Genomic DNA, 144179 nt, shown 5'->3' on the forward strand with positions numbered 1-144179 from the left:
ATTAGAAATTTAACTTTCAAAGTCTTTTGAGAGACTGAGGTCTTTTAAAGGACAGGACAACTAAAGATAAAGACAACTAAACTGCTTTATCCCATGATTTGTGCTACATATAGCAGTAACAAGCTGATGACACCCCAAGACTTTGCCCTGATATGGGGTCCTGACCAAGCTGTGCCTGCATGCATACAGTAGTGACATCATGGCCAGATGTATGCCACAGAATGCTTTATAGGAGGAAAATATCAACAATTGTAGTAAAAAGTAAACCATTAATTAATTCAATTAATGGACCAGGGAGAGGTAGGGTAGAAGAACCTGGGGCAATGGAGTTTCCCAATGGCCCCTGCCTAGCACAGTTATCTTATTTGAAGAATTAAGGTGATTGTTATGGGGAGGTGCTTATCATGAAATAATTGAATACCTGACCCTTCCCAAGTCATACAAAAACCCTAAGCCTCAAAAACAAAAATACTAATCCACCAGTATAGGTCCTTGTTCTTGTACCTCCAAGGACCAACTTTGGAGAAAGCACTTGTCCAGGCTAATATATGTAGACCTCACTTTGTCAATGGGTCAAAGCCAAATACTTTGGGGTATATTTATCAAAGAGTGAAGTTAATACTGAAGTTCCGCCACTTCCCATTCATTTCTATGGGGTCTTTAAAGGTGTATTTATCAAAGGGTGAAATTTCACTTTCACCCATTGATAAATACGCCTTTCAAAATCCCATAGAAATGAATGGAGAGCTGCGGAATTTCACTCTAGTGGCGGAACTTCACGCTTTGATAAATTTACCCCATAGTGACTTGATGTTTGGCCTGATGGAGGCTGCAAAAGGGCAAGCTCCACTTTCCAATTATGAAGCTCAATTGTTGGGAAGCATACCAGAACAGGAAGGCCAGTTTAGACATCAGTTTCTTAAAAATAAGTTTTCTCTCTTCGTATTCTAGCCAAAGGACCTCCCTTTGCTTATAATAAGGTTATAAATGTTTAAAAGCACTGCAATAAGAGTTACCATTCAATAAGTCCAGCAGTTCCCAGTACAAAAGTAAAATAAACATTCATCCTAAATCGTAAAGGGGCTGCTCACCTTGAAATAAATTTTTAGTATGATGTAGAGAGTGATATCCTGAAGCAATTTGCATTTGGTTTCCATTTTTTGTTATATGTGGTTTTTGAGTTATTTTAGCTTTAAATTCAGCAGCTTCACTTTGCAATTTCAGCAATCTGGTTGCTAGGGTCCAAACCAGGCACTGATTTGAATAAGAGACTGTAATATGAATAGGAGAGGACCTAAATAGAAAGAGTAAAGTAATAACAATACCAATACATATGTAGCCTTACAGAGCATTTGAAAAGTTGCTTAGAATTAACCATTCTATAACATACTAAAAGTTAACTTAAAGACGATCCAACCCCTTTAACTGAACTGGTCATTATTATCCTCCCCGATCGAATGCTTTCCACCTGCACCCCTTCAGGAACACACATCTAAACACAGTAGCCTCTGCTCTAGGTTATGTCTTTCCTGCCATTTTTTATGAATTAATTCATACCCTGACATTTTTTTTAAACAAAATAGTTGCACTTTATGTTTGGTGTGTTTCATTTGCTAATATTATTTTTATAGTTTATAGGCTGGTAAGAAACCTTATCCTGATGTGAACAAGGTTGGGTTATAAAAACTAATAGAGTGCCAAAAGTCATTATTGTTTTATCTGACCAAATACAGTATATTAAGGGGCACATTTACCAAGGGTCGAATATAGAGTATCCATCGAAGTAAAATCCTGCGACTTTGATATTCGAAGTCGAAGGATGTACCGCATTTAGTTCGATCGAACGATCAAAGTATTTTAATCCATCGATCGAACGATTTTCCTTCAATCAGAAATTGCTAGTAAAGCTTATGGGGAAGGTCCCCATAGGCTAACATTAGTGCTCGGTAGGTTTTAGGTGGCGAAGTAGGTAGTCAAAGTTTTTTTTAAAGAGACAGTACTTCGAATGGTCGAATGGTTGAATAGTCAAATGATTTTTAATTCGAATCGTTCGATTCGAAGGTCGAAGTAGCCAATTCGATGGTCGAAGTAGCCAAAAAAAACGTCGAAATTCCGAGTATTTTTCATTCTTTTCTAATCCTTCACTCGAGCTAAGTAAATGTGCCCCTAAGTGTTTTAGCTAGAAGTGCGGATAACCAAACTGAATGCACATTTGCATTACAAGCTGATGACTGCAAAAGATATTGTCATATATCAACAACCCTAAGATACAATTACCAATGGCCTGATTAAGGGGGTTATTTATTAAAGTCCGAATGCCAAAAACCCTCAAATTTGTTGGGATTTATTAAACCCTGAGGCTACTAGTCCAAATCTGAAAATCCGGCATCTCTGACCTGCCAAGTTTGTATATAAATCAATGGGAGAGGTCCCCAGGGTCGGAATGGGCCTGCAGGACACTGGGAAAAAAAACAGGTGGGCCCTACTCTTGGGGGCCCACCAGCCCAGACCCGCTCCCTTCAAAAATTATCTTTAGAATGTGAAAAAAAAAAGTTGGCGTGCGTATGCACAAACGCGGCGAAAACCCAATGCACGCACCATAGCAGGGCAAGGGCAGGAGGGGGGCCCGGAGACAGCAGCCCCAGTGGTCCTCGGGCCCCCCAGTCCGAACTTTATCCTTTTTTGAAGTTTCTATGGTTTTAATTATTTATTAATATTCCTTTGAAATTAACACATTGCAATACAAAACTATTATAGCGAGCATAGAGCACCCCCACTTTGGAAATGTCATTCATCTCTGGGAAACCAAGTACCAAAAATGTATATTGTATAAATAAATAAATGAACCCTATTGTGTCTCTGATCCCATCCTACCATCTCTCTGCAGGAATCTTTTACACTGTTCTGCCTCATTTGTTATGCTGACTGGGCTCCTGGAACTCTTAATTAGTTTCTTGTAAGTCACACGGTAACTCTACCCCTATCGTGAAATATATATTGTGTGACGGTGCAAGAGGATATACATATTTACTAACTGGACCATGGGCAGAAGCTGGTCCAGTTACTGGAAAAAAGCAAAATGGGGTAAGAGTACAACAAGTATCCTACTGAATGCAGTGAGTACTGGATAAAGAACGTATAATATTTATGGATTCATAAGCGCTTGCTTCCTGCTTGCAGGACAATTTTAGAACTAGATCATAGCCTGTAAATGTGCAAGGTAATAAATAAAACTGGGAGGGATATTATAACCCTGTAATAAAAGAGAAACTGACGAAGAGATGCTTTACGGAAGAAACCGGTTAAAGAGGATTTAGACCCAAACATAAAATGTTGCCTAATGAAAGAAACGGTTGCAATTTCCTAATGTTCATTAAAGGAAAAGAAAAGTTATTGAAACAACATTTGCTGCCCAATGGCTGGGATAAAGCTCTATCCTGATAAGTTATAGGGTTTACAGCTCACTTAAGGTGGCCATAGACATAATAATTACGATCGTTCTTGGAAAAGATCTCGAGCTGACCAATATCCAAGTCTTCTGCCGATATCGGCTGGCTATTTTTTCTGCCCTACATGCACAGAAATTTGTTTCATACGATATTATCTGTGCATCTATGGCCACCTTTAGAAAGCACTTGCACCCCAACATAAGCACTTATCTGCCCTCGCCGCTTGAATGTCTTGCACATTGGGGATGGGTAAGAACAGGACCGCCATCAGAAATCGCAGGGCCCCATACGACAAAATTTCCTGGGCCCCCTGGGCTTCGCCCACCACAAGCCCCACCCACAGGCCTGCCCTCCCCACCCCCACAGGTCCGCCCCCCACCACACAGTAAAAAATAAAAAAAAATATTGGTGGCTAGGGTTCCCACATGTTAATAAAAAATAAAAACATATTGGTGGTCAGGGCCCCCCATAAAAAAACATTTGTGGCCAGGGCCCCCCCATTAGAAAATATTGGTGGCTAGGACCCCACATGAGAAAAGAAAAATTGGTGGCCAGGGCCCCCCCACATTATGAGAAAATTGGTGGCCAGGGCCCCTTAAACGTCCATGCCTTCCCGAAGTCAGCAGCTCTCAGAAAGATGGGGGGCCTGGCTAATCAAGTAATCAAGTAAGTGTGGCGTGGCTGGGCCCCCTTACCCTCGGGCCCCCTACAACTCTCCCCCCTGTCCCCCCCTGATGGCTGCCCTGGGTAGGAAGGGTAGGAAGCATGAGGGGGGTGCCTACCAGGTCTGGACTGGGAGTCAAAATAGGCCCTGGCATATCAAGTTCACAGAGACCCAAACAGCCCCCCACCAGCCCAAAATATAGTGACTGTCTATTGCAACATACAACAGCCCCTTTGGCATTTGCCAGAACCCACAGATTGCCAGTCCGGGCCTGGAACACTAATACAGGCACCGCTCTGTTTAAGGGACAATAAGCCGACCTCTGTGCTCCAACAAGGACCTGCTGCAATACAGGAACAGTTTGTAATGTGCAAAAAATTGGACAATGTGTTTTTTTCTCATTTTCCACTAGTTTTCCCACCTGGCTGGTATTTTACCAGCCAGGCCAGTAAAAATGATGGTCGATCCCAATGTTATTAATAGGGAAAAAAGATAAATATATAGGAAGGCGGATATTTTTTTCCAGAAAAGGTGGCAACCCTATTTCCCACCTTGTGTTGTACATAGTAAATGGTACCTTGTACCATTTATCCAAAATACTCATTTATTTGCACATTAATTTACTGCATCCTGAGGTTAAACTGGCCATACACTGCCAAATCCTCTTGTTTGACATGTTTGCTGTTAAACCTATGACTAAGTGCCCCTTGTAGCACGTAACGAGTAAGGCCATTTGCTTTTATTTGAAACAAAGCTGCTTTGGATGCAATATTTTGGTGGTCTTGAATTGTGCCAACCTGTGTCCTGTGTGTTTGCCACAGTTGCTAAACAAGCAGAATTAGGCCCAATTTGACCACCCTCATGCTGGGCCAAACAGTGCTAATCCAATAGGGGCAGATTTACTTAAGGGCAAAGTCACTAACGCTGGCGACGATTAGCCAGCGTTACCGTTTTTAGGCACTTCGCCGATTTACTAATGGGCGCAGGCGTAACTTCGCTAGTGAAAGAGACAGACGCTAGCGCTCATTCGCACTCTATCGGCAGGCGAATTTTCACTCTGGCGAATGGAGGTTACTCCACAAATTCACTAAGATGCGGATTTTACTGAATGTTACCTCTTTTGCTGCACTTGCCTTCGCCAGCTCAGACCAGGCGAAGTGCATTGGAGTTCGTAGATCTTCCTCAATCTTTTAGTGGAAAAGGTTTCTAAGTCCCAAAAAACGCTGTTGTCTTTTCCTTTTGTCAGAGTGATAGCCTGCAAAATTTTTGGGTAACCAGGTTCCCCCATACATTTTCTAACATATCCAGTGACCAGTTAGCAACCGCTAACTAATGAAAAGATTTACGTTGACCATACATGGTAAAAAAATCTGCCAGCTCAGTCCCTTGGTCCTCATCCGACTATGGGGTATATTTACTAAGCGACGAAAATTCTCCAGCAACTGCTTCGCAGCCACACAACACAAGGTGAAGAGTGTGAATGAGCGCTAGTGTCTGTCTCTTTCGCTAGCGAAGTTACGCCTTCGCCCGATAGTAAATCGCCGAAGTGCCTAAAAACGGTAACGCTGGCGAATCATCACCAGCGTTGGTCACTTCGCCCTTTAGCAAATCTGCCCCTATTTCTTACTGGTGGTGGGACGCAGGTAGGCAAGACATACAGGGTCAGATGCAGACGCAAGTCAGGTGACCCACACGTTTCATCTACAAAGAAGTGAACATGGGTGGGGCTTGGATTTGGGATGATCACTTGGCCCAAGTTCTCGCCTGTAGGTGACGGGAAATTAGCTGACTTCATCCAAGTTAGAATTCCACAGAGGCAAGTTAAATTCATTGCTGTGTCTGCAGATAATAGAACTCTGCACAGTGTGTGCAAAAATAATCATTCCTTTGAGATAGTAGCAATAATCATTAAGACATTTTCTTGACATTTGATTACACACTTTCATAAGTGTAGCTGCTACTGAAAGCAGTATCTGATTGTCCTTTTCTATTCCCTGCCCTGCTGGTTCTGACTCTCTAAACAATGTAGCATAAGCTAGCTAATTGACAGGCCACAGCAGAAGCAGGTAAGTCTGACTTCTGCTGTATTGTATGAACCAGCACGGCAAGAACAGAAAGGGACAGACAGATAACGAATTTTGACAGCAATTACATTTACAAACTTGAGTATAATGTAAAAAAAAAACAAGCTTTTAATAAATGTATAATGGATCTTCATTTTCTTTCATCTGGCAAAGGTAGCTTTATTGGATTTATGACATTTTGGATTTACATGACATTTAAAGGTGAAGTTGCTAAATGGCAGGCTTTATTTTGTTTGTGTCATGATAGTAAAATTAATTGGGGGTAAATCTACTTTTTAAATGGAGCACAATGGCTCCCTGTAAGAAGATTTTTTGTACTATGGCTCTGCAGGGCGCCTCCAGATTTCTCACACTGGTGGTTGTGTGATAGGAAATGAATTACACAGTTTTTTCCATTCAGCCATAAACACAGGCCTGATATTATGAAGGATTTCCAGTGACATGAGCACAACATATTCTGCAATACTGATTCTGTCCTGACTATCTAGAGCATGAGATGCCTAAAGGGAGAAAGGACATACTGAAAATGCATACATGCATTTGGTTAGATTTTACCAAATATTTGGAGTGTTATAGAAAATTATAGAAATTTCCCCTCTTGACCCAGAGTTTGGTGAACTGAAACTGCCAACAGACAAGAAAAACTTCAGACAGTTTAAAATGACCAGGACCATTCCAGCAAAGTTTTTAGAGAGAGAGAGATAGTTTTCTTAATTTTGGCTGGACAAATCTGTCCCGGACAGTTGTTTCCGTGTTGTATAACCTGACCTTGTTTTTTTACGTCACCTCTCCTTTAGTAACCGTAGTCACATGATATTATTTCCTAATACTTTGCTTATTTCCTTCTGTTTGTCAGTCACAGTGCATTGTGTCACTGCAGCAGGCCAGGACATTGCATACTGTGCCTGGGGAACTGTAACCTCCTTCCTCTGCCACAGCATGTCTCATGTACAGGATACCTTACTGTAACTCTATTCCTGGAAAGCTGAGCATGCCCGTGTGCGTGCAGTTCAGTGTGTATCAAACTGTATGCAACTGGCTGGGAATGCAGAACAGTGGATTCCATGTGATATCACAGAACACAGCAGGATCCTTCAGTGTCGGACTGGCCCACCGGTATACCAGGAAAAGTCCCGGTGGGCCCAGGTGTCAGTGGGCCCTTGTGCTGCTAAACATTTGGTTTATTTCATGGCCATTCCCTATTTCTATGAGAAAAAGATGCTAAATAGATGGAATAATCGAATGTAGTATATAAAGAAAAGAGACTAGGAGAATAGAGGTTGATTGAGGAGATGAAGAATATTAGTACTGAGAGTGGGCCCCTGGTCTAAGGTTTTTGGGTGGGCCCGGGTCTAAGGTTTTTGGGTGGGCCCCTGGTGTCCCAGTCCGACACTGGGATCCTTATATATATGTGGGTTCATTGGTTCATCAGTGGCGGATTAATGATATGTGGGGCCTATAGACTACACCCACACATACACCCCCTTCTAGGTTACTGCTGGGTCCGGATACATGGAGATCCATGTACAGTATGTGTGCACCTGAGCTCTCTATGGTGGGTCAGAAAATAAAATAGAAAGAATAAACTGAAAAAAGCTAGATGGGCCCTTAATCACAATGGGGCCTTAGGCTATAGCCTAGGGGAGCCTGTGCATTAATCCGACCCTGCATTTGATTGTATACGTCATTGGATTCACTGGATTGTGTCATTGGCTTGGAAATGGCCAGAGCTACATCCAACTTGTAGCCCATAATATTATTAGAATATTTACAAAGTTAAGATCCAAATGACACAATACAAGTGCACCATAATTCTTTGGCGCCACAAATTTATTTTTAAAGGGATACAGTCGTGATTTTTATGGTGTAGTTTTCATTTTTGATTTACATTTTTTATACTGCAAATAATTTACTCGACCATATAAAATTTAATTCCTAAAGTATATTTTTTTTACTTGTAATGCTGGTGTGTAGGCAGCCATCTAAGGCCTTTTGCTTGATCCTGTGCTTTCAGAAAGAGCCAGCACTTCATGATGAAACTCATTTCAGGCAGGCTGTTGTTCCTCCTACTCATTTAACTGAATGTGTCTCAGTGGGACCTGGATTTTACTATTGAGTGCTGTTCTTAGATCTACCAGGCAGCTGTTATCTTGTGTCAGGGAGCTGCTATCTGGTTACCTTCCCATTGTTCTGTTGTTAGGCTGCTGGGGGAGGAGGGGGATGATATCACTCCAACCTGCTGCACAGCAGTAAGGCATATGGACACACTTGTGAATTTTCCTGCGATCCACAGCGCAGTTTTTAAAAAGCTGACCACTGTGTAAATACACTAGCGTAATGTGCCGTTGCCTAAACTTGAAACCGCTATCGTATTTACACTGCAGTCGGCTTTTTTTAAAAAACGCATTGCGGACCTTGCCGAAACCGCAGCAAGAATCCGCACGTGTGTCCATAGCCTAAAGAGTGACTGAACTTTAACAGAGCACAAGTCACATGACTGGGGGCACCTAAGAAACTGACAATATGTCAAGCCCCATGTCAGATTTTAAAATTAAATACAAAAATATCTGTTTACTCTTTTGAAAAACAGATTTCAGTGCCGGATGTTGCTGTAGCAGCACTTTCACATGATAGAATCCCTTTAATATGCATGTCCTATTTGCTGTTACACTCTTTGCCAATGGATGCTATTTCTGAAAATGTCTTGATGGTCTGGAATATATAGTGGGGCTGTAGAAGAAGAAGAAGAACCCACTTTTTATATGGCACTCTGCTGGAAAAAAAGAAAAGCTTTTCAGCAATGGAGAGTAAGGTACTTTATGTGTTTTTGGCACTTCGCCCTGTGATATGTTTATTACTGTATCTACAGCTCCCAGGATAGAAATCTCAGCTGTTAGCAGCCTGGGAGAATCTGACAATGTGTAAAAGATATTATGTCTAATACTGTGCTTTGTTCAGACTTTGACACCTGTTTCAGAGTTCAGTTTGTGGTCTCTTTATGAAGAAATATATATTATAGTATATCAGTGTTTTTAGAAAGCATTTTTTTCTATATTCCAAGGGATCTTGAGGCTGTGCTGGGTACCCAGTGTAGCAAGTAAAGGGAAAATATACCCTATTTACTTCCAGCACTGTATGGCCATACAAGTACTATTTTTATGATAATGTGGACAGTAGAGGTCAGTGTTTCATTAAAGGAGAAGAAAACCCAGTCGGCGCAAAAACCCTCCCCCCCCTCCCCTGTGTTGCTTCCCCTCCCTCCTCCCCCTGGCCTACCTGTCTCGCTGGGCAAATGCCCCTAACTTGTTACTTACCCTTCTGCGCAGGGTCCAGTCTACAGAGTTCACCGACGCCATCTTCTTCAAGCGATCTTCTTCCTGCTTTGACTGGCGCATGCACAGTAGGAGCATTTCGCCAGTACGGATCAACTGCGCATGCGCCAAAAGTCACAAAGTGAAATCGGAAATTTTTTCGTGACTTTTGGAGCATGCGCAGTAGATCCATACCGGCGAAATGCTCCTACTGCGCATGCGCCAAAATGCCGGTCAAAGCAGGAAGAAGATCGCTTGGAAGAAGATGGCGTCGGTGAACTCCGTAGACTGGACCTGCGCAGAAGGGTAAGTAACAAGTTAGGGGCATTTGCCCAGCGAGACAGGTAGGCCAGGGGGGAGGAGGGAGGGGAAGCAACACAGGGGAGGGGGGGAGGGTTTTTGCGCCGACTGGGTTTTCTTCTCCTTTAATGAAACACTGACCTCTACTGTCCACATTATCATAAAAATAGTACTTGTATGGCCATACAGTGCTGTAAGTAAATAACACAAAATATTCCTAAAGCAGTTTAACTGTAATTCCCTAGGGCAGTGGTAACAGCAGTACACACTTTTAATTAGGGATGCACCGAATCCACTATTTAGGGATTAGCCCAAACCTCAAATCTAGGAGCTGCAACCACAACGAGGTCCTACAACTTAAAAGGGCCACATGGATGATTTTACCCACCAGAACTAAAGTGTAAAAGAGACAATTAAGGGGGTTATTTACTAAAACCTGAAAATGTCTCACTATTTTTCTTAAAATTACTTCGACCAAATTCCCATACACATTTTTACCGTATTTATCAATACATTTACTCAAAAAAATCTGGTGGGGGAAAAGACTCTGAAAAAAATCCGAACTGACTGGGCCCAACTGCAAAATCTATTTGGGGCCTCCTAAAACTTTCAAACAGAGCTGCTTTATAAACATATTTTACTGCTGGTTATCAGTCAGAATAGACATATTTTACAGCTGTAAAGTTTTAGAATGCCCCAAATAGATTTTGCAGTGGGGCCCAGTCAGTTCTAGTGCCCAGTTGAAGAAAGCTTTGGTAAGACTGAGCGTTGTGTGTAGCTTAAGGTTTATAACATAAATATATGTTATACATTTATACACATTTCACATAGGGCAATCCCCTAATTCTAGATTGGATAATAACAGAACAGTATGGAATTGGGAATTATACATTTCATGCTGGTCACTTGTTCAATATAATTAGGTCAATTTCCAACCAAACTACACAGGTATGGGATCTGTTATCCGGAAACTCATTATGCAGAAAGATCCAAATTATGTAAAGGATGTCTCCCATGGACTCAATTTTATCAAAATATCCTTTTTCTCTGTAATACTCGAACTGTACATTGTACTTGATCCAAACTAAGATACAATTACTCCTTATTGGAAGCAAAACCTGCTTATTGGGTTTATTTAATGTTTATATGATTTTCTAGTAGACTTAAGGTATGAAGATCCAAATTACTGAAAGATCTTTTATCTGGAAAACTCCAGGTCCCAAGCATTCTGGATAACAGGTCCCATAACTGTACAATCCTTAGCATACAGTGACAAATGTGTATCAGTCAGTGGGGCTCATTTATAATTTTCGCACAAGGCAGATTAGTTCTCCCTCCTTACATTTATAAAGCTGAATAAGTGTGAAAAAATGTCTATATCTATAAGAGCTTTTTAGATATGGCAAAAATAACAAATAAAAAAACAAACAAATACAAAAAAGTATTGTAGAAGTGATACCTATATTGGCTAACAATAAAAATACATTGCAAGCTTTCGGAGCACCAAGGCCCCTTCGTCAGGCAAAATACAAATGAAATCTGCGCCTTTCTAGCTTTCATTTTTATTTTGCCTGATGAACCCAACCCTTATTGAAATAATTCTTTCTTTCCATTTTTTTTTTGAGCTGTCTGTTGGGTCACATATTCCTCTGTGTTCTGTAGCTCAGATAGTCATAACAACTCAGCATGAGAGGCCATTACAGGGTTGTCTGCTTGTTGTCACCTGGAACTAGAGCAGATTCCCAGGGATTACAGTATTTCTTCAAATTTTTATTATTTCCCTGTGCTAAATGGGATTTTTGCATTGCAACATACCTTTTGCCCTCATTGCCATGTTTGGGTGGTGCACAGTAACCAGATCGGAAACGAGTTAGAGACCTGGGTGTTAATGCACAGCCACCAGGATACAAATTTCCCCTTAGTTATGCTTATGTGAGTATATTGTGTATTAAGAATAAAAATCAATAAAACCTGTGTAGGTGTATGTTATGGGGTTCTACAGCATACAGCATGTAAAGTAATATGTCAAAAAATTCAGAAAGATTTCAGAGCTGTGCATGGTGCATTTTTCATAAGCATACTGTACCTCCCAACAATGTAGTAATATAGAGACTGCAGCCACCAGTCAACTCAGCATGGAAGGCACTTTATTATGTTGCCTCTTCGCTTTTACTTTCTCTTTTCATTTGTTTAATGGAAATACTAGGCGAATATTTAGTTAATGCCTTTTTGTTTTGTTTTCTCAGCTTCTATGAAGATATAACTGACTATGCTTGCAGTTTCAGCCATGCATGAGTCTCTATTGTTGGTACTGTGAGATGTTTTTCCTAAGCTGCTTGCTGGGTCATCTTTTCCTTTGTGTTCTGCAGCTGAACATTCACAACAACGTAACATATCACAGTTATTATAGCCCCCTTATAATTTTACAATACTTCAATTACAGGAAGGCATCAGGGGTATAGCCCAGCAAGTCACATGTTCATTCAGGGTAAAGCCAAACCAAAAAAAAGCGTATGTAATGGTAAACATCAGGCTTATTTTAAAGAGAAACTCATGTACCCTCTTTTTATACATGTATAAAGGGGAGATAGTGTATTAATATTCAGCAATGAAACAATAGCATTAACGGTTCTGGAAAGGCCCAATTAAATGACTTTATATTAATGGACACATTATTATGTTTTATTTATTCAGTAGCAGAATTTTCCCAGGAGCTTTTGGTAAAAGGCAATGATGACTAAAAACACCAATGCAGAAAAAAATAATTAAATTCTCATATACTGAGGTGAAAGTTATTACAATCCGCAGTATGCAGCAAATTCTATCACCCCTTGTAGCCTACACCTGGTTTCCACCGTAAAAGGTCACAGAGCCAACAAGATTTTACAAAAAGCACAAAAACTAAATGAACGGGTCAGACAGATCAATTGTACCATTGAAGCCCTTAAGCAGGAAATTGAACATCTGAAACAGAGTCTGGCAAAACAACTTCCTGATGTAACTCTGGAAAGGGTGGTTATTTTTGTTGAACATGCACAGATGGCCCAACACATAAAGAGTAAGGAGAGACACATAAGCAAATTCACCACCTTACTGTCACGAATAAGCAGTTGAAAAAGGACAGAAGAGCTAACCTGGAGGCAGAAAGATGAGACACCAAAGAACACATCCCAGTAGTTGAACTCATAACAGCCACATAATCTGCCATCAATAATAATCACATAAAAAATAAGTGGAACAACTCTGACTAAAAGTTTCAGCCTCCAAGTGCCAGAACACCTACCTCTAACCTTACTACACAAGAGAGAACAGCTCTCAGTTCTCTGAGTAAGGACCCAAAAATCACTATCCTGCCAGCAGATAAAGGGCGATGCACAGTTGTGCTCAACACAACTGACTTATCACTGCAAGATAACCACTCTACTCAGTGATGCAATACATATTAACCTTTAAAGAAAGACCTAACCAGCTGTTATAAGAAAAAGGTGATAGGTTGAAACTTAAAGGAGAAAGCCATTGATCGAGTTTTAAACCACCGCCTGTAACCCAGAGAAGCCAAACCATGCTTATACGGACTCCCCAAGATACACAAAGAAGGAGCCCCACTAAGACCCATCGTCAGCAGCATAAATTCAGTGACATACAGCATTGCAAAATTCTTGGCTAACATCTTAGCCCCGTTGGTAGGCAATACAGTGCATCCTATCCAGAATGCCAAAGAGTTTGTAACCAAGATTCATGGCGTTACACTAGAGGCAGAAGAAACAATGGTATCATATGATGTCACTTCATTGTTCACATGTATACCTACGACTGATTCAATTGAGATAACACCCTCATAAGGCTGTTCTAACATCTGTACCCCAGCAATTTCAGAACACTTCACACATCCATTCATGCAACTCTCACAAGTAACACCTGTTTATAGGAGTTGCATGACACATTGGTAAGTCTATCACAGTAAGTACACAGAATCAGCACCTCTGTCACCTCTCTGAAGAGTTGCAGTGTGTCATTGTGAATGGATTGGTGGAAGAGTCTATATGCCGGGAACTTCCCACACCAGTCAGTTGAACAGTGAAGAAGCTGCTCGGATGAGCAGTGAAACGTCTTAAATAATTACTCAGCAAGTCCAGTTGTTTTTCGAATTACTTGTATTACATTTATTAGTCAACCTTAACAAATAGAAATCAGAGGAACACATTTTCCAGGGGATACCAAACTACAAGCAATCTCCTGCAATGTGAAAGATATCATATTTGCTCATGCTTTCACAAGCACATTCAGGGTCGGACTGGGGGGGCCTGGGGCCCACCAGAACTGCTGTCCAGGGGCCTCCCTCCGGCCCCCAGCCCCCCTACTAAAACGCGTCGGCCCAGCAACAGCGCCGCCCGGCGGGCATGCGCAGGCGGTGCTGGGCATCGCCGGAAAAAGTTTCTTTTTTTGTGCTTGGAAATATCTGGAGAAGGGTTCTGGCCCGGCGGGGGCCCACGAGGGTCGGGGCCCACCGGGTTTTTTCCCGGTATCCCGCTGGGCCAGTCTGACACTGAGCACATTTGTAATGGAAAGCTGATGTCGTACTAATGGTATACCTCGGCTAGATATACAACCATATTGCACCTAGCACCCAGAAACTTGATGGGTCAACCACCATGGAGATGGTCTCTAAAGATTCCAGGAATTAGCCCAGACCACAAACAGGAATGGAATTGAAATGGAATGAAAATAATACCATATGGATATTACATTTTTGTATACTTTAAACTAACTATGCATTTATGATTATATGTTGCATAATGAAAATCATGTGTTTGCCTTTGTTACAGAACCTCTAAATCATTTTGTCATTTCTTTGCTTTCTTCTCTTAGAATGTTGATGGAATTTGGCCAACAATGCTGGGGTGGTCAGATCATAATAATGTTAACTGGAGAAGTTTAATGTTTTGGTTACTGACCTGCAATTACAAGTCCAGTGGGAACTTCTTTATAAAACACAAGCAGCAAGTTGTACAAGGCCCTTTATAGCTCCCAGTGAGAGTTCTGGTATGCACAGCTTCTTTCTGGTGTATCCACTGAGAAGAACCCTGATGGTAGTCATTCTTGTAACCTAAATAATTCTCATTATAGGAACCTCTATAAGGCTCCTGGCATGCTGTCCAGAGCACAGTTGTTTAATTAAAATATATACTTCCCAGTTGTTTGTATTTTATAGAATTCACACTCAGAGATGTCAGAGATCAGTGTAGGAACTGTTGCTGTAGGAGCAAAAAAGAGAAACCTTTATTTTTTTCAACCTTAAAGGGTAGTTTACCATTGGATTAAACTTTAAATTTATTTTTACTATGTAAACAGTGATATTCTGACAGTTTTTTTGTTTTTTTTAAATGTTATGATCTTTACATTTGCCTTACATTACTTTTGTGCTCTTTAGTTTGGTATTTTAGCAGGTATCTGGTTGCTACAGTTTTATTTTCCATAGCAATCAGGCAGTGGTTTGAAGGAGAGATTGGAATTATTATTGGAGGTGGACTAAATAGGAAGATAAGTACAGGTATTGGATCCATCATCCAGAAAGCTTCAAATTATGTAAATTACGTTTCCCATACACTCCATTTTATCCAAACAATACAATTTTTAAAAAATTATTTCCTTTTTCTCTGTAGTAATAAAACAGTATCTGGTACTTGAATAGATATAATGAATCCTTATTAGAAGCAAAAGAAGCTTATTGGGTTTATTTAGCGCCTACATGATTTCCTAGTAGATTTAGGGTGGGAAAAACCAAATTACAAAAAATCCCAGGTCGCGAGCATTCTGGATAACAGGTCCCATACCTGTAATAAAAAAGTAAAAAAACCAATAAAATTGTAGCTTCACAGAGCAACTGTTTTTGGCTTTCTGGTGTCAGTGACCCCCATTTGAAAGCTGAAAAGAGGTAGACGAGGAAGGCAAATAACTCAAACGTTATAAAGAATAAATAATGAAGACCAACTGCAAAGTTCCTAGGAATATTATATAACATACTAAAACTTAAAAGTGAACCACCCCTAAAATAAATTAAAAGGATTTCAAAAGTCCTTAGGAAAGTAGTTTGCACACAATAAATATTTTTTGCAGGATGTACACTCCCTTTTACATTTATATATATTTGTATTATTTGTAAACATAGACAAACACATGCAGCGGTGACAGCAGGGTGCTAGTGTGCAAAAAACCTTATTCTTCTAAGCTGGTGCAAATTGCATTTTGGAGAATGTTCATAACAAGGATTTTTGTTTCTTACAGTATGTACAGAAAGCATTTTCTCTATTAATCAAAATTATGAGGGTATAATGGTCCTTTAAGGTCTTAAACCCTTTCCTGATATGCTTGGTTATTTCATCAAAGAGTTGGGGAATGGGGCCCTATGTATTGTGGTGAGTTCTGATGTCGTCAGTTATAAACTGTGAGTACTGATGTCATTTCTGTCACATGACTCACTGAAATTTGTGTATTATAATAAATAAGTACCCCCTGTTGCAAATTATGAGGATATTAGAAGTTACCTCGGAGTTCTATAATCAGACTATGATGGTGTCATGGCATTGACATCTGTGCAATCTTTATCAAAACAGTAAATTAAAAAAAGATTACTGCTCCAGGCTCCCAATATCCAGCCAACTATAGATATTACACTTACACAATGCACTTAAAGGAGAACTAAACCCTTAAAATGAATATAGCACAAAATGCCATATTTTATATACTGAGCTTATTGCACCAGCCTAAAGTTTCAGCTTCTCAATAGCAGCAATGATCCAGGACTTCAAACTTGTCACAGGGGGTCACCATCTTGGAAAGTGTCTGTGACACTCACATACTTAGTGGGCTCTGTGCAGCTGTTGAGAAACTGAGCTTAGGGGTCATCGCAAATTATCCAGCAGAAAATTAGGGACTGTAATATAAGGTGATGCTACATGGCTGATTATTAAATTCTGGTGCTAATTGCACTGGTTTCTGTGCAGCCATGTAGTAATTATCTGTATTAATCAGCCTTTTATTGTGACATTTCTATTCTATGTGTACTGTATATTGTGAGTGGGTCCCTAAGCTCAGTAAGTGACAGCAGTACAGAGCATGTGCAGTGAATCAGCAGAAAAGAAGATGAGGAGCTACTGGGGCATCTTTGGAGACAGATCTTCCTTGCTAAAGGACTGTGGTTGCCTTGGGCTGGTACAGAAGCCCAAAATATAATGTACAACATTTCTAGCCTACTTCTTTAGTTACGCTTTAGTTCTACTTTAAGAACACACTCCTTATTATGAACATTTTCTATAAACCATGGGAAACCCCTTGTGAACAGACATGCAATGGCAATGCAGTGCCATGAGGAAATGTCCTTTCAAGGCAGATTACTATATATTGCAATTTACAATAGTAAAAACAACTAAGTTAAATGCATTTAAGCCCTAAGGAAAACTCACCCATAATCATTTTTGATTGTTGTTAGATGACTGGAATGTAATGTAGGTACTTTTCCTTTATAGGTTTTTATCATATGCATGGCATTCCACTTTCCACTTTCCTGTAGACATTTGGAGGGTTGCCCAGACTTTAATGTATAATAATTACTAATGTTTACAATATAAATGGGTGGGAGCTTATGGCAGTTATTAGGGATGCACCGAATCCAGGATTCGGTTCGTGATTCGGCCTTTTTTTAGCAGAATTAAGACTAGGCCAAAGCCTTGTGCCTGGCCAAACTGAATTTACATATGCAAATTAGGAGTGTGAAGGGAAATGATGTGACTTTTAGTCACAAAACTAGGGGTTCGGTATTCGGCCGAATCTTTCATGAAGGATTGGGGGATTCGATCAAATGTAAAATGAAAGTGGATTCGGTGCATCCCTAGCAGTTATCACGGTCCTGTCTGGGATTGGATAATGTGCCAGTAACAAATAGGACCATTTAATTTAACCATCCGTGCAAGAAGCTACAGGGCTAAAGTAATAAAATGGGCAATTGGATACTGGTCTAGTAACCTATAGCAACCAGCATGTAGCATTTACTTGTCAGTTATTTGGAAACAACAATAGTTACTTGACCTTGTAAACATAACAATGTGTATCTAGAGCAAGTGGTTATTGTAGACCCAAGGCACAATCTAAAGATGGCGGGGATATTCCACCTTTAACTGTACCAGGAGTTTCCCAGGTTCTGCCTATAAGACCTATAGTATCAAATCAGTCTGGTGACTGTTACCTGTGACCCTACTGCATACAATTCGTCGGCTTCAATCCTTGTTAAGTACCTCCACCTGGGTACACTTCAAACTGGAACAATAAGATTTAGGCAAGGAAGAGCCTGAGAGGCAGAAGAACTGCTCAAGTGAATTTATTTAAGTTTCACACTACATGTTTCGAGCCTCCTGGCTCTTTGTCTCTTGACAAAAAGCCAGGAGGCTCGAAACATGTAGTGTGAAACTTAAATAAATTCACTTGAGCAGTTCTTCTGCCTCTCAGGCTCTTCCTTGCCTAAATCTTATTGTTCAAGACCTATAGTATGGCAGTATAATGAACGGTTGCCCTGCATTGGTAAAACGTATGCGTTTGTTGTTTAACATTTAATTGCCGACGTATAAACACCATATAGCCAATCCTTTATACAGGGGGGCTGCTCTGAGTTAAAGCTGGCCATAGACGCACAGATTTGATCGTACGAATCTCCGTTTTGTATGATTTTCGGGCCCTGTGTGGAGCGTCCTGACATTTTTCATGCCATGGCAATCGGTCGTTCGGTTGATCGGACAGGTTAGAAAATTTCTGTCGGCTACAGATAATATCTCGTGTATTGCCGATCTGACGATATCAGTGGGAGACTGTGACCAGCTTTGGTCGGACATAACTTTCATACGATTGCTGTCAGGGGCAGAACATCGTCTGATCTGTTCTTTTACTACTTTATTTGATCTGAATGGTTACTGGCAGGTCGGGAGATGGCACCGAACGATCGTTCGTCCGATATGAAGGTAAACTTGCACGTCTATGGCCAGCTTTATGTGCTCTGTGTGTAAGTCTGCTCTGCCTCAGGTAGTCTCAAAACCAAGGAAGGACGGCACTCAGGTATTAAAGGCAGGTTTATTGCGGAATCCTGCAGGTATACATTGCCTTACGCGATCTTGTTCCCGAAACGCGTAAGGCAACCTGCAAGATTCCACAATAAACCTGCCTTTTATACTGGAGTGCCGTCATTTCTTGGTACTGGCAGTGGGGACGCTGCGGACAGAGCACCCGTTTTTTTATGTGGGAGTAGTTAGAGGGTAGTGGGTTCGGAGCGGTCCCTCCTGTGTGTGTGTGTGTGGTGATTATTCTGCCCCAGGTAGCACAAGGGGTTTCCGTAGCGCCCTGATAGTGACAGAATTACATAAATATAAATAATAATACAAATAAAACTAATGAATGAAGGGGTGTAATTGTTCCAGCCCTGAGGTTGTAGACATAGAGAATGGCAGCAGCAGGCAGGTCCACCAATTAATAGGGATCATGTCAGGGTGAGAGGACCCTAAAACATACTTCTACATAGGTAACCGTGCACCCCCGCAAGCTACTTCCTTGGTACAGTCCCAATGCCACGCAAGAGCACAGTAAAGCAGCAGACATGTTGGCCTGGGGGTAACTTACATAGAAAGCTCTGGTTAGACTCCCTTAAACAATACTTATAATTCGCAAAAGAAGCACCATTAAGAACCAATCATAGCTTAGTTTGGTTACCAATTGGCTGCAGGCTTTCTCCAATCTATAGTGATCCACCATCCTATCCCTCGCCCGCGCATCCCACCCCCAGCGTCCCGCACAATGACACTTTCCAGAGATCTCCGCCCACCTGCTGTAAACCACGCCCACACTGTTAAATACAATTCTATGGAACTATTTAATAACGCCCATTCCTCCTCCCCTGCATTCCCGCCCCCTCCTACTGCTGCTGGAATAGTAACAAACTAGTGGCTCGGTCCAGTCGCATTAGGAAGCTGCTTGTTGCTACGGCTGCCGGGGGAAGCGATTCGTAGCGGATGGCGGTGGACTTGGGGCAAATAGAGAACATCCAATAGAGAGCGGATATTTCTGGGAAGTTTTTCTGGAAAAAACACTGCCTATTTGGTAGTTGTGAGAGTCGGCGAGCAGGTACTGTATAACTCACCATGGAATGTGTGTGCCTTCTGTTTTACTATCTAGGATTCTGGAACTACAAATCCCAGCAGTCCTTTCGGCACACATCTAAGAGTTATAATCCAGGCATTGGGATTGGACAACTCTGGAGTGTCATATCTATGATCCCTGTACTTCAGTTCCCCTACTTAAATTAACTTAAAATGAATTATGTATGTTTTTGCTCAGCAGCTCTCCAGTTTGGAATGCCAGCAGACATCTGGTTGCCAGGGTGCTATTTGCCCTAACAACCAAGCAGTGGTTTGAATCCGAGACTGAGGATGAATGGGAGAGGGTCTGACTAGGGAAACGAGTAATAAAAAATAGGAATGCACCGAATCCAGGATTCGGTTCGGGATTTGCCCAGGATTCAGCCTTTTTTCAGCTGGATTCGGCCGAATCCTTGTGCATGGCCGAACCGAATCCTAATTTGCATATGTAAATTAGGTGTGGGAAGGGAAATAACGTGGCTTTTGTCACAAAATAAGGAAGTAAAAAAACATTTTTCTCCACCTTTTCCTTTCCTGACCCTAATTTGCATATGTAAATAAGGACTTGGTATTCAGACGAATCTCTCAGGAAGGATTCAGGGATTTGGCCGAATCCCAAAAAGTGGATTTGGTGCATCCCTAATAAAAGTTAATAATAATAGCTAAATTAAACCTCACAGAGCAATTATTGCTTGGCTGTTGGGGTCAGCGACCCCCAACTACCAGACTACATTGTAAATTGCAATCTGGAACCCATTGGTGTAGATCTAATGTACAAGTTACATTTACTTAAAGGAACAATACCACCAAAAAAAATAAGTGTTTCAATGTACTGAACGGTTGCTCTGCACTGGTGAAACTGGTGTATTTGCTTCTGAAACACTACTATAGTTTAAATAAACAAGCTGCTGTGTAGCCGTGGGGGGCAGCCATTCAAAACTGAAAAAGGAGAAAAGGCACAGGATACACAGCAGATAACAGATAAGCTCTGTAGTATACAATGGAATTCTTCAGACCTCATCAGTTATCTACTGGGGATCCTGAGCTTGAATGGCTGCCCCCATGGTTACACAGTATCTTGGTTTTATAAACTATAGTTGTGTTTTTAAAACAAACGCATACGTTTTACCAATGCAGGGCAACCGTACATTATACTGCCATCCCTTAAAAATAATACACTTTTTTTGGTGCTACTGTTCTATGAATTCAGTAACCTAATGTTCTTGGGGGCATCAATTCTTTCTTTAATCCCTTCTGGTGTAAATGGTATTGGATCTCCCCAAAAAGAAATACTTTCCCCGAGGTGACATCATAAGTGACCAGTGAGACAAGTAATAAAAAGTAATAATAATAGTTATATTATAGTTGTTGCTTGGGTCAGTGACCCCCCAACTACTAGACATCATTGTAAATGGCAATGTGGAATCTTTTAGCTTCTTTTAGTTCCTCCAGGTGTAAATGTAAATACTTCTCCCCAGCAGGAAATATATTCCCCGATGTGACATCATAGTAACTATTGAGATAAGTAATAGTTATATTACAGTTGTTGCTTGGATGCTGGGGTCAGTGACCCCAACTACTAGACGTCATTGTAAATGGCAATGTGGAATCTTTTAGTGTAGTTCTAATGTTCAGGTTGAATAGTAGATTTATGTAATGAATACAGTAAAATTTATGTTTTTGGGGCATCGGTTCTTCTTTTAATTCCTCCAGGTGTAAATGTTATTGGATCTCCCCAGAAGGAAATACTTTCCCCGAGGTGACATCATAGTGACTAGTGAGACAAGTTATAGAAAGTAATAATAATAGTTATATTATAGTTATTTCCTAGCTGCTGGGGTCAGTGACCCCCGACTACTAGACATCACAGTAAATTTATGTTTTTGGGGCATTGGTTCTTCTTTTATTTACTCCAGGTGTAAATGTAAATGCTTCTGCCCAGCAGGAAATACATTCCCTGAGGTGACATCATAGAAGTCGCGCTCCTTCTCAAAACCTATGCAGATCACTTTTGTACTTTATACAGGACGACATATTGACAGCTGTAAGAAAGATATTTTTAATTTGACATCTCGGTTTCCTTTAATCCATACACGGGTAGGTAGACCTCCAAGTGTAGCCGATCTGTAATACCTTTCTACTTCTGTCTGTGAACCTGATACATAGGGGGGAATTCACAAAAGTGTCGGCAACGAAAAAATGTCTTTAAAATGTCGTAGAAAGTGTCGTAGCAACAGCCGACAGATTCACAGAGCATTTCTCCGCCAATTTTCCGACATGTACGACACTTTTGAATTAGTGTCGTTAAAAGTGGGCGTGGTTTTATGAACTACTCTTTTTATGAATTACTCGTAAACTCATTTTTTTTACCGACAATTTTTCAGACACTTTAGACTCTCCAAAATGAAAATGTCGGTCAAATTGTCTTTTGGAAAGTCTTGGTAAATGTCGTTTGTACGATGAAAAGATATACGACATTTTAGAAAATTGTCGGACTTATGAGAGATTCAGAGATGGTAACATCTGCCTTTGTGAATTTGCCATTCATACGACATTTTACAAATTTGTCGACCGCCACTTCTGGTTTACTTATTTTACCGACACTTTTGTGAATTCCCCCCATAGAGTTGAACTATACTCACTTTGCATCAGGATGCATTCATAGATGAATATACTATGGAATTGGCCTTGATCGAGCTGTATAAATGGTAACCCTGAAAGTGGACCGCCACCCATCTTTTGCACTTTACAGAAAGGCACCTTTGGGGAACTTTCAGCCTTTGCCATTAAAGGAACAGGAACACCAAAAACTGAAAGTGTTTTAAAGTAACAAAAAAAAATGTACTGTTGTGCTGCACTCTACTATAGTTTATATAAACAAGCTGTGGGTAGCCATGGGGGTAGCCATTCAAAGCTGAAAAAGGAGAAAAAGGCAAAAGATACACAGCAGATAACAGATAAGCTTTGTAGTATACAATTTGATTCTACACAACGTATTTATCTATTGTGTATCCTGTGAATGGCTGCCCCCATGAATACACAGCAGCTTGTTTATATAAACTATAGTCAGTAATGTAACTAAGTAACAGTCTCAGCCCCCCTCCCCCACTTCCCTCTAGATGCGCTAGATGTGCGTATTTTCCTTACTGTATTGATGCTACGTTATGTCCAGTGGGCCCTGGTGCAATTGCACCCCCTGCTCCCCCGTAGTTAAGCCACTGACTATAGTTTTGTTTTTTAAAGCAAACACTAGTTTTGCCACTGCAGAGCAACAGTACATTATATTGTCCTTCCTTTAAAACACTTTAATTTTTTTGGTGTTACGGTTCCTTTAAATGACATGGTCCTTGTTGGCATGTGCCCGATTTACAGGAAAACAGGCCTGGATTAGGGATTCAAATGGTAGTTTTGGAAAGAGAAAGTAAAAGAATGATCTGGTGACTGCTTCAATGTAGGTGTGTAGGGAAACCTGTCACATGCCCTATAATTAGGGTTGCCCTCATTCTGGAAAAAAGATACCGACCTACTTATATTTTTATGGTTTTTCTCTATAAGTAATGTTGGCATCAAGCAACATTTTTATGGGACAGGGTGGTAAAATCTTGTGCTTGGATAACTCTAATTTTATATGTAGAAGCAGTCATTTCATTATAAAGCGCAGTCATTATTGATTTAATTCATAGTATGATGTAAACACTATGTAATTGTGGGGGAATTATATGAAATGTGGATACTTTTGAATGACACTCTTGAATGTGAATAGGACTATCTGACTGGTAAGGTGGCACAGAAGTCTTATCCACCAGATCATTTTAGAATTTATTGGGTATCATTTTATCAATGTTGCCAATTGAATGGTTTGGGCTCTCTGCAAACATTCTACTCCAAATACATTCACATTACATTTACACTAATATAGATGGCTGCTTTGTTACTGTGCCTTCTCATACTGTATATAGGCAGTGAGCTTCTTATCTGTATTCAGCATTTTGACGGATTTCATCACATTTCCTGGTACAGTCTTAATCCAGAAAGCAGGTGCACTGTAAAAGTGATTATAGCCCTAGCTGTTTTATTTGTCTTTGTGCCAGAAATTTGATGTCGGTCTGCTTTGCAAATGCTAATAACTTATAATATTATGTTTCATGGTAATCATTTTGCCATTGGTAGAACAGTGTTAAAATCCCAGTTGTAAAACATCAAAGCCACGTGAGTACCGATTAGAGGATGTGGTTTTTTTTTGTTTTTTTTTGTTATTGCGGTGACCATTTTGGCTGGGGGTGGATAAAAGAGCTTTTGAGAGGATATTAATTATATTGGATAAGAAATGCAGGATTTTTAAATAAATGTTTTACAGGCAAGCTTACTTACACTTTCTAAAGGTGGCCATAGACGCAAGATCCACTCGTTTGGCGACACCGCCAAACAAGTAGATCTTTCCCCGATATGCCATTAACGAGCTTGGCTATATCGGGAGTAATCTGATTGTTCGGCCGTATGGGCTCCGGCGGGATCGGTCGGGTCAAAATCAAACCTGACCAATCGACCAAACAACCGATCTCCACACACAATCCGAAAATCGTACGAATCGAGGATTCTGGCCATGTGTGTCTATGGCCAGCTTTACTCAGTGCCATGCCACCATTTTTCTGTATTTCCCTAGGCTCCTATGTGGCCTACTGGACTTGGGCAAATGCAGTACATAGTAAAATCTGAAAATGTTACCATTGTTAGTCTGGGAGTCGAAGAAGCCACAAGGGAGCCTTGGAAAATACAGGTAAGAAAGATCTAGGCACTAGTAACCAATGGTGGAACTACTGGGGGTACTGGCGGTGCAATCGCACGGGCTCGACCCCGTGTTGGCAAAAAAAAAATTTCCCCAATGTTGGGGGTAACAGTAGTTTGTTTTTTTTTGTTTTTTTTTTTTAATTGGCCCCTGCCAGCGCTAGGCCACCCGCACCAGGAGGGAGCTCCCGGTACGAACGGCCATGTTGGGGCACATACATGCACATAATGAGCGAATGCTGTAACTTGCCCATTATGCACATGCATGTGACTACTGTCTTTTATAATTCTGTAACTATGTATAGCTTCTCTCATTGCAAATATCACAGAAGTGCACTCATTGTGACCTTTAGTAACTTTGCATAAGCAAAACTGCATTTATTGTGAACAAGTTTTAAGAGTAGTTACAGCCTCAAAAAACATTCATGTAAATCGGCTCCTTGTTTCTTTCCTCTCAGCAGAATGGCGGCCATTAAAGCTCTCCAGCAGTGGTGTAAGCAGCAGTGTGATGGATATCGTGATGTCAGCATCACTAATATGACCACCTCGTTCCGCGATGGATTAGCATTTTGTGCCATATTACATAAGCATCGTCCAGATCTCATGTAAGGAACCCTCTTTATTTCTGGTTTTGCGTTGTCTTCGTGTTACTTGTTTTTACTTGCTTGTGAATGGTACTGCACAGTAGGGTTTATTTACAAAGCCCTGTACAGTGCAGAGACCAGCAACCTTCCTCCTGCACCAACTCCACAGCCCCTGCCCGTGGCAGCGCCCTACAAATAAATGTGTGCCAATTCTGAGTATTTTGTTCCATGCCCACATAGGTACTAATTGGCCGCTTTATATTGACCTTCCATTGTCTTTTGAATGAACATCTTTGTTATGGCCTTGAAGAAAGACGACGAATATGAAAGAATAGATTATTCTTTTTTGTATTGCTTTTCAACGAAAGGACAAAAATAACTGCATTAAACAAATGACAGAGTGCTAACAAGCTCTAATAAACAGTGAATGAATGCAGCATTTCTTGGCACGGAGTAGTTTTTTCCTACCCTCGCTACCAACACACAAGTTCCCTGTGCGGTGTCCACAGAGAAAACAGACTGGCATTGAGTTTTTGGAATGAGTGGCCACTCTGATTCAGAGTTGGACAGTAGGCCTGTCATATAGCCAACATTCTCCACCCGAGGCTTAGTAAATAAATAAATGACTAACTGGTAAAAATGATGGGAGGAACTGCCAGTGCTTTGCAGAAATAGAACAGGCACTGTAGATTTAAAGGCCTGTGTTTGTTACAGGGTCTGATGGTGGTGGGCAGCAGATCATGAGGGCGTGTACATGAAAGACCTCAAAACAGAAGACCTGAGAGGTTACATCATAATTTTGTGCACAAATTAACAAAGAACACTTGTAGGATGAGGGAAGATTGGAGCATGGATCTCTTCACAAGAAACGGTTACCTAGAGAATCCGCTCCCCCACTACTCCTCTGCTCCTGCTCTGCCTGCACCCAGAAGCATTGTCTCTGCTTGGCTGTAGACGGATTTCGGTGCCAACACGTTTTGTATTTCGTGCTGAAATCCGTCCTGCCTGCAGAAGAGAAGGGGAGCAGCCGTGCAGCTGATAATCAGCCTGCAGAGAATCCATATTGTCTGGCCCTAGATTGTTTAGCAGTGTGCTTTGTGCTGGCTCTCTCCCTGTGACTGAGAAACAAAAGCAAACTGAGCTGTTTGTTTAGTAGGTGTTCTATTCAGAGAAGTAATTGCTGAGACCTGTTAAATCTGATTAACAACCTGGGTCTGCTCCACCCTTTCCAGCAAGTGTAGCCTTACATACATATATACTAGCTGTGATTCACTGATCCAGAAACAGAAGATGTTCTATATGTATAGTCAAGGGCAATGTATAGTCATATCTTCTGTTGTATGTTAAGGTGGCCATACACTGTCTGGCACATTTAAGCCTTTAGACTGAGTCGACCAGCGGGACTACCCGACTGATAACTGGTGATAACTGAGGATTACATTAGCTTTATATTATCCACCTTTGATGGGCATATCTGTGGAAAGATCTGCTTTTTTGTTGACCTTGCCAAACAAACAGAACCTATAATGTATAGCCATCTGTATTCATCATACATAAACTTTAGGTCAGCCCATCATTTTTGTGCCCAGACTAAGTGCTGTAAGCGCAGTTCTTTCTCTGAATGTAAATCGTTTCTTGATTTTCTTTGACTAATATGCATAGTAACAAAGATTAAGTGACACAGGAGGAAGGTGTTTCCTACCCAACTGGACTTATAATTTAAGTGGGTAGGTTTTAAGGCTGTACATAGGCCTATCTACTGGGCCTTTCTGGAAGCCTGTCTGAACGATATGTGCCTGAAAATTGGCCAGCTATATATCAGGCCGGTTAAAAAATCTGGACATGTTGATACAGTCTTCACCAGACCAATCTCATAGGTCCATAGTATGATTTAATCATTGGCCCTGGGCCAAATGAAAGATCAGCCTGATTTGGTCCAGTGCATCGGTTGCCAACTTGGATGAAGAGTGACCCATTTGGCAACCCTTTAAAATCAGCATATCTTGTTGTATAAGCCCATGTTGCCACAGTACTCGGAGCTTTGCCTTGTAAGTGGATACAGGTCATGTAGAAACTGCACTCTGGATATAGTTTGGGTATCAGCAGAACTACAGGAACTCTTTTATGCCAAACTGTAACATTGTATGCCTGTTTATTGTTTAAATTAGTGCAATCCTTTATCAGTCCAATTGCTCTGTGTGGCAGTGTTTTTGTGTTGGTGCTTTGCTAGAAGGGCTTGGAACAAGGACTCTGCAGGAAGTCGGAAGAAGTCCCCATAATGAGTTCTATTTTAGACAACAAGACCTAGAAGTCGCTCAGCTCTTTCCTCCCATTTAGTATTTTTTCCTGTATTTCTGTCACAAAGCAATTCTGTTAACGTTCCAGACTGAAGCAGAAAAGATAAAGCAATGTATTTTCTTCTATATAAAGCAGTCCGATTATGAGACATTCCCAGCTGCAAAGTGGCAGTAATTCTGCTTTCCGTGACTCATTTGACTTTAGTGGTTAAAGTAATTTTCAGATTTAATCCCTGGGTCCTAAAAATACTTTTTTTGTTTGTAATTGATTTTGAGTTTGGGTCCATTTAATTTGCAAACGATTTTTAATTGTCCGGTAAGTTGTTGTCCTTGGTTGCCATTCTTTTTCGGGTAACTGTCGCTTAAACCAGCTCCATAAAGTAAAGATATCCGTGTATGAGCTGATTGATTCATTTGGTAATATTTGAAGGGGAAATTAAAGTCTGCAACATTTGAATGCTATGGGGGGGGGGGTGGAATCCATAGTCATGAGATCCCGCCCAGCAAGATTTTCAAGCTTTCCTAATTAATATCCCATTGATCTCAATCAGATATTGGTCAGAGAGGTAATTTTGGCTTCATACATGGGCCAGTAAGCTCCTGACACAGTCAGAAGAGTCCTCATCCAATACTTGCTTTGATTCATCATTTTTGATTTGTTCTAATGCTGGTTGGAACCCTAACTCCAATGTTAAAAAAAAATAGATCATCTGTGAACAATTTTAAAGTAGTCAAGACCTAAATAGATATTTTGGTCTGCTAACTTCTCTTTTAACAACCTCTACATGAAGGCAGGGAAATTAAAATTGCGGCAAGGAGAACCATCATGAGGTAGCACCCTTGCATCTGGAATCCTGAAAATCACCCAACAGATCACAAATGACTCCAGATACCTGGCCATATGGGTATCCAATATTCTTAAGTGCAGGGCCGCCATCAGGGGGGTACAGGGGGTACAAGTGTACCGGGCCCGGACCTGAAGGGGGGCCCGGCGGTGCTGCACTTTTCAAAAGAGCCGGGCCCCCCTTCCGAGTTACCTAATCAGAAGGAAGCAGTAAGAGTGGGAAAACTAACTTGCAAGATTTATTCGCAGGCTGCCACTTTATGTCTGGCATTGTTCTGTGGGTAAGGTCTGTGTCCAAAGACAATTCTGTCACTTCACACACCCTGCAGCGACTCCTCAAAATTACACACCGCGCGCAACGTCATCACGGATGACTTGGTTTCTATAGTAACAAGATGCGGCCCTGGGACGTAACACGGCCTCCGCCAGCTGGAAGTGGAGCGTGAGCATGGCTTGAATTCCAGCACCAGGGTTTGGCTAAGGCTGTTGGTTTCTGTGTCAGCCCTACATTGGTAGGATGTGGGGGCTGTCCCGCTGCCTGAGTGGTCCCCGTGGATGGCTGCTTCTTCCTGCTGGTGGGTCCTAAAGTTGTCAGGCAGATTTGTGTAAGGATGACAGCGATGTGCAGGGGCTATATGGGGTGTGCAGGACTGCCAGGGGGCTGCATGGGCTGTGCAAGGGGCTTTATGGGGTGTCCAATGTTTTTTTTTGTAAAAAAAAACCTTTATGGGGGCCCCTGGCGCCAATGTTTTTTTTTTTTTAACTTATAGAGGGGCCCTGGTCACCAATTATTTTTTTTAACTTGTAGGGGGGCCCTGACCACCAATTTTTAAAAAAAAAAAAACTTTTATGGGGGGCCCTGGCACCACAGTTTTTTTTAACTTATAAGGGGGCCCTGACATCAATAGCTTTTTATAACTAGTGTATGTGGGGGGTTACCTTTTTTAGTGCTGATGTCTGTGTGGTCTTTTAACTGTGATGTGGGTGGGACCAGAGTGGTCGGGGCCCAGGGGGCCCCAAACATTTTGTTGTACGGGGCCCCATAATTGCTAATGGCGGCCCTGCTTAAGTGTCTTGGGGAATGGTAGGGGTTGCATGCTTGTTTCATTGTCCTAAGCTAGCTACAGATGCGAAGCATAGGACATTGAGTTAGCCAGCTCTGACTAATTAGCCAACCGTGTGTATGTGTGTGGGTGACCTCTGATCAAATGCTTTTGTAATTGCAGTCACAGACAAGCCAAAACAGAAAAACAAACATGAGTAAACTAAGGACTCATCATCATGAGATAAAGTGATTTGCCAAATGTCACAAATACTTCCCACTTGGGGTTGGAACCATGCTTCAGTGGTAGTGGTAGATCATGTAAAGCCTAGGGCCAGACAGGGCTGAGATCGGCCCTTCTGGCCCTAGCCAAAGCTATTCTCCTTACCCATGAACACTTCTCTTTACATGGTATGGGATCAGTTATCTGGAAACCCTTTATCCAGAAAGCTCTGAATTACAAAAGGGCTGTCTCCAATAGACTCAATTTTATCCAAATAATCCAATTTTTTTTTAATAATTATTTCCCTTTTCTCGAATAAAACAGTACATTATACTTCATCCAAACTAAAATATAATTAATCCTTGGAAGCACAACCCACCTAAGGTTTTTTTTTAATGTTTACATGATTTTCTAATACACTTAAGGTATGAAGATCCAAATTACAAAAATACATAACAGGTCCTATACCTGTAGTGGTTGTTAATAGTGTTGAAGAGTAGGGATGGGCGAATTTGACCCATTTTGTTTTGCCAAAAACTAGCCGCCAGCTTAATGTCGCCGATGCCCATTAAAGTCTATGGGCGTCGAAATTTTTTTGACGCGCGTATTTTTTAAATTTTTTTAGCACAACGCCATACACCACCTCCTCCTGCGAATCTATGCCCCTTCAGAGCTTTCTGGATAACAAAGTACTCTCATCGACCTAAGGGATTAACAAATATTCCAGGTTACATCGGTGTCTATGTTTTTTTGTTTGTTTTTTTTTAATTCAGAGCATTTTAATAACATCTTTTGATGTTGAATAAAGTCTCTTGAATGAAATGATTTAATGTATGTAAAGAGATCTCAGTAGTCATAACTCTATTCCTCCAGTATTAGAGGAAAAGTAGCACATTTTTGTGCCTGAGGGGAAGCCAGATTTTATCCCATGTGATATGATTTACTGGATCTTTGGAGATGATTATCCACATATGCTGAACAGAAAAAAATCTTTGGCATGGTGGTCTTCTTCCTATCATTTAGCATGCAATAAAGTTCCATCCAAGTGACTGGTCTTGCCCTCTGCTTAGGAAGCGCCTCCGTAAATGTTGGCTTGAGATGTGCCGGCTGTGTGCTGCTTCCAGGAGTGATGTGGCAATGAAAATAAAAGGGAACGGAAATAATTTTGAGCTCTGGTTTGGATTGCCCCAGCAAAGAAAGCAATAGATTTTTACAACAGATTAAAACGGGGAATAAAGGTTTTGTTGCATTTAAGATTTCTATTTTCATGACACCTACTTTTCTCTAACGAAGCTGCAAATGGAAGAGGGATAAAAATGCTTTATACAGGAGCATAGCATTTTGAGTACTTTTGCATTTATATGTGCTTGTATTTGTGCTTGTATTCAAAGCAGCAAACACTATCCTATGTGTAGGTCGCCTAAAAAAAGCACAAAGGAGGGAGCATCAGACTCTCCTATATGAACACTTGAAACTAGTGATGTGCGGGTTTTGGGGTTTAGTGGGAAAGGACGCCGGTGATTCTTCAATAATTAGCAACTGTTTATTGAACATCCAGCATAAGAATTGTTATGCTGAATTATTCTTTGAAGTTCTTATGAAGCTGACTTGTGCCAAAAGAGCTTAAACGAGGTAGAACACATTAGAGAGGAGGCCCTCATTAACAGGTTAAAGGAACTGGTCACCTTCCAAACACGTTTTTCAGTACAGTTGTTTTCAGATTGTTCTCCAGAAATAGACTTTTTTTTCCAATTCCTTTCCATTATTTATTTTTTAAATTTTTCCAAAATCTAAGTGTAAAGTTTAATGTCCCTGTCTCTGGTGTTTCAGTCTGGCAGCTCAGTAATTCAAGTGCAGACTCTAAACTGTTACAATTACAACATTTAATTGATCCATTTCTCAGCAGCATCTCTGGAGTATAATAACTATTGTATCAATTCAACAGCTGCCTTTAATGAAACACGGATCCTGCTCAGCAGGGACAAAGATAACAAATGTATCAACTAAATGTATCAGTTTAATACAGTTTACAGGGTCGACGACCCCCCTCCCAGAGTTGTTTTTGAAGTTGAAAAATGAAACTTTACACTTCAGTATTAGAAAAACATTCACACATAGAAAATAGAGTAAGTAATTGGAAAAAGTTAATTTCTGGTGAACTGCCTAAAACCAACTGAACTGAAAAAAGTTCTGGGGCAATGGCACAACAGGAGATTAAATACTAGCAATAAATCTCTGCTTCTGCAGGCACCTCCTGTAAAAGATTTTCCATCTGCAATAATGTGACTTGCTGGTGGTAAAATCCATCCTTGCTATAGACAACTATTGCCTGGGCGATGCCTATCCCATTATTTCTCCTACGTTGGGGCACTGATCTGCCCTTGCAGTTATTATTGCCATATTTACATTCCCAGCTCCCTTTAATTTCTTGTAGGCCACACTGTAAAAAGTGTATAATGTAAATGCAGTGTTACCTAAAGGAAAAACAAAGTAAAAATACAATTTGCTCTGTTATTTGAATTTTCCACCATTGCACCCTGGGGATCCTTCAAAGTGCAGCTTTTCAGGAAATGCTCCCACCCGTTACTACTAAATAGTAGATGAGTCATAGTAGATCCAGTTGTGCTAATGACATTCTGTCCCTGTTGTAGTTCACGATAGTACAAGGCAGTTTGACATCCATGACATTTGTTTGTATAGGGATCAAAGATCCTATTGTAATGTGTGCAGTAATGTGTTGAATTCCCCATACCTCAGCATTGCTTGCCATTTGCTTCAGCTGACTGGGGCAGGACTTTCCCAATTTTTGTATGTAGATGTGAAGGGAGAGTGAAAATGTTTTGCTATATAGGATATATTTTTGTCATAAGTTTTAATATTTGTTTAACATGCACAGGCATGGGACCTGTTATCCAGAATGCTCAGGACCTGGGGTCAATGTTCCCTCTAATTCCCTCTCGGCTATGTGTGAAAAAAAAAGTGTGCGCACATTTTAAACTTGTGTGCGCAGTTTTTAAAAAACTTTGTGCTCAGGTCAGAATTAGTACAGTATTTTGTGTTTTCTTTGTTTTATTTCAAAACTTGTGTGCGCACACCTTAGAGGGAACAATACCTAGGGGTTTCCAGTAAAGGGTGCCTTTCTGTAATTTGGATCTCCATATTTTAAGGCTGGGGCCAGATGGGGCCGGAATCAGCGTGCTGGAATCCGCAGGCAGATTAAAGCCCCCGATCCTCTTCTCTGTTTGCATCTGGAAGCCTTGTGTCTGCTCTGGAGTGAACATGCTTGGCGGATTTTGACGAAGAAAAGCAAGACTTTGTATTGTGAGCTGAAATCCACCAGGTGTGTTTACTACAGAGCCGACACAAGGCTTTGAGACGTAATCAGAGAAGATTATTATGCAGGCATTCGGGGGATAAAATTGGGCTGCGGATTTCAGCAGGCTGATCTTGGATCTGACTGACCCTTGCCTAAAGCTCCCCATAGACGCGACGATTCTTCTTGCCGAACGACCGATTTTAGGCAAGCCCGACCAATCATTATCGTGCGGTTAGTGGGAATCGAACGATCGTACATCTTACTTTTTTTTGGCCGACATCTGTCAGGAAATTGATCGGCCAGGTCAAAAAATTTTTGTCGGTCCCAGTGCAATCTATCTATGTTTGCAGGGCCAATCGGGCAGCTCCCCTTTGCTTTCCTCGCAAATTGGTCTTTTTAGTTGATGGTAAATTCGTACGATCGTTCTGAGAAGATCGTACGATCTGATCTTTTAAAAATCTCAACATCTATGGCCAGCTTAAAGCTGGCCATAGATGTAAAGATCTTTAAAAGATTATCTCAAAACGATTGTTTAAATGTACGATTTGTCCTTCAACTAAAAAGACCATTTCAGGCGATATTGTTAGGAAAACTGAGGGTAGCTGCCTGCTTGGCCCTGCAAACGTAGATTGTACTGGGGCTGATACAATTTTTTTTTTACCTGGTCGATCAATTTTCTGACCAATGTCGGATGAAAAATCGTAAGATGTGTGATCGTTCGATTCCCACTAACTACACGATAATTTGACGGATTTCGCTAAAATCGTTCATTCACCAAAGAACAATCTTTGCTTCTATGGGGACCTTAAGTTGGCAACCACATTCTTTATAAATCAGTTACGATCAGACCTCACCAAATGGACAGATCTCCCAGTGTATTCCCAACTTTTGTTAGAACATGAAAGCAACACTCTTATTGTTTGCTGTGAGTAACTGGACTAGTGCAATGTATCGCCTATGCTAGGAAATTACATCCGTAGGGGCAAATTTACTTAAGGGCGAAGTGACTTAACGCTGGCGAAAAATTACCAGTGTGCTGTCATTTCGGTACTTTGCCGATTATACTAATGGTTACAGGTGTAACTTCGCTAGCGAAGGAGACTGACGTTGGCGATTATTCGCACTCAATCGGCAGGCAAAGTTGCGCTCTGGCGAAGGGACATAACTACGCAAATTGACTAAGATGCGGATTTTACTGAACTCTTGCACCAGACTTGCCTTCACCACCTCAGACCAGGTGCAATAGATTAGATAGGAGTTCCTCAAAAAACAGTTGAAAATTTTTCTAGTTCCTCAAAAAATAGTTGAAAAAGTCCCAAAAAATTCTGGCGTCTTTTCCTTTTTTCAGGGTGATAGGCTGCAAAAGAGTGTAAAATTTTTTTATGGTAACCGGCTCCCCCCCCCTACATTTCCTTACATATGGAACATAAACTATACACTGGGCTCATGTGTAGGGCAATATAACAACTCTATTTTCTTTTATTAAGCTTCCCTGGGCTTGTGTAATGTATTTGCTGCAACATATACGTCCATTCAACGTTAACTTCCTGCCGTATGCAAATTAGCCAATGCTAGCGCAACTTCGCTCAGCTTGCCGAATTAACGCTAGCGCAACTTTATTTAAAATTATTATTGCCTGAGCGATTTTTCGCCTGGTGAAGTGTTGCGCTGCCTGCGAAGCCATCACTGTCGGATTTTCGACGCTTAGTAAATTTGCCCCATAGACTTTGTTTCACACAAAGGAACTAATTTATCCGATTTGGAACTGGGGAATCTTTAAGAATTCCAGTGGCGTAAACAGATGTTACTCGGCCCAACAGCAAATTCAATTTATGTCCCAAAAACGTTTGTAAGTTATCATTATCTAGGCTAGGGCCTTATTGTGCCTTTGGCCCCCCTGCAACTGCAGAGTCTGCTTTGCTTCCTCTGCCGTTACACCTCTGTTTGATCAACATTTTTCTGACAATTTCTAAGGAACTGATACTTTTATTAAACCCAGTACTTAAGTCAGTTTGTCAGAATATGTTTCACTAATTAAATTGTATTTATAAGGAAGTAGGGCTTTATGTTGCTGAGCACTGCCTGATCCCTTTCTGGGTTGATTCGTTTCACAACAGAAAATAATTTGTAAAAAACGAAGGTGCCAGTAAAGTGAAAACTATTATAACCATTTGATAAATCTGCCGCTAAATGTATAAACACTTGAGGGGCCTCAAGTCCACTGCGTATTGTAGAGCAGTCTAGGTAAAGAGCAGTAGAATGTATTATTACATTGTAATGTGCTGCTTGCTGACAGTGTTTGTCTCAAATACTAAGGCATTGTCCATCTGGATATTGTTTGCCTGTCCTGTCTCATTAATGTTATGATCCTTATCAGTTTGGCATATACATCACACAGCCTGTGTTGTCCCTCCAGCATTGTGACAGTGGGGTTGTCAACTGTTTGGCAGGAAACACCAGAATAGATGGGAAAGAAGCAAAATAAATGAAACACAGGATGTGACGTCATCCCTCCCTACACCAGCACTATGCAGATCTTAGCAGGATATTATATATATATATATATATATATATATATATATATATATATATATATATATATATATATATATATATATATATATATATATATATATATATATATATATATATATATATATATATATATATATATAGACACACACACACACACACAAAAATGTATAGTAGATTCAAGAGTAAAAAGTAGCAGCACTCAAACAGGGTTTGAAAGAAGTTCAAAAATCGGGAAATCTTTATTTTGACTCAACGTTTCGATCCCCCCCACAGGGATCTTCGTCAGGAGTTTATATGTATAATATGTATTCCTATGATAATGCAATGTGTTTTGTGAATTGTACAAGTAAACACTTTGAAAAATGCCAAACGATGTTATAATCTAAAGCACAACTGGATTTCGCATGAATGGGCAGTCTACACTATTTTTTCTTTCTTTAGCCTGAACCTAATGTTGTTTACTATTCCTATTTTTCAGAAACTTCAATTCACTCAGCAAGGAGAATGTATATGAGAATAACCACTTGGTAAGTGTGATGATATTCTGTGAGTGGATGTGACCGGTTTAAACACAAAATATTATATATAATGATACAGGTATGGGACCTGTTATCCAGAATGCTCAGGACCTGGGGTTTTCCGGATAACTGATGTTTCTGTAGTTATGATCTTTATACCTTGGCTACATTATTACATTACATTATGTAAACATTAGATAAACCCTCTAGGCTGGTTTTGCTTTCAATAAGGATTAACTATATCTTAGTTTGGATCTAGTACAGGTATGGTATCCGTTATCCGGAAACCCGTTATCCAGAAAGCTCCGAATGTGGCTGTCTCCCATAGACTCCATTTTATCCTAATAATTCAAATTTCAAAAAATTGTTTCCTTTTTCTCTGTAATATTAAAACAGTACCTTATACTTGAGCCAAACTAAGATGTAACTAATCCTTATTGGAAGCAAAACCAGCCTGTTGGGTTTATTTAATGTTTAAAGGATTTATAGTAGACTTAAAGAAATACTGACACCAGAAAATAATCTTTTTTTATTTATTTATTTTTTTTATATCTATAATAACATTGCCTTTGAATGCTATTTATAATTTTACCATAAAAGTATTTGCCCTGATGCTTTTACATTACCTTTCTTACCCCCCATGTTCCTGTATGCGGGGGCTGCCATATTTGAGCTTCAGTAGTCCGTTAGCATTAGAAACTCTAACTGACAAGTTGAGAAGGGACAGTCAGGTTGGAAAAACAGTCAGGTTTAGGAACTTCAAGTAACAATTACTTACAAAAGCAGAACTATCAGCGAAAAATGATCCGCAACTTTTAATGCAGATTAATATTTTGAAATTTTTTAGTGTTAGTATCACTTTAAGGTATGAAGATCCAAATAGCGGAAAGATCTGTTATCCGGAAGTCCCCAGGTCCAGAGCATTCTGGATAACAGGTCCCATACCTGTACAAGCTACTGTTTTTTAAACATAGAGAAAAAAGTAATCATTTTATTTCTTATCTGTTAACCCATTATCCAGAAAGCTCTGAATTATGGAGCGGCCGTCTTCCATTGACTCCATTTTATCCAAATAATAAAAATTTAAAAAATGATTTTCCTTTTCTCTGTAATAATAAAACAGTACCTTGTACTTGATATAATTAATCCTTATTGGAGGCAGAACCAGCCCATTGGGCTTATTTAATGGCTACATGGTTTTTAGTAGACCCAAACTATGAAAAGATCCATTATCCGGAAAGCCCCAGGTCCCGAGCATTCTGGATAACAGATCCCATACCAGTACATGCATTATATAAGTAGCCTTGACATGCTCTCTGCATAAAAGCGGCATAGTAAACGGCCCACATATTCTGCAGCACTATACAATAACATAGGAATATTCTAACTATATACATTGTGTGTACAATTTTCATAAGAGGACACACTTGGGTGCAGTCCCCCTGCCCTCACTGCAGTTAGGCCCAACTGCTAGGCTTCTCCGGATTGTTTCCTACATTTCCAGCAAATTTATTCTTTGGATTTGAAACTGGGAACCGTTCTCCATACAGCCTTTACTCAAGTGCGGGCAAAGTTAAAAGTAGTTAAAATCGTGTCACTGGTTCTTTAAATAGAACAAGAGAGATCGCTTCCGGCAGTATTTCTGGAACATTTTGCAATAAGTGGTACGAAAATAAAACAGCCCTTTTTTTTTCTTCAAATCTCTGCTTAAAAAGAGATTAGGAATACTATGCAAACATATCACTTAATATAATCAATCTCATTGCAACTCCCTAGTTATGCAGACAGTTCTGTAAACACAGCCTAAATAGCTGTCCCTTAAATACACAGTGCAGGTTCCAGCTACGGAAGCAGAGATTTGTAAATGGATTTTTATTTTAGGGGGGAAGTTTCCTTGCTTTTGGGACCTTATGTATATTATAATCCTATCATTCTGCTTTTAGTTGAGGCCTTTAGTGAAATAGCCTCCTGGACAAGATAAAGTACTTGTCTTTATAGGCTGTAGATTCAGCCTTGTGGGTCTAAATGCTATCTAAAGCTTCCTTATTTGTGTGCAGATGTTAAGTCATATCTAAACCACTGCAATACACCTATGAGTGAGAAACTGGTTATTTCACTTCCCCAGCTTTGCTTCTCTTGTATTCTTGGGGATAGGAGAAATGTAAATTGTACCTGGGAAATTAACAAACCACAGTATGCTGTAAAAAGTGTATTAGTAACTAAAGGGAAACTAAAATTTAATATACGCTTCAGCACACTGAAATAAGAAACTTTTTAAATAAAATCAATCAAATATTCTGTACCGTTTCTAAAATAATCAAATTTATCTTCACTATTCCTCTCTCAGCATCTGTTTCTCTTCATTCTGTCTTCATGCAGCAGTTGGGTGTCAGATAATCATTGACAGTTAGATCCAATGTATTTTATAGGGGGGCTCCCTTTTCTAGCAGATGAATTAGAGCAGTGTAGGCCGTTCTTTACAGTGAGGTTGTGGAATGCACTGCCGGTTGATGATTATGTGATGGCTGATTCTGTTAATTAACGGGAATTTCTCCCGTTTTGCTTTGCAGAATAATTCGCAAATCTCCCTCAAAATTCGCGAAACGGCGAAAAATGTGCTAGAAAATTGACACCTGTGGCGTTAAAGTCAATGGGTGTCCGAATAGTGTTGATGCCCTGCGATTTTGAAGAGAGTAACATTTCGGACTCGTGTCCAAAATTTTTTGATGCTGGCGAATTTTCGCTGGAGTTTGGCGAATTTATTCGGCGGAGGTGAAATGCAAAAATTTGCCCGCGCCAGGCAAATTTATTCACCCATCACTACTTTTGATGCTTTTAAGAGTGGTTTGGATGATTTCTTGGACAAGCATAATATCCAAGGCTATAATACTAAAATCTATAGTGTATGAGTATATATAGTTTATGTGAGTGAATGGAGGGGTCATTGTGTGTATGTATGAATGCTGGGTTTCATTTGAAGAGGGGTGAACTTGATGGTCTTTGGTCTTTTTTCAACCTGATTTAACTATGTAACTATCATCAGAACGATTCCATAGACTTTACTCCTGATATTTTTTTGAGTTGCCTTTATTTCATATCTTGTGACATAATGCCCAGCTTATCCACAAACCTGAGCTTGAAGTTCTGGTGTAAAATAAAAGCAAGTTTTATTATTACAGAATACATCGGGTAAAATAACTCTGTTCTAGAGACAGAAACTCGATTTTCTTTTAGGTAAATGGGGAAAAATAAGAAGAATGCACATTTGTAGAAAAGCTATCTTTTTATATGTTATTACTTAGTATCTATATTGCATATTTATATAATATTGTGTTCCATGCCAGGCAATTGTGTGCTGAAGTCAATGCATCCCTTGAATCTTTTGTCTTTCTTGCAGGCTTTCTGTGTTGCTGAGGATGAGCTGGGGATTCCAGCCCTGCTGGATGCTGAAGATATGGTGAAGCTCCGGATCCCTGACAGGCTCAGCATCCTTACTTATGTATCTCAGTACTACAATTACTTTCACGGTCGCTCTCCTAGTGAGTTTATTGTACTTCTTATGTTCCATAATGTCTCTTGTACTTGCTTACTCTAAATGTACATGAATATTGTGGTACAATGGGAGATTGGCTTTGGCTATTCAGCTGCTATAAGGAAAAATGTTATTTGTTCTGTTTCTTATCACATCCTTGATCACTTTGCTGATCCTAGAGCCTTGCTTGGTAATGCCAAACTCCCTACCCTCTAGTTCACATGAGCGTCAGCTCACAGCTGTGTTGGCTCAGTGCCCTGGGAATTATACTTCACAGCAAGTTGGGTTTTTGTTTGTGAATTAAAAGGTTAGAAGCATGCAGGGGTCTGTGTATAGTGAAAAGGGCTTGCCTTTAGGTAGGTTCCAGTTATAATGCTGACTATGGGGTATAGGGTTTAGGCTCAAGTTTAGGATTGTTAAGGGCCATAATCATCTTAGAGCCCCACACAGCACTTAAGGCTAGCCCTAGCAATACATCTGCTTTCTGTGTGTTGATTCAAATTAAAATCCAGTGCAAGAAGTGGAGAACACTGCTAATAGGGCGCCTTATACTTAATGGAGAATGAAAGCCATAAATTAAAATGTAATATGCCTGACAGCCCTGCCTCCCCCTGAAGTTGCATCGGTAGCACCCATGAACCCTGCTGCACTACTCTGCTTTTATCTCCGTGTGTAAGAGGGGAGGATATGGGGTTGTATCTGATGCAGTTCAGGACGGACGGTGAGGGGGCTGTCTATGGATATTAAATTCTCTTATAAAGCCTGCCAAAAGCAGTCAGTACAGTACAGTCATGTAATATCTTGCACCCCCCTCTGGCATCTTGAACGACATGCAAGCTCATACCACCAATGCCCTGCTTCTCCCAGGCAAAGTTGCTTTGTGTTTTAGTGCAGCATACATGTAGGCACCCAACTCTTCCCGCTCCATTCTGAGCACAGTCAGTTGAGCCTGTGGGTCCTATCAGCAAGCTCACCAATTCCAGCATCCCTAGCCATTTCATGGATGCTGGAAATTTCCAAGATTGTACACCCTTTGTCCTAAACTATATATTTAATCAAAATTAAAGCCCATCCTCCTGGCATTGCTATTGAAGCTGACTGGACGTTTCCCTCCTCCTCTGTGGGAAGCCCCTCTCAGCTGCAAGTGTATCAAAAGAAAAGCATCCTCCATGGAGCCTTGTTTTCAATTGCAGTCATTAGACTGGGGGGTAATCCTTTCTCCGAAACCACAGTGCATAGAAGAATGTGACCTCTGCTGACAAGCAACCTCTCAGTTTGAAGTCTTGTTCCCTTTTTGGTTAGAGAAGGAGACCAAAGAAATTTTATTCAGACTTGTAAAATGCAAAACTAATTGTGTTTAACTATATGGGAGCTTTAAGTATGGGTGCAGCTGGCCACCCAAAAATGCATTCAACTCAAGTTCCTGCTTTACCTAACCCAGGGTTGGACTGGACCGGCGGGACACTGGGTCCTGGTGGGTCCTGTCCCTTGTAGGGCCCTCACTGACCAAAGTCTTCTACTTCTGGCAGGCAACTGCATGCTGGAAATTGTAGGTGCTGATCGGGAAGTCCCCCCCCCCTCCGCCAGCAAAGAGAAGCCCCACTTGCAGCTGGGGTAGGGGGCTCCGAGATGGCAGCCCCGGTGTGCGCCGGACACCCCAATCTGACACTGACTTAATTTCAGAAGTACGTTAATCATCAAAACAAGTCAATACAGAGGTTCTCCTATTTGGGTAATATTACTCATGTCATGGCCAGGGCAATGGCATTTTTCCATTGCGTATGTTTAGCTCAGGGTGAAACAATGGGCTACACAACAACACCCTGCTAGTTCTCAGGCCTGGGGAATAAGGAAATAATTAAATTACATTTATAGCTCAATTCTCCTTTTAGTCATTATTCAGGCATTCTGTTTGTGCTATTTGCATGCCATTAATGAGAACACTTTTTCCCATGAAGTTATTAGGGCTCATTTTAGTCCACATGTGCACTTTTCCCCACAGTGAGTTGTGCATTAAACCAGTTTCATTAAAGGTACTTGTGACAAAGAGCACTCTTAACCAAGTCCTTCCTTTCTTCAGTTCTGAACTAAGTGGTGCTGTGCCTGCAGACACGGCTGCTCCAGTGTTCCCTCTGTGCCCTGTGTCAATTACCGAAGTTCAGGGGCACAAATCACTCACACTCCAAACACCAGAAATGCCACCAGAGGACACCGCAAATGACCCCAGGCAGAGTTATAAAAATATACTGTGCTACGCACCCAATTTGTGAAGGAGCACATGCAATGGTGCTACTTTTGACAAATCACCTGCAATTATGGTAGACACAGTTGCACAAAGCAAATAGCCCATTGCGAAAGCAATAATGTCTGAATTCTGGGAAAAAAATGCAGAAAAAAACCATGTTGATTGTGCTAAAATTGCACTTTGCTCACTGCGCTTGTGGAAGGAAATGTTCTCTATTGTTTAGGGTCACTGGAGGGTGCAATGCACATTTTACAGTTCTGTATATGATAGAGACATTTATATATATATATATATATATATATATATATATATATATATATATATATATATATATATATATATATATATATATATATATATATATATATATATATATATATATATATATATATATATATACACAAAATACTTGAAAAACGGATGCACATCAGGATTTAAAAGATGTTGTATATATTTTAAAAGTATTAAATAAAATTAATTATTATAACATCTTTGAAATCCTGGTGTGCATCAGTTTTTCGAGTATTTTATATATAGAAGCACGTATGGATAGCACCTGGGTCATAGATTGATATACGGAATGGAGTGCTGAAATAACTGTTGCTATATATGTATATATGTGTGTGTGTGTATATATATGTATATATATATATATATATATATATATATATATATATATATATATATATATATATATATATATATATATATATATATATATATATATATATATATATATATATATATATATATATATTTTAAAACATAACGTTTAATGTCCCATCATAAAAGCATATAGTGACAAGAGCATGTATACTCATCTGCACAGAGACATAGCGCGACGTTTCGGGAGTCCATTGTCCCCTTTCTCAAGTGTTTCTGGTGCATGTCGCATAAAGTCCGTTAAAGACCCGGAATATATATATATATATATATATATATATATATATATATATATATATATATATATATATATATATATATATATATATAAAATATAAAGATATGGCTTATGAAGTCGCTCCTTCTGTTATTTTATTTGTAAACTTTTCTGTGAAAAGCTGACCATAAGCTGATCTGAACTTGATTGTAGCCTATCCAGACCAAGTTGGTTGATATTGGAGTGTGTATAGGTCCTCACCAATGTCCAGCCTGACCAACGTCTGGCCAAGGATAAGGCAGATATCTAATTGGACAGATGATGCCGTTATCTCCTGACAGTTGTGTTTAGATATTATGATCCGGTCAGGGGGCAGATCCAAACTTTGGTTCAGCCCCATTTAGCCTAACATGAGTGGCTAAATCAGGCAAAGATCTGCTTCTTTGATAAACTTGTTTGGCAAGGTTATCAAAGAAGCAGACCTTTGCCTGATTTATTTTTTTGTATATTCAAAATTTGTTTTCTCAAGCCTTTGTATGTCCAATACCATGGATGAATATGTTCTAATTTGTGTGATATTGAGAACATTTACTAATTCCATTGTCGTTTCAGCATCATGCACACATGCATGTAAGGTACAGGTATGGGATCCGTTATCTGTAAACCCATTATCCAGAACAGCTCTGAATTCTGGAAAGCATGTCTCCCATGGACTCCATTCTTTCCATCTAATCCAAATTTTTAAAATAGATTTCCCTTTTCTCTGTAATAATAAAACCATAACTTGTACTTGATCCAAACTGAGAAATAAGTAATCATTTTTGGAAACAGAACCAGCCAATTGGGTTTATTTAATGTTTACATTAATTTCTGGTAGACTTAAGGTAGGAAGATCTAAATTACGAAAAGATCTGTTATCAGGAAAGCTTCGGGTCCCGAGCATTCTGGATAACCGGTCCCATACCTGTACAAGACATTGGGGTTTGGCTCTTTTCAGCTACACCTGGCATTGCCAATGAGGCTGCTTATGGCTTGTATCTGAATTGGACCCGGTCCCAACAGTATGCACAAATTACACTTTTTTTAAGAGCCTAAATTAAATTGAATGAAATGTCTGTTAGAGGGCAATTGCGATGCATTCTTTACAGCAACATATCACAGATAATGACAACTCCATGCATTGCACAGTTAGGTTCCTTATCCCAGCACCCAGCATTCTTGCTATCTCTCTCTCTCTCTTTCGGCCATTCATGGTGACAAATGATGCACCCCAAAATTAAAATACCGTGTTCCCTAAGAAAGTGACACGAAAAGCCAACCCATGTCTCCTACAGAGACTTATAATCTCCAGTAGTTTCCACACCTGCTGTTCTGTGGATGTACCCCCAAGGCTTCTTGGCTATTCCCTTTGTTTCTGGTTCTTTAATATGTTGCATACATTAGGGTGTGTGTTGCTCTTTCTCAGAAGTCAGTCCTGTTTAAACATTTACTTGTTACATTGGCTGGAATGTCGGCAGGATTCTTTGACGGAGGTGGTTGTAACACGTACAAGCCAAAACGAAAACCTTTAAATTAATTTAATTGGTGTTTAGATTATTTAATGAGTGACTTATTAGGGAGAGTAATAAATATTCAAGTTATAGCTTTATGGCTTCATAAAGAAGTGAATAGTGAAGGAAAGCGTGGCTGTATAGTTCATAGTACACAATGATAGCTGTTAGTTGTTGTTTAATGAAAGGCACAATTATAAACAGTGCAATATCCAGTGATTCCCTATTATCATGGCAGCTCTGATTTATTGCAGGCTGCTTCTGTATAAAAGGGAGGACATTCTTGACAGATGCATATGCAGATTGCAGTTACAATTTGCCATTTTTTGCTTTGTTGCACCTACTTTTGCATGTATGTATAAAGCCAGATGTCGAACCTATATGTAAGCTCATTGGCCCATTATTTTATTTATTGTCAAACTCCCAAGATAAAAAAACAGGTTGGTCAGTGATCTAAGAAGAACCATACGGAAAATAATCAGCCAATCCTGACATGTCTTTCGGATCACTACAGTGTCCATCTACTTATGTGTCCTGCTGTCAGAAATTGACCTGTAGGGATGTCCAGTTCCAAAAGGCTTTCACGAGACTGTGCTCTGCAGAGAGCTCCCCAATGATGAGTGAGAGTCAGCTGAGATGCTCTCTTAATGTATTGGCCCATAGAGAGTACTGTGCATCAATTAGACTGCACTGCTATGCAGTCAGTGTGGAGCTCTCAAACATCTTTTTACCCATAAAGAGGATCACCGTACCAGAGGCCACCCCTTTAGACTAGAAGAAAAGAACTTTCATTTGAAGCAACGTAGAGGGTTCTTCACAGTCAGGACAGTGAGGTTGTGGAATGCACTGCCGGGTGATGTTGTGATGGCTGATTCAGTTAATGACTTTAAGAATGGCTTGGATGATTTTTTGGACATGCATAATATCAAAGGCTATTGTGATACAGAACTCTATAGTTAGTATAGATATGGGTATATAGAATTTTAATTAAAAGTAGGGAGGGGTGTGTGTATGGATGCTGGGTTTTCATTTGGAGGGGTTGAACTTGATGGACTTTGTCTTTTTTCAACCCAATTTAACTATGTAACTATGTAACTATCTGAACAGTTAGCTACTAACTGGTCCCAATGGTAAAAGTGGTTTTCTTTCATCTCAACACTACCAGGTGGAACCTGTCACGCAACTTGGGTCACCGCTGAGACCTTTCCCTGTCATGTGTAACTAAAATTACGCAGTATTGTTATAGATTTATTGCAGTTAATTTATTGCTTCTCAGTTTACAAATTCTTTAAGCTGCAGCTAAATGTTTCCCAAAGCCACCATTAAAATATGCCAAGTAGGAAAAGGAAGAGATGTTGCAGCCATTACTAATTATTCCTCTAGTTGTTTCCAATACTTGTACATTTCATTCTGAAGACTGTGGTCTGATACTTTGGTGGGTTTCGCTTGTAATTGAAATGACATTCTGTTTTCCTAGTTGGAGGCTTGGCAGCTGTGAAGCGTCCTCCTCCAGATACAGTGGAAGAACCAGCAGGGAAGAAGGTTACTAATGATGTCCTGCCAACACCCAAGACCACACCAAGGCTTCCTCAGCCAGTGCCAAGAACTAATGTGCCTGCGCCAAAGTCAAACACTGTGATTGAAAACCCACCAGTGAGAGCTGTAAGGATTCATTGATAGACTATTCTATCCTGTAACCCAACATATCAGATATATGTTTTAAGTCTTTGTAAAAAGACTGTCCTATTAGTCATCCAACTATGGCTATTCATGACCAAATATCAGCATGCACCCTTATCCATTGCCCTAAGCCTCATTATAGGCATCAGCCCCACAGTATGGCTGGACCCCCCTGTAATACCTCTCTCTTTTTTTTTGCACATTTGTGATTAGAGACACCGGTCCAATACAAGTTGTCCCACAGCTGTATTTAATTGACTCATTTTAATCTTCTTACAGGGCATACGGGAAATAGACAGCAACAGTTCTGTGAGCAGCAATTGCATGATCTGTGGGAAACATGTCCACTTGGTCCAGAGACACATGGCCGATGGGAAGCTCTACCACAGGAACTGCTTTAAGTGAGTGCTTTTGAAGTCTTCAAATGGGAACATTTTGTTGCTGACCCAGAAAGCTGACTGCTATTCATTCCATTTTAAGAACTAAACCCAAAAAAATGAATATGGCCAAAAATGCCATATTTTATATACTGAACTTATTGCACCAGCCTAAAGTTTCAGCTTGTCAATAGCAGCAATGATCCAGGACTTCAAACTTGTCACAGGGGGTCACCATCTTGGAAAGTGTCTGTGACACTCACATGCTCAGTGGGCTCTGAGCAGCTGTTGAGAAGCTAAGCTTAGGGGTCGTCACTAATTATCCAGCAGAAAATGAGGTTTGTCTGTAATATAAGCTGATGCTACAGGGCTGATTAAATTCTGATCCTAATTGCACTGGTTTCTGTGCTGCCATGTAGTAATTATCTGTATTAATTACTAATCAGCCTTATATTGTGACATTTATTCTATGTGTACTGTATATTGTGAGTGGGTCCCTAAGCTCAGTAAGTGACAGCAGCACAGAGCATGTGCAGTGAACCAGCAGAAAAGAATATGGGGAGCTACTGGGGCATCTTTGGAGACACAGATCTTTACTGCTAATGGGCTGTGGTTGCCTTTGGCTGGTACAGAAGCACAAAACATAATGTACAACATTTCTAGCTACCTCTTTAGGCTTTAGTTCTTCTTTAAGATGCCAGAACTGAGGAAGCAAAGGAGAATGCAATGCTGGACTCCATGTATAAAATATAACAAAATATTAACATACCTTTATTTCATACTGTTATAGAATCTGTTATACTGATTCCTTAAAGGTAATGGCACACAGGGTGCCTTGTTTTGAAGTAGCCCAAAAAACACACCTCCTGGCAAGCGCTTGTTCTTGTTTGGAAATGCATATACTAATTGGACTACAGTAAACACGGCAGCTTCCAGCATTGCATTTTAAGGACACTATGGGAAGTGACTGCTGTATGCCAGAACTTTTTGGATAAAAGGATTCCTAATAACAGATAAATTTAAAATAAATGTCCATGTTTGAGAATTAACATTTTTTTAGTTCAGATTTCTTTTGTGGCATTCTACTGTGCATGTAGTTTTATGTGCTTACCCCTTATTTTAAATTAGCAGAATATCTTTAAATCTGTATTAGACTTACAACTATTAGTTTGCTCTGTCTAGACCGTGGTATTCCAAGGCAGTTTACAAAGTTCATAATTTTCATGTTTTTTCATGGTCTTGAATGATGCTAAGTTTATTCATGTCACCATTTTGGCATTTATACTGTTCTATGGCTGCTATGATCGTCATTCTCAGCAACTAGGTAGGTAACACAAAAAAAAAGGTTTAGAATATAGATGCTCCAACCTGTTTTACTTTTGTAACCTCTACAGGTGTAAGCAGTGTAGCCGCACTCTACAACCAGGGGAGTATAAAGCTGGAGATGGATTTGGTAGTTTTATATGCACACATCATCATCCAGTTGCACCCACCTCGCCAGTGACCAGAACAATAATGCCGGCCGGTCCTCGTGGTGCCGCAGTTGATGAGAACAAGAGTAGTTGGGTGTCCCCCAGGTCTTCAGTGCAGGATCAGAATAACAAAACTCCAGGCAACAGGTTTGGTCTTAGTGGAGCAGGCTCTACAGTGCAGGATCCAACCAACAGAACAGCAGTAGGCTTTGTCAGTAATAACCAAAAATTCCAGCATTCTACGGGTGCACCGGATCAGGAAGAGAAACCTTCACGCAACAATCTCAACTCAACTTATAGTCCGAGTAGCACAAACATAGCACTGCAGCATCAGACAAATAGGACAGCAGGGGGATTTGTAAGTAGCAGAAAAGACCACTCCGGTGCTTCCATTACCACGGGGTCTGACCAATTACACAAAGTCGGCTCTAACTATTTAAACACCAGTGTTGCTAATGAGCAGCCTAAAAAGCAATCAACGGATTTACTAACCAACAAAGGAAAACTTGAGCTCAAAAAAGGTCCAAGCAGTCAGCCAATAAAATCTCCCAGCTTCACCATCAATTCCACCCCTACTGGAAAGTTAACTACCCCCTCAGCTAAGGACGAACCCAAGGAAACATCGCCAAAACCTTGGGAATTGTCTGCTGCAAAAAACAAGGCTGCTCGAGACAAGTTTTTCCAGGCGAGTCCTGCAGTTCTGGAGCCAGCAAATAAAATTTCCACAGTTGATATTGTTGCTCCAAAAAGCTCTGATGGACCAGGGAAGTCTGCTGCTACCAGCTTGTCGCCTGGTACTCCTGATTCAAGCGGAGGGAAGGACAAAGCTCGGAACTTCCTTTTGAAAACCCTTGGTGGTCCCACATCTCCTAAACCCTCCGGGGAAACAGAGAATCCAAGTCTTGTATACAGATCACACAGGTAGGTTCACAATCTTATGGATCAGACAATCCTTGCTGCAGAGTATGTTCTACTGAATCTGTAATCAAGCAGGGCTTGCTGTATCTACACTACTGTACATAGTACAAAGTTAAAGGAGTTGTTTACCCTTCAGTTAACTTTTAGTATAATGCACAGAGGGACATTCTGAGACAATTTCAAATTGTTTTTTATTATTTGTTGTTTTTGAGTTATTTTGCTTTATATTCAGCAGCTCTCCAGTTTGCAGTTTCAGCAATCGGGTTCCTAGGGTCCATATTCCCCTAGAAACCATGCACTGATTTGAATAAGAGACGGGAATATGAAAGATGAGTAATAAAAAGCAGCAATAACAATACACGTTTAGCCTTACAGAGCATTTACTTTTTAGATGAGGTCAGTGACCCCTTTTTGAAAGCTGGGAAGAGTCAGAAGAAAAAGACAAATAATTCAAAAACTATAACAAATAAAACATTAAGATCAATTGAAAAGTTGCTTAGAATTCTATAACATACTAAATGTTTAACTCAAAGGTGAACCAGCCCTTAAACGAAGCATGGTTCTGCAAATGTCAGTACAAACAGCTTCCTCTGCATAAGGCCACACAACATGTAGCTAGGCAAGCGGTAATTGCCAACAAAACACACATAAAATACCCTTTAAAAAAAACTTAAAAGGAATGAAAATATTGTTCAACAACTGAATATAATAGATTTGCCATATTGGAGAGGGCATGTAAAGTCAGATGAAAAATGACAGTAAATGTGGTCAGTGTCCTCTTCTGAGCACTTTTCTTTTGATATTTTAACAACAGTTTTATTGTACATGGCCTTCAATCCAACACTGCTTGATGCCACTTTCCCAAACTTTGCAGGGCCTGCAGCTCGCCCCCAGAATCTTCCTGCTTTCTATACCCCTGGCTGCCTTTTAGTTGCTCTGTGATCAGAGCTTGAATTTAAGTGCATTGTTAAGTGCAGGTGGAAACTGTGAATGTCAGTATAATTACAGGGAGATGTATGCAGATTGAGAGCAGAAGTGCCAATGCTCCGTGTGCCCTTGGCTTCAACACTTTTAAATGTAAATGTATTTTATTATTATATGGAGCCTGTCTGTCTGTTCTAGCAATGTTCTACTGTACATTATCACTATATAAATAAAATTATACCTGTACATACAATACATACACCCACACATGCAACGTGACAACATGCAGCCCTGTATATTAAATGGTTGTGTTAATTAAACATACCCATAACATATGGTAGAGGGCCCTGCCCAAAAGTGCTTACCGTCTGAAAGATGCTTTTGTCATGAAAATATGTTGTTGCAATTACAACCCACATTTGCACCACAATTTACCGGCAACATTACAGTTGCTGCTCACCTAAATACAGCCATATACAGTATACAGGGAGCTTATTAATACATTGAATACATTTTTTTTCCACCTACTGCTCCCTACTTGGTGATTCTGGCCATTATGATTGGCTTTTTATTTCTAGGGACAGGTGCCCACTGGTAAAGTAAGGGGAAGAAGAAATTAAATATGACTTAATTTCCAAGCAGAGATGCAAATAGGGATGTTCATTGTAATGCCTCCATGAAACCCATACCCACAAGGTGCCTAGATAAGTCATACCCCCCTTGAATAGCTGTCTGAATATGCAGGCCCAGATAAATGGCTGTGTCCTAGACAGTGCTGACCATGAATATCTGGAGATATTGTACAATTGTGAGTATGATTGTTTTGAACAGGATCCCTGTAACACTGACATGGCTAAAATATGGGAATAAATAATGTTTAGAAATATCTTTGGTTATGATTAGTGTCATGATCACAGGATAGATGTGCCAGTCTTGTGTCATATGTTTCTACCCAAGATTTATTTATCACGTAATCAGAAACTGTATTGTTTGCTATATATCTTTTATAATTCCAACAGCAGCCACTTGTAAAGGGGTTATTCTCTGTCAGACCTGTGTGTTTATAGCAGTCAGGTTTGGATTAGCCTGAAGGGGTTGGTTCTACACTTTCAGCAGCTATAAAATGCCAACAAGTACAGTTAAAGTGCCATGTTACCAATCGTTTAATGTGCCACATGGTTCTGGTATGGAGCAGGTTTTTATGCGTGTGATTTCAAACAAGAAAAAATCAATTCCATTTTTTCAGTTTATGGGTCCTTTAATTTATGGAGACACCTTTCATTTTTATTAACAACTTTATATAAGAGAAGAGAGGAGAAGGTAAATAATTATATGTTAACCGTTTAATTTTACTATTAGACAAACAAGCAAAGCAAAACCAGATTAAAGTATATTTGCCCTTATTATATTTGTATTAAAATGAGTGGACTTTCTTAACGTCCATGATTCCTGCCCTAGTTTTGGTGTATTTTAAGTGTATTTTTTTTTTTTTTCAGGCTATTGGATGAGAAAACTACTGAACCTTCAATTCCCAGTACCAAAGTGGAACCTGCAAGGCCAGTACCTAAGGAAAGGAAGATTAAAAATGAAACTCCAAAGTCTGTTTCAAATCCTGATCCCCCTGTTAACACCCCAACATACACCAGTAGTGGAATCACTACCCCAATCACAGGAAATAATTCCAGTACCACAACGCCTTACCTTTCCAAAAGTGGTTCTGGGCAGAAAGCTGATGAAATATCCTCTAAAGGTAAGTGTTTTCTATGCATTTTTTTTTACTAGGTGAAGATAGGAATTGTGGTGCACTTTTGGTATTTTTGCATGGTGGGTGTCTCCATTTGCAGCTATTTCTTTGGTGACAAAAGAGAAACAATCAGTAGTGATGAGCGAAATATTTCATCAAGTATCCCTGAAAAAATGAAAAAAATTGTCGTGCATCAAAAAAATGTGACGCCCATAGACTTCAATGCATTTTACCGGATTTTCGTAGTTTTTGAATTGGATTTTTGTAGAGGCGAAACGGGTCAGATTCTCCCACCACTAGCAATGTGTAAAGTCTTTGGAGGAAGTGTATATCTAACATGGCTTTGTGTAGTGCACGCTTTGTGTTGGTGCTTATGAAATTCATGACTAAGCTGCCCTTTAAAATGAATTATTTTATTTCCTTAATGTGCTTGTTACATTACAGGGCCAACTCCTAACTCTAATGTATCCAAACAAGAAACCCCTGGAAACTGGAGACAGAAACTGAAGCCAGTAACCAAAACTCCACAGACGCAAGGGTTTGTATAAAATATAATTTCATATAATTGATATGATTGTTCCACTGAAAGATTTATATGTACTGATAAACTGATGCCCAACTTGCAGCTCCTCCGATTTTCCCCCGATATCACTTATGGCACCCCTGTCATTAATGCTTTGTAACTTAGCATCTAGTCATGTGGATATATTGTCTATATACATTAATGTTTGTGTATAACAAGAGAAACACAATTCTAGCACTGAAAATGTTTAGAAGGATCTTCCCGTTCCTTCGGCCATTGAGCTTTTGCCTCTAATTTGCTACCAGGGCAGACCGAGGGATCTTCTTTTCTGCGGATTCACTGCATATGCTCTGTGCTGCTGTCACTTACTGAACTTAGGGACCCACTCACAAAATTCCCAAATTATATATAAATATTATATTATATATATTATTGGTACATTGAAGCTAAGAAATTAGCACAATGCGCATCAAAATTTAATAATCAGCCCTCTAGTTTATATTACAGGCCAACCTCATTTTCTAATAGATGATTCGTGACAACCCCTAAGCTTAACTTCTCAGATTTGTGACAACTCCTAAGCTTACAGCTGCCCAGAGAAGACCAAGCGTGTGTGTGCCACAGACACTCCTAACAATATTGAAAACAGAAAATAAGGAATGCACACTCTGTAAATGAATAAAAACGAATTTTATTCCATGCTAGTTACCCCACAGCAGCATGTCGCCCTACGCGTTTCGACCTACAGAGGTCTTCATCAGGGGCACAAAAATAAAAAAAGGCCTTTTTTTTTTTTTTTTTGTGCCCCTGATGAAGACCTCTGTAGGTCGAAATGCGTAGGGCGACATGCTGTTGCCATGTGGGGTAACTAGCATGGAATAAAATTTGTTTTTATTCATTTACAGAGTGTGCATTCCTTATTTTCTGTTTTCATGCATGATTTTTTGGAAACTACAGATGGGTAGCTTCCTATAGGATTAGCACCTCGCATATATTTACTTTTTGTAGTTTTTGATTTGTTATTAGTGTGCGCCTTCTATTTTTGATGTTTTGTATGTATACTCCTAACAATATTCGCGATGGGAAACTCCTGTGACCTCTTTGAATTCCTGTATCATTACTACTATAGAGATGTTGCACCTTTAGGTTGATTCAGTAAGTTCAATAGAGAAAATATGGTGTTTCTAGCCATATTCATTTTAGGGTTTAGTTCTCCTTTAAGCAACCTCATTAAATGAACAAATCTAATAGTGTATGGTCAGCTTACACTGTAGACCAGTCTTAAAGGAGAACTAAACCTCCCCATACCAAAAGCCCCCCTAAACTTCTTGACATTGTGCAATGGGCATCTGCACTGGTACAGTTTAGTATTGATTTTGGTAAGCCGAGCTCTTAGGATCTTCTGTGCAAAATGTACATGGGGGAAACTGAACCTAATAAGTTTGTGTGTTTTGTGGAGGGAAATTAGAATCTCCGCTGATCACTCTCTAAACCAGTAACCAGGTATAGCAGCTCTGACTCGCTGAGACTGTGTGTGTTCCCTGTGGCCATGCTGCTAGTACAATAAGCACCCTTCAGGAGGTCCACTTTTACTAGCCCAGTCCTTTGCCAAGCTGTAGGTTTAGTCCAGTATCCGTTTTGCTATTTCTCCTTATAAAAGGCTTTTGTTCTGGGATGCCATGAATTACAAAGCAGAACAATGTTAAATTTAGCTTTCTCCAGCCAGTTACTGGATTATTGGTATAATTATAAGTTTGGAGTACATATATTGGTTTTATTTATTTTAAGTGTGCTCTTGATTATAAGAGGTTGTTTTTTTGTCAGCTCTCTTCCAAAAGTTGCGGAGAATGGAGCCAAAACGACACCCTCTACCCAGAAGATACCGACTGTAATTAATTCAGTGAAGACCAATACGACTTCCCCTGGAAAAGAGAACAAGCCCTCTGAATCCCTCACCCCATCAGCTGCACAGATCAAGGAGGACAAAGGTAATGCAAACTGCAAAGCTCTGTTTAAAGGAGAAGGAAAGCTACGGAGGCATTTTATTGCCAATAGATTAGCTGCAATAGTGCAAGCTAGAATGCTATATTTATTCTGTAGAATGTTTTACCATACCTGTGGTGTGACATCACTTCCTGCTTGAGTCTCTCCCTGCTCTGGGCTCAGATTACAGCAGAGAAGGGAGGGGGGGGGAAGAGGAGCAAACTGAGCATGCTCTTGCCCAGGGCAATGAGGTTTAAGCTGAAGGCAGGAAGTCTGATACAGAAGCCCATGAGTACACAATAGAAGGAAAGAAACACAGTATTTCTTTTGACAGAGGACTCAGAGCAGCACTACTTTGGAGGTTTACTGGTATATTTAGATGGACCTTTCTGATAAGGCTTACTTAGTTTTAACCTTTCCTTCTCCTTTAACTGTATATTTATTAATCAGTGTGACCTGCTTTTGAAAACAGGTCTAAAGCAACAGAAACCAAAGCAGTAAGCACCAATATGTGTTCAATTAGCTTTACAATTCAGTGCAAATTGAATGATGAAAGATGGAGGTCTGGTGCATGGGAAATGCAGAAGAACTGGAGCTCTTTTATAAACATTGGGCAAATTTGGGCAGTAACCCAAAGCAACCAATAAGTGTTTTGTTTCTTTACTCATCCAGCTACAGGTAGAACAGCAGATGCACACATCTAATGGTTTACTGTAGAGGTGCAAAGTTCAACACATTTTCTAATGTTTATAATTTGTATTTTCATAATACAAAAGATCCACAAGCATCCTGTAAAATATATCCTTATAAACAGTAGTCGGTGATGTCATCTGTTATAAATGGGGCTTTGTGATGTCACTTTTTCCACTGAAGCTTGTGTATTTTATGAATTGGTGTACTTTAAAATAAGAAGGTATTGAAAAATATCTTGGCGTTCCGTGACCTGTATAAAAAACACTGCGGCTGTATGCTTTTCTATGGCCATGGAACTCCTTGGTGTCTGCTAATATCCTTGTATTTTACAATAGGGCTGCATCATTTCCTTTAAATTACTTTAGGAAGTCCTTACATGGTGATTACAAAGGCTTTTAAAGACAAACTGATTGCACGGGATTATATTGTTTTATATAAATAAACAGCCTGTTCCTCTCTCTAATTATGGGTTGACTGTAATTTTCTCTCTTTTTTTTTTTTTTTTTTCTTTTTTTTTTTAACCCTCATATTCCCCAAATTAGTCCCTAAATAGCAGCAACCTCCCAGGTGATTGTGGTGAGCCTCCCATGTTGTTATAATTTCTTTGGCGTTATTGCAGGTGTTGTGTGGCTGCAGTGTCTACTTAGATGCATGATCTGTCCCAGAATCCTTTGAACTTGCACTGACATTTTATGGCACACACCGTTGTCTTTACAGGGAGAAGGCGGGGCACACATTCATAGTGTGTTATATACGTATAGTCAGTTCATTTTCAAGTCGGTGCATGCTTTCCTACACTCATGTGTATACAGTTATGTTTATCATATACAAGCGCTGAGAGATTTATTGGTTGACTTGATTTCACAAAAGGGAAAGAGAAATCATTTCTCTCAAAGCACTCCAGTATCTGCATGCCTCTCTTTTTAGAATAAGCATTTTGCTACCGTACTCTTCCTCTAAATGTGTCTGTTCAATTCTCATGTGTCATATTCTGGGAATGTGAGTTTAGTTTACACTGACAACCATAATTTGTCCCTTTTACTGGTTGCATTGAGAGTGTATGCATGCCTAACATGCTCTTCATTTAACTTCCTTCTAATGGAAAACCCTCTGTCTTTCTATGACTTTTTCAGCATCATCCTCACCAACACCGCCAAGGAAAAAACTTCTGCCTGTCAACTTGGATTTGATTCATGACTGGCCAAAACCAGTGCAGAAGTGGCAAGACGTGCCCCTTAAGGATGATACCAAGAGACCAGCTGGTGAGGAAATTATTATTAAGTGCTTTAATGTCGGTGAGCTGTTCAGAATTTTCCAGTGTCTTATTGTTATAATATACGAAGGTCTGCTTAAAGTAGAAGGTTAGGCACCCCCAAGTGATTGTAGTTACTTACCTGAAACCCCGGCCGGTGCTCCTATCAGCAGAAAACTGCTCCAGCCAGGGTTATACCAGTGAGCACCACGAATCGCTTCTCTTCCGGCTTATTCTCTTCGCCTCATTGGCACAGCGCCCCTGCAAACTAGGATGATTTGGAACGTTCAGTATCCAGGCCAGTGATAATATCATAATTGGGACTAAGGAGACCTATTGGGAGAGTACTGCATCAGTGCGCTTATGTGATCCTATGGTGGAATATTCTTTGCCTGATTTTCATTCAGGTATTGGTCATGCAGGCTGTCAGGATAGCCCCATATACAGGCCATTAAGCTGCGGACTTGGCCCCGGAGTGGCCAAATCAATAACTTTTATCGACCTATAACTTTTAAACCTCATTAAGAGCGTACCCTAGACTTAAATATAGCAAGCACATGAAATGTGACCGTTCTAGCAATTCTGGCACCTAGAACTGTACTAAAGTAAATATGTTCCCCTAAAAGCTTCCCCAATATGCAAATAAATCTCATAAAAAAATTAAAAAAAAAGCAATGTCTTCTAATAACCGTTTCCTATAAACGCATGGAATTCCTGGCCATGATAATTATAGTTCTATTTCTCAGTACTGTTAGCCGTTTATCTTGCATTATACAGTTTATAAATGAGCCTGTTAATGCTCAGAGAGCAAGTGAAGTCAAAAGCCGTTCAACACCTCCAAACGTCGGCGGCAGCACAAACAGCCTCTCCCTTCTGAATCATAAGACCGGCCAACTGGAAACTCCTTTCACATATTCGGTGCAAATCTCTCCTGTTGAGGCTAAATATAGATACAAATAATGATTTACGCTCTGTTCTTAATAGGTCTTGATTGTTGCGCAGAGAAAAGCAATCATCTGTAAGCAGGCTGAAAAATGATTCTATGATTAATAAGCCACAATTCCATTTCTCTGATTTAAAGGGGTTCTGGGAAGACAGTAATAAACAGTGAGAGTAATTAATTTGCAGAATTAACACATCTATATACAGAAGACTCATTACCAGAATTTAGGTAACTACATTGACATGTTCTGTTTCCTGGAAGTCTGCAGCTCATTGGTCTGTGTATGGGGCCCTCCTATGGGCCTGCCTGACCAATCAGACAGGTTTAAAAATCCCATCAGCCCTTACTCTCATGGCCTGCATTTGCTATTGGGGAAACACACACTCTTTTTTGTGACCTCTCCAAATGAGCAGATAATTAAGGGAAATAAAATTTCATTCCTGAACCAGCAAGTATATTTTTTTTAGTTGTAATATTGGTGTGTAGGCGCCATCTCAGGTCATTTTGTCTGGTCATGTGCTTTCAGAAAGAGCTAGCACTTTAGGATGGAACTGCTTTCTGGCAGGCTGTTATTTCTCCTATTCAATGTAACTGAATGTGTCGCAGTGGGACCTGGATTTTACTATTGAGTGTTGTTCTTAGATCTACCAGGCAACTGTTATCTTGTGTTAGGGAGCTGCTATCTGGTTACCTTCCCATTGTTCTTTTGTTAGGCTGCTTGGGAGGGAGGGGGGTGATATCACTCCAACTTTTTAGTAAAGAGTGACTGAAGTTTATCAGAGCACAAGTCACGTGACTGTGGGCAGCTGGGAAACTGACAATATGTCTAGCCCCATGTCAGATTTCAAAATTAAATATAAAAAAATCTGTTTGCTTTTTTTTTTGAGAAACGGATTTCAGTGCAGAATTCCTCTGGAGCATCACTATTCACTGATGCGTTTTGAAAAAAAAAACAGTATCCCTTTAAGGTTAAATTAAGAATTAGGAAGAGGTAATTTTCATACACCGCCAGATCTGAGCTGCCACCCACATGCTTGGCCAAATTGGACTAATCAGATTTTTGGCGCTAGGACCAAGGATATGATCATCAATTGGGACCTAGACAGACCCATCGGACAAGGACACATCAATACAGTGATGCGTTCCTCATGAAGATGGATATTCAAACCTGCCAAATTTTAGTCCATATATCTGTCAGGCAGGCCCTTCTGTGGGCCCCGTGCAGCACAGGCCAATAGGTTTTTGACTTGATCTCAAAGTCGGCAACTTTTGTTGGTCCTTGTATGATCAATTTAGAGGAGTCACTGCAAAAATCCCATTTGAACAATGTTGTGGCCGTTGGTTTGAATGGATTTGTGCAGCTTTGAGCACCTACATTTTTACATTAAAATTGCTAAACAGAAAAAAATGGACTAATGGAGAAAAATTATTTATTTATATATATTTAAAGATTTCTGCCTTTTTAGATTGTCTACTATACTACTGTATATTATGGTATGATTAGATGCCACAACATGATGTTAGACCGAGCAAATCATTTCAGTCTGTTGATATATGAGATGAGGGGAACCAACACCGGAATGTGGTTTTCTCCAGCAGGATGCCTTACTTTTTTAGCTGTTGCTTCTTTGGAACATGGAACATGATGATAATATGCAAATTGATTTCCAGCTCACCCTTAAGGTGGCCATAGACGTAGATATGTCCACATTGAGGTGGGTGATATCGGGCTGATCCAATCGTGGGCCCTAGGGTCTGGGCGGTAGGATCATGGGACCACATAAACACACAGATGCTGCCGCGATCCAACAGGATTTTTTAACCTGCCCGATCGAGGCATTCGGCCACATATCGATCAGGGAAGCCCCTCGGATGACCCCACACACAGGCCAATAAGCTGCTGACTCGGTCTGTCGGGGCCTTTAGGGTGGTGACACACGTGCAAATTCCGGGGAGATTAGTCCCCCAGCGACAAATCTCCTCTTCTTAGGCGACTAAACTCCCCAAATGCCATCCCGCCGGCAAGAATTCAAATTGCCGGCAGGATGGCATACATAACGCTTCGTTTTCCAAAGTTGCCTCACAAGGAAACTTCTGGCAACTTCGGAAAAACCATAGCGATCCGTATATGCAAGGCGGGAAGGCATTTCGGGGAGATTTGTCGCTGGGCGACTAATCACCCCAGAGTCTGCACGTGTGTCACCACCCTTACAATAACTTTTTGTATGATATAGATAATGATATTCTGAATTGTTATTATTACTGGACCATAAATAGGAGAAGGGCCTCGATAGAATAACAAGAAGTAAAAAAAAATGTAGCCTCCCAGAGGTCAGTGTCCCCCATTTTAAAGCAGGAAAGATGCAGAACAAGAAAGCAAATAATTTAAAATCTATAAAAAAATTAAGACCAGAAGCAAGAATTGTCTGTATTTAATCTGCCAGAAATCTAAAGTTCTTATCTAATGTTATTATATTGCATTAATTCGATCTCCATCTGACTTTTTCCTACAGCTCATCTCAGTGCAAATGAAATAATGAAAAACAATGATTCACATAACAAGGTCAGTATGTCAGTGTTCTGGGCCCCTAGAATTTTAAACGCCACTGCAATCTAAAAGAAAATGTTTCATTTAGAAAGGGGTCTGGCAGACTCCCACGCCAAATCCTGACACCTGTTTCAGCTACAAATAATTGTTAGTAATCTCCCTGTGTGTGTGTTGTAAGCCTATCATATAAACTGTCTCTAGTTTGCTTTAACAACCCCGGATGTATATAAAATATCTTGAGCTCTGATGGGAAATGTGCACTTTGCATATGGCAGTGGGTTATTACCTTTGATTTGCATTGATGAAACTGAACGGAAATCCCTTCCTATGTATAGATTTTTAGAGGGGAATTTCCATAATGAAATCAAAAGTAATTTAAATCAACTTTCCAATATACAAAAAGCAAAATATGTCTGTCCTTTGCTTTTCTCTATGCTGTTTGTCTGACTTCAGAAACCATGGATTAGAAATGGACTGCTCTCACACCAGAAACTTTCCCAGAATGCTTTGAACACTTCTGTAATGCACCTTATCATATCAATTACACAACAGCCCTGTGTATTCAGCAAACTGCTTGCTAGGCTCTTCTTATGATCTGTTCTGTAACAACTCATTAATTCTTGACATATAAGAGAGGTATTGAAAGGGTATAAATTATATTTTGACCTCTCCTACATGTTCAGCCTTCAAGCTGTTTTTTAATCCACATTTTACTAGACATTTTTACACCCCTTTATTTATATTTTTTTAGATTGTAAGCTCCAATGAGCAGGGCTCTCTTTAACCCTCATATCGGTCAGTATTTATATGCAGTCTGTATGTTTCATATGACCCTTCTGTCAACTGAGGTTGCATTCAGGGTAGTAGTAATTGCATGAGCTGTTAATCACCCTTAGGGGTCCTGTAAGTTAAGTTATTGTTGTCTTGGAAAATAATTTCATATATTACAATTCAGCTAAACCAAATGGCAATTCCGGTTCAAATTTACGTCCTCTTTTTATATAATCCGACTTTATGTGGAGCACTGTTCTGCTTATATCACCATGGGTGGTAGAAATATATGTAGTTGTTCTTACTACTGCAGATACTACTTCCAGAAATGGTAACTATATACAGGTATGGGATCTGTTATCCACAAAGCTCAGAATTACAGAAAGGTCATCTATCATAGACCCCATTTTATCCAAATAACCCACATTTTTAATAATAATTTCCTTTTTCACTATAATAATAAAAAAAAAGTAGCTTGTACTTGATCCCAGCTAAGATAATAATTAATCCATATCGGAAGCAGATTTATTTAAGGTTTACATGATTATCTAGTAAGGCAGGGAACCCGTGAGCAACATTCAGAAGTAAAAGGGGAGCAACAATAGTATGGCATGGGGTGCCAAATAAGTGCTGTGATTGGCCATTTGGTAACTCCTAAACTAAAACTTGCCTCCAAGCCAGGAATTCAAAAATAAGCTCCTGCTTTGAGACCACTGGGAGCAACATCCAAGGGGTTGCTCACAAGCTACTGGTTGGGGATCACTGACTTAAGGTATGAAGATCCAAATTATGGACAAAAACATCCGGAAAGCCCCAGGTCCAGAGCATTCTGCATAATGAGGTCCCATACCTGTACTACTACTTCCCATTTCTGCAGCCTTGCATGCTTATCCAATTCCAAGGTCACAGCTTGCGGTTTCATCCGACAGTCAGATAAATGTAGATGTTACCTGCGATTTCTCCTTCACGCCCGTTTTCATTAGAACATCCGACACGTCGCATGCGCTGAGTCGCATTGCGACGTGTCGGCTCCAATCGCTTCGTCAAGTCCTACCCTAATAAAGGCACATTGTGTAAATTTCATGGGCAATGGGTTTGCGAGCAAACTAGCCTTGGTGTATTACTGTAACTGTGTTGCACTCCATTCTGAAACCTGCAAAGACAGACCCCTTTGCTCATTACATACGGCAGTGTGTACATGGCTGTGAGGAACGCACATTGCACAAGTGCTTGCCGTCTGTAAAACACAAATCTTCTTATTCTCAATCAAATCGACTTGCTGTTAACTTTTTTTTCCAGGCCCGGCCTGAATATATCCCAGAGGAGGAGATCCAGAAGCAGCTGCAGATTATAGAGCAGGAGCTGGATGCCTTGGAACAGCAGGGAGTGGAAATGGAGAAGCAGCTGCGCAGCTGCGATGGAGGTGAGACCGCACACAAGCTCTTGCTCCTAGTGCTGAGTTTGTCATTATTGCAACCTTAATTTGAAAGGGCAGAAATGAATAGCTGTGCAGTCCCCATCCCTTTGAACTTTTTGCTGCTGTTTCCTTCTAATTCCATCTCCCCCCACCGCCCCACTATTGCTGACTAATCGCTCCCAGCTTCAACAGCACTTCTTCATTATACCAAATTATTGTCATTTCCTAGTGAGTACTAACCTTTGATCCATAAAACAGCAGATGGGAAGCTGACGTTTTCTTGAGAACTGCACACAGTGCAAATGATAAGCCTGTGGTCGGTATCTCTGTTCCCAGTGTGATTTGCTTTTGGTGAATGTTGGGACTTGTAGCTCAATCAGAACAACCATAAGCTGATCATTATTGATAAACAAAGACAATTGAGATTGAGGGCAATTATTACTTTTGTAGGAGTATAGAGGTGTGGGAACTATTATCCAGAAAGCTCCCAATTACGAGAAGGTCATCTCCCATAGACTCCATTTTAATCGAATAATTCACATCTTTGAAAAGGGTTTCCCTTTTCGCTGTTTTATTAAAACAGTACCTTGTACTTGATTTCAACTAAGATTCAATTAATCCTTATTGTACGCAAAACTTTGTCTCTGTAATAATAAAACCATACCTTGTTACTGCATCCTTAATGAAGGCAAACCAATCCCATTGGGGATTGGAATATTATTTAATGTTTATATGACTTTTACACCTTACACCTGGCTGGAGTGGGAGTTACAACATGGAGTTGGCCACTGCTCCTGTATAAACTATAACAAACCACTTGTTTTCAATCAGAGCTCTATGTACAGGTGTTATGGTAATCACACATGGTACCTGTTCTTATACTTAAGAACTATCTATTTATTGTTATTTCTGGCACTTAACAGGAAAATCAAACCACGTTAGCACCTCTTGTTTCTGCAGGGTCACTGTTTACAGAGGAAAAGCTATTAGAAAAATGTATCCGTCCACAGATAAGTCCTCTATATAATGAGCTGCCTCTTCAGTTCAGGTTATGTTTATACTGAGCTCATATCTCCCTTCAAACAAATGACCCTGTTTACAGGGATGAAGGGTCCACAACCCATCAACCTCTGCCAGGCTTTTGGCAACTGTAATGCAAACATGTTTTGTGCAATATACAAACTAACTCTGGAAATTCTCTTGTTCTGTGTAGATGAGTCAGAGGATGCACTGATGGTGGATTGGTTCAAGCTTATCCATGAAAAGCAGCTCCTCCTGAGACAAGAATCTGAACTGAACTACATGTGAGTCTTGATCCATGACTTATAGGCCAACCTGAAGGCTTTGCGTTTGGATAGAATGATTCATGTGTTTTTATCTGGTTAGAGATAAAAAAAAAAAAAAGAAAGTTTAACCATTTATGTACTGGGAATTAACTAAACTTGTACTTTTTGCTACTGGAGAAATTATCAGTGCCACCAAATATGGTGGCCAAATATTTATGCAAAATTATAGACTGTTTACTTAGCATTAATGAACAATATCTTAAAGGACCAGTAACACCAAAAAATGAAAGTGTTTTAAAGTAAAGAAAATATCATGTACTGGTGCCCTGCACTGGTAAAACCGATCTGTTTGCTTCAGAAACACTACTATAGTTCATATAAACAAGCTGCTTTGTAGCAATGGCGGAAATTGAAAAAAGGCTAAATGGCACAGGATAAGTAATGGACAACAGATAACATTATGTTCTACAGAGCTTATCTGTTATCTGCTGTGTAACTTGAGCTTTTGCTCCTTTGAATGGCTGCCCCCATTGCTACACAGCAGTGTATTTATATAAACAATAGTAGTGTTTCTGAAGCAAACACTGCAGTTTTACCAGTGCAGGGCAACACTGCATTATATTTTTATTACTTTAAAACAATTTCATTTTTTGATATTACTGGTCCTTTAAGGGCAGGGGCACATGGGCAGATTCGGTCGCCTGGTGACTAATCGTCTCTTCTGCCAGGCAACAATCTCCCTGAACTGCCTTCATCCTGCTATAATAAGAAAACACTAGCGCCAATGCACTCGTGGCGCTATGATTTCCAAAGTTGCCTCACGAGGAAAGTTTGGGCGACATTGGAAATTGAAGCGCTGTGAGTGCATTGGCTCAGGCGTTTTCTCATAATAGCAATCGGAAGGCAGGGGAAAGGCAGTTCGGGGAGATTGTCGCCCGGCAGAAGAGGCGATTAGTCGCCAGGCGACTAAATCTCACTGAATCTGCCCGTGTGCCCCTGCCCTTACAGGGAAGTAGCTATCAGACATGAGGGAATGCTGCTTCTGCAAATTAAAAAAAAAATACTTAGAGGAATCCATAACAAATGACTGTAATGCTTATTTGACATACTGGAATGAAAGGAAAACAGTTACAGGCTGCAAGATGTTCAGACACCTGTGACTACATACACATGGCTGCAAATTCCAATCACTTCATTTGTGAGGAAATAGAGAATCAGCATAGGGTGTGGGAGTGCAATGGCATCCATCGTGCTGGCCAAACTCCCACCTTTTGGAATCAGGTAGCCGATCTCAGTTTGGACACCAGTCTAATATTATTCTTTGTCTTGGTATTTCCAGTTCCAAGCAACAGGCTTTGGAGGACCAACAGTCTAATGTTGACACTGAACTTCGGAACTTAATGAACAAACCCGGTGAGTGCGGTTATCTTGTCAAATGCCGTGTCTGCTTATCTGCTTGAGGGCAGGGCAGAACATGCCAGCGGATCAGTAAGATCCAGACACATGCATAGATAACAAGTATTCAAGAAAAAGACGGCAAGCCCTGGGGCCCAAAGCAAGTGTTGGGAGTGTCTCAGATGAAGAAAACAGAATAACCTGCCATTCAGGTTATTGTTATAGCATGACTCCCTGGGAACAGAGACATAATCAAGCAATGGCTACCCTATATCTTTAGGCAGTTACAAGGGTAAGCTACAGTATGTCCGGAATACAAATTGCTCAGTATGCATTAGTATACTTTCATGTTGTTTGGTAGATGAAAATAATTTTCCTAAGGTAACAACGCTGTTTGTAATCAACCAATTCTGCTTCCCCATGAGTCGTTTTTTCTTGTATACTAGTCTACGGTGCAACAATGGCTGAATATACTCTAAAGGAAAACTATACCCCCAAAATGAACACTTAATATGATGTATCCTATCTGTTGCTTAAGTGGCATATTAAAGAATCTTACCAAACTGGTATATATATTTAAGGAAACATTGCCCTTTTACATCTCTTGCCTTGAAACCACCATTTCGTGATGTTCTGTGTGCTGCCTTAGAGATTCCTGACCAGAAATACTACAGGTATGGGATCCGTTATCCAGAAAGATCCGAATTAGGGAAAGGCCATCTCCCATAGACTCCATTTTATCCAAATAATCAGGTTTTTTAAAAATGATTTCCCTTTTCTCTGTAATAATAAAAGAGCACCTTGTAATTGATCCCAAATGAGAGATAATTAATCCTTATTGGAAACAAAACCAGCCTATTGGGTTTATTTAATGTTTACAGGATTTTCTAGTAGACTTAAGGTATGAAGATCCAAATAATGGAAAGATTCATTATCTGGAAAGCCCCAGGTCCCGAGCATTCTGGATAACAGGTCCCATACCTGTACAACTCTTAACTGTAACAGGAAGAAGTGTGGAAGCAATACATACTACTAAAAAAGTATATTGTTATGAAAATGGTTTATTTACATGAGCTGTTTTATGCAATATATTTTTATAGAGACTTACGTTGTTGGGGGGTATAGTTTTCCTTTAACTACAGACAATCCGAGCCTTGCGACATCACCACTCTAGTGTTTAGGCATGAATGCACCTCATGCTGAGGGTAAGCAAAATAGGGCCAATACTAGAATATTTGCAACTATTTCTGCATTTGGGCAGTTTCTGACGCAAACCTTCTGCAGAAGTACTGACATTCCGGAACATTTTCCAGCAAATTCAATCTTAACTGTGAATGTGTCTTGTTTTAGATCAACTAAAAACCCCGGAAGATAGAGAAAGAGAAAAGGAATTACTAGATCAATTATTGTTAATTGTCAATGACAGGAGTGGGATTATAGATTGCTTGGATGAAGACCGAATCCGGTAAGTGATGGCACAATCATCTGTTTCACATGCCAGCTCTTGATGAATGCACTAACTTGGCACTTGCAGGTTGGGTGCATTGGTAGATTCGATTTTTAGTCCCTCCCAGTCCCTCAACTGACGACTAGCCATAATACTTGGTTTGGCATGCTGCCCTACATGTACCAATAAAATCATACAAGACCTTGTTTGATGATACGATGAGATTGGTGTGCATTTGACCAGCTTTGGGTAAGCCAAGCAACTTTAGGCTACGGCCACACTGAGCTGTATCTCTGTCCACTCTGGTGTCTGCACTAAGAAGCACTGCGTTGGCCTATGTGGAGACGCACAGAGCAGATTTCGGCACAGAAACACCCAAGTATGCAAAAATCTGCTCCATGTGTCTGTACACAGGCCAACGTAGTTCCTGGTCGTGCAGACACCGGAGTGTGCAGCAACCATTTGTTTCCCTGCTTTTATGTGGTACAGTTTTAATAGAACCCCACAACCACAGACAATTGTTTTTGTCTGTCTTGCAGAATCTCCATTGCTGCTTCCTTACATTATTTGTTAGACCTCTGTTCAATAAATGGAAAGAAATGGTGTTCAGAGGACTTTATTAATTATAAGTGACAGTCTTTATTGCCCTATAATTAAAGTGATTTTTTTCCACCTTTCCTTAGTAAGCTGCAATGACCTTTACTTCTAAAATTTTAGTTGCGGACTCAATTTAGCCTAAAGCCATGACAGCGGCTCCTGTTGTATGAGTCTGCACCTAGCTCTATTAATTCCATATTAATTCTAGAAGATTCAATGGATATATATTGGGATTATTTTGAACTTAAAATACTCTTTTTCCTTGGAAGATTTTGTGCTGAAATTCGTCAGATCTGACCAAAACCCTCCTTTTTTTTCAGCATATCATGATTCTTAAATTCAGCCACTCCTTTACGCATTTTGATTAAATACCACTTTTGAGATAGAAATGGTGTATTTTGTCTGTAAAGCTCAGTTGGGGTCATTTATCAACACTGGGCAAATTTGCCCATGGGCAGTAACCCATGGCAACCAATCAAATTGCTGCAATCAGTGTTCTACTTGCAGCTGGCTTCAAAAAGCTAATCACTGATTGGTTGCCATAGGTAACTGCCCATGGGCAAATTTGCCCAGTGTTGATAAATGAGCCCCAGTTTGTTTATTTATACCTTCACTTGTTTCCAACAGAGAAAAGGAAGAGGATGAAGTTATGAATGCCATGATCCGAAGGCACTCGGGTAAGAATAAGATAGCTTATTTTCTCCAGTCAGCTGTGTTGTTCTTCCATGAAACCAATACACCATGCTATGTTACCAGGCACTGCAGAAATAAGGCAATTCCTATATAAAGCATTAAATATATTATTGGAGCTGGTGTATAGGGTGTGTGTATGGAGTCAGGTGTATAGGGTTAGCTTCTGTATTGTATGTTCTGTGTGCAGGGGCATAACTAGAAGTTACTGGGCCCACAGCAAATTGAAACAACACATTTCTCATCAATATATATTAAAACTGCTTATCATTCAGTGTCACACTAGATCCCCTATACCTCCTGGACTCCACAGCAAGCGCAGCGTTTTCTTCTTCTATATTTATGCCCCTGTCTGTGTGTATTTCTTCAAGTTTTTCCATGGCGCCATAAGATAACATCTCATTGTGCCCCAAGAAGTACTTATGGGTGGTGTCTTCGGGCCTGCATGAAAGTATTTAAGGTGGTTTATAAAATAAATTCTGCCTTTGTCTTGTAACCTATAGCAACCAATGAACATTCGGCTTTCACTGATCAGGTGCAGTTAGAAGGCTGAAAGCAAACCACTGACTGCTTTCCCTTGTTATGATAAAACTGCAGCCCTGCCTTATTTAGCTTATAAGGACTAGGGGATGCAATATCTAACACACTATATATTTTGCACTTAATATTGCATTTATATTGCACTTAATGCACTTTTGTTCACTTTGTTTCTAGAGAACAATCAAAAGGAGGCCAGTCCAGAGCCAAACCTCAAGAGACGATCCAGGTTTAGCTTTTCGGGCCTTTTTAAGCCGAAAGATGGAAGTAAAACTTAACATGTGGATGCCTTTAGCCTGATGAGTGATGAAGCACAGCCAGCAAATATGATCTGGCACGCTACTCTTTGCAGAATACTGGAATTCCCACAACCTCTGTGCAGTAGAAACTCCAGAATGCCAAATGCTTGCAGCTGCTCTTGTACAGTGACTTTATAGGGAGGAGAGATTGGGTCTGGCAACACACTGGTGAACTCGGGGCCTCAGGGCTGTCCTATAGTGAATACATCACCCACCTTAGCCTCCAGGTGTCTGCGATCGGATATGTACAAAATGTATTTAAGTTTGCCTTTATAATTTCTGTTCTTGAGTGCAGTATTTTTATGTACAGATCCTGCTTAAAATGCACTCACTTCGGAGAGAGACTTCCATTGCTAAAACCCTTTCAAAAATTAATTTGGAGGAGTCATTTGGCAATAAGAGATCATCGCTCTGAAGCTTTATTTCTATGAAGATGGATCATAAAGCTAGGGTTCATTATGTGCTAAGCATTACATGTTACAGAGCCATAAAGGGACACCACTTATTGTTTCTGATCGATGCTTATTGCATTCCTTGGGTTAGATTGCGTGTAAGAATTCTGTTATACAACTATCCATAGAAAGCACATGTTGTACTGGATCCCACACAGTGAGTGCCAGGTTTGAATGCATTAAAGAGGTTGTTCCTCTATGAGTTAACTTTTAGTATGATGTAAAGCATGATATTCTGAGACAATTTGCCATTGGTTTTCGTTTTTTTATTATTTGTGATTTTTGAGTTATTTAGCATTTTATTCAGCAGCTCTCCAGTTTGTAATTTCAGCCATCTGGTTGCTAGGGTCCCAATTACCCTAGCAACCATTTATTGATTTGAATAAGAGACTGGATTATGAATAGGGTGGGGTCTGAATAGAAAGAAGAGTAATAGCACAATAACAATACATTTGTAGCCTTAAGGAGCATTTGTTTTGTTTTTTTAAATGGGTCAGTGACCCCCATTTGAAAGCTGGAAAGAGACAGAAGAAGAAGACAATTAATGAAAATATAAAAAAATAAATAAAGAAGACCATCTGAAGAGTTGCATGGAATTCTATAACGTACTAAAAGTTTACTTAAAGGTGAACCATCCTTTAAAACACGGAATTGTGTTCTTTTATTTGCTGCCAGTGTATTGGTTACCCTTTATTTTCACTTTGGGTAGTTCCTTTTAATAAAGGTGTCCTATTATCACAATGCTGGGGATATTTATTGCCTTAAATGTTTACTTTATAAGCATGCCTCTGTATCATCAGTCAGGTGAGAAGTGGAAGTAAGAAATATGGCCTACACTGCTAAAGTAACAAAAACGACTGAGCAATAATAGCTGAGATATAATTGGCGACACTCAAGGGTGTCACTACTTAAATTGCCGTAATGTAAACCTAAAAAACACAATAGGAATTAATCCCCAGAAACCCATATGGTACTGTATTTAATACATAAAATGGCGATATTTATTGATCAACCATGCCAAAATATGCAATTAAAAACCCTACAGGAGTCTTAGGGTTTTTATTCATTCATTCATATACATTATCGAAGGAAAAGGAAGGGTTAAAACTAAGTAAGCCTTATCAGAACAGTCCACCTTAATATAACAGTAAACCCTCAAAGTAATGCTGCTCTGAGTCCCCTGTCAAAAGAAACATCTCATTTCTTTCCTTCTATTGTGTACACATGGGCTTCTGTATCAGACTTCCTGCCTTCAGCTTAAACCTCCAGGGCTAGGGCTTGAGCATGCTCAGTTTGCTCCTCTCCCCCCCCCCCTTCCTTCTCTGTTGTAATTTGAGCCCAGAGCTATAAGAGATTCAGGCAGGAAGTGATGTCACACCAAGCTAATACTGCAGCTGCTATCCAACTGTGGAGACCCACAACACGGGTAAATGATGATGTTTGTGGTGGATTGGGGAGAGGACAGTATGTCCTGACTTATGAATTAAATTTAAGGTATGGGGTATTCTACAAGACTTTTCAACCCTTATATATTAGCGCGTGTATTTACCAAACACTGACCAGGTTCAATAACCCCTAGCCTCCAATGCCATCCTTGCTGTTAAACAACAGTAAATGATTGGTTGCTAGGGACATCTGCACCCAGGCATAACCCCCATTGGTCTTTGATTTGTACCCAGTTCCAGATTTTGGAATTTAGCATCTTGGTTATCTCCTCTTCATGCAAGAAAAGCAACGAAAAACATTCTTCCTCCTCCTCCCTGCTACAACACAGCACTGTCAATGTCCTATATACATGTATAGGATCTGTTCATGCGGAAACCTGTTATCCAGAAAGCTCCATATTACAGAAAGGCCATCTCCCATAGACTTCATTTTATCCAAATAATTAAATTATTTTTAAATGAATGAGTAGGAGTACCTTGTACTTGATCCAAACTAAGATATAATTAATCCTTATTGGAGGCAAAACCAGCCTATTGGGTTTATTTAGATGATTTCATAGTAGACTTAAGGTATGAAACTCCAAATTATGGAAAGATCCGTTATCTGGAAAACTCCAGGTCCCAAGCATTCTAGATTACCGGTCCCATAACTGTATTGGCTTCTGGTATCACATGCCCATCTTTCACACAGAGCTTTATGCATATGCAATATGGAATGGAAGAAGCCTTATATGAAAGGCCAGGTGAGCTAACAGGCAGCCCAGGTAATAAATATTTTATCTTAATGCCAAAGTGATGTGATTCTAAAGCACAAAAGCCTTGTCTGTACAAAATGTCTTAACGAATAATGCCAGATTCATAATACAGCAATATGGAGATTCATTGAACTTGAATGTCCAGTATTATCTGCTTTTGCAAATTATAATCCTTGAAAGAGATGAACTCTAAAGGGCAGCAGTTAAGGCATGTGATAAATGTTTTCAGCCAGAAGATGGCACTATAATACCCTGCAAAAAATGTTGCTTCAAGTCTTTATTAGAAGCAAAACCAGTGATGTCTTGAAACGTTGCCCTAGAAAGAAAGAAAAAGCTGGGAAATTGTCCCCTAACCTTGACTTTTCCATCTTTCTTGCATTGAACTTTATTTAATGCTCATTATTTTGTTGCCATAATACACACAGTTTTATGATTTATTGCACAGGCTGCTCTCTCTCTCTCTCTCTGCATAATGTCATCAAAAAGGGTAACAGTTTTGGAAATGATTGGTTTGTAGTGTGGGAGCTGATAAAAACATTATGTGCCCCAGCAGCAAATTCAGGATTTTGCCAGGTGTTTGTTATAGAAGCGTAATATGTGGGTTGTGCTGCCCTCTACTGTTCATGGATGGGAAAACCGTGACATGGAAAAGTTTGGAAATGCAGCATTGTCGAAAAATTATCCCCAAACACACACATGAAATTCTATTACTGGGCAGGTAACCTTATGCTACTTGAACAGGAACAATATTGAGCCTGCATTATTATTACCCCGATACTAATAATAGGCTTGTATCCTCGTGTAGACTGTAAGCTCTTAGGTACAGTATATGCTGTTTACATTACATTAAAAAGGATTCAATTTTTTCATTTCTTTTATGGTTCCCGTGTAAATAATGCAGGAAAAGGACCAGCAGTTCTGCTGAGATTAGGACGTTGTGGTTCAGAGTCAGAGTGATTACAAGTAGTGATGGGTGAATCTGTCCTGTTTTGCCGAAAAATGTTGAAACTCCGAAAAAAATTCACGAAACAGTGAAAAATTTGCGAAACGCATTGGTTAATAAGTGTCAAAATAATTTTGACGCATGACAAATTTTATACGTGCAGCTTTTTTGTCCAAATGCATTGTCGATGGGCGTCAAAATTATTTTACAGCGCAACTTTTTTTGTCGCAGAGAAATTGTAATTTTTGCAGCAGTTTCACGGAAAAAAATTGCAGGTGGAGAAATGCGGAAATTAGCCGCAAATCTATGCCTGGCCAATAAATTCACCCGTCGCTAATAACAAGCTTTGTCCAAACAAATTTCTGTAATAATCTGGAAACTACAGGATTCTTATATGTCTGGTTGGATAGAATGAAACATTGAGGGCCAAAATTTTGCCTTAAATAATGGTGGATGTGATGGTGGGGGACTGGTGCGTATTTATTGCACAGCAGTGCGTATTCACACAGACATTTATAAAGAGGTTTTACAGGACCATACACAGATCACTGTTTTATCCAGCCTTTATATATGCACTAGTGATGGGCGAATAAATTCGGCAGGCGCGAATTCGCAGCGAATTTCCGTAATTCGTTTCCAGTGAATAAATTAGCGAAATAATTTTGGCGCGCATCGCAAAAGTCGCTCGTGTCAAAACCGTCACGTGTCAACCTTATTCAGATGGCCATTGACTTTAACGCTGACGCGAGTGTCAAAATTTGCGTTTGGCAAATTTTTCGCTGCTTCTCAAATTTCGCTGGAAATTCGCACATTTACCGGCGAAGCGAAAAGGAACAAATTCACCCATCATTAATATGCACAAAAGGGTCCCTTTGCATTTTCATAAGCCCATCACTGACTCCCCAGTATTTATAGATCATGAACACCCCCACATTTTTATATAGGCATCACATAGACCCCCCCCCAGTATTTATATAGACATTGCAGAATTCCCAGTATTTATGTAGGCAGTGGCACACCCAGGACCCTTAAATATATAGGCAGGTACAGCAGCACCCACACCTCTAGTTTTGCAAACAAGTCTGAAATTGTAAAGGAACAGCAAGGTCTACCTGCTAGCGTGTGTATATACAGTGTATATAGTGAATAAAGTACCCCTTATTGTAAAATATAATGATATTATAAGTAACCGAGGAGTTTCATGACCATATAAAAACACGAGGCCGAAGGCCGAGTGATTTTATACAGGTCATGGAACTCCGAGGTAACTTCTAATATCCTCATATTTTACAACTGGGGGTACTTTATTTATTATAATACACAAATTTCAGTGAGTCATGTGACAGAAATGACATCAGAACTCACCATTTATAACTGATGACATCAGAACTCACCGTTTATAAGGATATTATTTACAAGATATTCATGGTTTTGTGTATTAGATATATATATATATATATATATATATATATATATATATATATATATATATATATATATATATATATATATATATATATATATATATTTGAAATATACAAAACGTAATATATATTTTAAAAAACTGCATTTGTTCGAGGTGCACGGTCAAAAATATGTATCGTTTTGTAGGCAGGACCAGCACACTCTAGATAAGTAGAAATAAAATTTGTGCTCCACATTTGTGCCGAGCAGCTCCAAATTCCCAAATGGACCTTATTTATGAAGAATAAGCCCGAAAAAAATATGGTCGGGCAGACTTCAGAGCTTTCCCCGAAAACTCAGCATTGTTCAGCAAAATCGTATTTTTCTGAGTTTTTTTCATCGGATACCGGTACAGACATCAGTGCAGACACCTTCCCCATTGACTTATACAGGACCTCGAGAGCTGTTAGATGCCGGGGTTTCTGATTCTGAGTTTTTAAACCATTGGAATTTAATAAATCTGAAAAATTCGTAATTTTCTTTTTTGCTGCAAAAACTATGAATTATTCGAGGTTCGGATATTTGGACCTTGATAAATAACCCCCTATATGTGTGTGTGTGACTACAGGTACAAGAACCCCCACTTCATGTCCTGCACCCAGGCCCACCCAGCACTAGCTACATTACTGGAAAACAGCCAGTGTGGGAATTCTAGTTCAACAACAGCAATGAAGCTACTAGTTTAGAAACTCCCCTCGCTAATGGGATTGTTATCTCGAATATCTTTTCAAAAATTTCAAGAACGCAAACATTTCAATATGTGCTCTTTGAACCTTCCCCCACACCCAAAAAATGTGATTTAAATTTATGCGAAATAAATGCGATTATTTGTGAACAAGAGGCTAAATCTGCCAGAATAGGAAAGAACAGGGATCGATGGCTCATCTTCAACAGCCGGCAGTCTCTGCACAAAGTCAGGTGTAATAGATCTGTTCAGCTTTCAGTCTATTTGATTCTCAGCTTTTCTAACCCAGCTCTAAGTGCCCGTATCAATGTGATGTTGTTAGTTTTAAATCACTGGATAAAAGCTACTTCCCAAGCAGCAGACTTCCATTTCACAGAGGATGAACATATGATGAGGTCACTGATGGCTCAGGTCAATGGGATTGGAATCTCTCTATTTGGTACACCAATAAGACACAAGGCCAGCTGTACTATTAAAGGGCAATATTGTTCATGATAATACCCAGAGCAATCTCACTTACTGCAAAGCCCAGGATTTCCGTTCAGCAATGGAAAGATGCTCCGCACCTTAAACACTGGATTCTTAAAAAATAATTGCGCTCGGCCAAATATATCCGACGGGTCAGTGTCAAATAATGAGTCGATAACTTCTGCGGTGAGAGAGCAGACAAAAAAAAGAAAACAGTATAAAATGGGCATATACCAGTTTATATATATGGGATGTCTCTCTTATAACATGGTGCCGGTGCCGGTTCTGAGCCCTAAACCGTTTGGGAACGATTGTGGTCTGCTCGTGACCATTGTTTATTATAGGCTCGTTGACGGTGCCCCAAAAATCTAATCACACCAGAGGTCCATTATTTATTTAGGAAGTATCATATGCATGTGCCGCCGATAGGGTTGACTGAATTACCATATCCAGATTTAGGGTGACAGAACCAGACACATGGGTAGATGTTGATCATAGTGGCTGACAATATCTTCCCTATGTGCCCAGATTAAGAAACACAGCACTGGGGACTTTTGGCTGCTTTAAGCATGTTCTGGGATGTGGATTATACTGATAGTTAGAATTGGTTACAACTGGTTGCAGTGGGGGTCATGTTATAGAATGGCTAATTCTAAGCAACTTTTCAATTGGTCTTGATTTTTTTTCTTATTTATAGTTCCTCTTTATTTATTTGCTATCTTCATCTGACACTTTTCAGCTTAAAAATGGGGCTCACGGAACCCATTTAAAAAACGAATTCTCTGCAAGGCTTACATTTAGGGGGCAGATTTATCAAAGGTCAAGGTGAATTTTCGAATGAAAAAAAAATTGAATTTAGTGCCATTTTTTGTGTACTTCGACAAGGGAATAGTCCAAATTCGATTCAAATTTGAAAAAAAATTTGAATATCGAAATGTACCGTCTCTTTAAAAAATTCAACTTCGACCATTCGCCTTTTAAAACCTGCCGAATTGCTGTTTTAGCCTATGGGGGACCTCCTAGAACCTATTTGGAGTTAATTGGTGGACTTTGAAAAATCAAATTTTGGGGGGGGAAAACTTCGAATCGAATTCGATCGAATGCGCTATTCCTTCAATTCAAATTTGGCCGAATATGGACCTATTAGATCGAAGACGGACCTATTCGAACAAAAAAAAAACTTCGACTTAATTTCGGTTGGTGTTTTTGAATTCAAATTTCGAAGTTTTTTCAATTCGAAATTCGACCCTTGATAAATAAGTCCATTGTTATTTTTGCTTTTTTTATTACTCATCTTTCTATGCAGGCCTCTCCTATGCAAATTCCTGTCTCAATATCAATGCATGGTTGCTAGGGTAGTTCGGACCCTAGCAAGTGGAATTGCAAACTGGAGAGCAAAAAAGCACAAATAATAAAAAATTAAAACCAATTGCAAATTGTTTTATAATATCACTCTCTACATTATAATACAGGTATTCCGTTATCCGGAAACCCCTTATCCAAAAAGCTCCGAATTACAAAAAGGCCATCTCCTATAGACTCCATTTTATCCAAATGATCCAAATTTTTAAAAATGATTTCCTTTTTCTCTGTAATTATAAAACAGTACCTTGTACTTGATCTCAACTAAGATATAATTAATCCTTATTGGAAGCAAAACCAGCCTATTGGGTTTATTGAATGTTTACAGGATTTTCTAGTAGACTTTGATCCAAATTATGGAAAGTAGTGATGGGCGAATTTATTCGCCAGGCGCGAATTCCTGCCATTTGCTGCCAGCGAATAAATTTGCAAAACCGCCGGGAAAGTTCGCCGGCGTGAAAGAAATGGACGCCGGCGCCGTTTCGCAAATTTTCCGCAAATTTCGCTGGAAATTTCGCAAATTTTTTGGCAAAGCAAAACGCCTCAAATTCGCCCATCACTAATAGAAAGATCTGTACCTGTAAAAGTTAATATAAGGCCAACCATATTAAAATAGCAATACACTAGCAACAGTGTTCAGATAGAGATATGAATGTTAATTGTTCATATTCCATTGTCCGATGACATCAGAACCCAGAGACCATTCTTCATGTGTGACATAAACTTTCCATGCAAATGCTGTAGGTCCTGATATGGCGCCACGCTATATTATTATATATTATGTATATTATTTAATGCCATGTTGTGATGACAACAGCGCGGGATGTGTATCATTTCTAACGATAAGTGTTAACTTCTGCCGGGGAGTAAAGATTCTCTGTGATGCTAAAAATAAATGAAAATGGAAATATTTTTGTGCCAATAGTATCAAATATATAAATGCATTAGTTGAGCTATGGGATCGATTATCCGGAAACCTATTATCTAGAAAACTCAGAATTACAGGAAGTCTGTCTCTCATAGACTTCACTTTATCCAAATTTTTAAAGATACTTTGATTTTTTCTGTGTAATAATAAAACAGTAGCTTGTACTTGATCCCAACTAAGATATAATTTATCCTTATTGGAAGCAAAACCAGCCTATTGGGTTTATTTAATGTTTACCAGTACATGATTCTCTAGTAGACTTGTGGTCTCCTGAGAAGGGTTTCCACTAGATGGAACATTCTTGGTGGTATTTGCTTCCATTCAGCCAGAAGATCACTAGTGAGGTTGGTTACTCATGTTTCTGGATACTTGTAGGCACATAGGGGCTATTTATTAAAGTTCCTTTGTTTTTTCTGATTGGACTTTTAAAGGGAAAAACAATATTTTTCAGGAAAAAAAGCTTGATTTTTTTTTTTGTGTGATTTATTTAATTAAGATGTTAAAAGGCTGAATAAAAAAGCCTATGATGAAGAACGGAAAGGCCCAAAACATGTCAGGCCTATCATGCTTCGTGTTTTTTTTATGCTGAGGAATAAAGAAACAAACTTTTAAGTGGTTCTGGTGTTGTGGTTCTCCATTTTTCTGTTCCTCATACTATGAAGCGTGGGACGCCAAGGGACATCCGCACCTGGAAACGCACTTTTGGACCCTGCCAACAGGATTATATGAACATGAAGTAGTGCGTCTGAGCCAGTGCCGGGCCAAGTCGGCCTACGTTGCCCCCCACTATTAAAGCTCTGCGCAGAAGAGTGTCATCCCGTCAGCGATTTAGATTCTAGGCAGGCAGTTCGGGAACATTAGTTGCCCAAAGAAGAGGTGATTTGTCTCCGGGCGACTGATCTCCCTGAAACTTCTCGTCTGTCTCTGCCCTTAAGTAACGAAGATCCAAATTACGGAAAGATCAGTTATCCGGAGGTCCCAACCATTCTATATATGGTGTGCACCAAGTGGACTGTGTATATATATATATATATATATATACATACACACACACACATAGTTCTAAAGACTATAGTTCTAAAATCACAAACATCCCTTTGCTCTTCAAAAACTGTGTTTACAGGTAAAGTATATTTCCTTACAATTGCCAGTCTAATTTCCCCTTAAACAAAGACTCATTAATACTGGTTGAGTATTGCCGTGCAGAAGTCAGACGTGTTAACGCTCGTCAGCCTGATGGGAAGACACAATGTCAGTAACAATTATTGCAGCTTGGTGACTTTCCCGGGCTCCTCCTCTCTGCCATCTACTCAAAAGTTCCTTAATTACATTCCCAATGGTAATATCTGAAGGATCATTAAAGGTGCAAAAAATAAACAAGGGCCACGCTTCAAGCAATGTGCCATGAGCTCAGAGTAATTCTGGATGATGAAAGAGGTGTTTTTGCTCGCAAGAGGCAACAGCTTGTGGAGTGCCTTGCAATGTAGATTTCTAGCTCATTCCCTACTGAACTTCAAATCCTTTAAAATAAGCTTAAATATGGATTTCATATTCTGTATACATAAAGCACAACTCCAAGCATCATATTAGAGCAGAGCAAGGGACATAAAGGCAGGGGCATAACTACAGAGGACGCAGACCCTGCAAGTGCAGGGGGACCCCGGGTTATAGGGGGCCCCATGAGGCCCTAATTAATCAGCAATTTCTACATATATCTGTAAGAAAGGACAACCTCTCGATATGTTGGGGGTCCTACAATGAATTTTCTGTGGGGCCCAGTAACATCTAGTTACACCACTGCACAAAGGTATGGGATATTAGTTGGAATGCTCAGGATCTGGGGTTTTCTGGACAAAGAATCTTTCTGTAATTTGGATCACCAAACCTAAGTTTACTGAAAAAACATTTCAACATGAAATAAACCCAGTAAGATTATTTCTCCACCATTAAGTACAAGATACTGTTGTATTATTACAGAGAAAAATAGAAATAATGAAGGGAAAAAAGAATTATTTCGACATAATATGATTATTCTTTATAATAATATGATTGTTTTTTAAAGGAGACATTTTGTGTAAAATATCACCAGATAGCAGGACCTGATAGGGAACTGAAATCTGTCTGCGCTTGTGTGACTGCAGGGCTGTGATTGGCTGTCCCCCTCCTACTCTGCTTCTAGCAGGGACTCAGTGTCTGACTGGGGGTCCTGGGCCCACTGGGACTGTAACCTTGGGGGCCCCCACACAGTGTCGGACTGGGACACCAGGGGCCCACCCAAACCTTAGACCAGGGGCCCACTCTCAGTACTAATATTCTTCCTCTCCTCACTCAACCTCTATTCTCCTAGTCTCTTTTCTTTACATATTATAATCTATTAATCCATCTATTTATCCTCTTTGTTCTCATAGAAATTGGGAATGACCATGACCAGCAGGACACTGGATAAAAACCTAATGGGCCCCTGATATTCGTCCCAATTTGTTCTTAGTATATGAGGCATGAGATTACTTTCTATTTTAAGAAGGATCTCACTGCACATCTAGAGATGGGCTCTACAGCTCTTTTTAGCTCTTCCCGGCCTATCAGTGATGGCACCTATCCCCTCAGAAGAAGTGATGAGATATTGACTCATATGAAGGTTAAAGGCTCTCATTTTTAGTTTAAAATAGTTTTAAAATAAAGCTATTTGTGTAGCATAAGACACTTGAATACCTTTCAGAAGATTCACATTTAATGCCTTGCACTGGGAAAGGCCCTTTGACTCCTTTTAGCCCATCTCACCGTAACGGTAAAAAGTAGTTTGTATTTGATCCCAAATAAGATATAATTAATCCTTATTGGAAGCAAAACCAGCCTATTCAGTTTATTGCATTTTTTAATTATTTTTTAGCACACTATGGGGGTTATTTACTAAGCTCCGAATACCTGAAATTCCCTGAAATCCGAAAAATTCGTGATTTTTTTTATAAAATCGGACTTTTAAAAAAATCACGAATTTTTCGGAATTTATTAAACCCAGAGGGCGAAAAAGCCTGAATATAAAAACACGGCATCTCAAACCTGTCGAGGTTGCATAAAAGTCAATGGGAACAGTCCCATTGATTTTTGGTTGTGTTGGGGGTTTTGGGCAATTTCACGATGTTTTCTGAGCTCCTAAAAATTCTGAGATTTTGGGGAAAATTCACAAAACAATTGGGAAAATCTGAGCTTTTCTCGCAAAGCAAATTTTCGGGAACATCTAATAATAAATAAGCTTTAAAAACCCTAGCGGGTTAGATCAGAGTTTGTAGCAGCCGATATTGAGATAAATTCGGACCTTGATAAATAACCCCCTTGGAGTATGGAGATCCAAATCACAGAAAGATCCCTTATCTGAAATAGCCCAGGTCCCAAGCATCATTGATAATATTTCCCATTTCCATATCTGAAAGCTTCCATGTCTGTTGGATCATAAGATGCTCTCAGTGAGCATAATAATATTTGAATGTATTCAAGGAATTCTAAAACACCATTAATAACATTAGTTAGTCCCCTCCTGTCTGTATCAATGTCCTGTATATGAGTTACTGCAAGCTGGAGCAAAGTCATTACAGAATATGTGCTATTTTTATGCAACAATTTGTTTTTCTCTGGTGTATGCATAGAGGTGGATTTTTAATTAAATTACTTCAAATGGATTTTTAATGGTACCCTGTAAACGGGCACTTTCTACACATCGTAAAACTTACATGGAAAGTAAATGATCTCAGTATGTCCAGCCTTAAGGAGATGGAATATGTATCATTTTGAAGGAAGCGAGGTGAATTCAATGAATGGGCTCCCAGTAGAGAACAAAGAAAAAATATAAAAATATACTTATATATGTATTTATAGAGATTCTGGGCCACCTTGGCAACTATTAGGTGGTGGCAGACGAGGCTACTGTGGAAGATTAGTTGCCCAGCGACAAATCACCTCTTCTTCGGGCGACTAATCTCCCCTAAATGCTTTCTTGCCGACTAGAATTTAAATCGACGGCGGGATGGCACTCGGAATGCTTCGTTTACCGAAGTCGCCTGAAGTTGCCTCATGAGGAAATGCCGTTCTAATTCAAAAAGCAGAAGAGATCCAATTGCCATCCCGTTGGCGATTGATATTCTAGCCAGCATTAAGGCATTTATGGGAAATTAGTCGCTCGAAGAAGAAGGGATTTGTCGCTGGGCGACTAATCTCCCCCAGTAGCATCGTCTGCCACCATCCTTAGGCAGAAAGTAGATCATTTCCGATGCCAGTGAACCCCCTATTGTAATTGTTAAGGATATTAGAAGGCAGTAAGGAATTATGAGGTCATATATGTGTTTAATATCTTTATAAACTTTAGGTGGGGGTGCATAATAAATGCCAAAGCTTTTAATATCCTTATAAATTTTAGATGGGGAGCATAATGTATGATACATAACAACATGCAGAAAGAACCCAAAAACACTTCTAATTGTATTAATTTTTAAATGCCATTAATTTAATTGAAATATCCTCTTTGCTTGTGCTTCTGCCATTGACCCACTGAGACAGCAGTGCTACATGGTTAAAGTCTTCCGGCACATGCAAAAACTCATGCCATTCCCATATTGTCTGTGAGCGCTTTGCAAACAGCCATTTGCATCGCTGTGTGTGTGGTCTTTCCGACTGGAAACCTTAATATGTTAACAGTGAGAAATACAGGCCTGTGCCACTTCTATTATAAGGCAAGGTGACAATGAAAGCCAATGTACCCCTGTCCTGGAAATATAAGCATCGTTTTGAGGAGGGTGATAAAAGAAGTATAAACCCTCAAACTAAACTGAAATTGCTGAGAATGCTTTTCGCAAGACAGGTATAGGATCCATTATCCGGAAACCCATCATCCAGAATGCTCCTAATTAGAGAAAAGCCATCTCCCATAGACTCCATTTTATCTAAATAATCCAAATTTTTTTTTCCAGTAATAATAAAACAATACCTTGCACTTGACCCCAACTAAGATATAATTAATCCTCATTGGAAGCAGAACCAGCCTATTGGGTTTATTTCATATTGACATGATTTTCTAGTAGACTTAAGGTATGAAGATCCAAATTACGGAAAGATCTGCTACCCGGAATACTCCAGGTCCCGAGCATTCTTGATAACATGTCCCATGCCTATAATTTTGCAATTTGCATTCATACTTTTTTCTTTTACATTTCAATATTTTAGTAGTTCTGCTGACTGGTCTGAGAGTCTGGAGAAATTTTGCTCTGTTTAGAAAGAACTAGATAAACGCCAGACTCATCTCTGTTCTTTTCAACATCAGACTTTGCTCTTCTTGTTCTAAAGGACAAAATAGGCTAACATTTCCTTTCCTTATACATGCATGCAGGAAATAGAGTTAGCTTCCAAAATCCTGCGACAGAATGGATTATACGCAAGAACTGTTGTAGGTTTAACAAGCAGGTTAAACTCTTTAAAAGTAGGCAGCGCTTTGTTTTATACGGGTGCTTCTCCTTTAGGTTAAGCACCCGATTCTCTAACTTCGAGTGAAGGATTCAAAGGTAAAAAACTTCGAATTTCGAAGTTTTTTTTGGGCTACTTCGACCATCGAATGGGCTACTACGACCTTCGACTACGACTTCGAATCGAAGGATTCGTAGTAAAAATCGTTCGACTATTCGACCATTCGATAGTCGAAGTACTGTCTCTTTAAAAAAAACTTCGACCCCCTAGTTCGCCATCTAAAAGCTACCGAAGTCAATGTTAGCCTATGGGGAAGGTCCCCATAGGCTTGCCTAACTTTTTTTGATCGAAGGATATTCCTTCGATCGTTGGATTAAAATCATTCGAATCGTTCGACTCGAAGGATTTTATCGTTCGATAGAAGGAATTATCCTTCCATCGTTTGATCGAACTATCTGCGCTAAATCCTTCGACTTCGATATTCGAAGTCGAAGGATTTTAATTCCTTGTCGAATATCGAGGGTTAATTAACCCTCGATATTCGACCCTTAGTGAATCGGCCCCTTAGTATATAATAGAATGGCTAATGCTAAGCAACTTTTCAATTGGCCTTCATTTTTTATAGTTTTTGGATTATTTGCCTTCTACTTCTGACTATTCCAGCTTTCAAATGAGGGTCATTGACCCCACTAAAAAAATCAAATGCTCTGTAAGGCTACTCGTTTATAGCTATTGCTTCTTTTTATTACCCATCTTTCTGTTCAGGCCTCTCCTATTTATATTCCAGTCTCTTATTCAAATCAGTGCATGGTTGCTAGAGTAATTGGGACTCTAGCAACCAGATTGCTGTAATTGAAGACTGGAGAGCTGCTGAATACAAATCTAAATAACTCGAAAACCACAAATAATGAAAAATCAAAACCAAATGCAACTTGTCTCAGAATATCACTCACTACATCATACTAAAAGCTAATTTAAAGGTGAGCAACTCCTTTAAGAAATCCAGCACAATATCTGATGAACAAACTGAAACTAGTGTTTAGTTGAGCCGTCTTCAGTTTAAAGCAGAAAATAATGGTTCTATGAACAAAAATGATTTGGAGTATCATAGCACAGCATCATAGATTGCTAATGAGGCACAATTAATTTCCAGTTCATGAAAAGGTTTGCCCGTCTCCGTGGCGCAGTCCCAAAGGCGCTGCCGTAAGTCAGAGGCAACGGAGCAGCCCAAGTAACACACAGGGATGATGAAACTTTCCAGCAAGGTTGCAGGCTGGGATATGTTGGGAGATATTCTGATGAAATTACCAGTCTCTGGGGGTAACCTTTCCCCATTAGTGTTGTTTTTGTGATAAGTATACACTGATTTGAGCTTTATTTACCTGAAGTTTATATTACTTTGTTCTTCATTATTACGGCTGATTGCTTTTTTTTTTTTGTTTGTTTAATCGTGGCGTGCGGTGTTCACATTCCATTTCAAGAATATTTTCGCTTAGCCTGGACAAAGCAGGTAGGGAAAGCAATGTAAATGCTACGGAGAAATAAATCTTACAGGGAAGCAAAATGCACTTGAACACCTTGAAGATTAATAATTCATCTCTCGTTAACATCTTTATGCAAATCTCAGCGTTCACTGATACTTTGCACATGGGCTTGGGCTGACAATTGCCACAAAGGCAGACGGGTTAACTAATGTCACTGAACTTTTACTGATCTATTATCCCATTCAGCACCTTTGCTCCCCTTTGGCAGGAAGGGCTGGATTTGGGCATTTAATTCCCATCTGCTGAATGTATGTGCAGGTAAAGGGTCTGTTATTCGGAAACCTTTTATGCAGAAAGCTCGAAATTATGGAAATCTCCCATAGGCTCCATTTTTATCAAATTATTCATATTTTTTAAATGAGTTCCTTTTCTCTGTATTGAAGGAGAAGGAAAGCTACGGAGGCATTTTATTGCCAATAGATTAGCTGCAATAGTGCAAGCTAGAATGCTATATTTATTCTGTAGAATGTTTTACCATACCTGGGTAAAAAGCACTAGAAGCTCTCTGTTTGTTTTAGAAGCTGTAGTATTAGCTTGGTGTGACATCATTTCCTGACTAAATCCTGACTAATTTCCTGACTGAGTGAGCCTGCTCACTCTGGGCTCAGATTACAGTAGAGAAGGGAGGGGGGGAGGAGCAAACTGAGCATGCTCATGCCCAGGGCAATGAGGTTTAAGCTGAAAACAGGAAGTCTGATACAGAAGCCCATGTGTACACAATAGAAGGAAAGAAATGCTGTGTTTCTTTTGACAGGGGACTCAGAGCAGCACTACTTTGAGGGTTTACTGGTATATTTAGGTGGACCTTTCTGATATGCTTACTTAGTTTTAGGGTAAGGTCACACTGGGTGTTTTGGGGAGATTTAGTCGCCTGGCGACTAATTGCCTCGTCTTTGCGGCGACCAATCTCTCCAAACGCTTTCCCTCACTCTGCTCTGGCTAAAATGAAAAATCATCGGCGCTAATCACACGCGGCAATTCGTTTTCGGAAGTTGCCTCACAAGGAAACTTCGGGCGACTTCGGAAAACAAATCACCGCGTGTGATTAGCAACAGCGATTTTTAATTTTAGCCAGCGCAGAGTGAGGGAAAGCGTTTGGGGAGATTGGTCGCCACAAAGACGAGGCGATTAGTTGCCAGGCGACTAAATCTACCCTTAAATTTCCCTTCTCCTTTCAAAAAACATTTCCTTGTACTTGATCCCAACTACAATATAATCAATCCTTATTGGCAGCAACACAATTGTATTAGCTTTATTTAGTGTAGACTTAGGGTATGGAGATCCAAATTACGGAAAGACTCCTTATCCAGAAAACTCAAGTCTTGAGCATTCTGGATGACAGGTCCCATACCAGTAATGAGTTTACTAGCAGGCACCCAGCTGCACAGTGAAAGCACTGTGTGAAATATCTTTCGAATTTAGTAGCGCTGTAGGGCTGCAGGACCAGACAAGTAGTAAACTATACCCCGTCTGTGTCACCAGGAGCTATAACTCCAGCCCTGTGGGTTACCAGATAGACTGCTGCATTGATGCATTACAAAAATCAAATTTCCTTATGGAAAAAGTGTGACTACTCCAATGTATTCCAGCTTGATGATTCTATTCCACTCCAATGCCCAGGCCCCATCTGCATGTCTCTGCCCAATGACTGTGCTCTGTTTCATGCTTTAGTCAAATGCGGTTTCCCCCGCAGACGCACACACATGCCACCCCGTCTTATCATTTGTCAACACTGTTCACATTTATTTGGGATGTTTTGATTTGTCAAGAGATACAGCTAATGCTATTACATGCTTTGTAATACAGGATCTCGCTGGATTGGAGGAAGGAATGAAGGGCTTACAACAGGCTTGTTAACCCCTTAGGCTGCGGTTTGAAATAAACTATTGCCAGGGTAGATTCATGGATTTGTCTTTCAGTAGAGGTGGAAGAGGCAAATACAATCAGTGTCGGACTGGCCTATCGGGATACCAGGAAAAGTCCCGGTGGGCCCAGGTGTCAGTGGCCCCTCATGCTGCTAAAGATTTGGCCTAATTCATGGTCATTTCCTATTTCTTTGAGAACAAAGAGGCTAAATAGATAGAATAATAGATTATAGTAGTTAAAGAATAGAGAATAGGAGAATAGAGGCTGAGTGAGGAGAAGAATAATAATAGTACTGAGAGTTGGCCCCTGGTTTATGGTTCTTTGGTGGGATCCTGGTCTAAGGTTTTTAGGTAGGCCCCTGGTGTCCCAGTCAGACACTGAATACAATTAAAGGAACATTAGAGGTCAATAAGAAAAGCCATAGAATAATTCAAATAATGAAAATCTTTTGGCATTGTACATACAAAGATATTTACTCCCAAACTGTAGGGTTGGCCCCCCTAGTGGGGATGAGGGACTTGGAGCAGTGGCCTCAGCTTGAAGGTCTTGAAGGGCACAATTAAGGGAACATGACTTTTTGCTTTCCTAAATACCTGAAATTTAATCTAAGAGGAATTGTGGGGTAAAATAACCAAAGTTTGATCTTCAAGGTTAGGTGCAACATTAGAGGTCAATAAGAAGAGCCATGGAATAATTAAAACAATGAAAATCTTTTGGCATTGTTCATACAAAGATGTTGATTCCCAAACTGTAGGGTTGGCCCCTCTGGTGGGGATGAGGAACTTGGAGCAGTGGCAGGGGCCTCAGCTTGAAGGTCTTGAATGGCACAATTGACTATTGACTAGGACTATTTTATTTCCTAGATACCTGAAAGCTAATCTAAGAGGAAAGAGGTGCAAGCTTAAAACCTTTTGTCACATTACCCCTATAGGTTATTTATCAATATGAACACTGAGGACATTGATGGTTAGTGTAAGTGATGTGAAAACTCAACCCCCACCAACCCTTACCTGCAAAACCTTAACCTTCACCCAACCTTTTAAATGTTACTATTGTAGAACCTCCGCCCAACCTAGAGCCGCGTCTTCTTTCTCTATACGCTACTTCCATGCACACTTCTGGTTAAAAGACAGGGAATCTTTGGAAACAGAGGAGGAGTGTGCTTCCCCGGACTGATCTGCACCCAACCTTAACCTGCAATGTTCAACCAAATTTCAACTTAAACTGGCGGTAAACTGGCAGGCCAATGCGGGCTTGGGTTTAACTCACAGATTGGGTTTCTAGAGCACCTGTCTGAGGGGAAGGGGTTAATCCTACACACTTTAACCTTGTAGCATCTAGCTTGGGTGATGTGTCAGGGGTTGAGGCAGTGGGAGGTAGGGTTGCCACCTGGCCGGTATTTTACCGGCCTGGCCAGTAAAAATGATGGTTGATCCCAATGTTATTAATAGGGAAAAAAGATAAATATATAGGAAGGGCGGTATTTTTTTCCAGAAAAGGTGGCAACCCTAGTGGGAGGTGATATGGTTGTAGGAAAAGTAGTTAAACATGGCTTAAATGATGAGCTGCTGATATTTTCTAACTATTCATACACATATAAAAGCCCTTTATTTTACAGCTTTATGCCTAATACTAATACTTACAGTTTGCAGTGGGAAGGATTGGGTTACAGTGATTTAGCGAAATCAATCCAGAAGGTATAAATGAATTAGCATGTAAATGAGGACACTTGCCATACGTCGTTTAATATAGCCTGCAGCTGTAAATAATTCCAGGGACGGGATCAGAATAAATGAACACAACTTTGGTTTTGTACACTGGCATTCATTTTCCTGCGCTGGCATTCATTTCCTCCAGAACAAAGTCTATGGACTGCAAGCTGAAAGAGCAACTCTGTGCTCCACCATGTACTTTGTAATACCTAAATATAAATGTACATATAAATAATATAAAAAGGAAGTAAGCTCTATCATCTGGAAACCTGTAATCTAAAGTGTTGGACCCCTAAGCTTAGCTTCTCAACAGCTGCTCAGAGCCCACTGAGCATGTGAGTGTCACAGACACTTTCCAAGATGGTGACCCCCTGTGACAAGTTTGAAGTCCTGGATCATTGCTGCGATTGACAAGCTGAAACTTTAGGCTGGTGCAATAAGTTCACTACATAAAATATTACATTTTTAGGGTTTAGTTCTCCTTTAAAAAATTACAGAGATCGGGTATTGAAAAATGAAAAATGCCCTTGTGAATAAATGGATGATTGCAGTGATTTATCAAGCCAAGCTTAAGGAGAAAAAAGCATCTTTCTAAATACCCCATTTATTCTACACTACAACTGATTTTCAGGTGTAAAACATATTTTACACAGCTTGATAAAGAGGCCCCCAGGTGTTTGCTGGCTCCATACTGTAGAAATGATGATGCTTAGCAAAAGTCTGCAGATTTCATCAGGGGGGACCACTTGGAACATCTTAGAAGGGAAGTTTACTGGGGAGCCTCTATATGAAGGACATGGGGAGTAAGTGCTTAGTACTGTGGCTTAGGTTTACTAGCACTACATGCAAATAATATGGGAATACTCGGAATTACTCCTGCAAAACAGACAGTACGATCAGTTTCATTGGCTGCTGATTACATTTCTAAAGGGTTTATTTTAGGGATGCACCGAATCCAGGATTTGGTTCGGGATTCAGCCAGGATCCGGCCTTTTTCAACAGGATTGTTATTTGGCCGAATCCTTATGCCCGGCTGAAACGAATCCGAATTTGCATATGCAAATTAGGGGTGGGGAGGGAAATCGTGTGACCTTTTGTCACAAAACAAGGAAGTATAAAAAAAATATTTTCCCTTTCCCACCTCTAATTTGCATATGCAAATTAGGCTTCAAATTTGGTTTGGTATTCGGCCGAATCTTTCGCGAAGGATTCGGGGGTTCAGCCGAATCCAAAATAGTTGATTCGGTTCATCCCTAGTTTATTTTGTGCATATGATAGGGGCCATAGAATGTAAGCTGCACTGGTGCAGGGACGGATATATAGTAAGTGCTGTATTATTGTGCCAGTGCTATATAAATAAAATAGGGATGCACTGAATCCAGGCTTCAGTTTGGGATTCGGCCAGGATTGGGCCTTTTTCAGCAGGATTTGGCCGAATCCTTCTATATGCAAATTAGGGGTGGGGAGGGAAATCACGTATCACAAAACAAGGAAGTAAAAAATGTTTTCCCCTTCCCACCCCTAATTTGCTTATGCATATTAGGATTTGGATTTGGTTCGGTATTCGGCCGAATCTTTTGCGAAGAAAAATAGTGGATTCGGTGCATCCCTAAAATAAAAGGATTAAGGATAAATAGGGGTCAATCTAAGAACAGTCTGGGAAAGTTCATTTTATAGAATTGGGCTTTTTAGCACATTTTTCTCAGGCTACACAATAGATAGATAAGAATCCCAGTGTATAATACAGAGCTTATCTGTTATCTGCTGTGTATCCTGTGCCTTTTCTCCTTTTTCAGCTTTGAATGGCTGCCCCCATGGCTACACAGCAGCATGTTTATATAAACTATAGTAGTGTTTCTGAAGCAAACACACAGCCTACAGTTTACAGAGATATAATATGCTGCCTTAGGGGCAGGTTTATGAACATTTGAGTATCTGGGTCCAGGCAAAACAAATGCAGAAAGTGCAAGTTCCAGAACTAAAAGTTTCTTTGCAAGTCGATTTGGTTACTCGTTTACTGAATTTGCTGCAGACACTCAGGGGCCCATTTACTTAGCTCGAGTGAAGGAATAGAGGAAAAAAAACTTCGGCTACGACTTCGAATCGAACGATTCAAACTAAAAATCGTTCAACTATTCGACCATTCGGTAGTCGAAGTACTGTCTCTTTAAAAAAAAACTTCGACCCCCTAGTTCGCCACCTTAAAGCTACCAAAGTCAATGTTAGCCTATGGGATAGCTTTGCTATGGGGACGTTCGATCGATGGATTAAAATCCTTCAAATCGAACGTTTCGAAGGATTTAATCGTTCGATCAAACGATTTTTCGTTCGATCGAACAATCGAACGAATTGCGGTAAATCCTTCGACTTAAATATTCGAAGTCGAAGGATTTCAATTCGGCAGTCGAATATCGAGGGTTAATTAACCCTCGATATTCGACCTTAAGTTAATTTGCCCCACAAAATGCAGAATACATTTTCCCTGAAATTCCGTTTTGAAATAACTTTTAATATGATGTAGGCATTGGGATTCTGAGACCATTTGAAATGAGTAGTCATTTTTTTATTTTTTGTGCTTTTTTGATAAATGTTACAGGGATGGGATCAGTTTTTCGGAAACCCGTTATCCAGAATGTTCTGAATTACAGGAAGGCTATCTCCCATAGACTCCATGTTAATAAAGTAATTCACATTTTTAAAAATTATTTTCTTTTTCTCTGTAATAATAAAACAGTATTTTGTACTTGATCCGAACTTGAGATAATTAATCCTTATTGAAAGCAAATCAATCCCATTGGGTTTATGTAATGTTTAAATCATTTTTAGCAGATCCAAATTACAGAAAAATCTGTTAACTGGAAAACCACAAGTCCTGGGCATGCTGTGTAATAGGTCCCATATCTGTAAATATTTTGATCTGCAATTCTCAGGCTTGGAATTCCAACTCCTCTCTGGTTGCTGGAATTTACTTGCCCTAGCAACTAGGGAGCCATCTTGAAAGACAGAATTGAAGATGACTAGGGAAATGATGCTGAGTATTTAAAATAAGAATATAAATAACCGTTATATTTATGTATGTGTTCTGAGCCGAGAGCTTTTTCAGTCGCAGGCAGAATTATAATTAAACAAAAACATACAAAATAAATAACGAAGACCATTGGAAAACATTCTTAGGATAAATTGCTTTATAACATGGTAAAGTTCATATAAAAGTGAACTTCAAATGCAGCTGAGTATGTTGGTTTCCCTATCTGTTGATATGTTTTTATATACAGTCAGTGTATAACCCACTTATTATTGTTCTTATTATTGCAACGGATCAAACCATTTTCATATTCACAGTTTAGATGTCAGCTGTAGTGACGGGCGAATTTGGGGCGTTTTGCTTCGCCGAGAAAATTCCTTGCGAAAAATTCACAAAGCGGCGCCGGCGTCTCGTTTTTGATGCCGGCGTCCATTTTTGTTGACGCTAGTGAATTTTCACGTATTTATTCGCCCATCAATAGTCAGCTGCAGTCCAATAGGAAACATCTGTAAATGCATTCAGCCAAAACGTTCCCACTGATTTTGTGGCGATTCCTACTTTTAAGATTGGATAAAGTCTGTTTATAAAGCAGACACAGACACCTTAAAAATCACAAATAAGTGGTCACTGACCAGCCAAGACCACCATTGGTCTGACTACCCAGCCCCAAATCAGCTCTATGGGTGTGACAACCCTTGACTCTCCAGCTGTAGCCAAACTACAACTCCCAGTATCCTCAGTCAGGCAACATCTGTTGATTTGTAATTAGGCAACAACTGGAGAGTCTCAGGTCTACTGAGCCCTGCTTTATCACCAACTTTCCCCTTGGGCTAAACTAATGAGCATTATCGGAACTTATCATAGCAGCTGTCAACAAATAGCAGAACTCTAATAGGCAACACCCCTGGGCATTAACATAAGCAGAATATTTAAATCTCCACTTTACCCTGGTGTATTTACCTGCTTTAGAAACAACATCAGACTTGTGAACGGCAGAACAATATCTCCATAAAATAGTCAGGCACCCACCAATAACCAAAGGGCAGACAAGGAAAGTCTGTCCAAATATTGTTGGGCTGTATCACCCTCAATCTGATGGTTTGTCTGACAGCCATGCTTTTTAATGCAAAACATAAACATTCATGGGATTTTGATGGACAGGAGACTGACTCACGGCAGTCCTGTGTCCTGTTTGTCGCCTTAAGTGCCCTCAATTTATTGCTGCGACCATAGAATTCTCCACCACTTGCACCTCAATTCCAAGATCTTAGAAAAAGAAATCAGTAAGTTGTTTCTAATTATCTAAAAAAGGCAATAACAGCCAATAGATGTTCCTTTTGGATCATTATTTTCTTTTGAGATGCTTAGAACACTGTAATAAATGGTTTTGTCCATTCAATTGATTGCTCCTAGATCATTTGGATTCTGGGTAGTACCCATGTCTTTCAAACCGCTATTATCTTCACACAAGATGAATGTATTTTTAATTACTCTCAGGGGATAGTTTAATTCACTGTACAATGTCTTTTAAAGGTATATAGGGAAAATGTAGTTCATTAAATGTTAGATTTGTCATGGTGGACTGTGGGTTAATTATCCCTTTATTAGGGTTTCCATAAGTAGTGAGGCCTATGTAGTTATTCAGCAGAAAAATTGTGGTAAATAATTGGTCAGACGCAGGTCGTTGCTGCAAAAGTTAACACTAAGGGGCCGATTCACTAACTTCGAGTGAAGGATTCGAAGTAAAAAAACTTTGAATTTCGAAGTGTTTTTTGGGCTACTTCGACCATCGAATGGGCTACTTCGACTACGACTTCGAATCGAAGGATTCGAACTAAAAATCGTTTGACTATTCGACCATTCGATAGTCGAAGTACTGTCTCTTTAAGAAAAAACTTCGACCCCCTAGTTCGCCATCTAAAGCTACCGAACTCGAAGTCGAAGGATTTTAATTCCGTCGAATATCGAGGGTTAATTAACCCTCGATATTCGACCCTTGGTGAATCGGCCCCTACATGTTTCGAGCAAAAGCTCTTTTTCAAGTGTAGCCTATGTAGTTAATGTGACTGCACAGTCATTGCTGCTTGCATATCTTGGCAGCAGTGATGGGCGAATTTGTCAAAATTAGCGAAACGCAAATTTTGACTCCAGCGACAGTTCACTTTGGTTCACAATTGGCCAGCGATGATTAACGGACGCCCATTGACTTTAATGGGTGCCGGCGTCAACTTCAACGCTGACGCCCATTAAAGTCAATGGGCATCCGTTAATCATGGCAAATTCGCAAATGTATTCACCAGTGGCAATTCAAGGAAATTTCCCCCCAAATTCGCACTTGCAAAATAAATTCGCCCATCACTACTAGGCAGGAGTCAGTTCATGGTTTCCAGGAATCCTTAACCTTAACCTGAAAGTAAGGGTGTTCTATAAAATCACACACCTGGAGGCAAACATACCTGGGGAAGTGACCAAGGCCAAGGGGTACAGTGAGTTGTTCCTGCCCATAGCTAATTTAAGGTAGGGAACATATGGCGATTTCTCTCTGGACTCCACTTCAGGAGGTGTCTGCTGGGGAGCCTGGAGCTTAAGGCCCTAGAAGGAATCTCTGTTCCCTAAGGGAACACAGACCCTTAAGGTGGCCATACACATGGAGATCAGCTTGTTTGGTGACATTGATTTGGGCGATATTGGGCTGATCTGATTGTGGACCCTAGGGCCCAACGATCGGATCGGAATGTAGGCAAAACGGGTGGTTGGATCGCGGGACCGCATCAATGTACAGATGTACAGACAGCCCGATCAACATCTGCCCGACTTTCAGCTAGATATCGATTGGGGATGCCCAACACTGCAAAAATAAGGTCCTTACAGAATTGTATTTGAGAGAACGGAGTGGAAGAAATTTACTAGAGTGAACTGAGCCCCAACCTCAAGCCAACTGAACATCTGTGGGATAACTCAGAACACTAATTAAAAGCCAGACTTGATCGTCAATTGAAAGTCCCACCAACAATGTTTCAACATCTAGTGGAAAGCATTCTGAGAAGAGGCTGTTATAGCAGAAAAGGCAGAACCAGACACACGCGATGGACATGTGTCTTTTTTTCAACTTTACTTACTATGTTACTATATTAATACTATTGACTTGGAAATGAGATGTTTCCCAGTGGGTGGAAAAGGTCCAGATACTTTTGTCCATTTATTATAATTTGAATGCCCCTCAAAATGTTAAAAAAATACACCTATTATAATTTGAATGCCCCTCAAAATGTTAAAAAAATACACCATGTTGCTGTTAAAAAAAAGCAAGGAAATGCAAATTCTCTCAAACCTACAGAAATCTGAATGCTTGTGGCTAGAATGAGGCTGAATGAAATGGAATGTGCACTCAAACCTGCATGTTAAACATATGAAAAATGGACCCTTATATGCTGTGTAAAGTGGAGAAGTGTAGCCTGCTTGTTCTTTTTACAAATATTTGCAGCTGATAAATCTCTTTGATTCTCCCATCAGGTCAGAGTCTCAGGTGCTGCATTAACTTAATCTCCCAGTTGGCCAGAATCATTGATGAAGACGGATAGACCGAGCGTGAGTCCATTAAACTGTTAATAAAGAAAATTACACGTATACCTTAATCTGCGGCGAGCCTGACACTTTATAAAGTACATTAGCATCTAATCCAATTGCATCCACAAAATCAGGAACATCTTATCTCAGCCACAAATTGAAATGATATCATATTCCTCATTTCTTAAATTAAAAAGCTAAAACCTTCTCGTTTAGCTCTCATATGCTTGCGTAGAACTTAATCAGCTGCTGTAACAACATTATTTTTCAATATGGGCCATTTCTCCCTTCATTTATTTACCAGGGAGAACTTCCTGGTAGCTGCTATGATTCAATTTGCGGGAGGATACATCAAGCACTTAAGGATTTGGCAAGGATTGATTGATTATTTATCGTGTTAAATTGCCTGAAGTGGTTTGATGTAGTCGTATGTACTTTTTTTGTTGGGATTCTGTCTCCATTTCCTTACTGAAGGGCTGATTCAATAAGGATGTGAAAAACAGCACCGTTTAATGGGAACATTTGTGTTTAAGAAATTACATGCTGTTGGTTTTACCCTCTCTCCCTCTCAAACATTCCTGGATGCTTGTAGCTTTAAAGTAGAAATCAATATCATCATCTAATGATTTACTCAAGGAGCAGGCTAATTGTAGTGCTGAAAAGTGCCTTGCCTGTCAGACTAATGCGGGGATAGGCCAAAGAGTCGTGGAAGTATTCAGCTAGAAGGTACATTTACTTAAAGGAGAAGGAAAGCTATGGAGGCATTTTATTGCCAATAGATTAGCTGCAATAGTGTAAGCTAGAATGCTATATTTATTCGTAAAATGTTTTACCATACCTGAGTAAATGAGATCTAGAAGCTCTCTGTTTGTTTAGGATATCAGCTGCCATATTAGCATGGTGTGACATCACTTCCTGCCTGAGTCTCTCCCTGCTCACTTATAGCTCTGGGCTCAGATTACAGCAGAGAAGGGAGGGGGGAGAGGCGCAAACTGAGCATGCTCATGCCCGGGGCAAGGAGGTTTAAGCTGGAGGCTGGCAGTCTGATACAGAAGCCCATGTGTTTGAGGAAAGGCTGTTGACGGCCTGAAACTTCGCTGTATTTCTGACCTACTGAAACTTCGCTGTATTTCTGTCCTACTAAAGCCCTTTTGCCAATAAAGGCTTTTTAAGAAAATTTACTGGATGTTTGGTGCTGTCTACCTGGGAAAATACAGAATAAAAGGAAAGAAATGCACTTGAGGACTCAGGGCCGCATTAATTTGAGGGTTTACTGGTACATTTAGGTGGACCTTTCTGATAAGGCTTACTTAGTTTTAACCTTTCCTTCTCCTTTAAAGAGGCCTTTCACCTTGACATTAGCTTTCATTTTTAATTTTTTTTTATTTTTTGTAATTAACTTATTTTACATGGTATTTAAATGCTAAAATGGAAAAAAGTAACCATGAGAAAAAGAAGAATTAAAAGATAAATATGAACACCGTTGTTGGTATGGTTGGGTAGAGGAAACAATACTTTTAAGTCAATGGTTTCTAAGAACTAACCAAAGTCTGGAACTCCAAGGGGTTCTTCAACTGAAAAGGCCAGCCAGCCACTGCTTTAGATGACACAGCACAGGTTTTTGGAGCTTCCTTCTGCCAAAACAAGGAGTCAACGATCAACAATGTCCCCTCCATTTTCTTCAATATAACTTCATCTTATCTTTTCTTCAAAAACACTTCATCTTATCTTTTCTTCAATATGACTTCATCTTATCTGTTCAAAACTGTTCCATATGATTTAAGATTCATACCAGGGTACATAATCGTTACATAATCTGCATATTTTAGGAGAACAAATCGTTGAAATGTTAGGCACCTCATATCAATTATAATTGATAATCTGATACCGAAGACCAGTGCTCTTGTTTACTAAAAACTACAACGGCCCCTGGGTATTTCTGTAGACGTCCATCATCACCATCTTCCCTGGCTTCTTCTGCCTCAGGAGGTACATACACAATAGAGTTAGAAGCCAAACACATGGATGTAGCCTTACACTTCACAAACACTTAGGGGCCTATCTATTAAACCTTAAATTTTTCTGGTCCAGTTTTTAAAGGCTAAAAGGGAAAAACTTGAATTTTTAGAGGGGAAAAAAAAACTAAATTTTTTGAGATTTATTATACTCCAAATCTTCTAAAAATTTGAATCCAAAAATACTCCAGCTCAAACCTGTCAAAGTCATGTAAAAGTCTATGGCAGATGTACTTTTAACATTTTGAAGATGTTTCTTGATCTTTGAGAGTTTTGGGCTGGTTTTCGTTCAATAATCCAAAAAAGTCGAGTTATAAGGGGATTTGGGTCTGGGAGTTTGGTCAAATTATTTTTGTTATTATAGTGAGAAAAAAGTCGAGTTTTAGGAATACACCCCTAAGGGGCCAATTCATTAACTTCGAGTGAAGGAATAGAAGAAAAAAAACTTTTCGAAGTGTTTTTTTGGCTACTTCAACCATCGAATGGGCTACTTCGAGGCTTGGCTAAGTTTTTTTGGTCAAAGGATAATCTTTCGATTGTTGGATTAAAATCCTTTGAATCGTTCGATTCGAAGGATTTAATTGTTCGATCGAACGATTATTCCTTCGATCGTTGGATCGCAGTATTTGCGCAAAATACTTTGACTTCAATTTTTGAAGTCGAAGGATTTTCATTCCCATTCCCGTTAATAAACCCTCGATATTCGACCCTTGATGAATTTGCCCCTAAGTGTTTGTGAAACACAAAACGCATAAGGCTACTTCCATGTGTACCCAATAAACTTTAAGAACTTTTACATGTCTGTTGCGAAGACTGCTCTTTGAGTGCCTGCTCTTCAACAATACAGTTTTTAAAACAATTTAAACAAAGCAGACTAAATTCCTTTTTTTGTTTATTTCTAAAAAAGCCTCAATGCATTTATTTATAATACAACACCAGTTTAGGAGGGGCAAATTTACTAAAGGGCGAAGTGACTAACGCTGGCGTAACTTCGCTATCTAAGGAGATAGACTCTAGTGGTATTTCGCTCTGTAATGCCTAGCGAAGTTGCGCTCTGGCGAATGGATGTAACTACGCAAATTCACTAAGATGTGGATTTTACTGAACGTTACCTCTTGCACCAGACTTGCTTTCACCGCCTCAGACCAGGTGAAGTGCAATAGAGTAGACGGACTTCCTAAAAAAATAGTTGAAAATTTTTCTAAGTCCCAAAAAACGCTGGCGTCTTTTCCTTTTTCAGGGTGATAGGCTGTAAAATGTAAAATTCCTAACATATGGCACATAAACTATACACTGGGCTCATGTGTAGGGCAATATAACAACTTTATTTTATTTTTATTAAGGTTTCCCGGGCTTATTTGCTGCAACATATACATCCATTGAACTTTAACTTCCCGCTAACGCTAGCGCAACTTCGCCAGCGTTCGGCGCCCTGGATGCAACTTTGCATTTTAGTGAATTAGTGTCCTGTCGTATCTATGCCTGGCAAAGTGTTGCGCTGTGAATGAAGCCGTCGGAGGTTAGCGAATTTGCCCCATAGTCTTGAATGATTTCCCCCCAAACCTTTCAGGGCTTAGCAAAAATTGGGCAGGGTTTTAGGTGAATTGTGTTTTGTCTGAACATGAGTGTTTGTCACTGGGTTCGATCAGGATCACGGCCTAAATTATGATTTATTAAAACCAACTGTTTTAAAGGTGAACTTAACCCTAAAGTTAGAAAACCCCTACCCTACACAGACTCCCCCCCCAGCCTAAGTGTTACCCCGGGCAAATGCCCCTAACATTTTGTTTACCTCGCGGTGCAGATTCAGGCATCAGAGTTCACAGGCGCCATCTTCTTCTCTTCGGAAATCTTCGCGACAACTGCGCATGCGCCCAAACTCATGAAAATTGCTGAAACGCCAGCCTCTTTCCGAAGAATATCGAAACGGCTGAAGATAGCGCTGTGAACTCTGATGCCTGAATCTGCACTGAGGGGTAAGTGAAAAGTTAGGGGCATCTACCTGGGGTAAAACTTAGGCTGGGGGAGGATGGAGGGGGGTCTATGTAGGGTAGGGGGTAGGGGTTTTTTAACGTTAGGGTTGAATTCCCCTTTAAGGAAGGCAGAGAAATAATAAAGTCCCATGACTTTTCTTTTGGAAGACATTGGCTTCATGTCATGTCAGGAGGTTTATTTCTGGTCGGGTTGTGCTTCACCTATTTAAAGGTGATGACTCAAGTGTTTACAATTAGCAACAGAATACTTTTTTACCACTGTGCTAAACATCAAATAAGGGGTCCTGGATGACTTCTCCAATTATACTGTAGACGGTCCTATTTAATTTGGCTTCATTCCAGGCCATCTCAGGTAGATTAGAAACCCAAGCCTGCAGCCCAGTTGCACAATTCCGTACGCTTTGGGACATCGCCGTCATGTGACCGGTCACCTGACAAAACAGGATGACTCAGCCAGCAGCTGTCGGCCTTCTAAAATAATGACAAAAACAATTAGCAATCCAAGCAGTAGCCTCTTCTTAATTATCTCCTCTGAGTTTAATTAACTAGCTAAATTATCAGCAGTAATGTAGGCATTAATTATGTCAAATTACAGTGTAAAAATCACAGTGTGGAAAATGTCAGTTCAGCTGTGTTCACCTGCCGGGCTGAAATGCCAGCGAGTGTCTACGCTTGTACCTATGACAGACAGAGCTCTGGAATGGAGTTTCTGGTGGAAAATGCTTTGCTTGCCACGTACCAGTGACAGAGATAGAGAAGGGAAATAGATACTCAATCAGGACAGTTGGGATCAGGCCGACATTATATTTCTGAGTTAAAGTCACAAGGGAGAGGTTTCATCTGAGCAGAAATAGAGAGGGATGTTTTTTTCCCCTTTCTTTTGGCTTGGAGAACACAACAGGAAAATACAGTGATCCCTAAACCAGATGGCGTGAATGCTGAATTATTAAATTATGAATATTAATACAAATTGTACACGGAAGAGGTAATAATTTTGCTGCCCTGCAGAAATAATTAGCATAATTTTGATAAATTACGAGATAACAGGATCTCAAAATTAAGGTAGATTTATCTTAATTAATATCTTGGACTAAACTAGGAAGGTTAGCTTTTGGCTTCGTGGATCGGGAAAAAAAAACGGTTACATTGCGATGGCGGTTTTGCCAGTCAGATTGGGACTAAATTCATTTAAGCTGTAGTACGAATAAATCCAACACTGCGGAACACATGATCGCAAAAGATAATAACAATGGCACTAGGCAAGGAGAAAAGCTAATAAATATTGACAAACTGAAAATAAGGAATAATAAGAGGCTGTAGCTATTGTGAATGCATGTGGGTAACTTGGGTATATACATACATGTATGCCTCTCTCTATATATAAATATTTAAATCCATCCATATACAAAATACTTTTTAAAGAACAGTTTAGCAAGAAGGGACTGGAACGTGGCATGTCAATGGGGCTCTTATTGATGCCTGCACCGCTTTATTTAGATCTCAGGCAATATTCACCCAAATAGTCACACTATGGGGCAAAGAAATTCTTAAGCACAATGAGGTCTTCTCATTCCTGGCTTGGAGGCAATTTTTAATTGAATAAAAATCAGGTGTACTGCCAAACAGAACCTCCTGTAGCTGCCATCCACATAGGGGCTACCAATCACAGCCCTTATTTGGCATCACCAAGGACTTTTTCATGCTTGTGTTTCTCCCCAACTCTTTCTAAATGTGGCTCATAGGTTGTGGACAACTGGGCTAGACCGAGAGATCAGCATAAAGGATCTGAGCTGTGAGGGGGCTTGTAAACTGGACCTCACCATCATTTCCAATTAAATAGTTGAAAGTATAGCACTCAATTGCTGAGGGACTAAATAACTCAATAAAGGACTAGTTCTTGCTGTGGGATTGGATATATATATATATTCCCAGTAGACATGAGTAAATAATGGATATGCCTAAACAATCCTGGGTTGGATAGGCCGATTACTCTAAATATTTCCCCTATGATAGACACATTTTTGTGATGATACATAATCAAGAGGACTTCAAGTGCTCCTCAAGACTGATACTGGGATTCAATCCTGTATCTATTTATACACTGTTAGCCTCATGTTAAAAACCATTACATATCACACCAATGGATCAGTCTCTTTGTACCTCAGCCATAGCAACATCTTAGGCAATTGAAAATAAATAATTACTAAAAGAGAATTTCAAAATTACATCTATCTATCTATCTATCTATCTATCTATCTATCCATCTATCTATCATCTATCTGTCTGTCTGTCTAGCTATGTAACTATCATCTATCTATCCCTCCCTCTCTCTCTCTCTCTCTCCCTCTCTCTCTCTCTCTCTCTCTCTCTCTCTCTCTCTCTCTCTCTCTCTCTCTCTCTTTCCAGCTCTTTCTCCAGCTCATTGAGCCACTCCTGGAAGACTAATATACTGTACCCAGTAATGCTGGTCTTGTCATTGCCCTGGCTAAGAAAATAAAGAGCAGTAGGGGCAATTCTTGATCCTTCTGTACCACTATTAATTATTAATAATATTTATTATACCCCGAATCTGAGTCAGAATCTGAAAATCCGGCATCTCAGACCTGCTGAGGTTGCAAAGACTATTTGACCTGCACTGGCGCTGGGTTTCGTGCAATAACCCAAATATTTTGGGGTTTTCGGGCAAAAATCAGGAGTTTTCGAAAAATTCCGAAATATTCCGATTTTTTTTCCCGCAAACAAAATTTCTGGGGAAATGAATTAATAAATAAGCCGAAAAAACCTGTGCGGATTTGATCAGAGTTTTTTTTTATAAAATATTGAGATAAAATCGGACTTTGATAAATGGACCTCCCCATATGTTACAGAATCGCTAATTCTAAGCAACGTTTCAATTAGCCTTTCTTTTATTTCATTTTTTTTTATAGATTTAGAATTATTTGCCTTTTTCTTCTGACTCTTTCCAGCTTTCAAATGAGGGTCACTGACCCCATAAAAAATGCACTGTATGGCTATAAATTGTATTTTATTGCTACTACATCTTTTTATTCAGGGCCTCTTCTATTCATATTCCAGTCTTTATTCAAATCAATGCATGGTTGCTAGAGTTCAAATTAACCTAGCTGAGCTGCTGAAATTGCAAAGTGGAGAGCTGCTGAGTAAAAAGCTAAGTAACTCAAACAACATAAATTAAAAAAAAAGAAAGAAAACCAATTGCAGATTGTCTTAGAACAATTGTCAAAAATACATCAAAATAAAAGTGAATTTAAAAGTGATCAACCCCTTTAAGCTAAGAATTTAAGCTATAAACTATGAATGAAGCACTTGCAATAGACAAGGAAATAAAACCAATAAATAACAGGAATACAAGCTACAAAGCTACATTGTATTTTATCCAGTGCTACATTAAACAAACAGCACAAATAGAAACGTTGTTTTTCATAATCTGGTCTCACTAAAGTCAAGCAAGTATTCTATTCTCTATGATAATATGACCACTGGCCCCACAGTGGGTGGGAGAGTTTGCCTGATTAGAACAATAATGGCTGATCAATCTTGTATTAATAGACACAAATATGCAGATAAATAAGGCTCCTTGTGTAGCGTAATCCATTACAACTGTTTCCTACTAGTTAGAATTATGTTTATGCCAGAAGTACACCCCAAAGTTTTATGTTAGGATCAGATCCAAGGATTTATTATTAAAGAGAAAAGTGAATCCTTACAAATCTAGAATTCCAAGGTTTTATTGTTATTAAAGAGAAAAATGGAATCCTTACAAATCTAGAATTCAAAGGTTTTATTATTAAAGAGAAAAGGGAATCCTTACAAATCTAGAATTTCAAGATTTTATTGTTATTAAAGAGAAAAGGGAATCCTTACAAAGCTAGAATTATCTTCTTAATGGGTTCTTCTGGAGATGGCTTTCCCATAATTCTTATCCTTCTGGATACTGGGTTCCTGGATATACCATACCTGTATGGCCCCGACATAGTCTGCACTCTTATTTCTTTAAACTTCCATGCATTGCCCCTCTCCCTCCCCACAATGTGCTATAGTGTAAAAAAAAAACCCTTTAAAAAGTTCTCACTACACATAGAGCCGAGCCAGACCAGGCAGGCGCCCTAGGCAACCTGCCCGGGCACAGCGCTGGCTGAGAGAGCGCATGCGCGAATTGGTGACCTTGTGCGCATGTGCATGTTCACACTCACGCACATCAGTGTACAGAAGCGCAGATCGTAATGTGTGCATGTGCAGTAGCACAAATCGGAGTACGCGCATGTGCGGTAGCGCAAGTAGATGCTGAAATGCCACACTTAGTCTGGGAGAGAGGGGACCGGACATGGGGTAGGCGACAGAGCAGGTACGTGCCTGGCGCCCCCCCAACTTTGTGCCCTAGGCACGTGCCTACTCTGCCTACCCCTAGTTCCGGCCCTGCCTACACGTATCAACAAACTTAGCGGTAATCCAGACCACTCCCTCTGCTTTAGAGGATGGGGTGAACAGGGGTCATTCGTACATACTTGGTGGACTTGCACAGAAGCTCAGAAATTCTGGAAGATCGTGGTGACTCTGCTCTCCGAGGTACTCCACTGTATAATTCAGGCAACCCCCCACACATTCCTCCTGGGTTTGAAAATCAGAGCCATTTGCTCCAAACAATCTCAAAAACTAGCTACACAAACTAGCTACACATATCCTAACAGCAACAACCACTATTAGCAGCAAATTGGAAACAACCGCAAATTCCAGGTGGGCAAACACTGGAGACCAAGGTGAACTGTATCAGAGCAATGGAATCCATTAGGAACCAACTCCTGGATAGGACTTACGAGGGCGAGCTGGAGTGGTACCCATGGGCCCAGTACTTGGAGAGTCGCCAACGCAAGATCATTACTTCTACATAAGGAATACGTAGAAAGATGAAAGATTCTTTGCCCCCGGACAAAGGCAATCAGAAGGCAGTATACTTGGCAACCCTCCCTCTCTACACTTATCTCCTCCTTCCTTTCCTCTTTCTGTGCCCCCACTTTCCCTCAACTACTCCTTATTATTACCTATTTCAGCTATATGGTTAAAATGTAGATACAACATACAAGATAATCTCAGAAGCCTTAGGTACAGATTACCTGAAGGATTAATGCAAAAGATGCATAAAGCTATATATTAATGAAACATAAACCGATGTTTTTATATGTTGTACTTTTTTTTACAAATTTCCCTTTTTCTTTTTTCTGTTAACCTTATTGAAAAGAAATAAAGCAATAAATAATAATTAAAACAAAGTTCTCACCGTTAGAGCAGCGGACCTCCCGGTCACCATCTTGTGGATCTTAGTATAGTCTTTGGGTCTCAACTAGTGATGGGCAAATAAAGTCATCTGGCGCAAACTCCCAGCAATTTTTGGCGCCGTCAAAAAAATTTGGACGCGCGTCCGAAAAGTCACTTGAGTCAAAACCGCAGCGGGTCAAGATTATTTGGACGCCCATTGACTTAAACGCCGGCATCAAAATTGCAGCGAGCGTAAAAATTTATGCTGGCGTCAATTTTCAGGTTTCACAAATTTTTTCCCGTTTCTCTAATTTCGCTGGAGATTCGCAAATTTTTCACCAAAACAGGAGAAATTAACCCATCACTAATCTCAATGCCGATATGGGCATGTACAGGTGAAGCTGATTCCTGACTTAGCCCAGCTGCACATGCACCAGCAGACTTTGCGATGGCAAAGAGACCCGAAGACTATACGAAGATATGGAAGATGGCAACCGGGAGCTCCGCTTCTTTACGGGTCAGAATTTTTAAAAGGGTTTTTTTTAACACTAAAGCACATTGCGGGGAGGCAGAGGGGAGCTCATGGTAGGGGAGTTAGTGCTCCTTTAAGCATTTGAAGCTTAAACACAAAAACAAATGTTATTTTTCCTTATTCCATTAATTTAAGACAGAGTATTCATCTCCTGATAGTTTGATCATAGGGCGCCACAGTGGGTGGGAGAGTTTGTCTGATTAGAGCCATCATGGCTGATCCCAGTTGTATTAATTATCACAAATATGCAGATAAATAAGACTCCCTGGGTAGAATAATCTGTTCCAATATATTTTAATGAACAGTTAAAGAGTGAATATGAACGAGTACTTAAAGTCTATAATATATCATTCATAAACCAACAATCTATCCTGGGTACCTGCGCTGGTGCTTTTGTATGACCAATCATTTACCTCTAGTGTTAAGTTTGTACGTTTTTTAAAAAAACATTTGCACTTCGAACATTGAGTTTCTAAAACTCATATTGAATATTTTTGTCTCCCCCGCAAATTGTAAAAACTTGAATTCAAATGGATCTTCCCCTTTGAACTCTGCCAAGGCTTGAAAAAAAAAACTTTGACTATAAAATAGTTTGAACTAATACATCTCCCGTTGAAAGCTTTTGGATCGCAATTTTTTCAATTAATTATATATTAAATGTCAAATATTTGAGTTTTAGAGACTCCAATTTGATTTGCTATTATTGCCACAAAAAACTCGAGTTTGGAATGTTAAGTAATCTGCCCCAAATTTGAGTGCACTTTTTCAGCATGTTAATAAAACTATTTACACCAGAATTATGCTGCAATAAAGACAAAATGCTACTATTGAATCTATTGAAGTTAAAAGAAACAAACTCACAGACTGCCATAGAACCTGACTTTTAACACTCTGCCAAGTCTCAGCATTATCAATAGTCGACTTCTCAAACTGTGATTGGTGGCGTAAAAAACAACACAGGAAAATGTGTGTTCTTCTTTTTATAATTTCCATTTGCTCTTAATTTTTGTTTATTTGGTTTTTTAAATCATCATTTGTACATCCGTGGCTCTCCTCTTTTGAAATGACGTAGTAACCAGCCATTGTTTTGAACGACAGACTGGAAGATGAACGAGAGAGGCACTGAATAGAACGACAAGGAGTAGGAAATATATTGACAGTTTTATAGCTTTGTTTCTGAACCCAGCAATTAAAAGAAATCTAATATTTAAACAGGATTAAGAAGAGCAATAACAGATTGTCTTAGAATACAAATGTTGTCTTATCAATTAATTATCAGGCTAAATAAAACAGATTTTAGGGATGACTAACTAAAGTGTAAATGAATATAAGCTCCTATCATTCCACCTGATAAAGAGAGATCTACCCTTTTATCCACAATGTACTGTATATCCGATATGTAGAGAAGTAATTACAGGTATGGAATCCATTATCTGGAAACCCATTATCCAGAAAGTTCCAAATTAGGCTCCATTTTATCCAAATAATCCAAATTTTATATAGATAATCCTTATTGGAAGCAAAACCAGCCTATTGGGTTTATTTAATGTTTACATGATTTTCTAGTAGATTTAAAGTCCAAATTATGGAAAGACCCATTATCCGGGAATTCACCAGGACCCGAGCATTCTGGATATCAGGTCCCATACCTGTATCTATTGTACACAAACCTGTGCTCGATCCCAGCTCAACAAATACCCCTAAGTTTGCTGTATGGCACAGGCTCTTCAGCATATGCCATAGTGATCTGGAGTGAAAGCCTTTCCAGATTTTGCAAAAGACTATTTCAGATATTTCAATAGTTTAGTAAGTGTGAGAAGTGATATAGCAATGTGGGTGCGGACTGTGGATTGATTAATATGGCAGCGTTCCAACCCCAGACCTGCTAGGGCAGGGGTCCCCAACCTTTTTTACCCATGAGCCACACACAAGTAAAAAATAATGTTGGAGAGCAACACAAGCATGCAAAAAGTTCCTGGGGCTTCCTAATAAGGGCTGTGATTGGGTATTGGTAGCCCCTATTTGAACTTACAGCCAACAGGAGGCTCTGTTTGGCAGTATACATGGTTTTTATGCAACTAAAGCTTGCCTTTAAGTCAGGAATTCAAAAAGAAGCACCTGCTTGGAGGTCACTGGGAGCAACATCCATGGGGTCAAAGAGCAACATGATGCTCACGAGCTACTGGTTGGGGATCACTGTGCTAGGGCATGCCTTAACTCATATTATCTCTAAATGGCAAGACAATAGGACATGACTAGATGTTGTTTTGAGCTGTCGTTTATCCTTGGTTTTGATTTATATATATACTTATAACAATGAGATATGTGTATTAAGCCCCGATTCATTAATAACAGATATAAAATTGTAAGGATCCATAGACTGAATCTTAATCTCAATTCTGCACAACTCATATAACAAAAAATGCACATGTAGGGACCCTGAGGTTCAGGTATATTTACTCACGCAGTCTCCCTTTAGGATTTGACCAGCTAAAGTGGTCCTGTACGTTTACCTGGGCTGGGGAGCTATGTCTCTTTTCCTGGATCCTTAAAGGAGAAGGAAAGCCCCAGGGCGCAAAACCCCTCCCCCCCTCCCCTGTGTTGCCCCCCCTCCCTCCTCCCCCCTGGCCTACCTGTCCCCCTGGGCAAATGCCCCAAACTTGTTACTCACCCCTCTGCGCAGGTCCTGTCCACAGAGTTCACAGTCGCCATCTTCTCCCACGCGCGTCTTCTTCCTGCTCTGACCGGCGTCTTCTGGCGCATGCGCAGTAGGAACAGGTACCGGTACAGCTCTATTGCGCATGCGCCGAATGTCACGAAGTGAAATCGGAAAACTTCGTGACATTCGGCGCATGCGCAGTAGAGCTGTACCGGTACCTGTTCCTACTGCGCATGCGCCAGAAGACGCCGGTCAGAGCAGGAAGAAGACGCGCGTGGGAGAAGATGGCGACTGTGAACTCCGTGGACAGAACCTGCGCAGAGGGGTGAGTAACAAGTTAGGGGCATTTGCCCAGGGGGACAGGTAGGCCAGGGGGGAGGAGGGAGGGGGGCAACACAGGGGAGGGGGGAGGGGTTTTGCGCCCTGGGGCTTTCCTTCTCCTTTAAGAGTTAAGCTGCCGCTAGATGGCAGTGGTTAAAGGAAAATCATACCCCCAAAATGAATTATTGAGCAATAGTGATGGGCGAATTTGCGCCGTTCCGTTTCAAAAAATTTTGACGCGGGGCAAATTTTTTCGCCCGAATTTTCGCGGGCATTTCGCAAATTTATTCGCTGGCTGCGAATCGTGCAAATTCGCCGCTAATTCGCGCCTGGAGGTGCTACAGGACCAGGGCTCAGGCCCATCTGGAAGATAAACCTAGACAGTGGTAGTGTGTATTCTAATAGGCACTCTAGGAGTCAGAGTAAGTACAGGTTAGCTAGTTAGTAGATGTAGCTCCAACAAGTAGAAGTAGTGGGGTTAGGACCCTGTGGTGTGTAAACCACTAGAGCAGGGACTACAGTGGGTGAGTTGAAGACCAGATGGTGTATCAAGACCCAAGACCCCAGGCTGAATACAGTGTGTGAGGTGAGGACCCAATAAGGTTCCAGGATAAAAGACCTCAGGCTGAGAAACCCAAGGCCTAGTGTTGTTTTGTCATCAGGAGGGATATTGCCTAGTGAGAGTGGTAATTATCCTTTGAATCTGTTATTTTTATGCTGCTCTGATGAAGTTACCTGTATTGTTTATTGGCTCACGTGGAGCACCTTGTATCCCACTGGAGGGATTATTGCTGTATAAAGCTGGCCATAGACGCAAACATCCAATCGTACGAATCATCGTACGATCGGACTTTCCCATCTCCCGACCTGCCACTAACCATTCAGATCAAATAAAGTAGTTAAAGAACAGATCAGCCGATGTTCTGCCCCTGACAGCAATCGTACGAAAGTTATGTCCGACCAAAGCTAGTGACAGTCTCTCTCTGAAAATCGTACGATCGGCAATACATGCAGAGATATTACCCGCAGCCGACAGAAATCTTTTAACCTGTCCGATCGACCAAACGACTGATCTCTGCTGGACGAAAAATGTCGGGACTCTCCACACACGGTCCGAAAATCTTACAAATCCTCGATTTGTACAATCAGATCTTTGCGTCTACGGCCAGCTTAACACTATCCCGCTAAGCTAAATAAACAAGTTAAAGTTTGCTGCAAAGAAACTTGTCTGGCTGGATCTCTTCCCAGAAGGAGGGTACAAGGTAACGGGAGTTGCACAGGTACAAGTGGGTCCTGGGCGTAATACAAGCAGCCTTAGCCTGGTCACACATAGTAATAATACACAGCGAAATCACACTCAAGCGTGGGCTACACACATTATTATACTGTGTAATTATTCTTAGATAAACAGTATTATGTATTTATTTTTTTTAAAACAAGGACATACAACCTCACCTCCCATCTATGTCCCAACCTGACAGCTGCAGTGAAGTGTAATCCAATAAGAGCTACATTTTTCTTAACTTAAACTGGCAGTGATACACCAATTGACACACCCTTTTTTTTTCAACACAAATAAAATATTAAAAAATATAATATGTTAAAATTCCAGTCTTATTTTTTTTGTATATTAAATTAAATGAGATATCTGAGTTAGCCTAACTAGCAATAGTGAGCTTTGTATAAACCCATCCTCTCCCCTTGCCCTTTGTTGTGACTGCTTTGGCTTGCAGAAAAGTATCTAATTATCTACCTCTCAAGAACCACTCATGCCTGTTTGCCCTGTTTAACTCAAGAAAAAGCATAAACTATTTAGATTTCATTATTAAAACATTGCAATATGTATGCTGAGCACAAACCCTTTTCATTAAACAAATTTTTATTGAAACAGTATACTGTATTATATATTATTAACGATATATATATATAAAAAACACAAATCATTGCTTGCTGAGCTCTTTTCAAAATACAGTTCTAGACAATAATAAAGCTATGGAGATAAGGGGAATTGGATGGGTAGAGGTAACTAGTGAAGGGATAGTGGAGTTAATTGGCCTGCAGCTTTATTTTACACAAGTGAGTTTAAGATTATACGGTTGAAAAGGGGAGAAAATGAAGGAAGTTATGGTTTCCATATCAAGGAAGTCTTTTGGTATATACATAGAGGTAGTCACACTTTTTGCTCTCCTTAAATTAGGGGTCCCCACCCTTTTTTACTGGTGAGCCACATTTAAATGTAAAAAAGACCTGGAGAGCAACACAAGCATGGAAATGTCCATGGGGATGTCAAATAAGGGCTGTGATTGGCTGTTTGGTAGCCCCTATATGGACTGGTAGCCTACAGGAGGCTCTGGTTGGCAGTTCATTTGGTTTTTATGCAACTAAAACTTGCCTCTAAGCCAGCAATTCAAAAATAAGCACCTGCTTTGAGGCCACTGGGAGCAACAGCCAAGGGGTTGGAGAGCAACATGTTGATCATGAGCTACTGGTTGGGGACCACTGCCTTAAATGATAAGGAAAGTCAGATTAACTGTAAGTCAACCCCAGTGAATAAGTTAGTGATTAGACTTACTGGAGGTGGCTTACCCATAGGCACCCATCAGAGACCATGACTTTCCTTGTCTTTTAAGAAAAGCCTAATCAAATTATTACAACATGAATGTTAGAAAATAAATTCAGAAGATACTCTCCCAAGGCAATATGAAGCAACAGTAAAGGGTTTGCAAGCAAGGGGCGCCTGGTTTGTTGGCACAATAAATCACTGTCACAAGATTCGGAGTGCTGCAATGTGTGTTCTTTGGAGTTATATGTGGGTCCCTGGCAGGGAGACTAGCAGCTTGCACCCAACAAGCGGATTGGTATAGTTGAGTATTGCCGACATTGGGTTGGGTTGTAAGCAAATGCCACCATCACAGTATTAAACATATTTATCATACTGTTCTTGGTTAGCAAAATAGCCTGAAATGCCTCTGAGCTTACAGAATATGCTACAGGACTTGCATAGAGCCAGGTTTTACCAAAAGTGGAAGAGGAAATGCTCCAAACCAATAGAAATGTTGTGTTTTCCATGAGCCAATACTTCAGGAAATTAAGAGTGAAGAGGAGGGCATTTAATAAAAACAGATCATGTACCTTGCTAAAACAAACCCGCTGACCAACCAGATGTAATATACATATAATATTCTGGCCAGGGATGCCACTTGTGGCCCTTCAGCTGCTGTGAACTCTTTATAATAAAATCACACCTGTTTCCTGTAGACCTTAAAGGAACAGTAACATAAAAAAATGAAAGTGTTTTAAAGTACCGGTAGTAAAAATATAACGCAGTGTTGCCCTGCACTGGTAAAACTGATGTATTTGCTTTAGAAACACTACTATTGTTTATATAAATAAGCGGCTGTGTAGGAACAACGGGCAGCCATTCAAAGGAGCCATTCTACAGATAAGCTCTGTAGAACATAATGGTGTTATCTGTTATCTACTATTTAACCTCTGCCATATAGCCTTTTTTTCAATTTCCTCCATTGCTACACAGCAGCTTGTTTATATGAACTATAGTAGTGTGTCTGAAGCAATCAGATTAGTTTTACCAGTGCTGGGCAACGCTACATTATATGTTCATTTCTGTAAAACACTTTCATTTTTTGGTGATACTTTTCCTTTAACATTTAACTAGGGATGCACCAAAGCCACTATTTAGGGATTCAGCTGAATCCTTTGTGAAAGAGTCTGCCCAATACCTAACTGAAAAGTCACATCATTTTAAGGATTCAGATTAGGTTTGGCCAGGTAATTGGATGTGGCCAAATCGGAATCCTGCTAAAAAAAGCTAAATCCAGAAACCAATCCTGGATTCAGTGCATGCCTACATTTAAATAATGAATTCCCAGAATCCCCAACATCCAAAGCCCTTCCAGAGATGCCGTATTGCAAAGAATAATCATCTCTGACATTTAATCCATTTCATTTTGTGATTGTAATAATCCAGACCCCATGCCCCTCAGCTGTAGCTCACTAATAACTCCCAGCAACCCCATAAACAACCCCATATCATTAAATAATGATAGGAAACCCTGTGGCAATCAGATGAGGAAAAAGTGTCAATCTACCCAAGAGCTTACAGTCCACTACAATAAACACGTTTATGGAATTCAAAATAAAATGGCTGCAGGTAATAAAGAGCAGGGAAGTTGTTAGCCCCTCCTTTTCTGATATAGGGCTTTTAATTCTGGAATCCATCCTGCACTCTGCTCTGCACAAAGAGTAACACTTTTCTCCTTATCAGTTGTTGGTCTGCCAGTTTTGTTCCATGTGTTATTTCCAATTTGTTTCAAGTTTTCCCTCTGTTGGGATTCTGGACCCTCTGCTTCCTCAGTAATTATATAATTACTTCACAACACGCGGCAGAAAATATTCCGGCAGACAGCTAAACCGCCACAACAATAACGACAACTCAAACATTAATTTCTAGAGTTCTTTTAATTAATTCATCAGGAGCCGTGCTGTGCAAAATGATTACGTTAAAGTGTTTAATTACAAATTTATATGTAATGATGCACTTTAATTACTTTGGACGGGTACAATATTATCGGGCCTTTTTCCCAAGATTCCTGGCACCGCGTTTAGGCTTTCGCAGAGCTGGGCCATGAACGCTTCTGCTTCTCAATTATTCACATGGCGTGTGAGAAATCTGGCTCTGATTTACGAGAAGTAAAAAAATGGAACTCGTAAACTAAGTGGTAACTTATATAAGCCCCGGGAAAAAAACACATTGGGTCAGGCTTTGTAGGAGTGGCCTCTAATCCAACGAAATGAGATTACAGCAAAGACTGGAACCAAACAGTGTTTATTGGAAGGTTACATGACAAGTTTCTGGACCAGATCAGATACACTGATGGAGTGTAATCCGTCTCTGTATCTAATTATAAACTTTCAATGCTCAAATGCCTCCAAGTGGCTTTCTCAATGAGCATCTATTTACATGCAGAAGTCGCTACCCCTTAGGGGTTGCTGTAAAAATGCTCACTGTTTTACATTGTGCTTCAGTTTTGAGACGTGTTATTCACTTTTTTTTACCCATTGCAATGCACTGCTATCCTAATCTTTTCTCACGCCAGTTCTACTACATCCAAGATGGTGTTTTTGCTCATGAAGCAAGATGAGAGTTTGAATTCTGCAACAGCATTAGTGCCAAAGGTTGCCACTTTGTGGTTTTTATCTTTATTCTATAAATGTCATTTATAATTATGGAGTTAGACCTTGGTTCCCAAATGGTAGGGTTGACATTTATGCCCATTGGCTTGCCTAGATATCACTAAAACTGAAGTTGAAGGTAAGTTAGGTGGCACACTTGTAGGCTTTCATAGATCCTGTTGAAACTGTGGCTCAAAGGTGAATATACCAAAGTTTCCCAAGAACTCAAGTAGAATGTTTATGGCAGCAATGCAACAAATCCAGGATTCAGCCAAGTCCAAGAACATTCTTGCAATACGAATCTTATGTTTTAGCCTAGACAAAACCAACCCTTAATGTTATATAACCTATAGTAAAAGGTGAAGCTGAGACATGATGTCATGTTGCCTAATTGCTGATTATGTATGCAAATTAAGATTTTACTCAGTATTTGGCAAATCTTTTGTAAAAATGTAACGCTATAGTAAATTGATTGGCACCATTCTCTAACTATGAGCTTTACCCAAATACTTTGCTCCGAATGAGACCTTAATTCTCAGGGGTTAAGCCCCCGCAACAGTGTGAAGGCAGGGTATAGTACAACTATAACTATATTCAGTGCACAATAATTGGGCGCCAGTGGTTCTTGTAATTTAACCAGAGAGCGCTTTTATTGAACAGCATTATCCACAAATAATGGTATGTTATAATCCTTGAAACCAAAGTACTAATTTATAAGGACAAGTGCAGAGTGCAATTTTGGGTGCAAAATGCCATGTTTTTATAACCCACAATACAGTGTTTTTGACCACAATTGAGCCTTATGCAATGGCAGCCAATGTGTTAAAATGTGCACAACTGCACCTGAGTTTAGATTCAATTTGGATACAAATGCGCTGAAGAACTTCATTACCAGCGAATGTACTCAGATGTGGCGGGGAGGACAGTGGCAGACCAGGTGTATGTGAATGCTGTCCTTGGGTGCATAACAGAAATCAGGCAGATCATATGGGATTAGGGGTTTGTGCAAGGTTTTTTTTTCTATGGGGCCCATTCTTATTTTTGGCACGGTCTTTTGCTCAGGGTTCCAAGGTGGCCAGTGGGCTTATAGTTAGGGCTGTATGTGGGGAAGATCTTTGTTAACCTAGTGGCATGGAGCCACTTGATTAATGATAGAGGCAGTGTCGGGCCCCGGTGCAGGCCGTGCAGCCACCCCCCTGGAATCGATTTTCTTAGTGGCTACACGGGCAAATAGGGTTGCCACCCGGCTGGTATTTTACTGGCCCAGCTGGTAAAACACCTGCGAGGGCCGGCCAGCCCACCCCCTTTTGCGGCACAACCCGTGGCACCACCCCTTTTTGCATCAGGGCCCGCCCCTTTAATTCCCGCCCTTCGACTGACTGGTAATTTTTTTTTAAAAAAGGTGGCAACCCTACGGGCGAGCGAATCACTAGCGGCCCCAAAGGGGGTGTCGGCCCAGGTACAATGGCACCCCCTGCTCCCCTGTTAGTTCCACCACTGTCTGTAGGTGAACATTACTTTTTTAAATGTGGCATAAAACTTCCATAAAAGTGTTGCTTAGCCCAAATATTGTCAAATTAAGGCTCCCAGTATGCTTTAAAATGTATTAAGAGTTGAAGCATGTTGTGAGCTGTGGCCAGACTATAAATGCTATATGTTTGTCTTAGTGGCATTTCTGCAACCAATAGAGAAAGGTTTTCCCCCTTGGAAAGGGGGAGAAAGGAAACCCCCCTTGTGTGGCATTAGCATTATTAAGGGAAGCTGTTAAAGGGGTGCAGAGGGGTACAGATGGTACAGATATAGAGGGCCCACAGGGGTTAGTGGGTGTTGCACTTGTACAGAGCTGAAAGTGGGTTTCATATGGCAGCCTGCCCTTAAACGTTTTCTAAAATTGTAAAATACTCCTCAATCTACTTCTGTTTATAGAAGAATATCTCCTAGTACTCTGTACTTAATGGTATTCACCCCTTCCCACACAGCCTGTTTCTGATGCATGTTCAGAGCTTTCAGAACCAATCTACATCAAAGTAAATGAATTGCAAATTCCTGCAGAAGTCTGTGAATGCCCACTGGGAAATCTGTGACCCCCTTCGCCTGCTTTGGGGAACCAGGGAACCCCCATAACAGTCATGAAAGATAAATAACAGTTGGCACAAATCATTTGCTTGATTGATCAATTTATATACCAGAACTACTCGATCTGGAGATGAATGAGGCAATATGGGCAGAAATAAATATCAGATATAAGGAAACTGCTGCATTGTTCCTTGATAACTGCTGATTTTATTTGTATTATGCACTTAACTACAGAGGAGGAAGACTCCACAGCTGCAGGGGGTGCTAGGTCTACTTCCACCATAGGGAGCCTGTGATTTTGGCTGAGGGGGGTCGGGGAAAACATAGTAGGTAAATATAGTGCGGTTTAGATGTTCAGATGTTTAATAGTTTGGGTGATGAAACCCAGAAGAATCATGTATTAACAGGGGGTAGTCAGGGTTCCTGACTTTGCATCAACTGGTCCCTGGAGCACTTGAATAAAGGTTTTTTGTGCAGTGTTCCTTTAAAAGATTTCTACGTCCTCCCCCAATAGCTTCAGAACCACCTGCCTTCCTTCACAACCACCACTAGAGCAGCAATGGTGGTGACCCCCACTTTTGGCCTGTTGGATTGTGGTACGTGGGGAGGGCTGCCAAGAGTGTCAGTGTTTAAGAATTTCTCTTTAAAGGACTTCAAATCGTTTTGCGAATATTTTGTTGTTTCTCAAATGTTACAGAGACTGGACAGATTCGGTCATCACTAGTGATATCACAATATCTTCATGAAAAGGAAAAATGTGTCCCAGGGTATCCTGTATTTGGGTATCATCTTCCTTTTTTGCTTGTGATCTAGTTGTCACAGCACAGAGCTGTAATTCACCTTTCAGTCCTTAAACTGAGGAGTGGTTTTTCAAGTACAGGTATGGGATCTGTTATCTGGAAACCCCTCATCCAGAAAGTTCAGAATTACAGAAAGGCCATCTCCCATAGACTCTACTTTATCCGATAATACACATTTTTAAAATTGATTTCCTTTTTTTCTGTAACAATCAAACAGTACCTTGTATTTAGTCCAAAAATAATCCTTATTGGAAGCCAAATCAGGCTATTGGGTTTTGTTTAATTTTTACTTGAATTTATAGTAGGCCTATGATATGAATTTTCAAATTACAGAAAGATCAGAGCTCAGGCCCTGAGAATACTGGATAAAAGATCCCATACCTGTATAAATGGAACTTCTAGATTAGGAACAACAGCAGCTTCTACTGTAAAAATCTTTTCCTGAAATTGCAAATCAATGTGTGACCTTGTGTAGGTTTCTGTGTGACCATGCACACAAATTATTAGAATTTTTGAAAACTCTTTCTTCTGAGTGACTTTACCAAGCTGAGTTTACTGCAAGTATCCAACAAGGCTTTAAGAGTGTGTCCATTAAGTACTACCGGCATGGTATAGTCACTGTACGTGAGGAAAGATGTGTGTTTTGAAGTCTTTCTACCTTTCTTGGACAGTACTTAGCTACATGTCCTCTTTTATGGCATTCAAAGCACACCATTTCACTTGAATCTGCTTTTGCTGGTGTCTTGATTTCCTACTTTGCCATTTCACTTTGTGCTTGTGACTACTGGAATCTCCTTGTATGTCTACCAGCATCTTTCTTGGTAAGCAAACGGTCCTCAGCCAAAGAAATAGCTTTCTCAGCAGTATTTGGTCTGTGTTTTCTTTGTAATTTGTTGGTGGGTCTTCAGTTCTGGCTTCATTCATTTTATATACAGGTCTGTGAGACAATTGAAGACTTCCGTTGCAGACGCAGAGTATTTTAACTGACTGAATCTCGCTCTGTAAGTCTGATAGTATTGCCGCTTTCACTTGATCATGATGTACTGGTTCATGGATCTCCATAATACTGTAGGCCATTTGGGCTTGACCTGTAAGGTAAGGAGCAAGACTTATTATCAACTGTTCTTTCAGCCACTTATAAGAATGTCCTACCCTCTCAAATGTTGTCAGATAGACCTCAATGTCATCTTCTTGAGTCATTTTTGTTAGCTTTGGGTCTTTCCAAGGAGACACTGCTGCTTATTCAGGAGAAGAAAGCATGTGAGGCATGGGGACATTTTCTCAAAAAGAACACTTGTCTAGTGCTTTACAATGACTCCCTTGCTTGCACATCCCTCTAGGTTTATAGGAGTCAGAAATAGTGATGGGTGAATTTATTCGACAGGCGCAAATTCACTGCAAATTTGCGTGATCCACCGCTGCGAAACGCCCGCGTAAATTCGCTGGCGTCAAAAAAAAAACGAGATGCCGGCGCCATTCCGCGTGAAATTCGCAAATTTTTTGGCGAAGGTTAACCGTGCAAATTCGCCCATCACTAGCCACAATGCACTGCAGCATTGCCTTTAAATTCGAGCAAGTGCTGCTGGCCTGCCTCTTAGAGGTGCAAGCCACCAAAAATAGCTGGATCACAGGTACAAACAAGACAAACTTTCATAAACTGCGGAATTTTGTAAAATGGACATGGTAATTAGGGGTTGTGACCACAAAATGGTCCGGGTCCAAAATAATTTCCACTCCACACAATATGCGGCTAATGCTTTTGTCCCTCTGTGCATTTTTCAAATGTTGGAAGACATACAACTTCATTACATTTCCTATGCATGCATATGTTTTAGCATTTACCTTACACATTTCAATTTAAAGAAAAGTGCAATGGATGGACAGCCTAATGGAGAAAATGAAAAGTAACAGAAAGGAATTACACCATTAACCCAGAATAGGTCTGTCAGTCCATGTGAACACTTTCATTAAAACCAGTGTAACATTCACATTACAAACAGGTTAAAGCATCACAATTCACATCTCCTCAACTTCCCATAGCTGTACATGTTCTAAGTAAATGCCCCAGACCTGCAGTACATGAGCATTTAGGGGTGTGATATTGCACCCCACAGAGCTCCAACAATTATGTCTGGAGCATTAATGATTGCCCCCTAAGAACTTGCTGGCACACACAGGGTGAAGTCACCTTGCACCCCCAAACTTCTGTTTATTGGTCCCCGGGGATTACAAAATGCAAAGCTAATGATCACATTTCATTTAATGGGTATTTACCTGCCACTTTTACATCATTATCATGACAGTTATTCTCCCCTCTGTGTATATTGGAAAACATCCGCCCCTCCAAATCTAAGGTTTCCTAAACTCCCCAGCATGGCACATGCTCCTCTTTCTGCCTTTGGTCTATTTTTGTTTTCAGTAGATGTTTATTTGTTTGGCATGTCAGCCCTGTGTGATCCTAAAGACATACCACTGATAGCCCTGCCTTTATCTCATAGCGGACTGCGAGCTGCTTCTTTGTGCTTATTATTCCATAGTCTGCTGAGTCCAGCTCACTGTCGAGTCTGTCATTTCTTATTAATCATTGTAGAATGATCATTGTTTACATCCGTTTACTCCCTGAAATAGGTATTAGTATTGCATTGCACCAATAAATAGACAACGAATGAAGAAAAATAGGGGCTAGGTTTTCAAAAAATGCTTACAAGAAAAAAATATATAAATAGTCTATAGTACACTTGCATATGCAGGAGCTGACATCATATTGAGGGATCAGCAGTTCAGTACTATCTGAAGTAATTAGGAAATCATCTAAAAAAAAAAAAAAAATATATATATATATATATATATATATATATTTCTTTTAAAAAAATGTAATACAAATAACAGTAAAAAATGAAGTTGTAACGTAGGGTATCCCAAACCCAGAACTAAACCCAAGGACCCGGTCTTGGCTCACTCTTCTGCCTATAGCAGCTGCCTCTGGCTTTGGGAGGAGCCCTCCACTACTCAGATGCCACCAGGTCTTGGTGTTTTTGAGGACCTAGGAAGGCAAGGGAACCGAAAATGCAGAATAGAAAGGGAAACAAGAAGCGTAGTCAGTAGCCAGGCCGGGTCAGTACCAATCAAGCAATGTAGTACAAAATCAGGAACAGAAGCGAGGTCAAGGTCACAGGCCAGGGTCAAAAACCAAACAGGAACTCGGTACAGAATCAGAATCTGAGAGTGGTCAAAAACAGGCAGTAGTCAGTACAGGCAGCAAGATAGCAAAATCAGGGACAGGCAATGATCAATAACAAAGATGAGACTAGATAATCACACCCAGGAACTACGGAAATAGACCTTAAATTGGGCAGTGAATCTATGCTCGAGGCCTCTTTAAATATTCGAATTTCGATGCAAACCACGATGATGTCACAAGATGACATCGAAGAAAAAAGATGCGTGCGTCAAAACCCGGAAACGCCAAATATCGGTGTGCAGAAAAAGTTAGCGATGAGGGTGTCCCCTCAAGGAGCACGGCAGGCGTCCCACTGGAGCACCAGGTACCCTTACAGAAGTCTCACATTATACCTCATTTTTTGTTGCCAAAAGCCACCCTGACAACCAGATAACATTTTTAGTTGCATGCTTGCAAGAAGCAGAATATAAATGCTAATAAATCAAAAATGAATGATACATATTAAAAAAGACTGAATGAGCAGTTTAGAAAAGGTCCCCTTTAAAAATACATACATGTTCCATCAAACATGAACCTGTATCCATGTCATGTACAAATGTCTGTTCTAGAACAGTAGTATTTTAGGAGAAGCACATGGCTAGTCATTATTAGCATTATTTGACTGGTCAGTTGAACAGTTAGGGAACGAGCATAGCAGATGGTCGGTAGGCCCATATTTGCCTGTATCTGTAAGTTTCTAAACAGAGATTCTAATCCAAGATGGTCTTCTTTAGAAACATATCTTATCCTAAAGGGTGCTTCATGCAGGCTCTGTGTGCTTCATACAGCTAATGAGCAAAGAGCAGTGTCTGCCCATTCACATAATGGCTTGACTGGTGCTGGGCCTGCTAATGGCAGATGGTGTTTGTGAGCAGTGCCAGGTCCCAGTTGAGCATTACCCTGGGAGACTCTAACAGAAGCTGCCTCTGCAGAAAACCCTGCCAAGCTCAGTGGCATATGCTCTACTCTGCCCTGCACCTGTCAATGGGTAGCATTCACACACAGCTCTTGTGGCACTGCCTTTAAGGAAGGAGAAAGATCTCGTTTCCATCTGGAATCGGCTTAAATGATAAACAACCAAGAGAGGAAACAAAGGCAAAGCAACGTGATTTCTAATGATCTATCAGCAAATACAAACAGCCACTTGATGGAAAGTGCAGGGCGCATAATTGCATGTTACACTGCATGCCTGAACTGAAACCACTCTGTAATGACCAGGATAATATTAAATAAATTATACTCTCAGCAGAGGTTGTTTGTAAACACAGCTTCATTTTCTGTAAACTCAGTTAATACTTTATATTTTACATTTTGTTAACATATTATTTGCCTTTCTAATGTCAATCCCAACATAGAATAAAATGTTATGTGTTGCTGGGTTTATTGATGTTAGTAACCGGAAAGCAAATATATAGTGACTTGCGGCAAATTTCCACGTTTCAGTGCCGATGAATAAATTAGCAAAACTGCCGTGAAAATTCGCCAGCAATTTTTTGGATGAGCGCCAGAAAAGTCGATCGCATCAAAACAGACGCGTATCAGCATTATTTTTGCCGTTTTTTGAATTTTTTTTGCAGAAAATTTTTCGGGGAAGTGAACCGGGAAAAATTCACCCATCACTAATAGTGACATCAGTTTGGGTGCTAAGTCTATTTTCCTGGTTCAATTCGGTGAAGTGAACCGGGAAAAATTCGCCCATCACTAATAGTGACACCAGTTTGGGTGCTAAGTCTATATTCCGCAACTCTTTTTACAGTACCGGTATGGAATCTACAGTATTGTCCAGAATGATTGGCACCGGGGGTTTTTCAGATAAGGGATCTTTCCATAATTTGGCTAGCCATAACTTAAAGGGGTTGTTCAACTTTGAGATAACCTTAAGTATGAAGTAGAGATTCTGAGATAACTCGGTTTCCATTTTTTCTTATTGAAGGTTTTTGAGTTATTTAGCTTTTTATTCAGCAGCTCTTCAATTTGCATTTTAAGCAATCATGCATTGATTTGAATAAGAGACTGGAATATGAATAGGAGAGGACAGAATAGAAAGAGGAGCAATATCAATACATTCGACGACTTACAGAGCATTTGCTTTTTAGAAAGGGTCAGCGACGCCCATTTGAAATCTTCCAAGAGTCAAATAACTTCCAAGGCAAATAACTATAAAACTATAAAATATAAATAATGAAAACCAATTAAACAGTTGCTTAGAATTGGCCATTCTATAAGATACCAAAGGTTACCTTGAAGGTGACCAACCCCTTTAAGTCTACTAAAAAATGAATCCAGCCTGGATTTTTCTGTCTCCGAAAAGGATTAATTTATATCTCAGTTGGGATCAAGTAGAAGGTACTGTTTTATTTTAACAGAGAAAAAAGAAATGATTTTTAAAAATTTAAATTGTTGATTAAAATGGAGTCTATGGGATGGCCTTTCTGTTATTCAGAGCTGTCTGGATAATGGGCTTCCTAATAATGGATCTCATATCTGTATCTGCCAGTATGCCTGGATAGTAATGGTGGTGCCTTGTTGGCGTTGCAGAGGTGGGCCAGAAAGTGGAGTCACTAAAATATAACTTTACAAGGGAAACACAAGTAGCCTGATGGTGATTCATTGTTCTCCAAGCAAATGTCATTTACATTTTGCAGTTGAAGAGTGGGTGAGAGGAACTGTCTAGGGATGAGTGAATTTGACCCATTTTGCTCCACAAAAAAATCTGCCGCCGACGAAAATTCGCCAAAATACTAATCCCTGGGGTATTGAGGAAAATAAGTGGCCATTTACAGGCCAATGCATATAGCAGTCTTGCCAATCAGCCTGCTGGGGTGCCATACAAATAGATCATACCGTCTTATTGTTACATTCATTCCAGCCAACTGCCCAATTTGAACAGTAGGCAGTGAAAAGAAGCATTTTCTTTCAGCCAATTTATGGGAATTTACTGCCAGGGTCAATTAACCTCTATCCACAAACACTGCAGGATTATTGAGCCCCAACTAACCATCCCAGATGTTCAGATAGTATGGCCAAGCTGTCCTACCAAATCTGGGCAAGTGTGGCCAGTGGTCAGTATGGCAGGTGGTATTGTCACTCCTGTGGAGTTTGTTGGCAAGCACTGGGGCTGGGTACCCCTCTTATTGTCTTTTATTTATCTAGGCTACTTTTGTGGCAGTTCATTGCGGAACAAGATCAGAGTCCTGTGCAAAAAGTTAAAGAACTTGTCAAGTGTAAACCAGACTGTAAATGAAGGTGCACCAGGGGGAAGCTTATTAAATGAATCTACTGAATATTAGGATTAAAAGCAGAAGGCACAATATCAGCACTCTGCAGTAGGAGATTAAAAAACTTTTGTATATAAAATAATAATGTGTTGATTTTTTTATGCAGAGACCTTATAAGACAATTATATGATAATGTTATTAAGAAGAAACGCTCAACTGGAAAGTAAAATACAAAGAGAATCCAAGTCTTATTTCATGTAAAAGGGTTTTTTTTTGGATAATACCCATTTTAAACCTTTTTTCATGTAAAAGTCTTTAGAATAAAGGAAACATTTACACTAGACAATCCTTTGTACTACTGACCCACTTACAGGTCTAAATGGGGGTACGCACTGTTGTAAGCTGCCAGGGTATAGTTTTCCTTTAAGGAAAAAAGGGAATTCATGTTTAAAAATTAAAATTTGATTAAAATGGGGTCTATGAGAGTTGGCCTTTCCATAATTCTGAGTTCTCTGGATACTGGATTTCTGGATAACAGATCCTATACCTTTATAAAGTTGAAATATTCCCAACTCTCGCTAAGTTTATAAGTTTTTAAGTTTATAAAAGGGCTTTTAAAGTAACAGTTGTAAAGTAATCTCCCTGAAGTGGTTGAACTTGTACACGCATAAGGCAAGTTTCAAGACTGCGTTGAATGACTTTTTAGCAAATAAGAAAAAGCAATGCTAGGGATATTAAAACAGACTGGATAATGTGCAAAACCTGTTGTAAATATGTAAATTAAGAATAATATTAATAATGTAGACAGTGGTATGCTGAGACAATTTATAACTGCTGTTAATTCACATTTTTTTGGTGTTTTTTTTTTTTTACCTTCTTATACAACTTTAAATTTTAGACTTTCTATGGCCATCTGGTTGCTAGGGTCCAATTTTCTTCACCAATGAGGGAGTAGTTCAGAAGCTGGAATGGTGGTATAATAAGAGAGGTTGCCATCAGAAATGTAATTAATAAAAAATGTACAGTGTGCTTACAGAAAATCTTATGGGTGACCCTGAAATTATTTAAAAAAAAATATAGATATAAAAAATGGTCAAAGTTACTATAAATAGGCCACATACTACATGAATGTATTTATTATACAATTAGCCCAGTTCAGTTGACATTTTGGCATTTTTTTTTCACCTTTTTCTAGATCAGTGATTATTATTTGTCATATCAGAAGTTGGAGGGCCAGATCAATTAGAAGTAGAATAATCATTTGAGGATAGAGTTGACAATGAATATATGTACATCTTTTTGTTTGCATCCATTCAAGATTTAATGGTTTCCAATCTCTTCTCCTTTCCTCCTCTGTTCAGGTGCTTATCTCTCACTCTCATAATATTTTACTAGTAAAAGATGAAGATAAGGGGATGATGACAAATGGTATAATGGTGTGTGAGATCCATTATAAATGTTCTGATCGGAGGTTACTTTGACTCAGTGTCGGACTTAGGTGTCAGCCTGGCTGCAATCTTAAAGGAACATTAATATTAAAAAATAAAAGTGTTTTAAAGTAACACAAATATAATGCAGTGTTGCCCTGCACTGGTAAAACTGATGTGTTTGCTTCAGAAATATTATTATTGTTTATATAAATAAGCTGCTGTGTAGCAATGAGGGCAGCCATTCAAAGGAGAAAAAACTCAGGTGACACAGCAGATACGCTCTGTAGAACATAATGGTGTTATCTGTTATCCACTATTTAACCTGTGCCATATAGACTTTTTTCAATGTCCACCATTGCTACACAGCAGCTTGTTTATATGAACTATAGTAGTGTTTCTGAAGCAAACAGATCAGTTTTACCAGAGAAGGACAACAGTATATGATATTTTCATTACTTTAAAACGCTTTAATTTTTCTGGTGTTAAGCACCTTTAAGCGCCTCCTTACCAAAGTCTGGCAGATCCCCCCCCGTGCACTGTGACCCGTGGCCACCCACCACCCTTTCCCATGAGGCATCTCTTTTACCTTCTTCCTCTGTCGCTGTGATCAGAGGAGGGGAGGCGGGGGAAGGGTTTCTGGTATCCTGGGGGAGCAGGCTTGGGTCAGGGGGGCCCACCAGGTTTTTTCAATGGTGAGCTGACAGCCCAGTCCAATGCTGCTTTGGCTTAGCTTCATTTGGAGAAATGTAATGTTAATATTGAAGTAATATGAAATTAAATATAAAGCGTGCACAGGTGTGAATGCGGGCCCCCTAATAAATCAGCCGTATTGTGTTAGATTTGTTGTCAAAAAGATATGGAAAATGATGTATGTATATATTTTTTCCCTTTTACTTCCATCTGTTTAATGAATGTCTTCATTTGTAGCAATTATCTGCTACTGCTGCAGGAGTGTGAAATGCGTTGACACTTTTTCTTCCACAATGATAATAAATACATGAGGGAGGGATCTTTTTGCCTACAAAACAAACGCAAGTTTCGAGGTCTGTCCAGATGATTTGTTTTTGATCTCATTGAAACTCTCAATCAATGTTTATTTATGATGCTAAACTCTGGTTTCTTATATGTGTGCGTTAAGGGAATTGTGTGTTTTATGCAGGTGACTAGTTTAACATAGCCAGAATGCCAGTTCTGATACCAGCACAATCCTCCCTTATGTTTATAACTGGTCAAGCCAAAAACTAAGTAAACAGAACACACTAGAACTTTTACCAATCCAAATCTTTGGTACTATTAAAATAAACTTCTTTCTTTAGAATCCCAGAATATTAATTATCAAAGCTCTTCTTTTACTTTATCTCCTAATAATTAGTCCAACTTGCATTATAAATACAGGAGTATTTGAATTTAGGCGCATTACATTAAAACCCTGCTTCAAGCTTTGAATAATATAAGACTTTTGTTAATTATGTTTCCTTCACTGCCTCGAACACTGTTATTTTGAGATATGGAAAAAACGTAAGTAACGTTTTTAGAAGCATTTAATGAATGCAAATAATGTGATTGTAAGACCTTTTGCTTAAGGAATAGCTAGATGCTCCATATTATTTGGCCCTCAAAGTGCCGTACACAGATTCATAGGAACAGTAAATCCAGTAAATTATTACTTCACCTTATGCTGGATTACAAATCTGGCACAAGTTGCATAATAGAAGGTAAGCAGAAAGCAGGCGGGTTTATAGATGATGGCACCCAATGCTAGACCGATCACCCTTACCCACCCCCTCGGCATAGAACGCCCGGCTCCACCTCTAGCAGCCTCCACCTGCACTCTACCCCTTCCCTTGCAACTCTCTAAACTGGGGGGTCCCCAACCTATTCTACCCATGAGACACACTCAAATAGAGTTGAGGAGAAACTCCTGAAGTTCCTGAAGGTGTCAAATAAGAGCTTTGATTGGCTATTTGGTAGCATCTATGTGGATTGGCAAATAACAGGAGGCTCTTTTTTGGTGCTACAACTGTTTTTTTGCAACCAAAACCTGCCTCCAAGCCATAAATTAAAAAAGTATCACCTGTTTGAGGTCACTAGGAGCAACATCAATGGGGTAGGTTAGCACATGTTGCCCACAAGCCACTGCTTGGGGACCATTGCTCACAGGAGATTTGGAACTCTGGACTCATAGAAAAGGGATGAACCTTGGGGAAGGCAGCAGAAGAAGTATGTTCCCAATGCCCACCTATCATTGTGCCCTAGGCACTAACCCTAGTTGCTACCAGGCTTTGCACTCTATTGAAGCTCCCTAGCTTGAGCAACTTGGGAAGGGGTGGCAGACAGATGCCTGCTTGTGTCCACCCCCTTATGAATATGTTGATGAAAAACACAGAAATGCTTTGCTCATAATGGGAACGCCAGGTCACTTCTCTCCATTCTGCAGACTGAGGTGCAGATGGTGGACCAGAGTGCAAAGTACGAACAAACTGTTTTTGGCACTGTCAGGCCCCATGCCAACAGATTGCATAAAACCAGTCATACTATTACAGATATCTAGAATAACATATATGTTTATAAATGATTGACCTTTAGGTTGTACCTTCTTGGATAAAGTCAAGCATTCTCCCTAAATCTTACTGTAACAACTCTCATCTTGGATGCTCTAATTGACTGCTTTGAAGCCCAACAGATAAAATGCAATACTGTACATGGCAAATCTATTACACAGAATCTTGCAAAAATATTCTAATTCAACTATCATAACTCTATAACAACAATAGCTATTTCTTTATAAAAGCAGATGCTTCCTATGTAGCTCCTTTGGATCGTTTAAGCTCTCCTTTACTGTTTGATGTTCTCCATCCCAGGCTTTGTGACACCACCCAGAGAGGATGGATACATTTTGATGAAGAAAAGCATCGCAACCTCCTATGAAGAATCAATATGTGTGCCAAATAAAAGAACCAGAAGTGCAATCTTTTCAAAGCTGACAACAGTGCTCCCAGGAGAGGACATGTATTACACAGCCATTCAGTCTATATGTAAATAGACTCAAAAGAACTAGTTAACTCATGCTGTCACTGTTTTAAGTGCAAAAAAATTATTGGGGAGCAGATCATTCACAAGGCTCTCCTCCCCTCCGCTTATCTTCTTCCGTTCATAGGTTTTTGAACACATTAAATGTGCGAGACATGCCAGTTACATCTGCAAGATGGGCCTTCATAGAAAAAGTCTTTGAAACCACTACAAGAACTGATACATTATTGAACATGTTGGCACCTAAAATGGTTTTCCTACAAAGGTGATGCCACTCTGTATGATGTTTCCATGCCGAAAAGTGAAGCTGGCACAATGCAATCAAAGAACAAATTTTGCTGTATGTTGATAGAACCAGAGGTCCTAGGTAAGAATCTTGCATGTTCTCCCTGTGTTTGCATGGGTTTCCTCTGGGTACTACAGTTTCCTTCTATACTCCCAAAGCATATGGTAAGGTATTGGCCCATAATGTGTTGGAATGTGACAGGAACTTTAGATGGTAAGCTCCATATTTTTCTGCACATTCATGGTGAAAGCTGCCATATTCCTTCTGCTTAGGCACTAGCACAGCCTGCAACCAACCAGAAAACTAAAATCTATAGGCCCCCTTGTGGGGAGGGATATGTTCTGTGCACGCAGTACAATAAGCTGCATACTGAGACTTTATTGACCCTTTAAAATAATTGGAAGAAAAACTCTTAACAGGGTGGTTTTTTATGCTTTAAGAGGGTGTGGGACATACTGTAGATGAGATCATTTATATTTTAACATACGGTAGTTTGTTCACCCGGGTCCTATTGACACTTCTTTATTGTCTTCATTCTTTCCTTGTCTTGCATCCTCCTTTATCATGTGTCTCTCATTTATGGTTCTCTGTCCCCACACTGGCCATAGTTCTCCCAAGAGGTTGCTCCCAATATTCCCTTTTTGTCCCTTGACTGTGAACAGAAGCTACACTTACCTCTACCCCTCGCCACAACCCACCCTTGAAGGCCCTGGAGTCGTTTTATGGGCTTATCCTGTCAGTGGAACATGCATTTCTTTTTATTATTATTCCTTTATGAGTCCCTGGAATAACAGTTGCTAAGGGAGTTACCTCGCAGTTACTGTGTAACACACGGATCAATTAACTCAGTTGCTAGGTTTCACTTTGGAATCAATTAACTGGAACTAAAATTAACTAAAAATATCCTATGCTTATCAGCAGTCTAACTAATTGCAATTCCGAAGAAAAAAAAGAAAGAAGATGAGATGCACTTGCGCTCTACATTCAGCTGGCCTTTGTTTATAGATGTAGGGTGTATGTCTCATTCTCTGGTGGGGAATGTTGATTGTAATGAAAGATTAGATTAGATGAAAATTTTAACCAAACAATAATTTGTTGCCCGTAGACGTCAATGCATTTCGGTGAATTTTCACGAATTTTCAGTGAAGTAAACCGGGTCAGATTTGCCCATCACCAGTTATGATTTCTTCACCTGGATTGCACACTGGCTGCTTATAGTGACAATTGTACAGGGCACAGGTTCAAAATGAAAAGAATTCTACAATTCCCCTTGATAATATACTGAATAATAGTGTATAGATGTACAATAGGGTACTGCATTCAAATATTTTACATGTGAAAAACAGGTGTATTGCCAAACAGAGTCCTCTGTAGGCTGTCAGTCCACTTAAGGTGCTACCAAATAGCCAATCACAGCTTATTTTGCACCAACCAGGAACATTGTTGCTTACTGGTAAAAAAAAAAGTTTGGGGACACCCAAGGTAGGACTGGTTGTAATACAGTTGCCATTATTTCTTAGACGCTCACATTACACTTGAGGTATAAGCATCAGTTGTAGGGACACGTTTTGTTCTGCAACACATTCAATTGTGTAAAACCATACAAAAGTTTGCTGCGGCCTAGAATATATAATAGTAAGTGATTGTGGGGCCTATTTCCATAAAGGAAACTTTTGTTGTTGAATTTAGTTCTGCTCTGTAACTTTAGATTTGGTTGGTTGGTTGGTTGGTTAGTTATGTGTGTTTGTAAACCGTTGAACTGTAGCAAAGCAATGCAGATGTCATTTTAGCATGTATATGAACACAGTGATGTGTGAATTCTTTCTCAGATGTTAATCATGTGCAGTCAGTGTAGCAACAGAATAGTTACTTTAGCCTTCCAGCTTTACTTTTTTATGTTTCTTAGGCCCTTTCCAGTATTTATGTTCAATTTATATATTTAGATTTTTCTGGTAAAAAACATTAATAGCATGCAAAGGTGATTCATGGGTTGTTTTTTGCAGTATTATTTGGGTTCCTTTTGAGGCATGTTATGAAGAATTACAGTGGGTCTCTGCATTGTTTTGGAGCATGGAGACCTGTGACTGCCCTGAAGATTAGAGCGCTGACTGTGTAAGTCAGTATTATATGTATGAGGGTAGAAAGAAGGTAGACATGTAGGTAACCCCTAAGCATCAGGATATGCAGGCCTTCCCTATGACAGGTGGCAAAGAGTTGGACTGCTGATGCTGCAGAATTTCCTTGTGCCCCAGGGAAAAGTAAATGGAGGTGGCCACACATTTGCAACTATATGAAAGGTATAGCTTTGGATACAAGTACCTTCAAGGAATGTCACAATGACTGCATGTAATGTGGTTGCATTAGTAAATTAGCCCTACTACCTCTCTGGATCTGGGGGTAGCTCCATGGTTCCCCCAGTAGTCCCATCAAACGTATGAGACTTGCGCCCAGTAAATCAGAATAAAATGCTGTTTTGAACACAGGCTCTGGAATTTACGCAAACCCCAACTCTATCTATCTATCTATCTATCTATCTATCTATCTAACTATCTATCTATCTATCATCTGTCTGTCGTTCTATCTATCTATCTATCTATCTATCTATCTATCTATCTATCTATCTATCTATCTATCTGTAGATGGACCATGGGACAAATTTTGGGATTGTTCAGTATGTTCTGATAGAGGGGTGTCCATAGCTATGACCTGACAGCCTCCTACAGCCATCAGAAATAATTTCTTCCCCTGGTGAAGCATATAAATTGAAACATATAAGGCCTCTGTGCCAAAATCTATAATGAGTATGGCCCTCCTGTATTTATATGCAATTTATATGTAATTTTAGTGTTTGGTGTATAAAGTCTTTCGGCTGCAGAATCTGTTGCTGCTATATAAATACATAAGTATAATCAAGGTTAATTTCTATTATGTAACTGCACAGCACCCATACTAAATAAGCCCAGTATTGTCAGGTTGTGTTCTCAGAATAAGCAGCTGGGACAGATAAAGGGGATATTCTGAAAGGAACAGAGGAAACAGATGAGATTTATGGCACAGCTAAAAAAAATCTATTCAGCTGACAGTAATAACATACAAAGTTAGGTCAATGGGTCCCTGTCCTCTTTGTAAATATTGTAGTAATAATATTATCATTATCTTCCCCTAGTATTGTTATCATGTCTTTGTGTCTCAATATCTCGTAATGTCTGGCTCTCGCCCACCAGCTTCCTAGTCTGAAAGGACCAGCCTGTGAATAAATGGGCTTTCTTCTGCTTTCTCCACTGGGAAATTATGTTTATGACCTGGTTTAACTGATGAGATAGATTAACAACTCTACAAATGATTTTTCCCTTTTTCATAGTCTGAAAAGGGAATCAATATCTCTGGCTAATTAAATTTCTATCACAAACCAATGTGTTAAAAAAATGTGGCAAAAATAAACATTAACAGATACTTGGTTCTAAGAAAGAAACAGAAGCGAATTTCATTTTCAGAGAAGACCTGCATTTAAAAAAAAAAAAATGGTACAATATGTTTTCTCCAATGGGATAATTCACTTAATTGTTGTTAGTTGTGCTGTAAATTGTACAGTTTATTTATGGTAAAATAGGTACAGCTTCTACGTAGGTTTACAGCTGATTTTTTTTAGATAAGACCTTTTTCCTTATAATAGGCCTGTAATTCCAATTCATAAACAGGATACTTGGATGGTTAAACAGAAGGGGATCTTGAAACCAGTGGTAAGCAATTAGGAGCTTTTATTGTCCAACATGCTCCCACCCACTGGATGCAACCATCTGAGAATTATGGGTTTTCTGACCAGTCAAATTTTACCTATGTTCCTAAGGGTCCGCACCTTTGGTCTGACCTTTGGTCAGCAATCTGACCTTTATCAATTATTACCTATATTACTATAAATCTGGCCATAGGTGCAAAGATATAGGGGCAGATAACCTAAAGGGCGAAATGACTAACGCTAGCGAAAATTCACCAGCGTGACGTCATTTCATAACTACGCCGATTCCCTAACGGGTGCAGGCATCACTTTGCTAGTGAAGGAGACAGACACTTTGCACTCTAACGCCAGACTTGACCCCAAGCCCTTTCTCCTCTTGCTTTTGTCTTGCCTCAGCCCTGTCTGGTCCTGCCTTAGCCATGTCTGGTTCTGCCTAAGCCCTGTCTGGTCCTCCCTTAATCCAGTCTGGTTCTGTCTTAGTCCTGTCTCTGCACCAGCTCCATCCCACTCCTGCCTCTATTCTGTCTGACCCTACTTTAGTCCTGCCTGGTCCCATTCTGCTCTGCTCCTTCCTCAGTCCTTTCTTTACACCCACTCTATTTATCTTTTACATGACCTTTCTCTATGCCTGCCTTATCCTGTTCCTTCCTGTCCTGTTTTTACACCTGCCATGTCCCATCCTGTTCCTGGTTTTCAGCCTCACACCTTGGGGCAGATTTATCAAGGGTCGAATTTAGAGGGGTTAAATCCCTCGAAATTCGACTGGGGAATAGAATCGAATAGGGAATTCGGGTGAATTTATGAGCTGGCGAATAGTCGAATGGGAGAATATATCCGCCGGGTGAATAGTCGAGCGATCGAATCATTCTACTCAGGCGAATTTACACCAATTCGATAGACGAGGAGCACAAAAAACTCCTTGAAATTCGAGTTTTTTTCCCTCCATTCATTCACCTGAGCTTAGTAAATGTGCCCCCTTGTGTAGTTCCTTTTTGGCCACAATAACCGTACCTTTGCTGAAGGACTGACTATTTTCCCTTCTTACAGTTACTGAGCAAGGTCACCAACATGGTCTTAAACTATATAGTTGTGGTCATCATTTTAAGCTTAGTTGTAACATTAATTAAGCATTACCTGACAGTTAAGAATCCTCTGTACTTCAATAATATCCAGCTCCAGATCATCGTTAGTGCTAAGTAACAGTACAGTTATAGGAACAAAACAATCTATTGTTATACTGCTGCTCTTCCTGGAAGTTCTTGGCATGTAGACATTTATATCCTATGTCTCTGATTATTCTTGATTTGTTATGGTTTATAGGGTAAATATGACAAATTAAATGCCTGTCCCGCCATGTTATAGTGTGCAGTCAGAATCCTTTTTTTTTTTTCAGGCTTAAAAACCTTAAATTAAGTAAAGTCTAAAGGTTGAGCCATTGCGTGGACCATGAACGGAATCTTTATGGATTCCACAAGAAAAGCTATTCAAAATCACATTTAGATCTGAATGATAAAAAAGTATGTTCTTGACAAACAAATATATGTTGTGTATTTGATTAATATATAGCAGACTGGATTGTACCCATTATGGGATATAAACAGTTTGCTGTAGTTCAGATGTCTGTTGCCGAGTTCCATTGATTGTGTTAATCTGAATTTGCATATGGCTATGTGATTTTTCTAAAGATGCATTCTAAAAGAACTGACAACAAATGCACATCATTTGAATTTCATCATCCCAACAAACTCAGCTGATGCTTAAATTGTTGTTTTGCCAGTTAGCGCTTTTGTCAAAAAAATTTGCTCATCTAAAATCCCTTTAAGTCCCACTGAGTTATTTCCAAACAACTACAAAACATAGAATGAATGTAATTTACTTCCCTTTAATATTGGCTTAAATAGAACCTTTTGCCCCTAACAGCAGTGATCCTTAATAAAATACCATTTGTTTTGCACTCTCATAAAAAAGGAAATACTACAATTGTTAGTTTGTTTTTTTCTGGTCATTAAGCTATATTGATCATATTAAGGAATATAAGAAAATTTATATTATAAGCATCCCCTAGTGGGATTTAAAATTAAGCTGTAAAAAAGGGGGCAGTGAGTCAAAAGGAAGCATGGTCAGCCATGGTGATATCAATATGTCCAATAACCATGGTAGGGTGGGGTATATGGTTTCATTTCACTAAAATATTAATTTTAACAAACTAACATATATAAATTGAAAGCATATTGAAAATTGCCATACAATTGTTGGAAGTTGTATACATCAATAGGGATGGGCGAATTTGACCCGTTTCACCAAAAACTCGCCGCCGGCAAAATGACGCCGACGCCCATTAAAGGCTATGGGCGTCAAAAAAAATTTGGCGTCCTGAGAAATTTTTTGTACGCACGTCTTTTTTTTCTACGCACACCACCATATAAGTCTAGGGGCGTCATTTCCACATCCCTATACATCAATACCTTCAAATTAAATCGGGAAAGTAGTACAGGTATGGGATCCATTATCAGGAAACCCAGAAAGCTCCAAATTACAAAAAGGCAGTCTCCCATAGACTCCATTTTATCCAAATAACCCAAAGTTTTAAAAATGATTTCCTTTTTATCTGTATTAATAAAACAGCATATTGTGCTTGATCCTAATTAAGATATAATTAAACCTTATTAGAACCAGCCTATTGGGTTTATTTAATGTTTACATGATTTTCTAGTAGTCTTAAGGTATGAAGATCCAAATTATGGAAATATCCATTATCCAGAATACCCCAGGTCCCGAGCATTCTGGATAACAGGTCCTATGCCTGTACAAAACGCAAGGTTTGGGATTGGCAAAATTGGGACTTTGAGTTAGAGTATTGTATGTTAGAAGGCTATATATTATTATAGTGTATAATTATTGTATACAGCAAAGCTATGTTGTAATTAATAAATCATTTGAAGGTTGAAATTGGGAGAGAGCCTGAGGTGGAAGGAAATTCTACAGAACATGAGAAAAGTGGATAACTGTGAAGAAGTGGTGATAGAAGAGTTATTGAGTAAAAAGACACAGGTCTAATAACCCATTGTTACCATTGAGATGTTTTGCAGTTTTCTATGGGTTACTATAGCAAAGTCTGCACATTTTATTACATTTAACCTTGGAGATAAGTTCATAGAGTTGGAACTATTTGAATGACACTGTATTTTACATTTGATCCTGAATGGAAATGTTAGCTAGTGTAGGGACTGGAATTGTGGTGTCTGGGTGGGAACAGTTGGGGAGGTGTGTAAGCTTGGGGTGGTGTTCATTATGGACTAGAGTGGGGACATTCTAAAGCAAAAACAGGCAACAAATATTTGTCAACACTAAGCACAATGAAAAGGTGAATTATAATTCTAATGGCATCTTATGGGATATACAGCCATGTTTTAGACAAATCCCATGGGATAATGCAACATGATAAGGAGAAAAGAAGAGGGCAAAGATAACTCCAATACATTGTGTCTGGTGAGAAGCAATAAGATCTGACAACTGTAAAAAAAGGTTTTTAGGATGTTATACTATCGGTGTTGATGGGGGGAGACCATTTCTGTCTTAGAAATTTAAGAAAACACTAGAAAACCCAAGTAAAAATGACCAACAAACAAGAAAAAACCCTAAATTAGGAGATCTGGATTTAGATTAGAAGAGAGAACCTTAAATAGCCTCAGTGTAGATACTGACAACCAACGGAACTGGCCAAGGAATGAAACATAGAACGAAGATTCTAGTAAACCAAGGATAGAACACAGAGGCACCTCCACAGAAAGAGGGAAGAAAGAAGATGTCACTCATTTTAAGAAAACTCCGTAGAGCCATTAGAATAATAAGAAGGATTATCCAGTCAGGGCAAGACAATTGAGCCACTGGAGTGGGAGAGGGTGATCGATGGTGTCAAAAGCTGCAACAAAGAAAAATAAACTTTTGTTAAGAAGTGTTTTTGGATTTAGAAGCCAACTAGTCCCGCAGTTGACATGGAGGGAATGTCAGCACAGGTAAAACAGTACGGCAGTTCATTCTTCATGGGTAAAAACGAATAAATATTAGCAGAAGCACTATTTATGAAGAATAAACAATCCTTTTACATGTGACTATTGTTTCAATAAAACATAGGTTAAACACTTTTTCCAATTGGAGGATATTTTTTGCTGTAGCAATAATATATAACTCCCAGTATTATTAAAGCATCAGTTTTAAGGTGCCTTTTAGTCATGGGTTAAACATGGGTTAAACAAACACAGATTCTTCCTTTGTTGCCGGTTTGTGTGCAGTGTGGTTGGTCTTGGCACCCACTACGCTTCTGAGTACTAATCTCTTTCTCTAGTTACACAGCCTTCCCCACAGTCCATTCAATTCTCATCTCCCCTTGTCATCAATATCGCTTCCCTATCTATCCATGATAACCAACATCATTCTGTTTCCCTCCTCAACCTCTTCTGGCAATTACTGTAGACATAATCAGATACCTGCACAGCTTTCCAATGCTATTCATTTCTCTTTCCCTGTGGGAAATCAGTAATATTGGGCAATTAGGCTCATCAGCTTCTGATGCAAGTGATAAACAACCTGTGTACAGCTTAATGCTGAACGGGGCGCCTGCTCTGAGTGACCTCGCTCTTGCCGTATATGGCATCCGGCAAACATTTGGTGCCACGATACCTCATTAGGCTACAGGCACTGAGGCTGCTAATGGTTTTACCCGTTGGTGAGCTCCTGAAATAAGCATGTGGTTTAGACACTGCCAAGCAGTAAAGACAAAAAAACTAAAAACCTTTGTAATACCTTAATGAATGAAATTGCTAAGGGGCAGATTTACGAAAGGCAAAGTGGCAACCCTAGCGACTTTTCACCAGAAATCACATCCGCAGGGACATCGGCAATTCACTAACAGGCGCAGACGACAATTTGTTAGTGAAAGAGACCATTGCTAGCGTTCGTTCGCACTCTATCACCAGGCGACTTTTCAAGCAGGCGAATGGTCGTTGCTCCGTGCAGATTATACTGAACGTTACCTCTTTCGCAGAGTTGACTTCGCCACCTCAGACCAGGCGAACTGCTAAAATGAAGCTACATCTTCCTCAATCCTATGTCAGTTACATCATATCCTGTCTGCCGAAAATGCATTAAAGTTGAAAAAACGCCGGCGACTTTTCCTTTCTTTAAGCGGGATTGCCTGCAAAAGTCCTGACTTGAAATTTTTTGGGTTAACATTTTTCCCCAGACATTTGAGGGGCATGGAACATTCATTTTACAGGGGACTCATGTCTAGGGCATTATATGATCTCTTTTGTCTTTATTAAGGTTCCTTGGACTTTTGTAATAAAAAGTGACACCAACATCTCTTATAAAGACGTCCATACAACTTTAATGTACCTGCCCTATTCAAATTGACCTAAGCGTAAGATCACTGGCGACTTTTCACTAGGCATAAACAAACGATAGCGAATCTTTGCTATGTAATGCTCGCACTGAAGAAGTATCACTAGCGAAAAGTTGCCAGTGTTCGGAGCCCAGGACGCAACTTCACATTTTAGTGAATTAGCGTAGTGGTAACGAATTTGCACCTGGTGAAGCGGTGAGAAGTGTGCAAAGAGGTTGCTGGTGACAATTCGCCCTTTAGTAAGTCTGCCCTTTAGACATCATGCATACTGTATATAAAAATAACTTTACTTTGAGCGGTAACTGTGCAATCATATTTTAACGATCATACAGATCTTGATAGCCAAAAGCTGAAAGTGATAGAACCCTCACGCAGCCTTGAGATTGTTATCTAGCTGACAGTTAGTTGCTATGGGTTACAAGGATAGGCCAAATTTTACATCTTTTGTCTGCCAGTTAAGGCAACATTTTGAAAGCGGCATTATACGATCAAGTTATAAATGTAGAAGCTGATACATCTGTTGAGTGACTTGAAGAGAAGACATTCTTTGCATATTCTCCACCTTCCCCAAGGAGATGTTATAAAAGTTTGTTTACCTTTAGATTAACTTTTAGTATGAAATAGACATTGATATTCTTAGACAAGGTTTAACGTTTTTTAGTTTTTTTACTTTTAGCTCAGCAGCTCACCAGTTTGGAATTTCAGCAGCTGTCTGGTTGCTAGGGCCTTGTTTACCTTAGCAGCCAGACAGTGGTTTGAATGATAGAGTGAAATATGAATAGGAGAGGGCCTAAATAAAAAGATAAGGAACAAAAATACAATACTACAAAAAAAATAAAAATTTTGCTGCTGGGGTCAGTGACCCCCCCCCCTTGGTGAAAGCTGGGCAGATCTAGAAGAGAAAAGCAAATATCTCAAATCCTACAAAAAACAAAACCATGAGTTGCTAGGAATTGGACCAACTTAAAGCAAAATCACCCATTTAAGGGTCAACAGAAGGAGGTTGAGTTAAATAAAACAGAATAGTTTGGGTAGATTCAAATAAAAGATACTTTAAGGAATTAAAAAATTATTACTCTCTATGGTTATTTCTTAAAGGCCGAATGCAAAAAACACTCAAAAAATATTTCGAGATTAATTTTCCCCCGAGGATGGAAAAAATCGGAATCCAAAAATCCTCCATCTCAGACCTGCCGAGGTTATATATACTGTCAGTCAATGGGAGAGGTCCCTATTCTATTTGGAAATTTCTTTGGTCTAAGCTGGATTTAGCCTGAAAATCCAACTATTTCGGGCTTTTTGGTCAAAAATCCGAAAAACTGTACAATCCTGATTTTTGCTTGATTTTATCGAGTTTGTCTCTGATACGATTGAATTGTGCTTTAATTAATAATTATATTTTAATAAATAAGTTCCAATCATGGATTCTAGTTTGGTCTGACTTTTTTTTTATAAAAAATTGGATTTTGATAAATAAGGCCCATAGTGTAAGAATGCCTAAAAGCACATCTAATTTGAGTTTCATTCTGTAGCCTATAATCCTTCCATTTCAGTATGTAACCCTTGCCTGTTAATTTAGTGTAAATCCCCAGTTACAATATTTTTGCAAAGTGATGTATAAATAAATGAAGATGACGGTGATTGCTTGGAAATCTTTAAGGCAAATATCTTCTTGGAATAGTTTGACAAAATCTCCAAAATCCCATATTTGATATAACTTGACCCTATTAGATTTAATTCTAGACCTAATAATGTGGGTAAGATATAAATTACTTTACTAACTACTTTGTGTAAATGACAAGTTGAGATTGCTTGTGTAACCAGCATCTCCCATGGAGAATGTTTGTAGATACTTACTAAATATATGAGACTGTCAAGGGTTGCTATATTTATACAATTATAATTGGTATTGCAGTTCATCTAGCGTGTCTCCTTCCATACTTCATTGACAAAGCATCTGTGCAGTGTGGCATTCAGTTGTGTAGATCTGTAGGAGAAGCTGGGCAGCAAATCACGAGACCTTGTCAGTGATGGGTGAAGGGGTAAAGGTTATATAAAAAGGGAAGTCCAAAACAAACTATGACCTATGACATCTAAATGACGCATATTATTACCTAACAGAAGTCCATTGAGAAAATGTTTATATGTCAGTAAATATTTAGGGGGTTATTTTTAAAAATCCAAGTTTCCCCCCCCCTATTTATCAATACATTTCTAAAATTTCTTTTGCGCGAAAAGACTCAATAAAATCAGAATTGTAAGATTTTTTAAACTTGCTTCTTTTTTGGATTTAATGCCCAAATCTTCATATTAATGATTAAAACCCAGAGCAGATCAGGATATCTTAAAAATGGCAACGGGGCATCCAGGCCTGGATTTGTGGAAAGGTCACCTAGGCCCGGGCCTAGGGCGGCAGGATTTTAGGGGGTGGCATGCTGCCAAGTCCAGATGATGAAAGGGGAGGGGACAGGGGGCGACGAACGACAGTTGGCCTATTGGAGCCCACTATCTAAATCCGGCCCTGGGGCATCTGCCATTGACTTCTACATGAACTTGGCAGGTCTGAGTTGGAGTACTTTTTTATTCTGACTTTTAACACCATCGGGTTTTAATAAATTTTGAAAAATTCAAGTTTTTATTTATTTTGTCTAAGTAAAAGTATGTTTTTCTCCTTTAAAAGTCCGACCACAAAAAAATCTGACATTAATAAATAACCTCCTAATTGTTTTGTTTGTAGAAAATTGGAATCCAATGTTCTAGATATAGAAAGTCAAGGGATCTGGCAGCGAAATCAGGATGATATTTGACTTTTGCAGTTATATGCTACCTACTGTGGACTAGCTGTGGAAACCTTATTTTGCAGTATTCATGTTGTAGAATGTGGAGAATGTGCTGCATTGCTGCTGCTGTACTCATATGTGTTTAATAGGAATTATTATCTAGGAGGAACCTTATAAAGGTGACCTAAGTGGAGGCACTGCTTTGAAGGCACTTGTTCCATACCACTGTGAAGTCATTAGAGCAGTGGTTCATAAGTTGACCCCATGGGGGACCTAATGCAAAGGTAGAGGTGCCTAGCCTAAAAATGTTTTCAGGAAAGATTAGGGAAGAAAGCCCATTTGCTCTGCTAAATACTTCTAGTAGCCCAACTGAAAGGTCATTTTGGGTACTGTACTGTAGCCATGCTATGAGTTAGGGCAGGGGCACACGCGCAGAAAATCGTCATGCATGCATTCGATTTCCGAAGGTGCCCGAAGTTTCCTCGTGAGGCAACTCCGAAGCGCCGCGAGTGCCATTGCTCTGGCGTTTTCTCTTTATAGCAGGCGGAAGGCAGTTCAGGGAGATTGTCGCCCCGAAGAAGAGGCGATTAGTCACCAGGCGACTAAATCTCCCCGAATCTGCCCATGTGCCGCTGCCCTTAAGGGGACCCTTACCAAATTTTGTACATCAAAGGGGTGGCTTGAACTGAACAAGTTAATCAAGCATTGCATCTCTACGTAAGCAGATGTACAAAGTAAAGGACATATGTTTTATACAAAAGAGAAATTATTTAGACAAAGTTACTGGGGAAAACACACACACATACTTTAGTTATTTACATTTAATAGGAGCTCTGAAGTTTAACAAAATTTATTTAAATAGACGAGGATAATAAAAACAAAACAAATCAGTCACTGGAATAAGAATGATTGTTTCTGCTGTAACAGAAAAGCGCATTATATTCTCTATCAAATCTAAATTAAAATATACAAAAAGTTGAGTCATTGTGAAATACAGAGAAAAAAACATTACATTGGTCCAAGGAAGCTTGCCTGAAATTAACAGCAAAACATTCATTATTCTTATTGTAAAAAAAAAAGAGAAAGATGGCCTTTTTAAAGTCTAGTATGTGGTCCGACAGAATCAGTTTGATTTTTAAATGTCGAGAATGAAGAGATCCCCAGCTTGTTTTGGCAGGCACAGCACTGATAAAGGTAGGCCCTAATGCCTTATAGAATATCTCTCTGATCTTTACTGCCCGTCGTGTACCCTGCTGTTAAACAGACTGGGGAATGGTAGAAGATTGTTTAATTTTGCCTGAAATATTAATTTTTTTCCCAGGTAGAATGAAGCTCCTCGTACGCCTCTAGAAATCCAGGCTGTGTGTGTGTTTTGTAATTAAGCAGTTAATTGCACTGGAGTAGTTGATTAGCTTTGGGGGATGGTAATGTACTACCAGGATGATATGTTGTGTACAGTTCAGAATCATTTACAGAAATTGGAGCTAATTTTGCTGTCTGTGCTTATTACTGCATTAATTTAATTTGGGTTGCTTTTAGCTCATTAACACATCTAATTAATTCGTTGACATCACTATTAAGATGTCTCTTTTGAAATTGGCGTCTCCAGATAATCAGGATGGAAGAGGCTGACAGATCAGGCACGCAGCTGCCTGGGAAAATGAAGGGAAAAGAAAAAAAAGAACGAAACAACTAATGAATTCTGCATCAGAACCAGTGAATTTGTCAGTCAGTGAAAGGGAGGAAAAGAATAGACAGAGCAGTGCAGGAGAAACAATTGAAACAGACGTTTATTACTATGATCCCCACTAAAAGCACATTAGGCCTCTCCTAGTTTAATTTCTTTGGTATAACATGATGTGACACATAATAATGACTGTGCCGAAGCGCTATGCTTTAGTTAAAAGTGTCGTCAGTCTTATAAGCACATGATTTCCACCCTTATAATAACGTGTGTGGTATGGGGTACTGTACAAAAGCTATGCAATAATAGTCTAGTCTAGTCGCATGTTAAGGCCTTTTCTGTGACTCACTAAAAATGGGCAAACATGGAGGCAGAGTACAAGTATGGGACCTGTTATCCAGAATGCTTGGGACCTGGGGTTTTCCAGAGGATGGATCTTTCCGTAATTTGCGTCTTCATACCTTAAGTCTACTAGAAACTCATGTGAAAATTAAATAAACCCAATAGGCTAGTTTTGCTTCCAATATGGAATAATTAAATCTTAGATCAAGTACACGGTATTGTTTTATTATTACAGAGAAAAAGGAAATCACTTATTTGGATAAAATGTCGATTGGAGACAGCCTTTCCCTAATTCATAGCTTTCTGGATAACGTTTTACTGGCTAATGGTTCTAGTACCTGTATATAGTGTGACTGCTTTACAGCACAGGGGCACTAAGTTCAGTTCTGCCGGGGTGAAACATTACCTTATAAAACCATACAGGCAGGTTAATCACAATAAAATCGATTTTTGTGCTTTGTAAATGTGACAAGGACCTTAGATTGTAAGCTCCACAGGGCAGGGACCAAAGGATAGCAAATGTATTGGGTTTCAAAGTGAAAATGGGCATTTGTATATTTTTTACCCCCTCATCAAAAGAGAACTCGGATCCCCTGCACCCACCTTTAAGCACTGGAGATCCCTAAAAACAAGGCACTTCCTCTTTACAAGCTTACTTATATGGGCAGAGGCTACCCAGAAAAATTCAAAAAAGTCTGGGGCCCATGGGCTGACACACTTAACACATCTACTCCCCCCAGGATAACAATTAATAGGATATGGGCTGTAAAAATGATGGCTGATCCCAATGTTATTAATAGGGAAAAAAGATAAATATATAGGAAGGCCGGTATTTTTTTTCCATAAAAGGTGGCAACCCTAAGGATATTACATTCCTATGCTCCAATATGTACTGATGTATATACCATGGCCTACTCAACCCCAAAATGTTTCCAAAATCTATGATCGGAAAGCTTACAGAGAAATAGTGCTCCCCAAAAGAAAATGTTTATCAGTCATGCACATCAGTTCACATTGCCTCAGTGCTCTGGAAAACATTATGTACAAATTATCTTTGGCCAACACAACTGAAATGGCATCCCCTTCTGTTGTAAATAATCCCGAACAATGAAGGTAGTCTTGGAAAGAGTGTGTCCTTAGAACCAACCCCTTCCTCTTTGCAGTTTTCAGCCTGAAGGAAAGCAGAGAAAACTAGCCAGAAGGGGGGATTGCATTGGAAAAGGCACTGAGTCTCAGATAGGAATCCTGCAGTTCCCAGAAAATGTATATAGGTGGAGAACAAAGTCAAGAAACCAAGTTGAAATAACAAAGAATAACTAACAATTCTGTCTGAAGTTTTCAGTCACTACTGCTAGGGGTAGAAACAAAGGGATGTCAAGGAATTAGAAGGAACTTTGTATCATAAAAAGAGTCATGCTGCCTGTTTAACAAACCCAAACTCTCCACATGAATCCTAGGATGAGATGTGTCAACCACCAAGTTATTTGCTTGATCTGCTTCTGTTTATGGACAAGATAGATATGATCTTAGATGCATTTGTTTTTTTGTAGTAAAGACATACAAAAACAACAAAATAATGTGTATATCATTACAGCTAAAACAGGTGACTAAGCAAAAATAAGCTGCACCCTGACATTAACATCAGTTAAGGGACCTGAAGGAAGTATAGGTCATTGTCTCTGTTTGCTTGGGTTGCAATTTGCTTAAGTTTACATGCTAATTAATTCACTCATATGAAAACAATGATGAACATCCCTTGGTCTCCATTTGAGGTATAGGGAATATACAAAATACTGCAGACTAATAGGATATATACAGAATATTAGCATCCACCTTCTCACATTGTCTAAGAGCTGAGCTCACTACACCCAAAGTGCAAAAGGTGGCAGACCTTTCTCTATCTTGGCATTTAGAACGACACATTAACTCAGGGTTTGTTTGTTTTAAGGGGCAATGGACTCCAGCAAATATGATTTGATTTCTGTTAAATATGTTTGATGATGTGTAAATCCCTATGTGCCATAATCTACATAAAACTTATTTGCCACTTATGAAAGATGAAGGCAGCACAGAGTTGACTTTGTTGGTTACAGTGGTTCTCTTAGATCAATATCTTGTCTTGATCAGATCAGGTTCAGCTGCCAAATAGAGCCTTGCAACCAAAACGTATCTTGCTTTTTTGACTTCTGTTGTAGGCTCTTGTTTTCCACCAGCCATAAATTCTCTCTGATGATTCTCCACTGTTTGTAATGTAAATATGTACCAGCCCATAGGACCAGTACTATACTCTTTTCCAGCATGTCTTCAACCATTCAAAATTGTAGTGTCTTCTGTATGTTATCTTCTGTTGAGGTTTCTTGTTCTCCACCAATTCTAATTATGATCTTTCTGATGGTTTTGCATTGTTAGCAATCTGGTTTTGACCCAGCCTGTAGAACAAGTACCATATATTTTGCGGGGATGTCTACAACTATTCAATATCATTGCCCTCTGCTGTCCAAGATTTTAAATTATTGAGGGTATTTTGAAGATTTCCCAGTTAACTTGGGGGATTACTGCTTAAGGAATCTCCTTAGCCCTTTCTTAAAAATATACTGGAGCATGCCAGTCTCAAGTGAATTAAAGCCACCAGCACAATCAGGTTTATAGTACTGTGCAAGGAAGTGGCAGAAGCAATATATCTACTATTATTTTACTCTTTATCCAACCATCAGCTGGTAAATCTGACTGTTACTCAGGAGCATAGGGATATAGAGGTAAAACCTTACAATACTATCAACATCAACATCAAAATGTTTTTGATTCACGTGATGACTTAATAACACTGGAAAGGGAGACACATTCACTAGATATAGAATGTAAATGAGTGAGCTATGCTGTTACCATTGCTAAAGCTATTTTTATTTATAAATCAGAAAGCTGTAGCCAGTAACCGCTAAATATTCATTCAGTACCTTCACTGTAAAATAAATAATTAGCCACCCATAACTGTGAGGTTATGAAAGGTGATGATACAGATATACAATTAGTGAGCACAGACATTATAATTATTAAGTAATTGAAAGATAGGAACCTGTCCTTGGCTGTAGATCCTCATTATCTTGCTGTCACCATGAAGGAACTGATCAATGTGTGAAAGTGTATTTAGTGAATCAGTCGAGAGAGAACAATCTTAAAGTTAGATTTTTAAGGCGGATTTCCGCAGGACTAAATAATTGTGCATGAGTACACGTTTCTAATAAGACGTCCTATGCAAAATGGGGAATGATTATGGACAAGCTACATAATTACAAATGTTTGTGCTGCAATTTTGCATGGCTTCTTTAATTAGCTATAGAGTGTTATAATTAGGTATGACCTGTGCAATTATGCATGGTGCATATATCTGATATAATTATGAGTAACTGAGTATGATGCATGTGTGTGATATGATTATGAAACATCCGTGTAATCAAGTTAGCAGTTTTAATAGAACAACATGTGTAGTATATGTAGGTTTGAAGCTTTCTATCCTCTTTCTTGTTATTTAGCTATGCTTCCTTGGGGATAAAATACTATAACAAATACTAATAGCACCCTTTGATTATTAACTTCAATATTGGATACCTCTAATATGTATAGTTCTCCAGTGCAATCGAGTCTATTATATTACTTGAAAAGAATTGCAAGAAGTGGGAAGCAGTGTTGGAATGGGATGGCCCACCAGAAAACCTTGAACCTCAGGGCCATTCTTCACGATATTATTCCTCCTCTCCATACAAAACGTCTGCGTTCTTCTAGTCTCTTCTCTATAATTTGAACTTTCATCAATTTCTTCTTTGTGTTCTGACATAGCAATGTAGAATTACTATAGTATATGCATAAAAAGTCAAATAACTGGGTGAGCAGGCTGACTTCTGGGCCCAGTGGGAGTTTTCCTGGTACCTGGTGGGCCAGTCCGCCTGTGAGCTTCTGGTTGTTAAAAATCCAGCTCATCAGAAAGGGATCAAAGTTCCAAGTATAACATACATGAAAGTCTTTAATTAAGAAGGCAAATTAAAGGAGAAGGAAAGCTACTGAAGCAGTTTATTGCCAATAGATTAGTCACAATAGTGCAAGCAATAACACTATATTCTGCAGAATGCTTTACCATACCTGAGTAAACAGCTCTAGAAGCTATCCTTGTTTGTTTAGGATAGCAGCTGCCATATTAGATTGGTGTGACATTCTTCCTGTCTGAGTCTCTCCCTGCTCACTCATAGCCCTGTCTCAGATTACAGCAGGGAGTGGAGGAGGGAGGGGGGAAAGGAAGGGCGAGAGGGAGAGAGAAGCAAACAGAGCATGCTCAAGCCCTAGCCCTGGAGGTTTATGCTGAAAACAGGAAGTCTGATACAGAAGCCCATGTTTACAGAATAGAAGCAAAGAAATGCAGTGTTTCTGATAGATCAATATTACTTAGAGGTTTAACTGGTGTATTTGTATAGACCTTTCTGATAAAGCTTACTTAATTTAAGCCTTTCCTTCTCCTTTAAGGAACTTAAGCTTGGAATCTCTTTTCAATGGTCAGTAGACAAAATGCAGCCCATTTTTAATGTAGTAGACAAAATGCAGCCCATGATGATTTTCCATTAAAAGGTGACACAACCCCTTTAAACTTTGACCTACCTATACGATTGCCAAGACATTATTGATCTCCAAATTAAATTAAAAAAGCA

At 39.7% G+C, this 144179-nt stretch overlaps 1 protein-coding gene across 2 annotated transcripts; it reads left to right on the forward strand.

Moving 5' to 3' along the window:
- The first annotated feature begins 19748 nt into the window (after window positions 1–19748).
- micall2.S (MICAL-like 2 S homeolog) lies at window positions 19749–69023 on the forward strand. 2 transcript variants are annotated; one of them, XM_018239138.2, is made up of 18 exons: window positions 19749–19969; window positions 25227–25373; window positions 36088–36136; window positions 39525–39666; window positions 45812–45996; window positions 46294–46415; window positions 47786–48784; window positions 51202–51455; window positions 51894–51987; window positions 53797–53960; window positions 55782–55910; window positions 59357–59406; window positions 61462–61585; window positions 62793–62883; window positions 64205–64278; window positions 65611–65725; window positions 66932–66981; window positions 67709–69023. In XM_018239138.2, exons 2-18 carry the CDS (start codon window positions 25231–25233, stop codon window positions 67807–67809), a joined length of 2886 nt encoding a protein of 961 aa, XP_018094627.1. In that variant the 5' UTR covers window positions 19749–19969; window positions 25227–25230; the 3' UTR covers window positions 67810–69023. The 2 variants fall into 2 exon arrangements, with proteins under 2 accessions (XP_018094627.1, XP_018094628.1); XM_018239139.2 differs by having other exon boundaries at window positions 25230–25373.
- Window positions 69024–144179: the final 75156 nt, after the last annotated feature.

This window comes from Xenopus laevis, chromosome 9_10S (genome assembly GCF_017654675.1).
Source record: "Xenopus laevis strain J_2021 chromosome 9_10S, Xenopus_laevis_v10.1, whole genome shotgun sequence".
Lineage (NCBI taxonomy): Eukaryota > Metazoa > Chordata > Amphibia > Anura > Pipidae > Xenopus > Xenopus laevis.

What these genes read in the sequence shown, in the direction of transcription:
- micall2.S (XM_018239138.2), top strand. Translation starts at nt 25,231, where the DNA reads ATGGCGGCCATTAAAGCTCTCCAGCAGTGGTGTAAGCAGCAGTGTGAT. An exon ending in TTGGATGAAGACCGAATCCG is followed by an intron (nt 65,726 to 66,931) that starts GTAAGTGATGGC and finishes TGTTTCCAACAG; the next exon opens with AGAAAAGGAAGAGGATGAAG. An exon ending in CATGATCCGAAGGCACTCGG is followed by an intron (nt 66,982 to 67,708) that starts GTAAGAATAAGA and finishes CTTTGTTTCTAG; the next exon opens with AGAACAATCAAAAGGAGGCC.